At 47.5% G+C, this 140,332-nt stretch overlaps 4 protein-coding genes across 16 annotated transcripts; 2 read left to right on the plus strand and 2 right to left on the minus strand.

Annotated features, from left to right (window-relative positions):
- Positions 1 to 1,089: 1,089 nt before the first annotated feature.
- Positions 1,090 to 4,247, minus strand: LOC149748012 (gametocyte-specific factor 1-like). Its single transcript, XM_089920829.1, has 6 exons — positions 4,151 to 4,247; positions 3,633 to 3,639; positions 3,118 to 3,227; positions 2,856 to 2,957; positions 1,843 to 1,909; positions 1,090 to 1,273 (listed from the first exon to the last, which is right to left on the minus strand). Exons 1-6 carry the CDS (start codon positions 4,245 to 4,247, stop codon positions 1,171 to 1,173), a joined length of 486 nt encoding a protein of 161 aa, XP_089776955.1. The 3' UTR covers positions 1,090 to 1,170.
- Positions 4,248 to 9,393: 5,146 nt separating this feature from the next.
- On the plus strand, positions 9,394 to 53,152 carry NCKAP1L (NCK associated protein 1 like). Of its 4 annotated transcripts, XM_022571972.2 has the most exons (32): positions 9,394 to 9,527; positions 10,610 to 10,720; positions 11,449 to 11,541; positions 15,901 to 15,957; positions 16,691 to 16,833; positions 17,660 to 17,750; positions 17,841 to 17,978; positions 18,602 to 18,667; positions 18,791 to 18,839; positions 18,935 to 19,091; positions 24,393 to 24,449; positions 24,742 to 24,838; positions 25,255 to 25,364; positions 25,536 to 25,668; positions 26,099 to 26,180; positions 26,361 to 26,419; positions 26,636 to 26,781; positions 29,053 to 29,185; positions 29,475 to 29,594; positions 31,793 to 31,938; positions 32,247 to 32,378; positions 35,631 to 35,849; positions 37,363 to 37,493; positions 39,845 to 39,942; positions 40,075 to 40,168; positions 40,320 to 40,402; positions 40,690 to 40,770; positions 44,148 to 44,241; positions 45,125 to 45,241; positions 45,575 to 45,684; positions 47,727 to 47,816; positions 51,706 to 53,152. In XM_022571972.2, exons 1-32 carry the CDS (start codon positions 9,426 to 9,428, stop codon positions 51,835 to 51,837), a joined length of 3,471 nt encoding a protein of 1,156 aa, XP_022427680.1. In that variant the 5' UTR covers positions 9,394 to 9,425; the 3' UTR covers positions 51,838 to 53,152. The 4 variants fall into 4 exon arrangements, with proteins under 4 accessions (XP_022427680.1, XP_022427681.1, XP_022427682.1 ...); XM_022571973.2 differs by lacking the exon at positions 18,602 to 18,667; XM_022571974.2 differs by lacking the exons at positions 47,727 to 47,816; positions 51,706 to 53,152 and adding an exon at positions 47,075 to 47,687.
- Positions 53,153 to 58,615: 5,463 nt separating this feature from the next.
- On the plus strand, positions 58,616 to 85,978 carry PDE1B (phosphodiesterase 1B). 9 transcript variants are annotated; one of them, XM_022571965.3, is made up of 16 exons: positions 58,617 to 58,748; positions 58,837 to 58,959; positions 75,536 to 75,649; positions 76,542 to 76,724; positions 76,912 to 76,978; positions 77,327 to 77,443; positions 79,679 to 79,819; positions 80,232 to 80,332; positions 80,414 to 80,539; positions 80,657 to 80,758; positions 82,003 to 82,126; positions 82,436 to 82,517; positions 82,837 to 82,945; positions 83,375 to 83,505; positions 84,004 to 84,123; positions 84,590 to 85,978. In XM_022571965.3, exons 2-15 carry the CDS (start codon positions 58,850 to 58,852, stop codon positions 84,105 to 84,107), a joined length of 1,611 nt encoding a protein of 536 aa, XP_022427673.1. In that variant the 5' UTR covers positions 58,617 to 58,748; positions 58,837 to 58,849; the 3' UTR covers positions 84,108 to 84,123; positions 84,590 to 85,978. The 9 variants fall into 9 exon arrangements, 7 of the variants coding, with proteins under 7 accessions (XP_022427673.1, XP_022427676.1, XP_022427674.1 ...); XM_022571968.3 differs by having other exon boundaries at positions 82,006 to 82,126; XM_022571966.2 differs by lacking the exons at positions 58,617 to 58,748; positions 58,837 to 58,959 and adding an exon at positions 69,699 to 70,654.
- Positions 85,979 to 86,596: 618 nt separating this feature from the next.
- Positions 86,597 to 94,648, minus strand: PPP1R1A (protein phosphatase 1 regulatory inhibitor subunit 1A). 2 transcript variants are annotated; one of them, XM_022571959.2, is made up of 7 exons: positions 94,416 to 94,648; positions 90,823 to 90,883; positions 89,777 to 89,814; positions 89,377 to 89,440; positions 88,629 to 88,784; positions 87,627 to 87,733; positions 86,597 to 87,079 (listed from the first exon to the last, which is right to left on the minus strand). In XM_022571959.2, the coding sequence occupies exons 1-7, from the start codon at positions 94,497 to 94,499 to the stop codon at positions 87,074 to 87,076; spliced, it is 516 nt and encodes a 171-aa protein (XP_022427667.1). In that variant the 5' UTR covers positions 94,500 to 94,648; the 3' UTR covers positions 86,597 to 87,073. The 2 variants fall into 2 exon arrangements, with proteins under 2 accessions (XP_022427667.1, XP_022427665.1); XM_022571957.2 differs by lacking the exon at positions 94,416 to 94,648 and having other exon boundaries at positions 90,823 to 93,101.
- Positions 94,649 to 140,332: the final 45,684 nt, after the last annotated feature.

Here is a 140,332-nt window from a genome sequence, read left to right on the forward strand (position 1 = left end):
CAAACTCATTATTTTAAAAGGATTAGCTAGCTGCAATAAAAATTACAGGTTAAGAGGAACTAATTTTGGCCTGTTTTAAATTGGGTCTTGGTTCAGTTTAAGCACCAAGTATTTGAATATCTCCTAGATGCACAGCACTAGGCTAATGAGGTAGCAAATATAAAGCAGTATGTGATTGTGCCTTCCTTCACGAAGGTTTGTGGTTTGGTTGAGGTCGGAGACAGGGAAGGTTTAAATGAGGTGACGATTAAGAATTGGACTTAAAAAAAGCTAGAACAGGGATTTGAATAGTTGAAGGGCAAGGGGTGACATTTTAAAACGAACCAAGTGAAAAAGAATAAAACATATTTAACATGGGTGTAAACTGACTTCTGCAGAGTTAGGAAGGTAGATTTGGAGCCATGTTTCAAACTCAGCTTGTCATAGAAACTATATCCTTTAAGCATGGAAGATTCGTATGGAGAATTGATTGAAGAAGGTTGATATGATGGTCATACAGTAAATGACTTGGAGGTAGGAGAAAAAGGTTGGGGGATAAAGAACCTAACTAAGGAATAGCATTATAGACCACATGGTGACTGTATTTCCCCTACAAAGAGAAATAGGCAAATCAGCCCTCCAGCCCTTTGGTTGAAATATGAGGATATGACAACAAGGAAGAATAAAAAACCAAAGGAAGCTTGTCATAGGAAAAATACTCTTCATTTAAATAAATAAAAACATGTTAAGATGTCAACAGTGACAAGAGTTGTTACCTAAAACTTGACAGTAAAGATTTCCCCAAAGTTTTAAAAAAAGAATAAATCTTCCATCTGCTGGCTCTTTAATCTACAACTTCCCCATCAGTTCTTCTGACCTAAGGATAGAAAGAGGACATTGAGGCAGTGCCATTTTGATAGCAAGCGTTTTTATGGAAGACCTAAGCTTGATGTGTGTTAATAGCATTTCAAATAGAGTTCTAGACAGCTCTTTCTCCAGTCTGATTTAAAGCCATCAGGACTTTCCCTGCGTTCTATTGTGAGAGGAGGAGGACTTTGAATAGAAAACGTTTATTTTTATTTATTTATTTTTTGAACGTGTTTATTTTTAAAGAAGAAAAGCTTGTCTAAGAATCTTTGAAGATTTAGAATACGATGTTAGTGATATTAGTTAAAACTATGTTAATATATATTAAAACTGTGATGTTAAGAAAGTTATTCTACCTTTTCTCCAGGACTTATGGTTGTTAGGATGTTTATCATCCATAGTCTCTTTTTTTATGTCTCTTGAATCGCTGTAGAAGATGACCAAAGGAGGAAAGTTAGCTGGAAATCAGAACTAGAGAATTAGTCTAGATAACCAGTTCTAGGAGATTAAAGTTACTTTAACAAAAGTAGTTGATGCTACTACATGTCAGGGTAGGAATTACTGGTTTTGTGCTAGCATCTGTTTTATATAGTTCCTTTGCACCTTCCCTCCCCACTGTGTATCCAGTGGGTAGCTCCACTGAGGGCTCCTCTAGCTCTTGGCTGTGCCCTTGAAGTTTGTGTGGTTGGGGATCCTGCCCATGTATAGTATACTAGCTCTTTCCCCTTTGTAGCTTTAGGAATTGGGGGTTTTTTCCCTTGAAAATCTTACGCAGAATTGAGAACCTTGTGTAATCAAGTCCTTGATGGATTAAAGTCCTAAGTGGAGCCTTAGGAAAGGAATGGAAATACTCAGAGCCCATGAATACAGCTCTTTTAAAATTTGTAATTGAAGCTTAGGCATCTGCCATGCCTATGATCTAGTGGCCATTCTCCTAAGGTATTAAAGGTATTCCACTCTCTATTCCAATAACTTCTATAGGATGATTTATCTTACCTTTCACAAACCAGCATTTTTGGAGCAAATGTCTTAAGGACAAATGAAGGAGAATGATGTGTGTTATCTAGAAAGAAAGAAATCAGGATGAAGTAACACAAGTACTAAGCATTTTTACATTATTGCAGAGAAGGCTAGCTGGCAGGAGATTTGAGTCTCCTTTCCATAGCTGTTGCTGGGAAGTGACTGCTCTGCCTGGGCCTACATTTCTGCCTCCCTGACATAGGTATGGTCTTGTTACTAGTTTTTGCCAATGGGATGTGAGTAGAAATATTGTCTTCTGGGCTGAGGTGGTTATGAGGTAGCTGTACTTTCTCCATTCTCTTTTTGTGGCAGCTTGGGAAGCCAGGTGTGGGAGGTGACAGTCAAAAGTCAAAGAGCCTCTGTTCTTGAATCACCACTCCTACCAAATACTTGCACTGGATTGTATACAAGGGAACTTCTGTTGTGTTAAATCATGACATTTAACACAGTTTGGACTTTATCTGTTAAAGGGGCTTGCATTGCTCTAACACATACATACATCTTTATTTAATATTAATCTACCTTATGAGGTAGGTATTATTCCTTTTATGGATGAGGAAGATGTGTTGGAGAAGTAGCTGGAGGCCAGAGCAGATAGCTGAACCTAGATCTGACTGAAAAGCTAGTGAATTCTCCAGTATAACATGCTGCATCTTAGAGAAAGGATATCACTTGAGATAGGATAGATCCTAATCTTTCAGATTACAAGTAAAAAATTACTTCTATGGAAAGTGACTGGGTATTGGTAAGATAAGAATCTTTTAACTGTTATAAGTGAATTTAGATTTAATTAGATTCCTTTTTACTGGGTTGCCTCTCCAGAGAGAGATGAAATTCTGAGATTTACTCTTTTGATTGCTTTGGTGAAGGATTTTTGTGGGAGTAGTATTAAGACTAATTACTGCAGGGCTTCTGTACTTATTAGCTATAGAGGACTTAGGGTCCAAGCCTTCACTTAAGACTGTGTTCACTGTCTCACCCTTGCTTACCTACATTCCAGACACCAGGGTCAGGAATCTGATTGGCTGCGTCAGAAAATTTTTCACTTGGTTCCAAACTTGGAGAAGTAACCTTTGGAAGATTAAATGGCTCTGAAATAAAGCAGACCAGAAGTTATAGAAGCAGAGTGGAAACTTCTTTTTGTTTTTCATTCCTCATTTGGCTAAGATGTCCATAGCTATGAGATATGGAGGGTGGGGGGGGGCAATAGAACTCGACTCCACTTATCTGTCCCCCAAATGAAAAACTTGCCGTCATCTATAGCAGTTCTATTGACAGAGTTAGCCTCATGTTCTTTGAGCCTTTTGATTAGGACCACATGACAAGCATTATATTTGCAGTTAGCCATCTTTTTTAGTTTTCTTTGGATTTTTCTAAAAGGAAGAAGTTCTTGTTAAATGGCTATTAGGTTTTGCCTGTATTCTACCCTCCATTCCTTTCTGGAAATGCTGAAGACATACAATGTCTTCAGGTGCTATGTATACTCAGAAGTTTTTTTTTTTTAATTTATTTCTTTCTTTATTGATTTTTGGCTGCCTTGGGTCTTCGTTGCTGTGCCCGGACTTTCTCTAGTTGCGGCGAGCGGGGGCTACTCTTCATTGTGGTGCACAGGCTTCTCATTGAGGTGGCTTCTCTTGCTGTGGAGCACGGGCTCTAGGCACGCGGGCTTCAGTAGTTGTGACACGCAGGCTCAGTAGTTGTGGCTTGCAGGCTCTAGAGTGCAGGTTCAGTAGTTATAGCACATGGGCCTAGTTTCTCCGCGGCACGTGGGATCTTCCCGGACCAGGGCTCAAACCTGTGTCCCCTGCGTTGGCAGGTGGATTCTTAACTACTGCGCCACCAGGGAAGTCCTGTTCTTTTATTTATTTATTTTTGGCTGCGCTGGGTCTTCATTGCTGCGTGCAGGCTTTCTCTGGTTGCTGCGAGCGGGGGCTACTCTTCATTGCGGTGTGAGGGCTTCTCATTGTGGTGGCTTCTCTTGTTGTGGAGCATGGGCTCTAGGCGTATGGGCTTCATTAGTTGTGGCATGTGGGCTCAGTAGTTGTGGCTCGCGGGCTCTAGAGCACAGGCTCAGTAGTTGTGGCACACAGGCTTGGTTGCTCTGTGGCATGTGGGATCTTCCTGGACCAGGGCTCAAACCTGTGTCCACTGCATTGGCAGGCAGATTCTTAACCACTGTGCCACCAGGAAAGCCCCCTGTTCTTTTTTTTTTAAAGGGTCTTTAACCTTTTATATTCTGAGCTTAGTTTTCTCCCTCCAGTGACTTAAGAGTTATCAGGAAAACTCACCTTTCTACATGATGCCAGGTGGTACTGTAACCTGCTGACTGACATCCTGTGGTTTGGGTCATAAGGACATATTTCCAAGACTTCTAGCTCCATGAGCCCTAAATAGCAGGAGCCATGGGTTGGCAAAGAAAATACTGACATTTAGGATCAAGTAATGTTGACATAGGTCTATTTTCTGTTCTCAGAGAAAGAGTAGTGTGAAAGATATGGGTGTCTCAAGTTTTACCTATGAAAGTTTTGGATAACTAAACAATAGTCTAGCCAGTCAGATAGTAGGATAATAGGATAAATTCACTGTTTATCTGCCTCGGAAGGCCAAAAATTAGTATTTGTACATATTATATAGCTTGTTTTAGATAGTTTTTTTTGCCCTTCATTAGTGTGTTAAATAAACAGGTAGGATTCCTTGGAAAATTCACAGTACTGGGGTAAGGTGAAGTTTAACACCATAAGCTTGAGTGCTGGAGAAAGCAAGGGCTGGGGCAGCCGGTTCTTTCACTGTTCAGCACTGCTCCCTTCCATCTCTTTGCCAAACCTGTCTAAATTAAGCTCTTTTCCAGACAAGGATGCTACTTGTCAGATAGGTCAGCATAGATGCTTTTGGGGAGGGGGATTTGGAAGAATGAACATTACCGTATTCAAGTTCAGGCTACTTTATAATTATCTGAGAATGCCCATCCGAAATCTCTAAAGTTGTAGGTATTAACACATGAAGACTCCTAGAAGTGAACTAAGAATACACAGTCTCAAATCTGCCTCATTTTACTACCAATAGGAGGCCTACACTCCCTTATGGCTAGCTGTCTTTAGCATCGCAGACATTCACTTCAAGGACTCCCAAGTTTCCAGGCAACAGCTACAGTTGAGATTTCTGCAAAGCAGAGACAGCACAGTCTGATAAGGGGGAAAAAGATCAAGGCAGACTGCCATAAGCAGTAGGGATAGAGAAGTGCCTAGAATAGCCCATTTCAATTCTACTTTACATCATGCCTAGGGCATAGACAAAGGGCACAGAGCTAGACTGTTAAATGTCAGATTTTCCTGAGGGCATTTAGGTGATTAAGTCTAGGGATTTAAGCTCAGGTACCTTTCAGGAACACAAGCCAAGGTGTTTTTTTAAAGCTTACAATGCATATTAATGGTTATGTTAGAGCCGTGAATACTTACTCTGAAGTGAATTGTCTCCCTGAATATAAAGGCGCAGTATAATCCAACATTGCATAGCTATCTTTAGATTCTTCTTCTTTTTTCTTTTTAATTATTATTGGGGTATAGTTGTTTTACAATGAAGACTCTTAAAGATAATGGAAAAAGAGCTTTAATACCTAAGTGTAGTCTTTAGATGACCTCAAACCCTCATTTTTAGCCAGCAGCCTAGAAAAATTTGAAGTTTGATTGGACTGAAAGGCTGGTCTTAATAAACAAAGAGTGCTTCAGGCATAGGCCTCAAGAATTGGTGCCCTGGGACTGTTCACCTAATTATTGCTAGCTGAATATCCCATGTAGAGAGGCCAACACTCTAATGGAGGCCGTTTGGTTTAATGCCATTTGTTAGACTTGGCAAGAGTATTCCAACCTTGATGCTAGCTTGACACTTAAACCTAGTCGGAAGGCTTTTTAGACCGAACTTATTCTTGAAGCAGTGACTCTCAAGAATCCGAAAGGCAGGGTCACTTGAACAGGAGAACAATCCTTCTGTAAGGCAAAACAAGGCAAACAGCTGAAGTGTGACGGGAGGGAAAGCACAGTACCTTTCAGTCAAGTGGTGTGAAGCAACTTTCTACTCAATGCCTCTTCTCCCATCATATGTTCTGTGGTTTCTCAGAGGTTTGGAAGTTTTTGATGTCATAGTTAGGTCCTGAGAAGTGGTTCTCAAGCCTGGTTGTGCATGAGAATCACTGAGTAGTTTCAAAGTGACAGAGCCTTTGGCCCCACTCCAGAACTGTTGTATTAGAATCTTCACGAATGGGGTCTGGCTAACTGTGGCTTTAAAAGAGTTCCACAGGGTATTCTGATTTGTAGACAGGGTTACTAGACCCTGCTCTGGGGTAATTGAACTCCCCTTAGAAGGGTTCCTCCAGTTTCCAGCAGGACCTGCCACATAATGTTTCCAGGGAAGTTTCTCTAGAGATTACCTGTTGGCATGATTAGTCTCATCTTTAAACTTGGCCTTTTTCTTTATGGGGTGCCAAATAGAATTCCACAGAAAGCAACATAAGCTCACTACATGCTAAAAAAAATCAAAAATTTATATTTGGCGCTCCTAATCCAGTGTACCAGGTCTTGAGCCAAATATTTACATACACCATGTCATATAATTATTTGCACAGTTGTATGAGGGATTACTGCCATTGTATAGATTAGGAAACCAGCTCAGTGGTGGTAGATAGCTTAAAGTTACAAAGCTAGTAAGTGTTGATTTCATCAGGAACGACTTTTTTTTTTTTTAATAAATTTATTTATTTATTTATTTTTGGCTGTGTTGGGTCTTCGCTTCCGTGTGTGGGCTTTCTCCAGTTGCGGCGAGCGGGGGCCACTCTTCATCGCGGTGCGCGGGCTCTCACTGTCACGGCCTCTTTCGTTGTGGAACACAGGCTCCAGACACACAGGCTCAGTAGTTGTGGCTCACGGGCCTAGCCGCTCCACAGCACGTGGGATCCTCCCAGACCGGGGCACAAACCCGTGTCCCCTGCACTGGCAGGCGGATTCTTAACCACTGCCACCAGGGAAGCCCCAGGAACGACTTTAAGCATCGCGAATCTGTCAGGCTCATAGTAGTGGATACAAGTTTTCCAGAATTGTCATTTCTGCTTGACAGTTTGTATTTTATCAGTGGCAATAAATACTGTCAGTTGTTTTCTCTGAAAAAAAAAAAAAAGCTAGCAAGTGTTTGAGTATCATTATTACTATTCTTTGATGTAATACATGTCAAGCGCTTAAAGTACCTGGTACATAGTAAATAACCAGGTCATCACTTTACATGCAGTAACTTACTTAACACACACAGTGCTCCCAAGAGGCAGGAACTATTAATATCATCTCAATTTGACAGACAGAGACACTGGATCAAAGCTGCTAAGTGATAGAGTTGGGATGTGAACTCAAGCTGTCTGGCTCTAGAACCTGGGATCCTAGCCTCTAAGTCATAAGGCTCAGTCCACTGTACTCAACTATTGAACCCAGAATTCTGTCTGATTCCAGAATGTAGGCTTTTCCCATATGCCAAGTACAGGCAAATAAGTGTTTCTGGGCTCTAGCAATCTTACAGTTCAGCTGAGGTGGCAGTATAATACAAAATGGGCAATTAAAGGTGAAAACTAATTTAGGTGTAAAATATGTGCTATAGACCAAGTGCTATAGGAGTTCAGCAAGGGCTGGACTTGGGATTGTTTGTGCTGGATCCAGAAGATTGACTGGGATTTGGGTCAGCAAGAGAGAAAGCATCCATAAATGAGAAAGGCAGAAATGAAAAATGAACATAGGACACTGAGAACATGGTCCCCACTAAGCTGGTGAGTACATAATAGGGGACAGCAGAGCATAAGATTGGCTTGGCATGGAGTGTCTGTAACAAAATTTTTTGGATGAGGATAAGAAATGCAGGTGAGAAAGATCCAATAGGAACTATACTAACCCATAAGGAGGCTGCTGCTATACTGCTGGTCAGCTCCGTAGATATTGGTGTCTTACTGCCTGCCCTTTATTCTCCTCCATCAAGGTAAAAGACCAATAGAAACCTCATGGATCTCTTTAGTAGAACCTGAGTTTCGTTGGTAACAGCAGGTAATTCAAATATTTGGGGCCACTATCACCTTATGCTAGGCCCATAGCCTTCTAGGGACTCAATTGCAGTAAATAAGCTGGAAGGCAAATTCTGTTTTCCGAAAATGCAAAGTCTACCTTAGAGATATTTGAAATTTTATTCCATCTTCTTGTTTATTTGAAAAGGTGTTAGAAAGGAGGTAGATATGAAGACAATTCTGTTTGATTTAGAATTTTCTGAGTACTTTCTGCTTTTTGCCTTGAAAGAAACTTGAAAGGGAGCTGATTTTCTTGAGTTAGGGCGTTAAGGCCTAACTTGGAATGACAAAATATAATAGTGCTAAAATTTATCTAATCTTCTAAGATTTAAAGTCTGTCATTAATTTCCCCTTGTTAATCTCAGTTAATTTGGTTCTTCTTTATGGGGCCTATTTCCCAGTTTAGTCTTAATAATTCAACAAATAAATCAGCATATTTATTGAGTGGCTATTGTGTCTAAGAGGTGGTGTTCTAGATCATTGTTTCTCAATATGTGTCCAACGGAACATTTGCACCAAAACCTCCTAGAGTACTTGTTAATGCACACTTCTAGACCCCACTGCAGACCTGCCAATCCTGAATCTCAGGAGACAGGGATTGATCTCAGTTTCTTAAGCACCTTTAAGAATCATTGTACTTAAGTGGTGGTTCTCAAACCTGGGAGAGCATTGAATTTAACCTGGAGGGCTTGTTAAAACAGAGTGCTGGATACTACCCCAGAGTTTTGGATTCAGTAGGTTTGGAGTGGGACCTGAGAATTTGCATGTCTGATAAGTTTCCAGGTGATGCTAATGTGACCACACTTTGAGAATCATTGTGCTAGAGGGATATAAAGAAGTGTTAGATACAATTCCTGTCATTAAGGAGCTTATGATGTAGTTGGGAAGATAAGACATATACTTAAAAATATAACAAGGAATACAGTGTTATATAATGTTTGACAATGAATGGGGTAGTTTGGAGGAGTTGGAATTTAATCTAGGCCCTAAAATGTGAATAGGCTTAAGGTTCAGGAGAGAGTAACATAGGCATTCTTGATGGGGATATAAAAGAGGGAAAGTATAAAGGTGGATGGGCCTGGGGTGGTTGATACTTTTTGTCTGGTGTGGAGCTTTATATAGGGCACTAGTGGAAGGGTAAGGCCAAAAAGGCTGGTGGCAGACTGTGAAGAGCCTTGAAAGCCTGCCCCTCTCCCCCACTTCCACACATTTTACAGTCTTACCAAAAATGCTGCACAGCTAGAAAGAGGAAGTCTCCCCTGCTGAGTGTGCAAGAGGAAGCACAGAAGATCTGGAGGCCTGTGAGGTGTAATGACTGCTTTCAGCCATGAGCCAATTGTAGAGGCAACGGGAAGACCAGCGCACCAACCAGGCTGGGTGCCTCCGCCCAGAGGGTGTCACCACCCAAGCTGAAAGTGTTTGGGGAGATCAGGCATTGCTGTCTGGATGCTCCTCTCTCTCCGTGGCCATCATGTCTTTGACTTCTGCCTACCAGCATAAGTTAGCAGAGAAGCTCACTATCCTGAATGACCGAGGTCAGGGGGTTCTCATCCGAATGTATAACATCAAGAAGGTAAGCATAGGCAAGTGGACTAGTACTAACTATTCCAGCAGTCGTAAGGCAGGGAACCCTGAGGCAGGTCCAGCCGTTAGGCTTGCTCCTCTTTCTCACTAGTTTAACTGGCCTTCAGTCACTCGGATTGTGTAGGACAGCCAGTGCTGGGAGGCAGAAGCGGAGGCTTTTTTTCAGGGCTTCCGCCTTTCTTGGTATGATTCTCACCCCCAACGAGGGTGTCTGCTTCCTGCTGGGGTTAGAGATGGGATGGGAAATAACTGTGTTCCGGGTCTCCTGGATAAAAGTCTGGGTCTAGAATTCTGGGTCTTATTGTTTAGTGCTGGTCCCCCACACTCTGAAGACAGCCAAAGTTGGGTCTCTGGCAAAAACTTTTTCGTGCAAGTACTTTCCCTAAAAGGAAAAAATAGGTATACTATTTGGATTAAAAAAAGAGTAGGTACCTTCTGAGGGACTTAGGCTCTGAGACAGTTGTTGCTGTGGTTATATATATATGTGTGTTTAGGATAGGAACTTCGGAATTGGGAGAAGCTGGTGGCAAGAGGTGGGCTAGGGGCTGGGCCTAGTGAAGTTAAGAGATAAAGACGGGTGGGAGTGGGGAATTTCTGGAAGAGAAAATAGGTGACTTGGGGGGAGGGGACTTTGGTGCATTTCATAATAAAACAAATCACTGGGGACATAGTTTCTCTGTCTCCATGCCCCCTATAAATGCCCTTTGGGATAAGATGCTTATATAATGGACATAATTGTGACACTGATTCTCCCACAGAGTCTAAGTCCTGAGCAGCTGCTTTTCTCACTCCTTCCGGCTTCGGCTGAGGGGTGAGGAGAGAGCTTCCTCTCTGTGCCGGGAGAGCAGATGTTAAGCTTTACCCAGCAAGACGAAATGCTGAGGTTATTTAGCTCTTCTGATAGCTAGCTTAATGTCCTGGAACTTGTTCCTGACCTACTCTTATGCTTTTATAATTAATTCCCAGATTCCCTTTCCCTAAGAGAGATTGTGACAATGCATGATGCAGGAAGACGTATGTTTCCAAGGAGCGGGAGAAAGGGTTGAAATATAGTGTTATTTATTTGTGCAGACTTGTTCAGACCCCAAATCCAAGCCCCCTTTCTTACTGGAAAAGTCCATGGAATCATCTCTCAAGTACATCAACAAGAAATTTCCCAACATAGATGTCCGAAACAGCACGGTGAGAATGCTGTCCCTCTTCTCTCCTTTCTCTGAAATAACTCTGTGCTTGGATGGTTCAAACTCTCTTTTGACTGCCTCTTCTTGAACTTGGCAGGGGATGGAGTAGCCTTCTTTTGGTTTTCCTAAGCTCAACCACAGGGCCTCAGGTTGTTGTAGTCTTAAGAATTCTGAGATAAGATGGGATTCTCCTAGGGTAAACTGGAGCAAAGCATTGCCCCTTTCTCCATTGTAAGATTCACAAGAACACTTTGTTGTTTCCCAGAAAGACAGCTCTATCGATGAAGCAGTTGCATATATTTTATTGTTGTTCCTATTTCCCCCTCAGTGTGTTCTCGGTTATTGTTTTAGAGTTATGCATCTAGTGTCATATCCCTTACTTCTCCCTTATTAAATGTTAGCCCTAGATTTCTTACCATCTTACCTATAGCATCTTCTCATTCAGCTTCTTTTGACTTTGATATGAATAATAAACCTCTTTAGCTGAAAGAGACCTTGAAATTTCCTCTCATTTCACAATCTATATCCAGTCAGGATTGCATGCAACCATCCTGCCTAGACAGAGAATATTCTCTGTTTAAAAACCTTCCGAGTTCGAAGACTTTCCAGCTTCCTCTGTCAGTGTATTTTAACCCTCTTTAAGAATGTTTTAGGTACAACCCCTGTTCTTCTTGGGTTACTTTGATCAATTGTCTTCTTAATTTGTGTTTTTTATTTTGTTTCTCTCAGCAACATTTAGGACCAGTACATCGGGAAAAATCTGAGATAATTAGATTCCTCACCAACTACTACCAGTCATTTGTGGACGTTATGGAATTTCGGGTGAGCTCTCTCTAGCCCAGGTCCCCAGTGTTTGGACGTTCTTTTATGTTCCTTATTCCCGTTTCTTGAAAAAATAAGATGTATTGATATACGGAGGGATATCTAAGTTGTATTGTTAAATGAAAGTGAGTTGCAGAATAGTGTATGATACAATTTTATTTTTGTTTTAAAAGATACATAAACTTATATACACATAGTGTTAGTGTGTATATATATATATATGAATGAAAGATTTGGAATATTTCACATTAAACTGTTAAAAATACCTGCCTTTGGGGGTGGATTATTATGATTAGCTTTAACTTATTACACTATACATTTCTGTATTATTTGAGTTAAAATTTTAAGTATTCTTAACCAATAGTTTATTACAAATCTACTGAAAAATTTCAAGAATGGTACAATGAATATTGTTCTACTCTCCCCCTGGATCTCCTGATTTTTAGTATTTTGCCATGTTTGTTTACCTTTTTTTTCTTCTTGAACCATTTGAGTTAGTTGCAGGCATTGTGACATTTCCCTCCCTGAACACTTTAGCATACATCTGCTAAGAGCAAGAATATTTTCTTACCTAACCTTAATACAATTATCATACTCAGGAAATGTAAAATTGCTACAATGTTATAGTTAATATGTAGCCCATATTCATATTCCTCTGGTTGTCTCAAGGATCATACATTGAATTTATGATGTCATGTCTCTTAGTTGTCATGTCTCTTTAGTCTTTAATCTAGAATTGTTCTCAGCCTTATTTTGTCTTTCATGACACTGACCTTTTTGAAGTGTCCAGACTAGTTATTTTTCACAATTTCCCTCAGTTTGGATTTGTCTAATTGTTAACAGTGTTTGGTAGCATAATACATGGATGATAAATTGAGTTTTAAACAATGAGCATGTACTATTTTTGTAAACATAAACTGTGAAAAATTATTTAGTACAATGTTTTTGAAGGGCAGATCGATATGGTGTTTCAAAAGTCTTAAAAATATATACTTTTAAATGTAACAATTCTAATTCTAGAAATTTGTCCTAAGGAAACAATCAGAAGTGCAAAGGTATATGTACAAGAATGTACTCTGTTGCATTATTTATGATAGTGACAACTTGATAATGATATATTCAAGAAATAGAGGCTTAGTTAAAAGTTCAGAGTATATGTCTATAAATGAATATTATACAGCTGTTAAGGATAACACATATTTATATTAATCGGCATGGAAACATGCTCTTCACATGTTCTTTAGTATAAAAGCAAATTACAATGTAGCTTACGACAGGAGATGTCCCTAAAATGTATATTTACATAGATAAATATGCATATAAATAAGGCTGGAACTTCTTTACATAGTGAGATTATGAGTGGCTTTAAAAATAAATTGAAATTATGTTTGTATTTTCTAATTTTTCTGCAATGAACACCTATTATTTATGTATTCAAGAAATAACACAAATTTTAGTCATCTGAGCCATTTAAGTTTGTGATGGTATTATAGTATTTCTTCAGGTGGCACAAGAGTATGGGACCCTGCTTTGGGTGTCCTGTATTTTCTCTAGGGAGCTAATCCAGGCTGTTCATTAGATCATGCAGTGAAGAGAGAAGTTGGGACATGGAAGACCGTAAGGTCTGAGGGAGGGTCAGGTCAGAGGTTAATTCATTTGGAATTGAGAGTAGTGATTAGGAAGAAGGTAGGCACTGGTGGAGGTAGTAGAAGAATGCTGGAAGCATATAAAAAGTCTATTACTAGAAAATTTGTCCAAAGGAGATTTTAGGATACCTCTGGTTGCTGCAGTGGTAAAGTTCTGAGCCCAACGAATCTAGTATGCCTCATTCAGGGCAGAAAGGGAAATAGAGACACGGAGGTATTGTGCATTGTAAAGTAGGTAGGCTTTGAATCAGACAGAGCTGGTTTTAAATCTCAGCCTTATCACTTACAAACTGTATGGCTTTAGACAAGAAACTCTTTGACTCCTAGTTTCTTTATCTATAAAAGGGGAAATGAGATTTACTGCATGGGGTATTTGTGAGAATTAAATGAGGTAACACATTGAAAACATCTAGTACAGTGTGTAGCATATAATAAAGTAATAGGCCAAACAGATGTTAAATCCATTCCCTTCTGATTCTGTCTTTACAGTATAGTGACACTGGTTGTATGAGAGGCTGAAAGCAAACTTCAGTTATATCTTATATCCCTTGGGAATTGGGTTGCAGGAAGGAGTTGTAGACAGGCCCTCCCAGCAAAGGAGGCAGCATAGACCTAGACAGAGGTCTTGAGATCATGTAGTATAGACAGAAGATCATGGCCTCCGGGTTCTAATTCTGATACTTTGCCTTACTAGTTTTGTGATCTTTGGGGAGTTTCTTAACTGCTCTTAGCCTCAGTTTCCCCGTATGTTACTTTAGATACAGCCTTTTGGGGAAGGTAACTTGGAAACATTTTTCCCCATACATTTAATAAGTTTGCAAATGTATACACCTGTGTAACAACTGCCACAAAGTACAGAAAATTACCATCAACCCAAAGCTTCCCTGCACCTTTTTTTCCTCAGTCCATCCCTACCTCCCTGACTCCTGGCCCCAGGCAACCACTGGTCTGCTTTCCAGATTAGGTTTTTCTTTTTCAGGGGTTCATATATATAATTAGAATCTATATAGCATGCTTTCTTTTGTGTCTGGCTTCCTTCACTCAGCATGTTTTTAAGATTTGTTTATGTTTCATGATTCATTTCCTATTTTTGCTGAGCACTATTTCATTGTATGGATACAATCTGTTTATCCACTTACCTGTTGATGGACTTTTGGGTTGTGTCCAGTTTCTGGCCATTATGCACAAGTTGCCATAAACATTTGAGTACAAATCATTTTTCATTTCACTTGGGTAAATAATCTAGAAGTTGAATTGCTAAATCATATGGTATGTATATGTTTAATTTTATAAGAAACAGCCAAACATTTTTTCCAAAGTCGTGGTTCCATTTTCCCTTCCCATCAGCAATATATTAGTGTTCCAGTTGCTCCACATTCTCATCAACACTTGCTTTTAGTCATTCTTTTTTTGTTTGTTTTTTGGCCGTGCCAAACAGTTTTCGGGATCTTAGTTCCCTGAACAGGGATTGAACCTGGGCCACTGAAGTGAAAGTGCCAAGTCCTAACCTCTGGACCACCAGGGAACTCCCGAATTTTAGTCATTCTGATGGGTGTGTGTAGTGATATCTTCTTGTGATTTTAATTTGCATTTCCCTGATGACTAATATTATTGGGCGTCTTTTCATGTGCTTGTTCGTCATTTTTATATTTTTAATTGTAAAGAGCCTGTTCAAATCTTTTGGCAACATATTTTAAAAATAAAAATATATATACCCTTTGATCTAGCAGTTCCACTTTTGTAGAAATGAAAGTACCAATGTGCAGTGGATAGGGCCAGGAATTGGAACAAAGCAAACACTCATCAGTGGGAAAAAGGCTGAATGAACTGGCCGTACCACGGGCTATTATGCAGCCATTAATAAGAAGTACATTAGTGCTCTACCAGATGACTTGAGGACTTTTAGCAGGTAAGGTTGAATAAGAAAAGTAAAATGATAAGAACAGTGTAATAGTATCTCAAATTTTTAACACAAATGATTTTCAAAAAGACCTCTTTCTCTCTTTTTCTCCCTATCTAATAGGATTATATAAATAGGATGAAAATTAAGAAAGGACATACCAGGTTTACCTGAGGGTTGGGCAGGATGGAGGGTGGGTGCTGATGTTGCGGGGAGGGAAGTGTCCACAGTAAAACTGCATATTTATTTAGGTAAAATTATGTATGAAAAGAAAAAGAATCCCTCTCACACTGAAATGAGGTTAAATGAAGTATATGCAACTTACCTAGTAAGTACTTAGTACATAGTAGGTGATCAGTAAACAGAAACATGTAGAAAGTTGGGTAGTTTTCCCATTTGTTAATGATTAACTTCTGAGAATAAGAGACAGAATCGAAGAACAGACTGATTTTGGGATTCATCAATAAAAATGGGTCTGATTTTTGGTAGTTTAGAAACAGCCTATCAGATGGTCTGCATCTTGTAACCTTTTTTTGTGGAGGAAGGGGGCACTGGGATGATAAGATCAGGGAAAGTGTGCATAATGTAGTAGTGACTTGTGCCTGTGGAGACATGGGCATCCAGTAGGGTAGCCTGATAGGGGCCCACGGACAGCTTACAGAGGAGGAACTCCCTCTACTCAGCAACCCTCTCTTATGTTATTCAGTGGCTCTCTAGGACCTCCAAGGGAGAGAACCTTCCCCTCAAATTCTGGTAGTACATGTCATCTTCTCTTTATTCTTTATTCATTCTCATCTCCGATTCTACCCCCAGGATCATGTATATGAACTTCTCAACACGATCGATGCCTGCCAGTGCCATTTTGATATTGTAAGATTCTTGGCAATTCTCTTCTATCCTAGAGCCACGGAAATTGTCTCTGTTGGGACAGTGTGGGGTGAGATGGGACTGGAGGAATGGCTATTCCCCCAGGACTATAATATAATATATATAATATAATATATACTGTATAATGAATGAATGGCTATTAATTCCAGGACTATAATTCTTTTGTAAAAATGTTGAAGTTAAAGTGTATTTACGGGCTTCCCTGGTGGCACAGTGGTTGAGAGTCCGCCTGCCGATGCAGGGGACACGGGTTTGTGCACCGGTCTGGGAAGATCCCACGTGCCGCGGAGCGGCTGGGCCCGTGAGCCATGGCCGCTGAGCCTGCGCGTCCGGAGCCTGTGCTCCGCAACGGGAGAGGCCACAACAGTGAGAGGCCCACGTACCGCAAAAAAAAAAAAAAAAAAAAAAAAAAGTGTATTTACATGTTAAGCAGATCAGCAATGTGATTTATTTAATCCAGAATTCACATAAAAATCTTCTTATTCTACCTCCTCCAACCTCTAAATGCTACCTTATTTCCTGGCCTCCTTATATCTTGAGCTCACTTTTAGCTCCTGAATTTTGTTAAAATTTTCTCCTTCTGAATTTGCAGTCTTGTCAGTTTCTCCTTCTAAATAGATCTTTCCAGAGTCTGTTAAGCACTGTCTGGAATGGTTGGGGAAATAGTGGTTAATAGGCCTTGCTGTTCTTGGGTTCCTATGTATTTTCCTTGTAGAATCTCAACTTTGACTTCACTCGGAGTTACCTGGACTTGATAGTTACCTATACCTCAGTTATTTTACTTCTGTCACGGATTGAGGATCGACGGGTACTCATTGGCGTGTACAACTGTGCCCATGAGATGCTGCATGGACATAGGTGAGTTGAGATATACAAGATGAAGAATCTCATACATGGTGCTATGAGGTAAAGGTGGATACAAGAGAAATAGATGGCATGCTTTCTCATGTGAGAATCTATAGTCTATATGATAACCCAGGCAAAGTAAAACAATTGCCCTGTCTCTAATGAGTTTTTAATCCTGGGCTGGCTGCCACTCTGCTTTTGAGGTTATTGCAAAAGGCAAAGAAAATTCTTTTTAATATTGGTAGGAATAATATTAGTAAAGTTAAAGCCATTAGAGGTAAGTAATGTTTGAAAATACATTTGGAGCCAAATATAAATGGATTTTGGATTATCTGCAATTCTTTGCCTTTCCATTAGTGCAAATAAAAGTATTTAAGGGCTGAAAAAAATAAAGACCAGAGGGATCAGAGGGGACCGTGGAACATTGTTCTATGTATGATGTGTATTCCCATGTGCCTACATGAATACCTAGGCACATGACTTATCATTCGCTTTGAATGTATATATATTCTTTTGGGTTGTATACAGATTTGGGTCCAGCCATATTACTTGATTTGTGACTAATCAATATGGATTTATAGAATACCTATCATGTGTCCAACCTTATTTCAGGTGCTTATAATGAAGAAACTTTCATGGACCAGCCCCAAATCATGTGATTCTATCTTAGTTATACCTGGGCCTGGAGTGGGTTATCTGTATATGTAATTCACAGTTTAGTATCTTTGGAGGTGGTGGAGAATACCAGACTATGTACACATCGTTATCCTATATGCAAACATGAGAGTTTATATCATGTTTAAGGGAGGGCTGTAACTCCTTTTTCCTATGCTTCCAGTGACCCCAGTTTTGCCCGTCTTGGTCAGATGGTCTTGGAGTATGACCACCCTCTGAAGAAGCTGACAGAGGAGTTTGGGCCTCACACAAAGGCAAGTTTCTTGAGAGAGTGGAGAATTCCTCAGGCAGAAGTATGTTGTCCCCATCATTGACATTGGAGATTCATTTGTTTTTCTCCACAGGCTGTGAGTGGAGCCCTGCTTTCTTTGCACTTTCTGTTTGTCCGAAGGAACCAGGGGGCTGAGCAGTGGCGTAGTGCCCAGCTTCTAAGTCTCATCAGCACCCCTGCAGCCATGATTAACCCTGCTAATTCAGACACAGTGAGTTCCCTTTTCCTCTTGTGAGTGGAAGCATTCTCTTTCCAAGGCCATCTCTTTAGAGGGCGCTTCTTTTCAGGAAATATCAGCCCTAAGAGTGCTTTAGCCCTCTTCTAGGATATGCCTCTGAGTTGATCACCTCTTGTGGCTAAAAAAATCATAGTTGGGTTGGGGATTTTCTTTGGACCAGGATTAGTGTGTGCCTGCCCACAGAAGGAATTTAATAAATGTTCATAGAATGAATGAATGGATGAAACTGAGTCATTAAGCACCTATTCAGCCCAGCAGGAACTTGAGCATAGATGTCAATTAATTAACAAATGTTTTTATTCAACCACTATCGGCCCAAGGTCCTTGCTTCAAAGAATTTATAATCTAGTAGGAAGATATGCCATGTATTCATAAAAATACAACTGACGGTACAAGAGTATGAGAAGCACCAAACAAGTGACGTATACTTTACATGGTAAAAGAATCCAAGGGAGACGGAAATCATGAGATTTTGAGTATTACTCCCCTGAATTGTTGAAGAGAAGTTATGTCAAACCATTTGTTTGTCCTCACTTCCAGTCCAAGTTCCTTTTTCTTTTCTCAACTATATTCTTTTCTCCTCACTCCACTTCTAGTGCCTCACCTCCATTATTGGCAGCTTTCCCAGATATTGGCTTATCAACGTGCCCTTATCCAGTCTGGTAAAATAAAAGTTGGTTTTGATACTCAAACTCTAGCTTGACTGCCCTTGTCTCGACTGCCTTAGTCTTTAGCGTGGACCAAGTTAAATAACTGCTAGACCATCTCTGCCTCTCTTCTCATAGATGGCCTGTGAGTACCTGTCTGTGGAAGTGATGGAGCGCTGGATTGTCAGTAAGTTTTGTGGGATGAGGTGGGAACAGACATAGCATGTTATATGGAGATCAAATTCTAAAAGTCTTCCTCTGCACTGTTTTACCCACCCACAGTTGGGTTTCTTCTTTGTCACGGGTGCCTCAACTCCAATAGCCAGTGCCAGAAGCTGTGGAAGCTGTGTCTGCAGGGTTCCCTGTACATCACCCTCATACGGGAGGATGTGCTACAAGTGCACAAGGTCACCGAGGATCTGTTTAGCGGTTTGAAAGGGTGAGATATGAGGTCCCAGCTAATCTTTTAGCCCCTCGTGACAGGGATTTTTAGCCCCTCCTGACATCCTTTTCTTTAGGGATTTTTAGCCCCTCCTGACATCCTTTTCTAGTCTCCATAAGTGTCCCAAGTACAGGTGTTAAGGAATAATTCTAATTATTGAAGAAATATTTATTGAATACATTCTATTTACTAGGTACTTCACTTGATACATTAGTTAATAAGATAGCATAGAGGTTAAGATAACGGATTCTGAAACCAGATTACCTGGGTTTGAATTCCAGCTCTACCACTTACTGGCTATGTGATCTTGGGCAAGTTACTTACCTTCTCTATGCCATGCCTCAATTTGTCTATAAATAATAATAATACTTCCCTATGACCTACCTCATAGGGTTGTTACGAGGAATGAAAGAGTAATTATTTATAAAGCATGTAGAAAAGTGCCTGGTACTTTGTAAGTGCAATATATGTGCTTATTAAATTAAAAAAGACAGAATCTCTGCTCTCAAAAGAGCTTGCAAATTAGTGAAAAATAAACTGTTGTGATATAATAAGGGATTATGATGTATAAACCTAAAGTGCTTTAGAAGGATACTTAAACTGGCCCTGGAGGATCCAGGAAAACCTGGAGACAGATAGACCTGAAGAATTAAAAAGGGGAAGCATGTGTGTGTGTGTGTGTGTGTGTGTGTGTGTGTGTGTGTGTGCTGGAGTGGTGGGGGTGGGGATGGAAAAGCAGGGAAATTGCTTAAGGCAGAGAAAGATACTTTAGGCAGAAAAACTATCAAGATTTCGAGGCAAAAGGGAGCATGGCAAGTTCTAAGAAATTGATATAGCCCAGGTTACAAAAATGAAGATGTTGTCAAGAGACAGATTTGGAGAGGTAAGTTGGGGCCTTGGATGTCCTGTCATGGGGTTTGAGCCTGTTCTAAAAAGGCTAGGGAGGGACTTCCCTGGTGGCACAGCGGTTAAGACTCTGCCTGTCAGTGCAGGGGGACACGGGTTTGATCCCTGGCCTGGGAAGATCCCACATGCTGCGGAGCAACTACTGAACCTGTGCTCTAGAGCCCGTGCGCCACAACTACTGAGCCCGCGCGCCTAGAGCCCGTGCTCCGCAGCAAGAGAAGCCACTGCAGTAAGAAGCCCACGCACCGCAACGAAGAGTAGCTCCCGCTCGCCGTAACTAGAGAAAGCTCGTGCGCGGCAACGAAGACCAAACGCAGCCAAAAATAAATAAATTTTTTTTTTAAAAAAAGGGATAGGGAGCCATTGAGTGATTTTTCTTTTTTTTTTTTTTTATAATTTTTGACTTAGCTGGATCCTCCAGGGCCAGTTTAAATTTTTTTATTTTGCTGTGCGCAGGCTTTTCTCTAGTTGCGGCGAGCGGGAGCTACTCTTCGTTGCGGTGCGTGGGCTTCTCACTGCGGTGGCTTCTCTTGTTGTGGAGCACGGGCTCTAGGCGCGCGGGCTACAGTAGTTGTGGCCTGCGGGCTCAGTAGTTGTGGTTCGTGGGCTCTAGAGCGCAGGTTCAGTAGTTGTGGCGCTCGGGCTTAGGTGCTCTGCGGCATGTGGGATCTTCCTGGACCAGGTCTCGAATCCGTGTCCCCTGCATTGGCAGGAGGATTCTTAACCACTGTGCCACCAGGGAGGCCCCCATTGAGTGATTTTTAAACGGGAGTGACACAATGATATTTGCATTTTAGAAAAAGTCACTCTGGCTGCAGGGAAGAAAAGAAGTTACGTGGAAAAAAACTAGAAGCAGGGATTAATTAAGTAAATTAGGAGGAATTGAGGATGAAGTCAAGGTTTCTGGATTGGATACTTGGTATTCCTTAAGATAAAGAACATATGATAAAAGCTGGTTTGTGGGGGAAAGGTTGTGAATTCACTTTTAAGCAGTTTGAATTTGAAGTATTTGTAGCACAGTGAAGTTAGATGTAGACCTCTTACCTTGTGATTGTGGAACTTAGGAGTGAGATCTGGATTCAGATAAAGGTTGGCGAAATGGTAATCAAAGCCATGGGAGTAGGTGAGATTACTCACGGAGAATGTGTGGAGTGGGAAGAGACTGGGATAGAACCTCTGAGAACGTTGAAATTTCAGGGCCAGCAGAGGCAGAGAAATCAGTGAGAGGTGCTGAGAAGAAGAATAACAGAGGTAAGGGAAGAAGACATGCTAAGAAGAAAGGACCAGTTATCTATAAATATGTTAGATGATGTTGGGAGGTCAAATAAAATGAGGACAGGAAAATGTTCGTTGGATTTGGCTGTAAAGATGGTCTTAGTCCCCTTCTTGCGGATAACTTCAGTTGAGTGCCGAGGTCAAAACCTGGACTGCAGTGGGTTTAGGACCAAATGGGAGATAAGGAATTTAGTAAATAACTCTTTCATGAAGTTTGACCTTGAAGGGAAGAATAGAGACAGAGCTATAATGAGAAGGAGGTGTGGGATTAAGGAAGGGGTCAAATACCTTTATTATCTTTGTAGTTGCAAAATTAACACCAGAAATGTGAAAAATACAAAGAGGAAGTTGACTACAGTCTCACTTCCCAGAATAGTTTGGTGCATGTCCTCCAGATGCTTGTGTATATATATGAACATGTAAAGGTGTGCATATATTTTCAACCTTATATAAGCAATTGATAAAAAGCAATGGATCCACATTCTACATTATATTCTTCTTTTTTTTTTTTTGGCTGCGCTGGGCCTTTGTTGCTGCGCACGGGCTTTCTCTAGTTGCAGCGAGTGGGGAATACTCCTTGTTGTGGTGCGCGTGCTTCTCATTGCGGTGGCTTCTCGTTGCAGAGCACAGGCTCTAGGCGCGTGGGCTCAGTAGTTGTGGCTCACGGGCTCTAGAATGCAGGCTCAGTAGTTGTGGCACATGGGCTTAGTTGCTCCACAGCATGTGGGATCTTCCCGGACCAGGGCCCAAACCCATGTCCCCTGCATTGGTAGGCGGATTCCTAACCACTGTGCTACCAGGGAAGCCCCTCTACATTATATCCTGAAGTTTTTTTTTTTTTTTACTCTATTTTGGATATCTTTGCATGTCAGTCTATAGAGACTTATTCTTTTTAACAGTCAAACAGTATTTCATTATGTGGTTGTAACATAATTTATTTACCCAATCCACTATTGATGGACATTTGAAGTGTTCCCTCACTCCCTCCTTTTTTTTTTTTTTAAAAAAATAACCTTTACAAACAATGTTGAAATGAACATCCTTAGACATATATCTTTGTGAACATTTCTATAGGGTAAATTCTTACAAGTGGAATTGCTGGGGTAGAGGATATGCATATTTCAAATTTTAATAGCTCTTCCCAAATTGTCCTCCAAACAGATGTATTATCTACCATCTATGAGAATACTTACTCATCATACTCTCAACAACTGAGTATTATTAAAAATTCATTGCCAGACTTAAGAGAGAGTAAATCTAAGATTAATAATTAGAAGTTACAGGAGGTAAATAGATACAGATATATAGAAACACTTTCTGATGATTACCGCTTCTGGGGAACGGAAGGGATGTTTGAAGCGTGTGTTGTTCCCCATCACTAAGAACAACACTAACATGTAAGATTTATAGTTTAGGGAGTTCTTTGCCATAAATGATCTAATTTGATCTTCATGTTACTTATACTCAGGTATATGTTTAATATATTCTTTTTTTCTTTTTTTTTTTGGGCTGTACCACGTGGCATGGGGGATCTTAGTTCCCTGACCAGGGATCAAACCCGTGCCCCCTGCAGTGGAAGTGCTGAGTCCTAACCACTGGACTGCCAGGGAAGTCCCAATATCTTCTTTTATAAATGAGAAAATAGAGGCTCAGTCTCAGTGTCACTCAGTTAATAAGAGATGAAATTAGGAAATCATTCCAAATTTTTTGACTCTTAATCCTCTCACTTTCCATCATACCATGTAGAGGATGAAATAACTACCCACCAGGAATGCTGTGGAGTTGAATCCTGATTTGATTAAGATACTTTCCAACTCTAAATTTCCTTGATTCTGTGCTAAGCTCAATAAGGGGTGGTTTGGAGAAGAGAAACGAAAGGTTATAAATTCGACTAATGTGGTGGCAACAGATGCAGTACAAGAGAAGACAGATATAAGGGACATAGGGAGCACAGAGCCTAAAGTAGCGTGGGACTTTTGAGCATGGGTCACTAGTTGAAAAAAAGAAGTATGGTCAGGAGAGTCAAATGTTACGGAGAAACAAAGAACAATGAAAAGGCCATCTAACTTGGTGATTCAAAAGTTGACGGTGACCTAAGAGAGAGCAGTTTGTTTAGTGTCTAAGATCATATGGGCTTCAAGGGTCAGTGAAAGGTGAGGTGAAAAAGAGTAAAGGTGCCTCTCTGGAGGAGTTTGGTGGTGTGGGAGAATGAGCAAAGTTCAGTAGATTGTCAGGGTCAAGCGAGGGTCCTTTTAGAATAAGGGAGGCTTATTGGGAGAAGAGAATAAAACCAGTGGAGAGAGAGAGAGATTGAAGTGACAAAAGGGTAACTGATAAGGTTAAATTCTAAGAGGAGGTGGGTGGGAATGGGACCCAGGGGAGAGCTGGAGTAACTACTTTTTTTTAAAAATAAATTTATTTATTTATTTATTTTTGGCTGTGTTGGGTCTTCGTTTCTGTGCGAAGGCTTTCTTTAGTTGTGGCAAGCGGGGGCCACTCTTCATCGCGGCGCGCGGGCCTCTCACTGTCGCGGCCTCTCTTGTTGAGGAAGACAGGCTCCAGATGCGCAGGCTCAGTAGTTGTGGCTCACGGGCCTAGTTGCTCCGCGGCATGTGGGATCTTCCCAGACCAGGGCTTGAACCCGTGTCCCCTGCATTAGCAGGCAGATTCTCAACCACTGCACCACCAGGGAAGCCCTGGAGTAACTACTTTTACTTGAGAGCAGGGCCTGTGTCATATTTATGCACTGCTTCTTTGTATTTCCCTCAAACCTGAAAGAGTACTTCGGCTTGAAGGTGTCAAGGCAGGAGCACAGGACAAGAAATCTAGTCCCAGCTTTGCCATTAAAACCCTATGTGACCTTGGGCAAGTCAGTTTTCTTCCGCAGGTATTATTTTCTTTATCTGTAAAATAATGATGAGAACTAGATAATCTCTAAGCTCTATGAGTCTCTTGTTAATAGGTCAGGGTAAAAAGTAAGGTTTGGAAAGATCCTGATGGTGAAGGCTGCCCATGCCCCTTCAGGCTGTAGTTTGGAATCTCTGAGGACTGGGAATGTGGGACAAGGCCTTTAGCTGGTGGTATGGCCAACCCTTCTGTGTGTATGTCAATCCTCAGGTATGGCAAGCGAGTGGCAGACGTAAAGGAAAGCAAGGAACATGCGATTGCAAACAGGTAAAGGCAGGGAATGAGCTCTTCCAGAGGGGATGGCATAGGAATCTCTCCTGAGATTGTTCTCTCCTCTCCTTGTTCTCACCCAAGTTTCTGTACAGCCTTATTGTCTCAACCCAAGAACTTGCTGCTGCCCCACAGATTCTTGTGTTTCCTTTACCAGGTCTAACTGTGGCATTGACCCCTCCTCCTAGCTGACATCCCTTCCTAAATGCAGCTGTCTTCTGCATTGCCTTTGGAAGATTTTTAAGGGTGGGTGAGGCAATATTCTCTAGTTTCCACTTTCTTTCCTCAGTGGCCAGTTTCACTCTCAAAGGCGTCAATTTCTGCGGCTGGCTGTGAAGGAGCTGGAGACTGTGTTAACCGATGAACCAGGACTGCTGGGTCCCAAGGCAAGAGAAAGAAACGTTGGGGGGGGGGGACGATGTTCAATGATAAAAGACTCCTATGTGGGGGATGACTTGGCATTCATGAGTTTTTGCATTTCTGAGTTTTTTGTTCTGTTTGTGTATGTATATGCTGATTCCCTTGAATCTTCTTAGAGTACCCTAAAACTTCTTGTATCTCTTTTTTGGGCACTATCATAGTATATCATATATTATAGCTATTTGTGTACTTGTCTTATCCTCTATTTGACTGTGAACTAATTGAAGACAGTTTTTTGTGAGTCTCTGTGTTTAATATTGGATACCACTGTTGGTATGGTTACACAGTTGTTTCCATATGCACATTTTCATGATAGTTTTCTCTGTGCTTTGAAATCCGTTTTTAAAGTTGAAAATTCTCATAGTCCCTGTCCCCTCCTTAGGCCCTTTTTGCTTTCATGGCCCTGTCCTTCATTCGTGATGAGGTCACTTGGCTGGTTCGCCACACAGAAAATGTCACCAAGACGAAGACACCTGAGGACTACGCTGACTCGTTAGTACTTGGCATGGTTAAGCATCTTGACCTTAGATGGACTGGGAAAAGGGACGGGGGGACATCAAATGACCTCGGGAGGTCTCAGTTTCTGCCCTGTTGTTGCTGTCTTTGTCTCGGGTCACGTTTTCAGTCTCATACAGCTCTCTGTTCTCACCCTCGACTTTGTAGGAGCATTGCAGAACTGCTTTTCTTGTTGGAGGAGATCAGGGCTCTGGTCCGAAGACACATCAAGGTGATAGAGCAATACCACCTTCAGTACCTGGCCAGATTTGATGCTCTTGTGCTCAGTGACATCATTCAAGTATGTTTAATTGATGATACTTTGGAAATTTTGGGGTGATCCCTGGTCATTTTCCCCTGGGGGCCACCCTGGCTGAATCTCATGCTCTGTAGATTGTATGTCAAAAAGCCTGATTTAAAAAAAAAAAAAAAAAAAAAGCCTGATTTTCCCCTCTACGTTTGTTAAAATTTAAAAAAAGGACTAATAATCTTAGCAATTTTTTCCCCCAAGTGAGGCTGCACAGAAATAGGAGAGAAGAGTAAAAGGCAGTTGGGTGTTAGCATGGCAGGGAACTCAGGGAGTTTCCTCCGTGTCTTGTTTGGCTCTTTCTCTTTGTTTGTGGCACTTGGCAGCTCTTCCTACCTTCATACACTGACTGAGCCTTGTGGTCCTTGTTTCTCTCTTGGTGGAACTTATACCTCCTTGATGGTAACTCCACCTTCTCTTTTAGAACCTGTCTGTGTGTCCTGAGGAGGAGTCGATCATAATGTCCTCATTCGTCAATACTCTCTCCTCTCTGAATCTCAAGCAAGGTAACTGGAGGGAATTGGAGGAGGAAAAGTGAGGGCAAACATCTTTTTTTCTAGAAATATTGATCTCTTGAGCCAGGGAATAGCCAAGATGACTTTGAAGAGGACCTATTATACCATTCCATGCAGTTGGATAGAGGTGCTGTTTTATTATTTCCTTTTAAACTTCTGTCTTTCTTGCAGTTGATAATGGAGAAAAATTTGAATTTTCTGGATTGAGGCTGGACTGGTTCCGTCTACAGGTAGGTCTGTTTCTGTTAATGGTCCCCCATTCTCAAGGTTTTCTCTCCCTCACAATCCCTTCTCTTTCTAACTCCTAAGCTCTGCTGTATGGAATGATTCAACACTGAAAACTGCTGATTGGACAGGACAAATACCAGCCAAACTGTAGTCCCAAGGCTGGGAGTCTTTTTCATTTATCTTGTTTTTCTCCACCCTTTTCCGAACTCCAACCATAGGCGTATACCAGTGTGGCTAAGGCTCCCCTGCACCTGCACGAGAACCCTGACTTAGCCAAGGTGATGAACCTCATTGTCTTTCACTCTCAAATGCTGGACTCAGTAGAGAATATGCTGGTGGAAACTTCTGATTTATCTACTTTCTGGTATGTCCTGACTCAGAGCTCTTTATCAATTGACCCGATCTCTTGCCTGGCCTCTGTGGGGGACTCTGATTCCCCCAGATACACAGGAAAGGCTTGTTTTCTTTGAGATCTCTTTAAAGACGGATGCTCAAACTCCACAGCTTCTTCTTTCCAGCTTTTATCAAGTGGTAGGAATTTGAAGTTGATTCCCTTTTGTGTTGGCTTTCTTTAGGAAAGCCATTTGGACTTTACACAGCATTCTCTTCTCTGGGATAATTCATTGATTATCTTTTCCTCACGGTTATATGTGGAACCTCCGTCTTCTTTTTATTCTTGGGACATTGTGATTTAAAAGAGACATGGAAAACTTGGAAGTTTAGTGGAGAGGACTGGAAGTAATTGAGAGGGTTGGGGAACAGGGTCTTTAGAGAATGCAAATGAGTTTGTCTTCCTTGGGTATCATTCGGCCTTTACTAAGTGACCACTGTTGTTCATAACTCTACCCTTTGAGGGATCAAACACACAACACAATATGTTGGCTCTGCTCTCTGAATTCAGCATGAGTGGGGAGGTATAATACCCACATGTGAAAAGGACATCAACATAATAATGGCAAATGTGCATGATGTTGAGAGAATACAGGGCTGAGGAAAGATCAGCCTCATGAAATTAATCAGAGAAAGTTTTCTGGAGCCTGAGTGTCAAGTTTTGAGAGAGATGTGAATTAGTAATACTGAGGGACTTCTAAATCAGGGCCCAAATCATGCAGAGGTTCTGAGGGAGGAATAGCAAATTTTGTATAAGAAAAGGGAAGGAGGTATTATTGGGTTGGCCAAAAGGTTCCTTCGGTTTTTAACGTAAAAATGAAACACACATTTTTCATCTTCACCAAGAACTTTATTGAACAACGTATTAACCCTTTTGTTCCACTACCTTCTGCCATTTTTCAGGCAGCTTCATGATTCCATCTTCCCAAAACTTTTTATCTTTTTGCGCAAAGAACTGTTCCAGGTGCCTTTTACAGTCTTCCAGGGAATTGAAATTCTCTCCATGAAGAGAATTTTGTAAAGACTGAAATAAATGGAAATCTGAAGGTGCAATACTGCGGGTGGTTCAGAACTTCCCAGCCAAGCTATAACAGTTTTTGCCTGGTCATCGAAGAAACACGTGGTCTTGCGTTATCCTGATGGAAGATTATGTGTTTTCTGTTGACTAATTCCGGATGCTTTTCGTTGAGTGCTGCTTTCAGTTGATCTAACTGGGAGCAGTACTTGTTGGAATTAATCATTTGGTTTTCCGGAAGGAGCTCATAATAGAGGACCCTCTTCCAGTCCCACCATATGCACCTTCTTTCGATGAAGCCCGGCCTTTGGTGTGGTTGGTGGTGGTTCGTTTCGCTTGCCCCACGATCTCTTCCGTTCCACATTATTGTACAGTATCCACTTTTCATCGCTCTTCACAACTTGTTTTAAAAATGGAACTTTTTTAATGTTTAAGTAGAGAATCACATGTGGAAATATGGTCAAGGAGGTTTTTTTCTTGCTTAAGTTATGTGGAACCCAAACATCAAAGCGATTAATATAACCAAGCTGGTGCAAATGACTTTCAGCACTTGATTTGGATATTTTGAGTATGTCAGCTATCTCCCGCGTGGTATAACATTGATTGTTCTCAATTAATGTCTCAATTTGATCACTGTCAACTTCAACTGGTCTACCCGACCATGGAGCGTTGTCCAGCGAGAAATCTCCGGCACGAAACTTTGCAAATCACTTTTGACAACTTTGAGCAGCCACAGCACCTTCTCAATATACTGCACAAATCTTTTTCTGCGTTTCAGTTGCGTTTTTACCTTTCTTGAAATAATAAAGCATAATATGCCCAAAATGTTGCTTTTTTTCTCTCATCTTCAATACTAAAATGGCTACACAAAAATTCACCAATTTTGATAAGTTTTTTTTTAAAGGCATGCTGATATGACAGCTGTCACAATACAATCTAACAAAAGTTGTTTCGAATGAAGTTAAAGACAACTAAGTGCTACTAGAGCCATCTTACGGAAAAAAACCAGATGAACTTTTTGGCCAACCCAATACTAACCTGTCCTGGGATCCAGTAAAAATGTCTGAAAGGGTTGAGTTTCTTGGGTTCCCGTCTACCTTAAGGGTAGGGAAATTAAGGAGGGAGGGGTGAATATCAATAAATATTTGTGGAAAGAATGAATATTCTCTCTATCTCAAAGGGACCAGCTCCTAAACCCTGGTTGTAATTGTCCTTCCCCCTTTTCCGCAGCTTTCATCTTCGTACATTTGAGAAGATGTTTGCTATGACCCTGGAGGAACCTGCCATGTTGCGTTATGCCATTGCTTTTCCCCTGATTTGTGCTCACTTTGTCCACTGCACTCATGAGATGTGCCCAGAGGAGGTGAGTACCCTGATCTCCAAACCCTGTCATCTCTTTAATCACATCTCATTCTTATTCCCCCAAAACACAATTCCAAGAGTTGATTTTGGTCCCAGGAAGGGTACAAACATAGGTATCTGATGCAAGTCCCTAAATGTCTCAGCTTTATGTAGAATGTGTACTCTCTCTGGGTCTCATTTTCTTCTTCTGTGGGAGTGGGTGGCTCAGGCTGGGGCTCAGAACAGTATTATGAGGAAGAAGTGGTTGTCCTGGTGATGACAGTTTCTTCCTTGGGTCCTCTTTCCCAAAGTACCCCCACCTGAAGAACCATGGCCTTCATCACTGCAACTCCTTCCTGGAAGAGTTGGCCAAGCAGACCAGCAACTGTGTCCTGGAGGTCTGTGCTGAACAGCGAAACCTGAGTGAGCAGGTAGGCTCAGCCCTCTCTCTGTTTCAGTCTGCCCTCTGCAGTCCCTTGGTGCCTTCCCCTCTATCTACCTTTATCTTCTTCTCAAACACCAAGTTCTCTAACCCTTTCAGGTAGGGCTAGGGCTTTTGTGTACATGAGTTTATGGCAGGCTTCTTTTTTTAGTGTAGTCCCATCGGCAGCCTTTACTCCCTTGGGACTCAGTAGAGGTGTCTAAAAATACTCTAATTTGAACAGCTGCACTGCCACAAAGTCTGTGCTTTCATTTGAAGTGTTCCAAGAGATGAGTTAACTTTCTAATTTACTTCCCCTCCTCTCTCTGCCCTGTGTACACATACTTAGAACAGTGGCCCCAGATCACCTGTCTTGTCTCGCCTTTCTGTCCATCTGCACCCTAATCTGTAGCTATCTGAACATTTTCAGGCGCCTCCTCTGCGTTTATCCTCAGGGCTGCTTTTGTGTCTTTTTTTTTGAGGAGTCACCCTTCCTGATTTTATTAGTATTTTGAATTATGTTAATGGATTTGAATATTGAATCACTAATTCAACATACTTCACCATCATAGTGTTATTCTTCCCTTTGCTTCTGGATTCTGTTTGCTGATTTTCAGCTGGAAATTTCTGCTTTGCTTTTGTGTCTTTGTCTGTTGTTTTTCCCTCCCCTCCATTGACTGACTCATAGCACCAGGTCATGATTAGCTCAACCTAAGTTTATAGGAAATTTGAAAATGAAGAACTTGTTCCGCTGTTGTCCTGGATTCTTTCAGGTTTCCTAGACTACCCACCCTTCCTGGGTTTGAGTCAGGCTTTGTAGCAACTTTGGTAGGCGGGGAGTCAGGTTGTGTGCGTGTGTGTGCGTACGTGTGTGTGTGTGTGTGTACATATGCACAGTTATATTATTACTTAACCTTCCCATTTTCTCATATGTAAAATGGGGATAAAAATAGTTTCTTTTTTTTTTTTAATTTGTGGCTGTGTTGGGTCTTCGTTGCTATGTGTGGGCTTTCTCTAGTTGTGGTGAGCGGGGGCTACTCTTCGTTGCGGTTTGTGGGCTTCTCATTGTGGTGGCTTCTCTTGTTGCAGAGCACGGGCCCTAGAGTGCACAAGCTTCAGTAGTTGTGGCACGTGGGCTCTAAGGCATGTGGGCTTCAGTAGTTGTGGCGCACAGGCTCAGTAGTTGTGGCACACAGTCTCAGTAGTTGTGGCACACAGGCTTAGCTGCTCTGTGGCATGTGGGATCCTCCTGGACCAGGGATTGAACCCGTGTCCTCTGCATTGGCAGGAGGATTCTTAACCACTGTGCCACCAGGGAAGTCCAAAAATAGTTTCTTAAAAGAAGTATCATAAAGGTGAAATGAAATAGCATATGTTAAATATTTGGTATGCGATTCTCAATCGATGTTAGCTGCTATATTATTGGGTATTTATTGGGCACTAAGCCCTGTGCTGGGTTTTTGGGATGTTAGCTGCTATATTATTTGGTATTTATTGGGCACTAAGCCCTGTGCTGGGTTTTTGGGATGGGGTCCCAGAAGGAAAGGTACACAATTCCTGCCCTTGGGGAACGTCCCAATTTAAGGGAGAAAGGTGTACAAATACATGTTTGAAATAAATTTAAATAATTAATGCAAGGAAGATATGTAAACAAGTACAATTATGGGTATATTCATCGCTCAACTTGAATACCTACTACATACAAAGGACACAGTTAAACATATTTGCTCAGTGCTGTATCAAGGTTGACTAAAACATTATGTATTATTTTCACACACACCAAAACTTTTGCAAATGAGTATTGACCCCTTCAAAGTTATCATTTTGAATAAATAGTGATGTTGCCTTACTAATGGAGTTACGTTTTTGGAACTACTTTCAGAATCTACCACAGACAGCTTTGCATAGTTTCAAGGTTGACGCACCTTTGCCCATCAAGGTAGACTTGATTTTTTGGAGACAGTAGAAGCTTGGATTTTAAAAAAAACAAGTGTGACTATTAAGTAAGAAAACCAGTTTTCTCATGGCTGGTATCGTGCTCTAAGAGTAATTCCAAATGAAGAGATGTATGGAAGGAAAGAGAGGGAAAGGCAGAACGAGAAAAGAACAGACAATAAGGGAGGGACCTATTTATAACTGTTAGATGGATTACTCGGCAGATTTAGGAACGAATCTCATTTCTCCATTCACTTGTGTTTGTTTCTAAAGCTTCTACCTAAGCACTGTGCCACTACCATCAGCAAGGCCAAAAACAAGAAAACCATGAAGCAGAGGCAGACTCCAAGAAAAGGAGAGCCTGAGAGGGACAAACCAGGAGCTGAGAGTCACCGGAAGAACCGCAGCATTGTCACCAAGTGAGGACCTAGGCCTTAGAGGACCAGCAGGGCACTACCTCAAAGAAGGGAGAACAGGAAAGAGGGAAGGTGATGCAGCAAAAGAGTGCGGAAGTGGTGGTGGGGAATGACAGATATGGAAAAGCGCTTAAATATGAATTTTCTACTTTGCCTTTGAAGTCACCATCAATGTGTACTCTTCTAGGCTGAGTTTTTCCAGAAGATGAAAGGGGCCTGAGGGTCATGGGCCTGACAGATCCTCCCCAAATACTAGCAGGCAGTGCCAGACCTGTAATGGAGGCTCATTTTACTTTCTCAATTTTACTCAGCATGGACAAGCTACACCTAAACTTGACAGAATTGGCACTGACAATGAATCATGTACACAGCTTCTGTGTATTTGAACACACCATCTTCCCTTCTGAGTATCTCAGCAGCCATCTGGAGGCCAGACTCAACAGGTATCACTCTTTTGTTGTCTTCTGTTTGCTTAGTATGGTCGTTCTCAAAGCTGGGTTCCATTAGATCCATCTTGGTGGTCATTCTGATGCAGTCAATCTGGCATAGGTCCCAAGCATCTCTATTAAAAATAAATAAAAGAACCCAGACTTCCCTGGTGGCACAGTGGTTAAGAATCTGCCTGCCAATGCAGGGGACACGGGTTTGATCCCTGGTCTAGGAAGATCCCACATGCTGTGGAGCAACTAAGCCCATGAGCCACAACTACTGAGCCCGTGCTCTAGAGCCTGCGAGCCACGACTACTGAGCCCGTGTGCACAACTACTGAAGCCCGTGCGCCTAGTGCCCATGCTCTGCAACAAGAGAAGCCACCACAATGAGAAACCCATGCACTGCAACGAAGAGTAGCCCATGCTTGGCGCAACTAGGGAAAGCCCGCGCGCAGTAACGAAGACCCAACGCAGCCAAAAACAAACAAACAAATAAAAGAACCCCAAACCTTTATAGGTTTCTTTTTTTTTTTTAAGATTTATTTTATTATTTATTTATTTACTTATTTTATTTTTGGCTGCGTTGGGTCTTAGTTGCAGCATGCTGGATCTTCGCTGAGACGTGTGGGATCTTTCGTTGCAGCACGTGAGCTTCTCTCTAGTTGTGGCGTGCGGGCTCCAGGACACGTGGACTCCGTAGATGTGGCGTACGGGTTCCAGAGCGCATGGACTCTGTAGTTTGTGGCACACAGGCTCTCTAGTTGAGGCGCTCGAGCTTAGTAGTTGTGGTGCGCGGGCTTAGTTGCCCCACGACATGTGGGATCTTAGTTCCCTGACCAGGGATCGAACCCATGTCCCCTGAATTGTAAGGTGGATTCTTTACCACTGGACCACCAGGGAAGTCCCTCTATAGGTGGTTTTGTTGAACAACCAGAACTGGTCATCACTGGTTTAGTAGGGTGACTGGGGCCTTTGCAGTCAGCAGATCTGTGTTGATGCTGTTAGCTAAGACATCAGAGCAGGTTATCTAACTTGTTTGAGCCTTAATTTCCTACCCTATAGAGTAAGGATAATGATATTTACCTTATAATGAGAATTACCTGTAACTGAGAATTGGTAGAGAATTAAAGATAATAATGAGTGACATATATAGGCCTCAACAAAATAACTTCCCTTCCTTCCACTTTGCCTCTCATTCTGTTGCTCCCTGAAGCTGCAGGAACATTCCTTATATTCAAATTGGGCACTATAGTAGGCAAATTAGGGGAGTGAGGGGAAAAATTTTTTATGAATAATCTCCTAGTCTTCTGTGTTTCATTTTGCAATACGTAGTATATTTATTCATTCACTTAACAAGTATTTATTGAACATCTATTGTGTGTCATCAGTGTTCTCAAAGCTGTTAATACAGCAGTATACAAAAGAAATAAAGACTCCTGGCCACATAAAGCTTACCTTCTAGCGGGAGAGACAAGCAAAATAAGAATGTAGGATATATGGTAGATTAGAAAATAAGTGCTAAGCAGAAAGTTTAAAGCAGGAAAAGGAGATGGGAAGTGTGTAGTGGTGGCGGTGGTGAAATTTTACATAGGGTGGCCAGGGAAGGCCTGCTTGAGAAAGTGACATTTGAGTGAACTCCTGAAGGAATTGAGGAAGCCAAGTGGGTGACTATCTGGGGAAAGGACATTCTGGGCGGAGGAAACAGCAAGTGCGAAGGCTCTGAGGTGGGAACGTGCCTGGTATGTTCAGGGAACAAGGAGACCAGTATGAGCCAGGGGGAGACTGGTAGGACGTGAGGTCAGAGAGGCTGGAGGAGTGGCAGACTGACGGTTCAGGTGGCTCTGTGCCATCGTAAGGATTTTGGCTTTGATTCTGAGTGAGATGGGGAGCCTAGGCATGGTTTGAGCAGAGCAGGAACATGATTTCACTCAACATTTCAGTAGGTTCACTCTGTCTGCACTAGGGGGACCAAGGACAGGAGTAGGGAGAACAGTTAGGAGTCTGTGCCTTGACTGTAGGAGATGCAGGCTAATTTTTCAATTAGTTTTTTGCTTGGGTGACAGTAAAATTAGTTTGTTTTCATTCCATACACTTTAGCTATATGAAAGGAAGTGTCTCAGGTGCATATAAAATGTCAAGAAGATGACAATTTGATAATCATCCATGTGTAAACCTTCAGAAGCTGGCAATGGTTTCTAGGCCCTGGAGCAGCATGTCACTGGCATCATTGTTCCTAAAGCCTGGAAGTTGGCCTAAAGGTTTGGCCTCAATGAAAACTCTAAAATAAATTAGGCTTGCCTCCCATCTGTCCCTTCCGTAGTATTTTTCCTCAAGTGGTACCTCTTCTCTTTTCCTTTTCATCTGGGGAGTAGGCCCTCCTGTTCCCTTCCCCTCCCCTGCCATAAAGTTTTCCAAAAACACAGAACAAACAAAAACCGCCCAAACATCTGTGGCTTTAGGGAGAACCTGATGGACTCTTTCATACTGATGTGCAGATGACTGACAAAGGCTTGTGTTGGCAAAGTCTAATGTTCCTCTTTCCTCTACTGTTTACATTTAACAAGGAAGAAAGCCTCAGGCAGAGGACTGACTCTAATTGTGAATTCTCAGGTTCCTGGGGAAGGTATTTTGGAAGGGGCTGGGAGTCCAGTGAGGAGGGGTGTTCCTGGTGGGCCCCTAAAATAATACAGTGTGGACAGTTATTCTACCTTCTCTAAGGTTGGCTATAGATGTGTGCCAACCAAGTGTACCCTCTCTCCACCTGGCATCCCGTGGCCACTTGGGATTGCACTGCACTTCTAAGGATTTCTGGGTGTGGTTTTCCATTTCTGACAGTCATTGGAACTAATTCTTTCCGAGGAGAAAAGACAAATGCTGGCCCTGAGAATGCAGGAGGTTGTAAGCAAGCACGTACTGTTAGATGGCATTTGGGAGCCCAGGTCTTTTACCACCTGATTTAATTTCTCCAGAGGAGGCAGAAGAGCATGGTGATTGAGAATCAAATGTTATTTGATCCAGGTCCCAGCTTTGCCACTTGCTAGCTGTGTGGTCTTCACAGATGGCAAGTGGCTTACTATCTGTGTCTCAGTTTCTTCATCCGTAAAATGGGGATAATAATTGTACCTACCTTATTGGGTTGCTGTGAGATTTACATGAGATAATGCGTGTAGTTAGATCATAGTACAGCATGCAGAACACAGTATAAATGTGATAACTGTTACTATGTTTGTCATTATGATTGTGATTATGGTTTTTGTCACCTAGAGCCATTGTGTGGCTGGCTGGCTACAATGCCACAACCCAGGAGATCGCCAGGCCTTCTGAGCTCTTGGTAGGAGTCAAAGCGTACATCGGTTTCATAAAGTCACTGGCCCAGTTTTTGGGTGCAGATGTGTCCAGAGTCATCCGCAACGCGCTCCTGCAGCAGACGCAGCCACTGGACTCGTGTGGGGAACAGACTATCACCACTCTCTACACAAATTGGTCAGTGTTGCTTATCCTCTCTCGCTGCCTTGCTTCTTTGTTAGCGCTTTTTCCTTTATGCAGTAGGACCTCGGGACCAGGCATTTTAGCTCCTAGGGTCATAGACGCCCAAACAGAAGCTTGTTTCTGCCCGAGGACTGGAGCTGTAAGCTGGGGCAAACTCAGATCCCCTCTGTCCACCATGAGGTCTCTTTCTAAGCTTCCATGTAACATCCATTGATCTACTCTATAACAATTTGACCCTTTTCCTCTTAATCTGCCGTTCTTAACCTTCCTTTTCTGGATTCTTACTGTTTTCATTTCAAATGATCTCTCTTCCTCTTTCTGAAGTTCTTTTTTATTTCTCTCTTTGTCCAGTTTCTCCCCCTGGAGACCATTCTGTCTCACACCATCTCTCCGGAGCACTGCCTCCTTACCTCCCGACATGACCGTGTCGCGTCTAGTAGATTGTTCGTCATAGCGAAAGGGGCCTCCTCCCCCAGACTGGAGGAGGCAGGGGTCAGCAGTATTTCCTTTGAGGGTTAAGGATGGAGAGGAGCTGGATTCCTACCTCCCTAAGCCACTGGGTGGCGTTCTTAATCCAGTATCAGCTCGGCAGGAGCCCGCCCGGCTGCAAAGAACCCCCTGAGGAGGGAGAAAGACTGAGACAAGGTTTACAATAAAATGCCAACAGGGGCCTGGCAGGTAAGGTAGATGGGTGTTGTGGGCTAGGTGGGGACTTTGAGTAGCTGGAGAGGGCATGCCCCTCTGAAAGGCGACGGCCACCACTTAGCCCCACCTGATCGCTGCCCCACTAAATCCTTATTTTAATGTAAAATCTCTCAGCTTCAAAAACTTGACAACTGATTCAACTTAAAAGGGAAAAACCTCACGTTTGAGTGCTGGTTTTGACCTACCCGTGGTTAGCTTGTGACTTTTGTGAGACCTAGGCCCAGAGCTAGTGCCTGGGTGAGTGGCAGGCATTGCCACGCCCTCTGCTGACACTGGCTGGAGGCCTTCTCAGCTTGCCCAGAGGTCAGGAGGGCATATTTGGAGACTGGATGACAAGTGTTCACGGGGCCTCTCTCTGTCCAGGAGGTTTGACTTGAGACCTGCTTCCAGGGTCCTAGGCCCTTAGTCCAACCTCTCATTGGAGACGTTGAGGCTAAGTATATTTCAGAGGAGCCCAATTAGTAGGAATTTTTGTCTTGTCAGCTTAGGCTTGTCTCACCTGACAGAGGAAGGCCAAGGGTGAGGGGCATGCAGTAGCTGGTAAAGGTGGTAGGGCGTGCACACCATTGCGTCTGACAGCACCGCCAAATGCCCTGCAGATTAGAGGCAAAGCGGAACCACGCTACTGCCAGTTGTTTTTGAGCCAACAGCTTGGGGTGTTAATTAGAGTGTTGTACTGTCTTCTTTGAGTCTCTTCTCCCCACCCCAGCCTTTGGTGGAGTTTCTCTTCCTGAGCCCAGTGGCGGTGGTAGGGAGAAAGGATTGAACACTGATCTTCTGTGCTTTCTTGCCAACCTTGTAGGTACCTAGAAAGTCTGCTTAGACAGGCGAGCAGTGGGACCATTATCCTCTCACCAGCCATGCAGGCCTTCATCAGCCTCCCCAGAGAAGGGGAGCAGAACTTCAGCGCAGAGGAGTTCTCTGACATCTCTGGTGAGCCCAGAGCCTGGTCTCCCGTCAGGGAGCCGAACCTTTCCCCTCAATACAATATCTTAACCTATGGATCCCATCTAAATTCTCCTACCTTCCCAGAGGCTCATTCTGTACTCTTCTAGATCTCTGCTAGATTCTGCCTTAGGGACAGTAAAAAGAGATTTCAAGTGAGACCCAGAATTGAGGAGTGGCTTGGGGGTTGAAGGTGGAGAGGGAAGATGCGGGGAGTTAGGAGCTAGGCAGGGGCACTCAAGTCACTGAAAGGATTTATTCTTCGAAGGGTGGTAAATGGTTATTTTCCATTTCCACAAAGAGTAAAGAGTAGGACATATAATGAGGGGTAAAGGATAAATGTATGTTTGGAATTATTAACCAGTGGTCTGACATCATGGCGTCTTCTTCCTGAGGGATAAGTTTTAGAGCCTTAGCTGCTCGGATTGCTGATGTTTACTACTGAGGGTGAGCTAATGGATGCCATTTAGTGTGGGCTTGGCTCTAAATGTTCACATGTATTTAACTCCTTTACTCCTCACAGCAGCCCTGAGGTAGGTACTCTTATTACCCCCATTTTACAGATGAGGACACTGAGACACAGAGAGGTTAAGGAGCTTGATTAAGGTCATACATCATTCATAGATGGTAGAACTGGGATTTCAACTCAAGGCAGTGAAATTCCAGAGGCCGGGTTCTTGGTCACTATGTCACGCTGCTTCCCAGTGTATAGAAGCGCTCTCGTGTCTCACGGCAGGTAGATGAGGAGTGTGTCGTGAAGGAGTTGGGAAGTTACTCTCTTTTTAAAGAGGGCTCGAAGCCATGCAGATCCTTTTTAATAGATTTGTTTTACTGACTGACTGATTCATGAAGTATCCCACTGCTTCCTCCTTCCTCTCACCTCCATGTAAATCATGGACCCCGCGTGGTATCTGAGACAGGTAGGAGATGTTTCAATGACCCTGCCCTCTCCATTCTTCCCCTTCCTTGGGGGGTGTTATGAAAATCAGAGTATACAGTTCTGTTTTCCAGCTCTGCCTTCTTCTTACCCTCATACTGACTCCATCAGTGAGCTGACCCTACCCTTTACCTGCTGGAGGCTTCAGATGTCCCCTTCTTATCAGCTCCTCCCACAGACTGTAGGCAGCATCTAAAATCAGCTTTAGGTCTCTCTGACAACTGACGAGCAGCAGGAGGTAATGCTGATTCCCCCTTCTACCACCCCCACCCCAATTTCCCTGGGTTACCATGGTGATGGGGCAATGCTGCTGCAAAAATAGATAGATGGATAGAGAAGGATGCCCTAGGGTTACTAGCCTAGAGAGGACCAGAGTAAGGACAGTTGGCAGATCCAAATCAATAGATCAGTGTGTCTTCTCTCCAGAGAAGGCAGTTCAGCCCCTCTGCCTCTCTGTCGGCCATTTTAGAATTGTCTAAGTTGACCAGTTTGGAAATCCTTTTCTAGTTCTCAGCTCAGTTGTTCCTATTGTAAATAGGTGACTAAAAATGTTTAGTATTTATTCCACATGAGGCCCTGTGTCAGCTCCTGTGACCAGTTCCTCTTCCTTTGTCGATGGTAGAGGTGGAGATCAACTGGTCCTGCCTTTAAACACTTGAGTGTGGAGCCTTGATTTCCTTTTCCCTCTGAACCCTTGTTAACTATATTAAAATCACCTTTCCTCTACTGGTCTCTTGTTACTTCTGGTCTTTATGGTTTTCTCTGCTGGGACCGCCCATAGCCAAAGATCATAGCTGGAGCTCTTCCCTGTCTGAATTTGTGTTTCTAACATGGGATTTCCTCAGCCAGGTTTTATTTAATTCACAAAGGGCCAGAAGCAGGTTGGGTAGGGAGGGATAAGGTAATGGGGCAGACTTGAGGGAAGAAGAATTTAGGGGAGAAGACAACTGGGAGTCTGGGGATGTGTACTGATTATGCTATCATATCAACTCTGTGAGGTATTCAGAGTGGATATTAGTTTCTTCATTTTACAGAGAAGTGAACTGAGGCTCAGAGAGGGGCTTAACATCTGATAAAGCTAGTGCAGCTAGTCCAGCAAGAGTAAAGCCCAGGGCCGTGTAAAGGGACTGGGAAAGTCTAGATTCTTATAGGAATGAAAAGTAAATAGTTATCATTTGTGGTACGTCTTGGTGTGGGTACCAGTGGGGAGAGGGTAAATTGTCCCACAGGCAGGCCAGACCTCTCACCTGAATATAGGATTTCAGGCTGCGTTTGCTCTCCAACTTCCCACTTCCTTTCCTTGCTGAAAAACGCTTAAGGTGTTCACGTTACCCTATAGCTATTGTGCAAACGCACCAGTGTTCTCTGAGTCCCACCTGGGACCTCTGTGACTCTATTCCAGAGTTGCGGGCTTTGGCTGAACTCCTGGGCCCCTATGGCATGAAGTTCCTGAGTGAAAACCTGATGTGGCATGTGACCTCTCAGATCGTGGAGCTGAAGGTACTGTGGAAGCAAGACCCCAGGAAGACGGTCCAGCCCCCGGGGGAAGAAGGGTAGGGGTAGGAGACTGGGGGGAAGATGTACCATGGGTCTCATCTTTTCGTGCTTAATGGCTCTGTGTCCTGGCTGCAGAAGCTGGTGGTGGAAAACATGGATGTGCTTGTTCAGATCAGATCCAACTTTAGCAAGGCAGACTTGATGGCTTCTCTGCTTCCCCAGCTGATGGGTGAGCACGTCTCCTAAAGGGAGAAGGAACTGTGGGAAAAGCATTGTGGATGACGGGTTTTGGGGGCTCTGGGGCCTAGGCTGGGTCTGAAGAAGCAAAACCATTGCCATTCTCCTGAGTTCTCTTCTTGAACGCTCTTCTTTCTCCTCAGGGGCTGATAATGTACTGAAGCGTATGACCATCATTGGAGTTATCCTCAGTTTTAGGGCCATGGCCCAAGAGGGACTTCGGGAGGTGAGCTGGGGGAGAGGGGGCTGCCACAGGATAAAGCCTTGGGTAGGGCTTGTGTGAGAAGTTGTGGAAAGGGTTGGTGAGCATTGAGGAGAATGGAGCTTAATTCGGTAGAGGTCCTGGAAGTTCTTTGAGGCTAGATGAGCTGAAGAAACCTAGACGCATGAGGAGAGAAGTGTCATGGGAAGCTGGCTAAGTTCTTATCTAAGCTTAGGCCTTTTTTTTGTTTCCACCTGTTTGAAGGCATCGGCCACTGTCCCTTGGACTCATTTGTACTCTCTTTCCTCCAGGTTTTCTCCTCCCACTGCCCGTTTCTTATGGGTCCCATTGAGTGCCTGAAGGAGTTTGTCACCCCAGACACAGATATCAAGGTATGGGAGAGTGCAAAGTGGAATCTAATTAGGAGATTTTTGTTGTTGAAAATGGATGGAGCTAGGATCTTGTAAGGGAGAGGGGGCTCTGAAGAATACTGCAGGGAGAAGAGCCAGAATTTGAATAGAAACACGTTGGGGGAGATTTTTGTGGAGGGAGGGGTGTTGGTCAGACGAGAGGGTGCACAGCTGGGGAGCCCTGGGGAGATCCTGCGGGGGCTAGGGAAACGTTACTGGAGGGAGAGGAGTAAGGTCTAGGATAGTTTCTACAGCTTTTCTCCTAAGATGTGCAAATTAGATACCTGACTATATGCAGACAAGTCCCCTCTTTAGTCAGGAGCCTGGGTACTTTTTGTAAATTTTTTTTCTTCCATTCCTGCCCACCCTGCCTGCCCTCAGATTTTCCGTTCTTTTTCTGGCCTTTTCTCCCTCCTAGTTCTGAAACTTTCTGGTTCCTCTGTGTGTGTGTCACCTGCCTTGGGCCTCATTTCCTCTAGAGATGGGGAAAGGCGGAGGGGACTCTGTAAGCACCCAAGTTAAACATCCATTCCCCCTCCCCCACCTCACGTCAGCTTGCCTTTTGAATCACCTAGAACAAACAAGTATGTTTTGCAGGAAATACAGCTGAAGGCTGGGAACAAGGGCCTTCAAATGCACAGGGCAGGGCACTTCTCTTATAATTGATTCCGTTAACTAACGGAGGGAGGTTTGTGAGAAGAGGAAACTGGTTAACAGGAAGTAGTCAGAAAAAAAAAAGAAAACTTAGAGAAAAGAACTTCCTTTACCTTGAGGTCAAAAGAGTTGTGAACATTTCCTGTCTCTCTGCCTGAAATCAGATGGTGAGGGTCAAGGGGTCACGGGCCCTGAGGGGGTGACGTTTCACTGGGCTGGCTGCTCCTTCAGGCCAGGTCTTTGGTGTCACGGTGAACCTGCGGTTCGGGCAGCTGTTGGTGGTGGGGCTGAACGCTCTGGCCTGTCAGGAGTGTGTCTAGCTGGCATCTCCCAGGCAGCTCCGAGCTTTAGGCTCTGCCTGCCTGGGAGAATGAGCAGGTCGGGTGGCGCGGGGGATGACCTGTCCGTCAGAGATTCTGTTACTGCCTCAGAGGGGTGAGAAGATTAGTAGAAGAGAACAGAAGCTCCTTCAATTGATCACTTTCTTCCTCCAGAAAACCACAGGTCATGGACCAGGTCCCTGATCTCCTAGGTCATGGGTGCCATGAGCAGGGTTATTTAGTTAGTAGGGAATTTAAATAAAGGGCAGAGCAGAATGTGGCTGAGGTTAACTTTCTGTGTCCAGCACCACAGGCAGTGTGTTTATTGTTATGTCTGTGGGGTTCTTTGCATAAGATACTCTACTTAGTTATCTACTGTTGAAACAGTTATCCTTGTTCTCTCAGAACATTTTCAAGTCTTTCTTTTTTTTTTTTTAACCTCAAAAGGGGTCTGAGTACTTTGTGGGTGGGTATTTGGGGCTACATCTTGGGAACCTGATTCTAAGTACAGTGAGGGATTCAGGAATCAATCAATCAATATTAACTGAATGCCTTCTATGTGCTTAGCATTGTGTTAAAGCCTAGAGAGGATAAAAGAAATGCAGAGTTCCTGGCTTTGAGAGAAAGGAAGTAGAGCGAAAGGGACAACGGTTATTAGTGTCTTAGTGACTCTGTGAGTCACTAGGGTAGATACTTTACACATGTGGTCTAATTTAATCTTCACAGCAACTTTGTGAGGTAGGTGTCATTATCCCACTTTTACACATGAGAAAATGGAGGCTCGAAGAAGTTAAGTAACTTTTAGCCAAGGTCACACATTCAGTAAGTGGTGGTGCTAGGATTTGAACCCAGATCTTCTCACTCCAAAGCCTTTTTCTCCCCTCTCTATGCCATGAGGTTAAAAAAAAAATTGTAATCTAGTTGATGAGATAAGCCATACATCTCACTCCCAATCTGAAAAGAAAACTGATGATACCAGGTGCTGTGTGTGATCACTGCGAAATAAGTAGTGCCAGGTTAAGGAGGGAGAGATGAGCTTGGGCTGAAGTCGACAGGGAGGGCTCCATAGAGAATATGAGATTTGAGTTAGGCCTCAAGGGTGGGTGTCAGATGTAAGTAGAGGAGAGGTAAAGAGGAAAAACTCTAGACTTTTTTCCTTCCTATGTAGGGAAAAACCCAGTTCTTTCCTGCGTGTTTCTCTCCTGCGAGTCTTCTTTCCTCTCACACAGAACACTTCACTTCTGACACTTCTGGTCACCAAATGTGTGGAGGTTTTTCCCCCACCAATTCTCTGTGACACCAGTTGGATGTCCTGAGACTTAATTCTGACACTGTCTACCTGGAGATAGTGTCAGATCACACAGGTTAAGGGTTCACTCCCACAAGTCTGCACCTACTCCCCGCTTCAGAAGCCAGTTGCAAACCTGAGTTGTCACCTGTGCTTCTGACCAACCGGCTGTAGGTTGGAGGTTCCAATATCCCCCTCCTTATTTTCCATTAATTTGCTAGAGTGGCTCACAGAACTCAGGGAAACACATCTACCAGTTTATTAAAGGATGTGATAAAGGATATAAGATAAACAGGCAGATGGAGAGATACATGGGGCGAGGTCTGGGAGGATCCTGAGGGCCGGAGCTTCTGTCTCCGTGGAGTTGGGCTGCACCACCCTCCTGGTCCGTGGATGTGTTCTCAACCTGGAGGCTCTCTGAACCCCGTACTGTTGGGATTTTATGGAGGCTTCTTCACGTAGGCATGATCAATTATTAACTCTATTTCCAGGCCCGCTCCCCTCTCTGGAGCAGTGGGGGTGTGGTGCGGCTGAAAATTCCCAACTTCTAACCAAGCGTGGTATTTCTGGTGAGCAGCCGCCATCCGGGAGCTGTTCAGGAGCACACCCAGAGTTGCCGCATAAGAGTTCCTAGTGTTTTTATCATTTAGGGAATTACAAGGGTTTTAGGAGCCCTGTGTCAGGAACCAGGGGCAGGGACCAATATATATATTTTCTATCATCTCTCAAGAAGAAAGGACACTCTAGAAGAGGGAAGCACATGAACCGAAGCATGTAAGTAAGAAACTAAGTTGTAGCTTGGAGACAGTGAATAAATCACCCTGGCTGCATTGACTGTAGGAAGCATTTGAGGAAATAAGGTTGAAAAAATAAATTTGTATTGTGGAGAATCTGAATGCCAAGCTAAAGAACTGGAGTTTTTTTTTTTTCCTCTTTCCCCTGTAGGTTAGGGAGATCTATGAAAGGAATACCCAGCAAAGATGATAGTACACCAAAAGTTTAGAATCTGTGATCCAGGAGTCTTGACTGCCTGTAGCTTCTGTCAAGCGCTTCTCTCCAGGGGATACCCTCCAGAATGTTGTTTTCTCCTCTACCAGGTGACCCTGAGTGTCTTTGAGCTAGCATCTGCTGCAGGGGTGGGCTGTGACATTGACCCAGCTCTGGTGGCTGCCATTGCCAATCTGAAAACTGGTAAGATTGGGGAAAGGGGGCAACGGAGGGCTTGGGCCCTATTTTGGGGTGGAAAAATGTGAGTCTCAAAGAAGCCTTTATTTAGGATTGTGAATTCAGAGGTTATAAACTGGGAGCTAAGGAAAGACTTAAAGCATAGTCTCTAATCCCCAGAAAATACTTCCACAGGCAATTTAGATTTCTAGTCAGGTTCTAACCAGTTGATCTGTCAATCAGCTAAAAAGTATTAAGTGAGAGTCTGGTACTCAGCAAGTGCTCAAAGGAACTTACAATCTGGTTGGGGAAATAAGAGTAATGCAGATGAAACGATGAGCGTACTAAGTTGTGTGGTATAGCATCCAAGTTCCCCAGAATGATCTTGTGCTCTCCCCTCCCCTATGATCACCTTGACACCATGCACTTCCTCCCCTGGACTCACACTTGTCTCTTATATTTCCATTACACATTTCCTCGGATTAGCACATTCATACTTGTACACACTCAGAACAGGATGGAATCAGGGGGCTGGTAGTAAGCCCTTTTAAAATTGCCAGACTGGCTCTCCCTCTTCTCTCTCGGTTTTGGTGAGACTCTTTCCTCTCCTTCCTGCCTCTGTACCCCACCAGGTAGCTGACAGAGTTCCCTCAAACTGCGTGTCAGCAGAGCCCTTTGCCAAGAGCTGTGCTCAGTCACCAGGGGAAGCCTCCAGGACTCAGGCCTCTCACTATCAGTGGAGGCTAGTACTGTCCCCTGCAGCAGTAATGACTTGCCTATAGTGCTCTACAAATTATTTTCACAGATATTTTCTCGTGTGATCCTCCTAGTAATTCTGCGAAGTAGGACCCCCTGGAAGAAAACTCCCGTTTGCTGACCTTACTCTCTTTTCCTTTTTCCTTCTTTCCAGATACGTCATCCCCTGAGGAAGAATATAAGGTGGCCTGCCTGCTCTTGATCTTTCTTGCCGTTTCCCTCCCCCTCCTTGCCATGGACCCAGCTTCCTTCTATAGCATTGAGAAGGATGGTAAGTAAGGAGTAGGTTTGAGGGACCAGTGCAGTTTAGGTTAGTGTCCTGGGGTCGGGAGATGAGACGGAGACATTTATCTGGAAAACACAGACTTCTGACTCAGATGTAAAGTTCTGTTTCAAAAAGCACTCGAGAATGAACTATTCCTAAAATTCAATTCCAGTGAAATTTCATAGGAATATCCTTCTCCTAATCCTCAAATGCCTTCCAGTCCTTTTGGTGTCAAATAGGGATGGCCCAGCCTGAAAAACTGAGAAGTTACTAGCTGGGGTCGCCTGGGGTGGCTCACTTTCCTTTCTTTTCTCTCCCTCTCTGTCAATAATAACCTAGGTTACAGCAACAATATTCACTGCTTGACCAAAGCCATCATCCAGGTGTCTGCTGCCCTCTTCACCCTCTACAACAAGAACATTGAAACTCACCTCAAGGAATTTCTGGTGGTGAGTGGGTATAGGTTATAAGGAATGGACGATTGCAAAGTCTGGTGGGAACTGTTTGACTTAAATCCATAGACAGTTATTGTTGAGCAGGCCTTGGAGACTAACCTCCCATCCTATTCATTAAGTAGTGAGAGGCCACTTTGTGAAAGGCAGGGGTTTCTTCTAGATTCTCTAACAGCTGGTATTTCAGCCTCTGCCCAAATACTTGGAAGGAGCATTGGCCTAAGAGTTAGCAAATCTGAGCTCTAGTTTTGGATCTGCCACTAAGCAGTTGTGTGATCTCTGAAGACCCAAACTTTTGGGTCCTCAGTTTTCCCATTTATTAACTAGAAAGATTAAACTGAATCTATGATTCACTACCTTGGTGTGCATTACATTATCCTGGGGAATTTGTTAAAATACAGATTTCTGATCCTTACACCAGACCTACTGAATTAGAATATTCTAGGGTGAGTCCAGGCCTCTGTTTTTAACAAGGCCTCCAGGAGACCAGATGTACAGTGAAGTTGGAGAGACACTGAATTTTATAATCTATAAGGCCCTTTTCAACTCTAATACTGATAAAAAGTCAAGCTTTTTTCAACTTCTCAAACTTCATTGTAAGTCAGAATCTCCTGGAGAATTTCTGATTCAGTGGATTAGAGGTGGGGCTGGAAACTCTGCATTTTCAACAAGTCCGGGAAATGTTGGTGCTGCCCGTCCTGCGGTCTCACTTTGAGAATCACTGTCTAGATTTCTAGGGGCTGGAACTTACAGTCAAGCAGCTGACTTTACTATAGGTTATGTCCAGTTTGTTTGAAAAAAATCGTTAAAATTTTTTTTAGCCGAAGTTTGACTCCCTGTAGCTATCAGTATTGATCTAAGTTTTGCCTCTGGAAAATCACAGAATAAGTAATCTCTTTCCTTTGTTCAAAGAGGCCCCAGAGCTCCCCATTCTAAATACTCCATGGAGGAATCCCATCCATACACCTCTGAAACATGGTCCAGTACCCACTGCCTGCTGGAGCATTCTCAGCAATAGGGAGCTTATTCTTTTGCAAAGCACGGTCCTGATTTAAAAACTAGGTCCTTATCTGTCTCTTTTTAGGAGGAAGCAGTAGATCATATGCTCTAGGGAATCACACTCTTGTCCTGAGAAGTACATGTCGGGGACTTGGAAGCTTAGTGAGAGGGCCTCTATTTAAACTGGGACAACAGGCCACACAAAATGGGCTCTGAGCATCTTGGATAGAAAGAGGATTCACACCAGATCTCTAAGATGGGGTGAGAAGGGAATCACCCCCCGCCCTTCCCCTTTTACCCTCTTTGTTTGCTGAGTACAGGTAACCTGGGCCTGGGATGCAATTAGTGACATATCTTTCTCCCTCTTTGATCTGTTGGGGGCCTGAAGGTGAACGAAGAGGACAGCCATTCGGGAGCTGACAGGAGGAGAATACCAAGAGCGCTGTGTCTGAATCAGAGGCCCAGCCCTGTCTCTGGTCGGGTGGGGAGTCAGCTGTAAACAGTCTGATGACAGTGGTGTCTGGAGGCCGCCTAGGAAAAGGGATTAATCTCCTGGCATACAGTATTACCTGCCTCTGCTCCAGGTTCTTTCTTCGCCCCTTGCAGCCTCTCCTCCAGCAACCTCCTGTTGTCTGCACTGGCTAGTTTAGAGGCAGTGTGCATCTCCGAAACCTGGGGGTTTGCCACTTGCCCACCCTGAGCCTCCAGGAGCATCCCGGCACTTCTTAACTCACCTCCTTGATCTTTTGTTGACTTCTGTAGTCTGAGGCTGTCGTACTCTGACCATAAAAATCTGCTTCCTGGGCTTCCCTGGTGGCGCAGTGGTTGAGAGTCTGCCTGCCGATGCAGGGGACACGGGTTTGTGCCCCGGTCCGGGAAGATCCCACATGCCACAGAGCGGCTGGGCCCGTGAGCCATGGCCGCTGAGCCTGTGCGTCCGGAGCCTGTGCTCCGCAACGGGAGAGGCCACAACAGTGAGAGGCCCGTGTACCGCAAAAAAAAAAATAAAATCTGCTTCCTTACAAATTCTTCCCTTACAGGTAGCTTCCGTCAGCCTCCTGCAGCTGGGCCAGGAGACTGACAAGCTTAAAACCAGAAATCGGGAATCCATTTCTCTGCTTATGCGCTTGGTATGTATCTGGTGTAAGTTGGTCTTAGAGGAAGGGCCAGAAGGAGGTTCCTCTTTAGGGTCCTTGGCTCCCAGCCATTGTTATCACCCAAAAGCATTAACTAAGAACTTAATTCTGCCTGAGGAGGTCTAGGCCTTACGTTCTGGCTAACATTCTAGACTTGTCTTGTAATCCCAAGGTAGTAGAGACTTCGAGGACTTCTCTGCAGGACAGGGTCTTCCCAGCCCCTAGCTAACTGGGCCCCTTTCCCTGCGGTGTTCTTGAGTCTGATGTGGTGGGGCAGCTGTGTCCCTCATCCTTAGCCATCTGTCCAGGACATGTTTGGTTTTACTTGGCCACTTCCTACTGCTGTATTTCTTGTCCTTAAGAGTACCATGAAGACGGCGCTGAGTAGCATACAGCCGAACTGGGGGAGGGGGAGGGGGCTCAGAGGACGGATGGGATTTTAGCTGAAAAGCTGTAAGGCAGGGAGCCAGGTGGGCCATGAATCAGACAGCTCCTGCTGTCTCTTCTGTCTTCCCAAGCTGTGGCCTTTCCCTGGCTTTGGCAGAAAGTTCTGGGAACTCTGACCCAGTTAACTTAAAAAAAATCTTTTCCTCTTTGACCCTGTTTCCCTCTTCAACATGTTTACTCTTTTGCTCTAAAGTTTGATTCCCTCGGTTAGTGCTGCACTTAGATGTGGACAGGAGGGGCTCCTGTCCGGGGCCCTGGGTTTAAGTGGCCCCCTCTGGCCTACAGGAAGAGGACATGCCCACCTGGAGCCTGTGCCCCACCTTGAAGCCCCCACTAAAGATTTCTAGGGCCTCAGAATTCTCTGCTAAGCAGCTCCAGCCCACTTGTAGGGCTTGTGCTGAGCTTCTCCAAGTCCATCCTACTGAGGCAGACTGTGCTCTAGAGGCCACGGAATGTATGGCTGGAGTTTAGATGTGCAGACAGGAAGTTTATGTGTGTATACAGATCCCCCAGACTGGGGATGGGAGGAGAAGGGGGCCAGGCTGGAGGCTGATTCCCTCTCTTCCCCCTATTCTGGTGCAGAACTCTGAGGGGTCTAAGAATTCTTGATTCAAACCTGTCTTCCATGAAATTGTAAAGGTACACTCAGCCCTCCATATCCACAGGTTCTCAGCCATGGATTCAACCAACCGTGGATTGAAAATATTAAAAAAAAAATTCCAGGATGTTCCATAAAGCAAAACTTCAGTTTGCCCACACCAGCAACTATTTAAGCATTTACATTGTATTTACAATTGTTTATGCAGCATTTACATTGTATTAGGTATTATAAGTAATCTAGAGGTGATTTAAGTATATGGGAAGATATTGTAGGTTATATGCAAATACTATGCCATCTTATATGAGTAACTTGGGCATCTGCAGATTCTGGTATCTGAATCCCCTGAATTAGTTCCAGCGCTGGTCCTAGAACAAATCCCCTGCCAGTACCCCATGAATACTGAGAGACGACTACATATTGCAAAGGTCACAAGGAAGAATAGTTTGTCTGATTTATTTAGTCATCTGGTATATGGGCTTCCATTTGTACTCTTGGCCAGGCCGACAAATATTAGGGGCAGGCAAGCCTGGGACTCCCTCTGGGTCTCCTTCTTTAAATACACAGGCATTGAATGGTGTCTGTGTCTCCGTTTCTCCAGCTTGAAAAAGGCCTAGGCTGGGCTGATTAAGGATTATGATGGAGAAGAGAAGAGAATGGACCTGAGGGGGCGGGGGTGAGGTGAGGGGTGAGAAGGCACAGGAGGCAAAGGAGGGCAGAGGGAAGGCAAGTGTAGTATGCTAGGTAGAGCACAGTCTTCAGAGCAGGGGGACCTTGGGCAAGTTAATTAACTTTTCTGAGACTGATTCTTCAGCCATGAAAGTGGGCAATTATCCTTATGATAGAGGGGCAAGGATTCATGAGACGGTATATATAAAAGTGCCTACTACATAAGAGAGGCTAAATAAATGTTAGTCCCCTCTCTCCACTGCTTAGTTTAGTTTCTGGATGATTTAGGCACGGCTGTTCATTCCCTTGGGCAGTTTTCACCTCTGTGAGGTTGGAGGTGATGCTGTATTGCCGCTCCGTGCCATCTCCTCCCTCTGCTTTGTGTCCCACCCTCTCCCCGCCCCAAAGTGTGGGAAGCTGTCTGCCCCTTAAGGCATCACAGGCCTGCAGAGTGGCTGGAACAGAGCTAGGACCAGGCACTTTTTGTAGGAGGGAAGAGACAGAGGGCCTAGCTGCTGCAAAGCAATTTAAATGCAAATGGTTCCACAGAGAAATTGGAAATGACTGAAGGGAAGGAGCTGTATTTTGAGTTTAGAGGCTACTCAGGTAGCCCCAAATCCTGGGAAGGCACTTCTGTCTGTGGGGTCTTTCTGTCTTGGCTGTCAAGCCTGGGCAGTGCCCATCCCCACTACTGTCAGATTGTTCCTGGCTTGGGTGTCACGGGGGAAGGAATGACTCTCTCATAGGGTCATGGAATCCTAGATGTCAGAACCAGATCAGATGCGGGCAGTTAACCCAGTCCTCACAATTCATAGGTGAGAGGGAGGGAAAGATGACATCCAAGGTCTCCCCCAGAATACATGGGCAGATTTGGGACTAGAACCCATTTCTCGGCCTTCACTCTAGGGCTGTTTCCACTACCATGAATTTCCTCCAGTTAGGAGCCCTGTGGTTTTCTGTGCTTAATGGAGCGGAGAATAGAAGTCTTGGACAAGTGGGTCTTCTTGAAGCCACCACTCATTTCCCTGTACCCAAGGGTCATGTCCTGGAAAAGAGATCCTATCTGTCTCCTGGCTTAAGTTTTGAAAGTCTCGTGTGTAGCAAGAAATTCTTTCTGTCATCCAACCCAAGATCAGAGCTACAGTTTTACGGGCAGATTTCCTTTCCTTCAGCCTGTGGTGTCTGCTCTTCTGAGGCTGTTGTGTGTATTGTGTGTGCATGGTTTGAGAATTGCAGTATCTTACAAATTTTAAAACTTGAAAGGGCTTCAGGGAGAGACACATGTTAGAGTAGAGACGGTAGATTCTCTTCCCTGAGTGAATTTTCAGGACTTGAAACACCAGACATATTGGGAAGGCCCATCTGTGTGAACTGCCAGAGGATATGGGACACTTCTCTCCAGAGTGTGTTTTTAGTCCCATAACCTCTTGGGTGAGGAGAGTACAGAAGGAAAGACACCCTGTTCCTTCCTTAGGGAAGGGGGCCCTCTGGCCCAACGCTAGGCTGTGCTGCTCTTCGCTAATATCTCCCTGCCCCGCTTCTCCCTCTGTCTTACCCAGGCATCTCCATCTATCATTCTGCTTGGCTCTGGGGCTGCAGGGATTACCGCAGCACACAGGCTTCTAATTAAACTAATTAATCATGCCTGCTCCTTCATGCAGCGTCCTTACTGTTCCCCAAGCACTGTACTAAGGGAGGGAGGAGACTGAGGCCCAGCCCAAGAGGACCGTGTGGATTCCAGACCCCCCTTTCTTGGCCTGTAGTGGTAATTGTTTCTTTCTTTGCAGAGCTTTGTCTTTAGCTCTTTTATCCATCCTTACCTGCATCTGTGCTGCCCACCCACATATGATTTAGCATCCAGAATGGGAGTTTTTCCGTTGCTAGAGAAGTGATTCTTCCCTTCCTTCTTCTTCTGAGCCCTTTATATAACCCTGAGGAGGGGCACAGAGGCCATTATAATGGAGCTGAAGAGGCCACATTGCTTTCCTAGAGTGGAATGAAGTGTGGGAGGAACGGGGTGGGGGGTGGGGGGAGAGTGCCTTGGGAGCCCCATTCACTTGTAACTCTAAGCACCCCAGAGGGCCCAGGGAACTGAATGAAGAGGAACAGGGTGTCACTGAGGTACACCCTACCTGGGGTCCTCATCTGTCTTGGCCCTTTTTCTTCCAGGTGGTGGAGGAATCCTCCTTCCTGACTCTGGACATGCTGGAGTCCTGTTTCCCATATGTCCTGCTTCGAAATGCCTATCGGGAGGTATCCCGGGCCTTCCACCTGAACCGAGTGTCGGCCAGTACCCACTGAAGGGCCCCTTGGACCTGCCTCAGCCCGTGCTGCAGTGGAAACTGTGGCTATTTTCTCAAAGGGTGGGAATGGGGTGGGGTCGCTAGAGAGAGGATCAGCCAGAGTTGGTGAAGAATATGGGGGAACAGCCCAGGGCTGAGATATCATAGACAAGTGGGGCCCACTGGGGCGGGGAGTGGAGGATTTTTATGGAAAAAAGTTAGGGGATTGGGGCCACGGGTATGAATTTTTACAATGAAAAAAACTTGACACACAAGTATGTTTTCTATCTTCTGGGGACTAGAGCTTGAGCTCTGACTGGCATGGGTCTCTTCGACCTTCATCACTATTCTAGGATAATGCTGGCGGGCAGAGATGATCAATCATCATATTAAACCATAATGAGCCTATAATCCTCCCACTGGAGCTGCTTTTGTCTTCTGCACATTCATTAGGACGATTATCTCCTCTCTTCCTTTTCCAAATGTGTTCAGCAAGCGTTCGGCCTGCCCCTACTGCAAAGTAGTAGCAAAGGAGCCCCTTTTTCCCTTGTGGGAGCTCTTGTAGGAGCCGTGAGTCTCTTCCTCTGCTTCCAGCTCTGCAGCCTGCAGGGGCAATGAGGAAGTGCTCTTGAGAGGTTTTCACTGCCCCAACCCCCCTCACCTGCCCTACCACACCTTGTAGGTAACCAGTTAAGTCCTCTCATCTGTCTAACTTTAACCCCTCCCGCTTTTCCTTGACATCGCCACAACCCAGAGCAGAGGGTCAGTCTAGATTAATTGTAGGTCACAGGACAACTAATTGGACCAGTGTCATGTGAGTTTCCGTCACATAGCATTTGGGGGTATTCTCCCTCCCGTTTGGAGAGACTAACTTAACCCAAATCCCCTTGTCATCCTGGGTACAGCTGTTGCTCCAGGCAGGAATTTCTCTTCTAGATCTTAACTTTCATAGACCTCATTAGGTTACAGGGCCCTGAGAGTAGGTATACTTGAGGGAGTACAAGCTGTTTCAGCTTAGCCCTTTTCTGCACTAATTAGAATTTCAAGTGTCACAAAGCCCAGGGCATTCAAGATAGCACTAAACTAGGTTTAGTTAACTCCGTGGCAGGAAACAGTGGCCCCCATCCAGCACTTCTGTGCACCCAGTGCCAGGGAGGACTGGAGCAACAGATCATATATGTCACAAGTCTAGAGTGGTTGGAATGGGCAAATATAATTAACTAATTGATTAATTAGGGTCATGTCTATACGTCCATGATAAAAGGGAAGCGATTTTTGGTTTTCAGCAAATCCATCGGAGTTCATTAAAGCTATTTGTTAGCTATTTTTAGATATTTGTGTGTTTGATCTTTATTTCTCGAGACCCAGGCTTAGTCAATACTCATTAAACTTGGCAGCCATAATCAATACACAAGTTTTTCTTAGCAACAATTGTCTACTCTTTAGGATAGAAGCATCAGAGGGTCCTGCTTCGTGCGTCAGCGAATTGTCCTTCTGTGCTATGGAAAGGACATTATGTTCTAAGGAGTGATTTGGGGTCAGGCCTACTGAGACTGAAGGCAAAGTTGATGAGGAAGAGAGAGCTCAGAAATATCTGAGCAACTACCCTTACCCTCTTATATCTCTGCTGGGATCTTCTCGTTGAGGAGCTGAGAGATCCTTTTTCCATATATATATACATGTGGAATCGCTAAGAGGAGCCTCCCAGAGGACAAGTTGCTGAAGGGGAATAGAGGGTAGACATAATCACTTTTTTTTAAATTAAAATATTTATTGAGATAGTTAATCCACATGCACTTGTAAGAAATAATACAGAGTGATCCTGTGTACCTTTACCAGTTTTCCTCAAAGGTAACATCTTGCAAAACTATACTATGCCATCATAACCAGGATTTTTTTTCATGTTTACATCTTTTTTTTAATCACAAGTTGCCAACAGCACTTTATCAATCCCAATACTCGTTTCATTGTGTGTATTTAGCTCTGTACAGCTTTATCACATGTAGGTTCACGCATCCGCCACCATGATCAAGACACGGGACAGTTTTATCACTGCAAGAACCCCCTCAGGGACTTCGCTTGTGGCCCAGTGGTTAAGAATCTGCCCTCCAATGCAGGGGACGTGGGTTCAATCCCTGCTCGGGGAACTAAGATCCCACATGCCACGGAGCAACTAAGCTCATGCACTCTAGAGCCCGCACACCACAACTAGAGAGCCTGTGTGCCACAACTACTGAGCCCCACGTGCCACAGCAAGAGAGAAGCCCACACACCGCAAAGAAGAGGCCACGCGCCACAACTAAGACCTGCAGCCAAATAAATAAATATTTTAAAAAAGAACCCCTCATATTGTTCTTTTACGTCCCTCCTGCAACCCCCTTCCCCTTCCCTAACCCCTGGCAACACAAATCTGTCCTCCTTTTCTAAAGGAGGACAGCAAGACAAGTTGCTGCAGGGGAATAGAGGGTAGACATAATATCTGTAATAATGACTTTATATATATATATATATATATATATTATTTTTTTTTTTTTTTTTTTTTTTTTTTTTGCGGTACGCAGGCCTCACTGTTTTGGCCTCTCCCGTTGCGGAGCACAGGCTCCAGACGCGCAGGCTCAGCGGCCATGGCTCACGGGCCCAGCCGCTCTGCGGCATGTGGGATCTTCCCGGACCGGGGCACGAACCCGCGTCCCCTGCATCGGCAGGCGGACTCTCAACCACTGCACCACCCGACATAATATCTTTTTATAAACATATAATCACACACATACTCCTCTACCACATAAAATTTTTCAAAGTGCTCTCACATCCTTAAGACAATTCTGCAAGGTAGCCAGGGAAGGCTTCCCTATTTCAGGCCAGTAAGCAGATTCAGAGATGTTAAATGACTTAATGAAGATCACATGTTTAGCAGTACATCTGGAACTGGGGCCCAAATATGACATTCAATCCTAGACCTTTTCTACCTTCCCCGACTGTCTCTTCATCAGGGAAGGCTTAGTTGTTAGAATCGAGAGACCTTAGAATGAGCAAAAACAGGAGAAGGTGAGGACATATGGCCTTTACCACCTGAAACAAAAGGTGACTGTCTAGAGGTGAAGGACAGATGAGGTAACAGGACCCATTGGCATTTTAGGCAGTTTACTTCCTTGGCCAGGAGGGTCTCTGACCTCTTACAGTCTAGGATGCAATCAACAATGAACTGCTTTCTCCTCTCAGATCCCCAGCTCGCTTTAGTTAGGTCTAAAAGGAACTGCAGAATGAATATCAAGGAGAAATTCTGACCCCGATTGTTTTGTCTCACAGACAGAGAGTAGGTTCTAGCCTCAGCATTTTCATCAGTGCAGTGTTTTCATTAAAATCTCCATTAACTTGTTTGCGGCAATGAGATAGAATTATCCCTCCCACCAGACCCGGGCGAGATGCTTGCAGAGGAGCTCCCGTTCCTTTGGGCAGTAGAAACAGTGCTTCCCCCACTATGCTGTTCAGTCCAGTGGGTGGGTGAGGGCAGCCTTCATGTGCAGGGGGGCCGGGGCCTGGCCAAGGGGATCTCACCCTCTGGCACTTTGCCTGGGAGGGAAAGAACACATGTGGTTTGCACACGGGGACCCAGAAGGGAAGGAGGTCCCCGCTAGGGACAAGACTTCCCTAACCTTAGATCCTCTTGCCTAGATCAGCTCTCCTCCAACAAAGTTTGACTTTGAGAAGCTGGCACCTGGTGGAAATGCACTCACGCGGTTGGGGGACGAGTGTTCTTCCAGTTCTCCCAGGGCCTCCTGCTCCTCCTGAGTACCTGTCATCAAAGGAGACGAGGATGAATCCCCCCTCAGCCCCCACACCTCGATGAGTTGTCAAGTCCTCTCCCTCCCACCTAAATAGGAAGCAGGAGCGGCAGGCCAGGGTGCAGGTTGAGGAAGTCAGAAGTTAACTTGAGCTGAGTTTGCAGCTCTGGAGAGATTGAGGAGCAGGCTTTTCTCTTGTCACTTTGGAGGGAGAGAATTGTGAGGCTGCCCCTTTAAATAGCATTCCTGTAGGAGGCAGATCACATCCAGCCATCACCGCCACCCGCTGCCAAAGCATCGTTTTTCTTTTTTTTTTTTTGGTCTTTATCAAACTCAAAGCTTGTCGGCTGGGGTTAGGGGAGTGAGGAGGCAGGGTCTGGGGCAGAGGCAGTTTGGAAGCTGAAAAAGAGAGGGATGAGGTTGGGCAGAAGGAGCCTGGGAAAGCTGGGGGTGGAGGACAAGGGGAAAAGACAGGCAGAGAAGAACGGTGGTGGTCTTTTGAGCCTATGAATGCAGCAGACATACCCTGTTCTTACCTCTCTAGAGGTACGGTAAGGCAGAAATGGGATTGGATTGAAACAAGGTTGAGGTTAAATGCCAGGACCGGGGATAAAGAAAGAGAAAGAGAGCCACAGAACAGAAAAGCACTAGAAACAGTTTAGGAGACTTGGCCCTGGCTTTGTCACTGACTCTGTGGGACCACATAATTTTTCTGGGCTTAGTTTCTCATTTGTTAAATGGATGGGGTGAGACTAGATGGACTCTGAAGTATCTTTCATGAATAATTTGCGTGTGTGTGTGTGTGTGTGTGTGTGTGTGTGTGAGTGAGTGAATTTTCCTTTTCTTAAACTGGGTTAGGACTTGGGGGCCTGAGAGGGCAGGGATGGGATATGCCACTGTGTTGACAAGAAACGTTGAGCGATCCCTCGGGAAGTACATCTCCTGCCTCTTTCCCACCTCTTCTACTTGAAATGCCTGCCTAATTTGGAGAGCTCCTTAGCTCTAATCCCAATTTCCTAATTAAAGCTCTTTAGCTGTAATCTTATTTTGCAGTTCTTTTGAATTATAGTCTTCAGGACTTCCCCGGTGGCGCAGTGGTTAAGAATCCGCCTGCCAATGCAGGGGACATGGGTTCGAGCCCAGGTCCGGGAATATCCCACATGCCGCGGAGCAACTAAGCCCGTGCGCCACAGCCACTGAGCCTGCGCTCTAGAGCCCACGAGCCACAACTACTGAGCCCACGAGCCACAACTACTGAAGCCTGCATGCCTAGAGCACATGCTCCGCAACAAGAGAAGCCACCGCAATGAGAAGCCCGCGCACCGCAACGAAGAGTAGCCCCCGCTTGCCACAACTAGAGAAAGCCCGCACGCAACAACAAAGACCCCTAGTGCAGCCAAAAACAAATTTAAAAAAAAAGAAAAAAAAAGAATTATGGTTTCCAGCCCATTCTTTTTCAGTTGATAAGGAAGGTGATTGCTCTCAGGTTTTGAGAGCTGGATTGTGTAGGAGTCAGACTCGGATCTCAGAGGCATCTATGTCTTGGCTGGGACAGTTCCCCTGGCCAGGAGGGGAAACAGTGTGTGCTGAAGTTAGATGGACAGAGAGGCTGAAGTCTCAGTATTCTTTCTGCTTTTTTCTGCATCTCTGACTTTGCTCTCTCCTTCTGCTTCTGTATTTCCTGGGAGCTGGTTCTGCTGATACTTCTCTGTCCTGTCAGGTCTGAAGGCCTGACCTAACCTAATTGCCTAGAAGGCAATCATTTTACATTGGGACTCTTCACGCTGCCACTTCTGTTCTTTTCTCCTCCATTGCTTGGGAAGAGGGGAGCTTCCACCCAATATTTAGAATGGAGTACATACCTTTTCCTAATCACCCCTCCTTCCAACCTCCAGAGTTCTTGAAATTAAAACTCACATTCTGGGATCATGGATTCGTTAGAGAATACATCTCCACTTTCTGTTTATATAGGATTTTCCCCAATGCCAAAGTAGGTGGTCATTAAGGAGGAGAAGTTTAAGGAATCCTAAGGTGGTTCCTGCCAGAGTTCCAGGTAGGACTCAATTTGATGGAAGAGGCTTTGCCCTGTTGTAAGTCTTGAGTTCAAATTCCAGATCATACATTCTACAGATGCTTTAAGCAGCTAAACTGTTTTGTGTTGGGCCCTTAGCCATTAGATTTCTTTCACAGAAGACAGAATAAGAGGAAATAAACTGGAAAGCTACAGCAGGGGTTGAGATGAAATAGGAATGATTTCCTGGTCCTTATGGAGTTATCTATAGCCAAATGAAGATGGGGTGCAGCCTGCTCTTGTGAATTCTCTCTGGAAAGCTTTAAGCTTAGGAGAGACTCCCACCCGCCAGGTGGGTAGTTAGAGGCACCGGGGGAAGGCCACATGATAGGTGCGTGTCAGGAAGACCGCGCTAAGGGAACGGGGGGCAGAGGTGTGGGATACCGTGGCCACTCAGAGCACAAGCTAGACTTCTCGCCTCAAAGTCAGGACCACACATGCGAGGGTCTGGTCTGGGGCTGGGTTCTGGTGGTGGGTGGCCTCACTCAGCGAGTGCCCAGGACCCCAGGCAGAGAGCTGTGGACTCGTCCCCGACCCCTCCTTCACGCCTGGGACGCACCGGCGGCTCTGAAACGGCACGCACTCACACAGAAACTCAAAACACACGCTCAGGGAACCCACAGCACCGCCCAGAGCGAAGTCCTGCCGCCCGCCGCCTGCGCTGCGCTCCGTGAACACGCACTCACATCCACCCGCGTGGGGCACACGCAGGCTCCCGCACCCGGTGCCAGCGTGCGTGCACTCGCCTTTGGGCGCTGCCGGCTGTGTGTGCCCCAGGCTGCCAAGCGTTCCTTTGGGAGGGGGAGGAGAGGCTGCAAGGAGTGAGAGACGAGCGCGCAGGCAGAGAAGGGAGGGGGGAAAGGGAGGGGAAGCCGGCCCGGGGAGGAGGGGAGAGGCGAGGAGGCGGCTCCGGCAGCGCGCGGCGGCGGCGGCGGCGGCGGCGGCGGCGCGGAGGGCTTGGACTGGGAGGCCAGAGCTCGGCTGGGCAGCGGGAGAGGAGGAGCCTCAGGAACTGCAGCTCTGCCAGCTTGGGCCGAGCCTAGACACACCGGCCTGGCTGGTCCCCGCCAGCCGCAGGTGGGAAGGGGCTGGGATGGAGGGCGCGGGTCTCCCGGCTAGCGGCTGAGGCTGAGCCGCGGGGCTGTCTCCTCCCTCTGTTCCGTAGACAGAGGCTGAGCATGGAGCTGTCCCCCCGCAGCCCTCCCGAGATGCTGCAGTCGGATTGCCCGTCGGCCCTGGAGCTGAAGTCAGCCCCCAGCAAGAAGATGTGGATTAAGCTTCGGTCTCTGTGAGTCCCCGGGCAGGGGAGTTGGGGGAAGGGATCTTAGGGAGCCTGGAAAGGCGGGGGATAGCCGGAGCCGGGCCGGTGGATTCTCTCGGGCACACATGTTGGCAGGTGAGAGCAAATAAGCTGCCCTGACACGCGTGGCCAGACGACATGTGCAAGGCATAGGCATGTGCGGAGCAAGCCGGCCGGTTGGAGCGGGTTTAGGAGTTGCAGAGCTAACGATGTGCCTGCGCACCCCCCGGGTGACACATGCAGCGCAGAGAGGCGGCACAATATTTGCGGTGTGGCAGGGCCGCGGACGGGCAGCATTCTGGAGGTGCCAGGCTGACTCACACGTATCCATGTGCAGGGGTGTGCAGATGTGACACACATCACATGTGTGTGCGTGACTGTCCCGGGGTCACAGCGGTGTGTGTAGAGTGATTGCACACAGATGCAGATCTACTGCGTGGGGATACTTGTGCTAACCTGTGGGTCATATGTATCTCGACTGGGATTGGTGGTCTCTGCCTCCTGCATCCAACGCGGGTGGGGGGTGGGGAGGAGGGAGGGGATGGGCCTGGGCGGGGCACCCCATACCTGAGCTGCTCACCTCTCTGCATATTAATAATGGGGGACCCATCTGGGATCTAGAGAAGAGGTGGAACCCCCACCTGGGATCTGGAGGAGGGGGGGTGGAGCCCCTACCTGGGAGCTGGGGTGGTGGTGAAGAGAGATTTGTTGACAGGGGCAAGGTAACTGTCAAAGCCTTTTTGTTGCTGTAGGGTCTCCCAAGGATCTCCAAGCACATTTAGGCATCTTTTCTTATTGTTGCAGGTAGAGGGCATGTGGGGAGGCATAAATGGGAAAGGGGAGGACTCCGGTGTCCCATACTCCAGTTCCAGGGAAGGAAAGGAACTTTTCTTCCTGCTCATCAGAGAAGGAGAGGATTGAGTCAAAGACAAGCCATGCATCATGTTTATCTCCCTGGCAGCTGCCATCGGGTAATCTCCGCAGTCTGTTGATTCTTAACCAGAGCTAGGGAAGTGCTCCTCTCCCTGCTAAGACTTTCCATGGCCCTAGGAAAGAGGCTGCAGGTGTTTGGTGAGGAAATACAGGAAACACAGCCTCCAAACCCAGTTCCTCACCAGCATTCTCAATGGTGAGCACTGAAGCTTTTCATTTCTGGGCTCTGGCAGAGGGAGAGATGGGGGTAGAATACGGGTAGATGTTTCTGACTGTGTTTTTTAAAAAGCCTCCACCTGTGGTGATAAGATGACGCCTTTATATTGGGCCCGTGGGTCTGATTTACACACTGGCTGCTTAGAGAGGCCTTAGGGAGGATGGAGGCATAGCGGGCAACAAACGTGCCGTGGTGGGGTCCAAATATGCTTCCCGGTCCCCTCCTTTGCTGTCCCTGACCAATGCAATTTGCGGGCTCCATGAAGTGCAGCCTTGGAATGAGGTTCTGGGATGAAGAAATGGAAAGCCGGATTGAACGGTTTTTTGTTGGGAGGAACACTGGGTGATTCTTGATAGAAAACACTGCTCTGTTAACAGGAACTAAGCTGGGAAGAAGGGTAGGTAGGGAAGTGGTCAAAAGGTAAAGAAGGGCCCACAGGGTCTATAAGTGGCAGAATTCAAGGTGTCCCAGGATGCTTCCCCACAGCACTAGTGGCTCATCATGTACTTCCCTCGCCTCCGTTCCAGGTAAGGGACGCTGCAAATGAGCAGGTTCTACCATTTCACTCTCTCCCACACCTTGCTAACCACAGGTCTTTTCTGGAAGCAAATTGCTATTTCTTCCTTTAGTGTGAGAAGTGGTCAATGGCAAGAGAAGAGGAGCCTCACAAGGAGGCACTGAAACCCAGGGAAAGAAGGGAGTAGAGGCAGCTGCCCCTACAGAGTGTGTTGGCTGAGATGTCCTTACAGGAGATCACTGTGGACAAGAATCACTAATCTTATTGATGAGACTGTTCCGGTTTTCACCCACTCCAGCAATCTAGTCCTTGAGAGTGCTGGCTACATGTAATAACTTACCCAGAAAAGTACCATCTCCTCAATGTTAATTACCAGGAATAGATTCCCAGTCTCACTTTTTCAAAGCAGAGGCAGATCTTGATATCAAGTTAGATCCCAAGTTGATAGCTTACTAGATTTGGCCCTGTTTGAATATTGGGCGGGGGGGGGGCATGCTTTGCCAATGAGATGAAGGGAAATAAAAGGATTTAGGACTTTTGCTTGGTAGGAGAGGGAAACAACTCTCAGGGTCGAGTGGTTTCTGAAGAGGTGAGCAAAGAGGGCATTTCTTCCTTTAAATGGAAATAGAACCCTCACCCTCACCCCCAGTCACCACTGTCCCCAAATAGGCCTGGGTGGGAAGGGGCTGGAAATAGGTAGATGGACGTGATTATCTCAGGACTAGATACTGAACAGAAATGAAGACAGATGGAATATATAGATTCCCATGCTCAACATATCCTATCTCCCCCACCCCTACGACCCTTTTAATTTCTAATCTGGGACATCAAGATTATCTTTAGGGAACCTGGGCCTGGTGTTTTTTTCCTCTGGTTAAAAAAAGCCCATAGGAATATAAGTGTCCAGGGCAATTTCTTCTTGGGAAGGGCATCCATCCAGGAATTCTGTTTCCCGTACTAGCACTCTGCCAAAGCTAAATTCAGAATCTGGAGCATATTAGCTGGAGAGTCTCTAAGTGTGGGATTTCACCTCTACCTAGCAGGAAGATTTTCCTACCTAAGCAGACTAATAGGCTGAGGCATGAGAGAGGCTGAGACAGGCAGTTCAGGGATGATGGGTTGGCCAGGTGAGTTTCAGCATCTCTAACCTTAAGATGGAGGACTGGACTTGCCTACCCACCCTTCTCTGAGACCAGAGGGCCTTGAGGAGTGTGGGGAAGGGCCAGTAGAAGTTGAAAGGGTTTTCGGTGTCTTTTGTGAAACAAGAAAAGCTATGAGCAGAGATTGGTTTGCCATCCTTAGCTCATTCATTCATTTAACAACTATTAATTGAGTGCCCCCTGTGGGGCAGGTGATGTGCTGGATGCTGGGGATATAGTGGTGGACAAAACGGACTCAGTCCCTGATTCTGCGGAGCTTGTAATATGGATGAACTCCAACAGATGGAGTGGAGAGTAGAGAAGGCCTCCTGCTCCTTGTTTTGCCACACCCATCCAAGTGGTAAAATTCAACCATTCTGGTATCTGCCTCATATTTTCCTTTGGGGGGGGGTTACCTACACAGGAAAAGCACATATATGATTTCTCTCTCTCCCTCTCCCAGGATAGTACAAGCATCGCTCTCTTCTCTCTGCTCCAGTTCCTCCTGGAATTTTACAGACAGAACTTCCCTCTTCCTTGGGATAGTATAGACACAATCCCTTTCTATTCTCCTTTCTCCACATGGTGTACACTCAGGCTCCCATGGTCTAGACCCAATGTCCTAAGCTGTGGTTCAAGGTCATTTCAGGGGACCTGGAGCAAAGACCCAGCTGGGGATTATTTTTGCCCATCTTTGTTGCATCAGAGTTTAGTGTGGGACCCAGAACATAATAGGCACTCAAAAATTGCTCTTAAATAAAGGAATGAACAAATGAGTTAATGAATATACCTGTATATGTCACAGAGCCCAGTTCTGTCTCTGATCGTGTGTTGCGTATGTTCCTGTGTGTAGGGGGTGAGGGGAGTAGGCATGGGGATGGAAGAAAGGGAGAGGTTGTTTTTGTTGTTGCTTTTAGAGGGTGATGTTCAAAAAGTGTGGTCCTCTCTTTTTTTTTTTTTTAATTTGTTTATTTTATTTATTTATTTTTGGCTGCGTTGGGTCTTCGTTGCTGCGCGGGGGCCTTCTCTAGTTGCGGTGCGTGGGCTTCTCATTAAGGCGGGCTCTCTTGTTGCAGAGCACAGGCTGTAGGCACGTGGGCTTCAGCAGTTGTGGCATGCAGGCTCAGTAGTCGTGGCACACGGGCTTAGTTGCTCCGCGGCATGTGGGATCCTCCCGGACCAGGGCTGGAACCCGTGTCCCCTGCATTGGCAGGCGGACTCTCAACCACTCTGCCACTGCGGGAGCCCTGGTCCTCTCTTTTGAGGACCTCAGACCAGAGCCTGGAACTGAAGGAGTTACAGAGAGGATACAGAAACAATCTGGATATATGAACGAGATGTATCAGGATGAAATTGTGAATGCCTGACGTGTATACATATGAATCTGGGTAAAGGTTGATGTGAGTGACAAGGACATTTGGTGGAGTGTGAGCTCCATGACGATGTCTGTTTTTATGTTTATAAATGGCATGTGTGATAATAAATATGTTGGGATAATAAACACACGCTTACCTGAATACCTGAAATTGTCCTATGTATGAATGAGATGATGTACGTGAGTGTGTGTATAGGTAATGGGATAATATGTATGTGTGATCTGGTGCATGTGTTTGTGACACACCCAAAGTTTGGACAATCCTGGGGAGATCAAATGCACAGGAGGAAGAAGCCCAGGGACTGGACTGGGTGCGTCACTGATTTATCCCACCTTTTGTCTTCATTTTGTATATGACCCATGGACTGATCTTCTGTGGCTCTGTTTTGAAAACTGTGCTGCTGTCCTTTCTCTGCATATGGCTGTGGAGCTGCCATGAAGACTGCAGGATAAACTGGCTCCCTGGACCTCTGGAGAAAAAGGAGCATCATTTCTCCCAGGCCTTGGCGGGAATGATTTTTAGTGCCTTCCTCCCTGGATTGGCCCTTCTTCCTTTATATTCGACCATGGCAAAGGGAATCTCTCCTCCCTGGGTTTTATATCCCCCTCTATTGTCTTGAATGAGGCAGCCATTGCCCCCACCAGCTTTGTCTTGAATGAGGCATCCCTCGATGGTAGAGGGTGGAAAACACCTGCAGTAAGGTGAAGGGGAGGTGCAGAGATACGGGAACTCAAATACAGACCAAGGGGAGAACTTCACAAACCTCTGGTCAGAACAGGTGGCTGGAGGGGACCGGGGACCCGAGTGGTGGCAGTGGAAGTGCAGAGGGAATATTGGGAGACTTGAGCTCGAGCTCTTGTTTCCACTCTGCCAAGTATTAGCTGCATGACCTTGAAGTCACATAATCTCTGCGTCTCTGTTCTTTATTTGGTAGCGTCCATATGAAAGTGGCTGTTAAATGATAAAGTCTGAAGTTCTTTCAGCATGGGAGTGCTTGCTGTGTGAAGAGGCAGCAGAATGGGAATAAATGGGTGGCCATTGACTTGGATGGGGAGAAAATAAAGACTCAAGAGGCAGGAATATGAATGACTTAATAGGTTCGAGTCCTGGTGTCTGGGACCTGATTTGGAAGAGTCTTGCTGTTGAGTGGTTGTCTGGAGGGGGTGAGGCAGGTGACTGAGGCAGGGGGTGAGGCAGGTGACTGAGCTTAGAGAATAGAAGGCTGGGTGGGATGGGAAGAGGGCTGTCCCACAAAGGGTGTGGGCCCCTGAGGTCAAAAGAAAAGAGAGAAACTTACTCCTTGTCGTCTCTTTCCGATTGGTCAAACTAGAAGTGGATGGAGCAATTTTAAGTTTTGGGGGGTGTGGGCAGCCTAGGGACTGCGTTGGTGAGTTCCGTGAGCATTGGAGGAATTCCCCTCTGGCATTTATCCTAAGTCTGTAGGCCTGGGGGTGATATGACCAGGTATGACACATCCTATTCTAGAGAATCTCTAAAGTCCCTTAGAACCCAAAAGCACTCTGCTTGCCTGGGAGCCCCAGGAGGCCGGTTAAAAAAGGCAGAGGAGATCCCACGTTTGAGGTTGCCACTTATCACTTTTGCCAGGAGGAGGGTGAAGTAGGTTGGGGATGATGCTATGGGACTGGAAGGCCAGGTGACAGACTCAGGAAGCTTGGATGTCTCTAGACCCTTTCCACCCGCCCCCAGTCCAGGGAGCTCCTGAAGTCAATGCAGTGAGGGGTTGTGTCTCATCTTCTCCTCTTTATTTTTCTGGCTATTCCCATCAGACTGGGATGGAGGAGCCGGGAACCTTGAAACAGATCTTTCCCTCTTTTTTGAGTCTTTACGGGGATCATCAAGGATTTGTTTGCAGCTTCTCTGCTCCCTCTGCTTTCCTCTTCTTTGATTCTTCCTGCAGCCTTTCCTCTGCCCCTTCCCTCCTTTGTTCCCATCTCTTTCTGGTTTCTCTTTCTCTGCTGGGCTCTATTTTGCTCCCCTCTCTTGTCCCTCTTCCTCCCTTTCTTGGTCAGGAGCCAGGACCCCCCCACCCCCCAATCCCCCACCGGCTCAGGTGTCGTTGCGGTGATTGCGGTGATGGTTCGGGGCAAGTTTGCTGCAGGCACCCTTTGGGGCCGCCTGACGAGTCCAGCCTCAACTCCTGTATTCTGCAAGGCCTTTCTTTTGCCATCTCAGCGACCTCATCCTCCCAGCTCCTCTGGGGAGGAAGCCAGGCAATTGCCTTTGGATCTCAGGGGGCTGATGTTCGCAGGTATGGAAGTTGAGTAGCTACTTTCCAACTCTCTTCAGGACAGCAGCAGAGAAAGGGGGACAGAACCAGGGCAGCAGGTGGGCCGTAGGTGAGACCACTGGGAGACTGGTCTCCCAGTTGTTATATAATGAGATTGTCCCCTAAGGGAGGAAGACTTAATGGTCTGCGAGAACTGGGGGAGAATCCTGGGAACAGTGAGTGGGGCAAAGATGGGACTTGAGGGGCAAGAAGGGCTACTGAGAAGGGAAAAGGAGAAAAGCGAGTTGTGATCCATTCATTGCAGGAAGGTCCCTAGTGCCAGTGTTCTTGCCCCTCTGTCTCCCATGCCCCCCGTCCTGCAGCTGCTCCCCTCCCCTCAGTTCCAGTGGCATCCTCTCCGTCTCTGGGAAGAAAACAGCAGGTTAGGATACGCTTCAGCATCCCAGACCTGGCAGAGGTCCACTGAGGGAGCTGGGCTGGGGTTTTGGTGGAGAAGCAGGCTTGGGGGGAGAAAGGGCATATCCAGGGAGAGGCCTGGGGGCTCAGAGCTGGGAGGAAAGCTAGAAAGGGGGTACTCAGGTGGTACTGTTGGATCCAGCCAGGCCGCCAGGTCAGTTGATTCCGCAGCTGCAATGAGTAGCCAGATAATTACAGTGGCCGCAGCGGGACCAGCCTGCCAGCTGGTGTCGGCACCGTTTAGGTTGGGAAGGGAGCTTGGCTTCCAGGGGGCTTAATGGTTCTCTGGCAGGCAGGACCTGGGGACAAGAGAAGCTTCTTTCCTTCCTATTCCTTGGCTTCTCTGCTCCCCTGTTTATGATCTCTTGATCATCTAACTTGGCACCATCCGCCTAGTCTCTCCTCTGCGCCCACCTTGTTTGGAAACTTCTCGGGGCCTGGGATGAGTGAGCACACATGCCAACAGTATTATCAGGCTCCCTAAACTCCAACCGTCTCTCTACAAGCAGTAGCTTTAGAAATCCCAATCTGAAAGAAATATAATTAATCAAATTGCACCAGACTCACCCCAAAGACTTCTTTGTCCTGCCCATTCTCTTCCTTTCTGTTCTGCTTTGAAATGCCAAGAAAATGCTGTTGTTTTCATTGCAGCGAGATGGACTAAAGATAGATATGCAGGAGAACTTCCTGGAAATTTCATGGAGGTTAGAATGTAACCTTCCTACGGTAAAGAAGAAAGCCACCCTCCTCCTTTAAAGCATCAGGTTAGGGCTAAGTTGGGGGAAGCAGTGAGCCAGTCAGAAAGATAAACTCCAACCAGGGACTCGAGACCCAGGCACCCTGCTTCCCTAGTGCCTCCAACGCAGGCAGTGACTCTGAGAACCATAATGTGTTACAGAGGGGGAAACTGATGCCCAGAAACAGTCGGTGAGGTGGGGGGCAGGGCTGAGACCAGACTCAAATCCTGATTCACAATCTAGAGCTGCTCCCGTCACACTGGCAGTCAGTACCTTGCCAAGCTTCCAACTCATTCTCCCAACCCAGGCGCCCTTCAATATCTGTCGGGTCCCCTGGAAGCAGGGCATCTGCTGGGAACATCTGTTGGGATGTGGTTTGGAGGGCCGGTGGGGAGATCCGTGCGCAGGAGGTTAATGAGCAGAATTAAATAGTGCAGGGCGGGTGAAGAGGAGTGAGCGAGTGAGCCAGAGACGGAGTTCTCCTGGGTGGGGTTCTGGGAGCCTCCTCTCTGGCTACCCTTCCCCTGACCTTCTTGCCCACCCCGCCTATTTCCTCCCTCTTTCAAGGGCTGAAGCCTGAGGGAGACGGGATTCATTTGTGTGCTGGGCAGGCAGCTGGGGTATCTGGGTTCTTATTAGTCTGGCCTGAGGCTCCAGCTGCTTAGATTACCCCTGCCTCAGCGGATCTGAGCTGTGCTGGGCTGGTGCTAGGAACACCTGTTAGAAAGGGCTTCTGGTCAGGAGGCGTAGGGGGGGAGTTGCCTTCAGACACACGTCGGGTGTGAGCCGACCACTCCCCCTCTTCTTCAGTGTTTCCCAGACCTTCTTCAGCAGCGCTTTTCAAGTGCCCTTTCTTTCCTTCCCTGCCCCCTTAATACCTCCTGCCCCTCTCCCTCATTTCCCTCCACTCGCCTGGCTCCTGTCCTTCCCCCACTACCCACCAGCTTTCCCCAAGCCCTGCTCAATTCTCCCTCGACCATCCCTCCATCCAGCTCCTCTGTCCAGTACCTGGAGATCTCTCACCACCGCTGCCATGTCAACCTGAGGCCTGCCGCCTCCCGGGATGGCACCCCAGCTCTGTCACCAGGGGGGCTATTTTTATCTCTGGAGCCACCCCCGCCACTGTGCCCAGCCAGCTGCCAGAACTGGGGCTGCCTGTATAGCAGTGGGAAGCCAGGGGAGTGAGGGGAGCGGCAGTACTTGGGTAAGGTGGGGATCTGGTTGTTCCTGGTCTCTGGAGCTCCATGCTGTGCATGTCCCTAGCTTCCGCTTCTGCTGCTTCCCTGGTCCCTGGAATAAGGAGCCAGGGAGGAGACCAGACATCTGGAATGGTGGTGGCGGGGAGACTGGGCTTTTCCACATCAGGGGCCCTGGGTACAAGGGTGGGCACGGGGGACTTTGTTCATGGAGGAGTTGTAATGAACCTTGCTGAACTAACTAAAATAAAAACTAAATAGTAATCTTTTGCATTTATGCATCACTTTATAGTTCCCAGGGTGCTCTCATATGATCTCATTTGATCCTTGTGAGAATTCTATGAAGCGTGTACTTACCCATTTTACAGACAAGGAAACTGGAGCCCAGGGTGTCTTGTCCAAGGTCACACATAGTGCTAAAGTCCAGGAAAAATCTCCTGATTTTAATTCATATCCTTTTTCTATTGGATTTAGATGATTTCCTTGATTTTTTTCAGTTTCTGAGGTTTTGGAGCCTTTAGATCAGCCGGGTAATTCCTTCCCCAACACCCCTCCACCCACTCCCCCTCACACCCCTCTTCTCTGACCACAGGCAGAGGCTCCTATGCTTTGCTCATCCCCTATTCCAGCTCCTGTTCTTCAGTGCAGGTGGGGAATGGTGGGGATGGACCAGGGAGGGAGGCATTATAGTTGGGCTCCTTGCTATTTTAAAACTACATTTAAGGGCTGAAGGAAACTTCATGCTGGGATCATCACATCTATGCCCTGCCTCCCATCCAGGGAACAGTCTCCTTAGCTCAGACAGAGGTAGAGTGTGGCATGTGTATATATGTGTGGGTGAGTGGATACGTGTGAAAAATTTTTTTTCCCAGGAAGGGATGGTGGTTGATCAATATCCTTTCTAATTAGGAACAGTTGATAATAGGCTGGGATGAGCATGTACGGGGTGCACGCTGGGATGATGCAGCATGTATGCACGTGGGGTGATGTGGTAAGCCGTTATTTGTCCAACAATCTTTGGTTCTACTGGGCAAGAGAGCAGAGGGATGGACAAGACATCCTCTCTAGAGCTTTTCTAGTCTAAGAAATCTCTACCTTTCAGTAGGATGGTTGAGGTTAGTGCCTACTTGGCTCAGGGGGCTGGGCCTGGAGTCAGGTGAGGGAGGGGAGCTGGCTTGGGTTGGTGTTTGCTGGTGTACCACCTGCCCCCACTCCCACCCCATCTGTATCTCTCCAAGCGAGCTTGTCTACAGAGCAGGCTGAATAACTTGTCCCTCATCCTCTGGGTGGCAGTTCTAGGTCTCTGACTCTGGGTCTAGTCCTTTCTCTCTAAAAACACTACCTAGCGCAGCGGCCTAGGTAGGCTGCGCTGCATGGCTACCAGGAGTTCACTAGAACACAACTTTGTAGACATTTAGCCTGCATTGCTGCTTCTTGCTGCTGCTGAAGCCCGCTTCCGCTGGTCCCAGTAATTTCCCAAACTTCATTTGTTTATAAGCCTTCAAGGCTATGGCACAGTGACAAGGTATTTTGATTTCTCCCTGCTTTTGGTGGGGAGGGGTGCGAGGCGGGGTGGGTGCGGGGGGTGGAGCAAGACTTCCCGTCACAAAATCCTGGCTCTTGGCCCGTTTCCTTTCTTTTCTCTTTCTCCTGTCATACTCATGCCCTCTAGTCGCTTTTCCTCATCCCCACGTTCCCCCCAGCCCTAGGCCGTAGATTAAAGAGACTGTAATCGAGCGGAACTCTCTTCACTCGCTGCGTTTGGCTTCACTCCGGTTCTCCTCCTTAGCCCCGCCTCGCCCCTCCGCTGACCAATCGCGGCCCCAATGCACTTGTATTGGTGACGTCACCCCACAGCCAATCCGGAGGCGGGCTGGAGCTGTATGCGCACTTCGCGCCGCAGAGGCCGGGTTCTTTTCTTCCTAACCTGAGCGAGAGCAAAGCCAGGAGGAGAAAGAGGGGTCTTGGTTCCCAGGCACTTTCTAGGCTATCCCATCACTTCCCTTCTCCCTCTGGGCTGGATTGACCTCTCTCCAGTTAATTCACGGTTATTCCCCAGTCCCCGTTTTACAGATGGGGAAACTGGGGCTGGGAGTATTAAAGAAACTTGCCCAGCCTCTCGGTTTCGATGAGCAAGTCCTTCTGACTTTCAGTCACCACTTGGGCGGGGGCTTCCCTCCCTGTTGAGCGGATCTCTGGGTAAGGATCCCCGGATCCCTAGCTTTAGCGAGCCCCTCTCCTGCAGTTCCTAGTTCTCTTCCGGTCTTGCTTCCATACTTTCAGGTGGGTTAAAGCTCATTTTGAAGAATGGCCCCGGAAAAAGACCCTGGGAGGGAGCCGAATCTGCCTTAGCCTCGCTGAGGGGGTCTTGCAGGGCCCTTTCCCTTCACTACAGACTTCCTCTCATGGACAAATTCAGGATGGTTCCCTGTCCCTGCACCCTTAAGCCTCCTGCTAACCCTTTCCTTCTCCCCAAAGAGGAGCCCCACCTCCTCAGAGCAAGGGGCTGGCCTGTACTATTTCTGTCCTTTCTGGGATTCTTCTGAGAACAGATTCTTGTTTTCAGTCTGATTCAGATGTGAAACTTCCTGCGGCCTCTCACCCACTTGCTGTGGGCTGGGTCTCTCCCTCATCACTCCTTCCTCCAGCCAGGCTCCTGCTGTTCTCCTGCCCCAAGTTCTCTCTGGTCAGTCACTTTTGCTGAGACCTGGAGGAGGAAGTCAGGGGCCCAAGAGGGAGCCATTCCCCTCAGGGGCCCAGGGGGCCCGGGGGCAGCAGTTTGATACTTTGAAGTAGGAAACTTTGATTCCCATGGCAAGCCCTGTTCCTGTGCCGAGGCGCCACCTCCAGGGCCCCATCCTCAGGTAGGCGCCAGGGATGACGAAGAGGGAGGGGAGGAGGCGGACAGGCTGCTGTGGGTCTACCAGTTGTAGTTTGGTGGAGGGGAGGGATCAAGACCTGACAGCCCCATATGCTGTGTGTGTGTGTGTTAGCAGGGGCAGGTGACTTAGCAGTGTTTCCCCTCTTTCTCTCCTTCCTGACCCCCAGCATCATTTAGGACCTCGTATTCCTCCAGTATCTCCTCATCTGGTTTTAAGACCTCCAGAGGGAAATAGGATTCTTCTCTCAACTCCCAGCCTCTTAGCTTGAGGCCGCCCTGTCCTAAGCCCTCTACTTACAGTGATCTTTCAGGGAGTAGTGGCAGGGGACTTTGGAAATTGTCAGATCGTCCGACGGGGGCTGGAGAAGCTGCACTCTTCTGGGGCGTTGGGATTATTACTGCTCAGAGCCCCCTTTTCCAGCTGGCTGCCTAGAGCTGGGAGCGACTGGGGCCTCCAGCAGTCAGGACCTGAGGCTTTCCCGTCGTGGTGTGGGGACTGAAGATAAAGGAGAAAGAAGTGGTGGTGGTGAACCAAGGCTAGGAGTGGAGTGGAAGGACTGTTGGGAAGCTTCCAGGTTTCGCCAGGCCAGGAAGTGTCGTGGGGAGACACGTGGGGAGAGTTATGTAACTTCAGGAGGGAGAAGTTCACCACCTGGATCCTTCCAGCTGCCGGAGTCCAGGTCCCTTCCTTGGCCTCCCCATTTGTCAAATTTATTCTTTAATCTTTCTTTTCCTCCCTCCTCCCCTCCTTCTGGTATCTGGATCGTGTTGGGTTCAGATTTCAACAGGAGCTATAAAAGAGCTCCTGGACAACATCGAGAGGTGGAGATGGGAGGAACTTGGAGGGAGGGGTGTGTTGAAAGCCAGCCTACAACCGCACTCTGCTTCCCAAGCCCTGAGATCTCAATTGGGAGTGCTGGCAGATAGCCCCCGACCTGATTAATCTGCTCCCTTTCCCTTTTATTGTTTAATGAACATTTACCGAGCATGTACTGTGTGCTCTGGGCGCAGCAGCCAGGATAGAAAAGTCACTGTCAGTGACATCAAGACACCCCCAGTTTCCTGGGGGTCTGGTTGTGTCTGCAGACACCATCACCCCGGGAAGGCTGGACGACTGACCCTGAAGGAGCTGTGATGCAGTGGGGTCCAGCCTCGCTTTTGGTGTTTGGGACACAGTTAAACTCCAGTAGAGTGAGTTGTAAGCTTGCCGACCTGAGTGAGATTGACAAGTTGTGTGACCTCGGACGAGTCTTATAACCTCCCCCATAAGGAGATTGTGAGGCTCAAGTCAGGTCTGTAATTATAAAGGAGAGATCATGGTCATTATCATCCTCTCATTTCCTCTGTTAGGGGGCTTCCTAATTACCAGCCTCCATCCAAACTAGGCTCACTCTTCTCCACCTGGACTTGGGATCAAGAAGGCAGGTAGGTGCTTGTTGGACTTGAAGGGAGTGAGGCGTGAGCTGGGCCAGCATGATGCTGGTCAGTTAATTCCAATTCAACTCATGTTTAAAGAGCCTCGTTTTATATGCCAGGCCTTTCACATACATTCTTTCATTTACTCCTCTTATTAACAGGTGGTTTACTATTATCCTCACTATTTAACAGATGAAGGAATTGAAGCTTGAAAATAAAGGTTCTCAAACTTTAGTGTGAATGAGAATTATCTGGGATGTTTGTTAAAAATGCAGATCCCTGGACCCAAACTTCAGAAATTCTGGTTCAGTAGGTGTGCAGTGAGGCCCAGAATCTAAAATTTTCACAAGTATCCCAGGTGATTCAGATGCAGTGGTCTACAGGCCACACTTTGATAGACACTGATGAAGAATTAGTGACTTGCCCAGGACTCAGAGCCAGGAAGTGAAAGGTCTGCATCCAGGAGTCCTGCCTCCCAGAGTTGTGCTGGGAGCCTGGGTTTCTGCATTGGAAATAAGGACAGCACTGCCTTCCCACCTCCCTCTCTCCCTCCCTCTAGGCCCATTGTGAAGACAAAAGGAGATAATGTAGGGGAAAGCCCTTTTTAAAATGTAGAGCGGGCAACATAGTCAGAGATTATGCAAATACATGCAAATGAGCACCCATGGGCTTGGCTGTTCACTTGGGAGCTTGTGCTGGGAAGTGAGTTTCCCTAGGTGGCTCAAGAAAGAAGAACTTTGGTGGTGGGCATTGACCCCTAGTGGGCAGAGTTTTCCGCTGTAAAAGGGGCTGATCGAAATGGAAGACTGGGGCTGGGATTGGGAAGAGATGGGACCAGAGGCCTTTTCTTCTTCCTGGGTTGTGTGTCCCCAGAGTTGAGGGTCCCTGGCCATGGGGACTGACCAGGAGAGGGAAGCCGTGTGCCCCAATGGCAGAGTGTATCTCTTTCCTCTGTGATCTCTGGTCAGCTCTCAGTTGCTCCTTTCCAGCCCATTGGCTGGAAAGCCTTTTTTAAAAAATTTAATTAATTAATTAATTTATTTATGGCTGCGTTGTGTCTTCATTGCTGCGCGTAGGCTTTCTCTAGTTGCGGTGAGTGGGGGGTGGGGTGCTACTCTTTGTTGTGGTGCGTGGGCTTCTCATTGCAGTGGCTTCTCTTGTTGCAGAGCACGGGCCCTAGGTGTGTAGGCTTCAGTAGTTGTGGCAGACGGGCTTAGTTGCTCTGCGGCATGTGGGATCTTCCCGGACCGGGGCTCGAACCCGTGTCCCCTGCATCGGCAGGCGGATTCTTAACCACTGCACCACCAGGGAAGCCCCCTGGAAAGCATTTTATGTTGTCAGCCTCTATTCCTCCTCCCTAATGAAGCCTGAGCTGGGGCTGAGCTTTACTGAACCCGGACTCTTCCTTGTGGAACCACCTGCTCTTTCCACATGGAGATGGTGCAGCAGGAAGGCTGGAAGTGATATTTGAAGGTAGCCCACCAAGGAGGCTGCAGTGTCACCCTCCAACTTCCTTCCCCACCCATTTTTCCCCTTTCCCTTCTGCCCCATTTGCATTCAGACCTGTCTTTGGCCAGGACTGCTGGTCCCTGAGGTGACAGTTGGCCAGTGACGCTTCCTGGGGCTGGCTATTCTAGATGCCCCTATTCCAAAGCTGCTGAGACCCCGGGATTCTAGAGCTGCTTCTGTTCAGGAATGCCATTGTTCTCCCTCCCCCCCACCCCCACCCCCACCCCCACCCCCACCCCGGCATCCCTGGGAATCGATGCTAATTTCAGCCTCCAGTCCCTGACTCATTCTCTTCTCCTCCCTGACTCATAGGGTGACCTTGGGATTCTGAAGCCCCTCTCAGTGGGGAACTGTGCTGGCCACCATTTCACACCATCTTGGTTTTAGGTGGGATGGGGTGAGGCAGGGCTGGGGGAAGGAGCCAGAGGGGAATGTTTCATCGCTTTCTTTAAAATCACCATCTAAAGTCAGAGAGCTCTGTTTGCTTTGTGACTGCCTGGTCTGGACTCAGGCAGTCACAAACCAGACTTTTAAGAAGCCTCCCTGTTAATCTCCCGGAATTCATGAGGGCAAAATATTGTTCCTTCAGGCAAAGCATCCCGAAGTGAGACCTCCACCCCCACCCTCCCCACTTTGGCTCTGTGGGAAGCTGCCACGGGGCAGAGGTAGGGGATGGGTACAGTCCCCCTTGGCCAGAGGTTCTCTCTGGAGTGGCACTGGGGAGGCAGGGGTTAACCCTGCTTTGTCCTGGTTGATGGATTCTGGAATCATAATCAATTAGCTCTGCCGGGATGGAGTGAGGCCAGGCGAAAGACCAATCCAGATTGGTCTTTGTTCTGTGTCTTTGCCATCCCTGCCAGAGACAGCGGGGCTGTGGACACGTACCCCCTCCCCGCCAAGACCAAAAGACATAATGAAAGAATGCTGGGGCCTCTTTTGATGGCTGCTGATCCCAAAGCCCTCTCTTAGGGGGAAATAAGCAGTTTCAGCTCTTGGTTATTCAGACTATGAAACAGCTCATCCCCAAAACATCACCCCGGGAGCTTGTACCTGCCTAATTCTGCTGGGCCCTGGGCACTCTAAACAAGAGTTTTCAGGAAACACTGACTAAAATGGGGGCGTTGAGAGGTCAGAGGGGGTGGGGACCATGGAAGAGCCCGAGATTTAACTTTGGGGGCTAGGTAAACTTAGTAAGGCAGTGGCAATGGCCTGTGATGAAAAACATTAGCTGCTGTTGTATTTTAAATTCCTTTTTTAAAAATTAATTAATTTGTTCGTTTATTTTTGGCTGCATTGGGTCTTTGTTGCTGCACGTGGGTTTTCTCTAGTTGCGGCGAGTGGGGGCTACTCTTCGTTGCGGTGCGTGGGCTTCTCAGTGTGGTGGCTTCTCTTGTTGCGGAGCATGGGCTCTAGGTGCACGGGCTTCAGTAGTTGTGGCACGCGGGCTCAGTAGTTGTGGCGCATGGGCTTAGTTGCTCCACAGCATGTGGGATCTTCCCGGACCAGGGCTTTTTAAAAAATAATTAATTAATTAATTAATTAATTTTTGGCTATGTTGGGTCTTTGTTGTGGTGCGCGGGCTTCTCATTGTCGTGGCTTCTCTTGTTGGGAAGCACGGGCTCTAGACGCACAGGCTTCAGTAGTTGTGGCTTGCAGGCTCTAGAGCGCAGGCTCAGTAGTTGTGGCGCATGGGCTTAGCTACTCCGTGGCATGTGGGATCTTCCCAGACCAGGGATCGAACCTGTGCCCCCTGCATTGGCAGGCAGATTCTTAACCACTCTGCCACCAGGGAAGCCCAGCTGCTTTTATTCTATTAGAAAGATTAATGGGTTATGGAAGACTGAGGCTGTTTCTGTAAAATGCATCCTATTAGAGGTATCCTGTTCTCTTGACAAGGTGGCAGCGCCTAAGCAGGTTATCTGTACCCGGGCCCCTACAGGCTGCGCTACATGGTGAAGCAGTTGGAGAATGGGGAGGTAAACATTGAGGAGCTGAAGCAAAACCTGGAGTACACAGCTTCCCTGCTGGAGGCCGTCTACATAAATGAGACGCGGTGAGAGTGGTGACAGGGGGCTGCGGGGGAGAAACTCACACACAGAGGAGAAAGATACCAGACAGACACAGTGATTCAGGGAGGGCCGGGGAGTCAGACAGAAACCTGACCCGGCCAGAGCAGGGAGGAGGGGCGGGAGGGCAGATAGATCTATAGGTAGAAATATCGGCAGAGGTACAGGCATAGAGTTGCAGAGACAGAGACAAACACAGACATCAAGAAGAGAACACCGTTCCAGAGCTGGGAGGGACCTTAAAGCTCATCTAGTCCTAACCTTCTTCCCAGTGCGGAGGCCTTCCAGACCTGCGTGCCCAGGATGGGAGCCACTGGTCACACATGGCTGTGGGGCTTGAAACGTGGCAAGTGTGAATTGAGATGTATGTGTATGTAAAATACATGCTGGATTTCAAAAGATTTTGAAAGAATGTCAACTATCTCATTAATATTTTTATATTGATTCCACATTGGAATGATAGTACTTTGCGTGTATTAGGTTAAAGAAACGTTATCATTAAAATGGATTTCACTTGTTTTTTTAGCCTTTGAATGTGGCTACTAGACAATTTAAAGTAACTTATACGTGGCTTGCATTTTATTTCTGGAGGACAGTGCTGCTGGTCTGTAGCATCCTCGATGGGTGGTATCCATTCCACTGTCTGCTTGAATACTTCCAAAGTTGGGGTGCTCACTACCTCGCATAGTGACCTGTTTCATTATTGGAGACATCAGATAGAGAAACAGAAGTAAAAAGACTTAGCGAAAGAAAGGAAAGGGAGGGTCAGAGAAGGGAGAGAGCTGGTGTGAGAGTTTCCAAGGTGTGGCTGGGCCCGGGCCTCTAGGCTGTGGAAGCACCTGCCGTCTTTCCTCTGTGACTCCCCTCCTGGGGCTTCAGGCAAATCTTGGACACGGAGGATGAGCTGCAGGAGCTGCGGTCTGACGCGGTGCCTTCGGAGGTGCGGGACTGGCTGGCCTCCACCTTCACCCAGCAGGCCCGGGCCAAAGGCCGCCGAGCAGAGGAGAAGCCCAAGTTCCGGAGCATCGTGCACGCGGTGCAGGCTGGGATCTTCGTGGAACGGTGAGGCTCACCCACGCCCTGCCAGCTTCTACCCCTAGCTGTGTCCCTCGTTCCCAGCCACCCTCGTCTTCCAGGACCCCACTGTACCACCAGCCCCACATGCCCACGGCCTATCCGCACAGCCCCGCCTGATCCGACCCCATTCCCAGACCTCACACCTGGGCTCCTTTTCGTTCTTCTCCCTCAGGATGTTCCGGAGAACGTACACCTCTGTGGGCCCCACCTATTCCACTGTGGTCCTCAACTGTCTCAAGGTGATCCCGGGGGTTTCAGGCAAGAGGAGAAACTTGGAGGGGGGTGGAACAGTCCTTGGGACTTTCAGACGCTTTACGGGATGAATTTTGCCTTCCCTTTTAACTGTTGTTTCCATATTCCTCAAAACAACTTTTCCCCACTCAAGAGGCACACTCCTGACTTCTTGTCACTCCCCTACTGAATGATATCTGGGAAGAAAGAGGCCTATTTACCACTTCTTTGTTTTCCTGCTTCCCAAGCCTCTGTAATCATTGGGAAGTCCTCCTTGAAGTCTACCTGCAGCCCTCGCTGCTGCAGGAGATGTCCCCCTTGGGAGTCTCCCTGCCTAGTTCCTTGTTTCTCCACAGAACCTGGATCTCTGGTGCTTTGATGTCTTTTCCTTGAACCGGGCATCTGATGACCACGCACTGAGGACCATTGTTTCTGAGTTGCTCACTCGGCACAACCTCATCAGCCGTTTTAAGGTTGGGCAGCAGGGGCCTCTGGGTAGGATTCTCTACTCCCACCACCCTGTTCTCAAAGAGTCCCAACAAGCAGCAGGCTCCACAGGCTCCCTGGCTCAGTCTCACTGTCAGGGAAGTCGCCCTGTGCACACCCCAGTCTAGCCTTTCCTTCACTTGCTGCAGTCCCAGCCTCTGGCTTCATGTACTGCTTTCTAGGGGAAGATTCTAGCCCTGAAACCGGCCAGCCTAGGATTCTGCACTCTTGCCCTTTGCTCTGTCCCCTAACTTGTCCTCTCCAGGCTGGCTGCAAGTTCAGCTCCCTGTTTCAGCCCTCCTGCCCCTGTCCATGGACGCTGGAGGCTTAGAGGTCAGAAGCTCTCAGCTGGTGCCCTGCAGGACTAGTGTCTCTCCACTTGTTTCGGGGGGGCCTCTCCCTCCCCTCCCCCTCCAGCTCTAGTCTCTGTCCAAGGAATTTTAGGGAGAGGGTCAGCTCTTGGCGAGGCTATGTAGGGCTGTAGGAGAGGAGGGAGGGTGTGAACTCGATTTGCTCTTCAGTTTGGCTGGCCAGGAAGTGTACAGGATTAACGTCTTCTTCAGATCCTGTGCCAGGAGGGAGGGTCTTTTGAGAACAGGGGCTGGTTAAAGATCACTTGCACGTGGAAAAACCACACTTGGAAGTGGAGGGTGAGGGGGGCTGAGGAGTCGCCATGGGGATATTTGGCGAGCACTTGGGTGAGGCGTTGGGGTGGAGGAGAACATGTGTGTTCTGAGGGGTTTGGCCGGGGGGTCAAAGGAGTCCAGCTGGAGGGCCCCTCCCAGAGGGCTCTGGGAGGTCACCCGGCCACCTGTGCCTCCACTTCACTGTAACAGACTATTGGTGTGTGAGAGCCTTTCCTCGACCTTTGACTCCTCCCTTTACAACTCCCAAGGGGTTTCCAGAACGTCCCTGAGATGCTCAGCTGAGATTTTCTTCAGTGCCTCCCGAGCCCTGTTCTGCAGTTGCGTTTTCTTCTTCTTTCCTATCCTGCCCTCTCCAGGACGGAGAACAGCAGGCTCTTATTTTTCCTAAGACTTTTCCCAGCTCGTTTTTCTCCAGACTGGTTCTCAGGCTTACTCCAGACACCAAGTTCTCCCACAGGTGCTTCCTCACCCGGAAGGACTGGTTCCGGGGAACTCCGAGAGTAACTGCATCACGTTGGGTTTGGCCTCGCCCCAGCCCACCTTGCTCCAAGGCAGTTAGAGAGAGAGGAGCCTTCTTGCTCTAGTAGTAGAGACCCCCTTGGAGCCGCCCTTTTCAAGCTCCACATTCCCTTCCTGGGTACCCAGCCCCTCCCATGCTCCTCCCCTTCCCTTCCCTTCCTCCAGGGACACCATGGCAACGCAAAAGCAAGGGCGGTTGTCGTGGAAACAGTCCTTTAAAATTCCCTGAATTTGGGGCACAGCCCTCCAGGGGTTGGGGCGGGGGACGTTAGGGTCCGACTGACTAGTGGCACATCCTCTGTTGCCTCGTCACTACTGCGCATCTCTACAGAAGCTTCCTCAAGTCCTGAACCCCTGCTCTCCTTGCAGCCTCAGAGATCTAGGGACAGGTACAGACACCAGCCCCGCCCTCTGGGAACCTTGGGCCTTTGAAGGAAGCAAACGTACCCCAGGGCACATGCAGAGACCGAGACAGGATTGAGACAGGATTGAATAGCCCACAGCCCGACAGACCTCTGGTTCCTGGTGCTTGGGTGTGTGTGTGTGGTGGTCGAAGGGTGGGGAAAGGCTTCTCAGAGGAGGGTGTGATCCACATCTGGCTAGAGGGGCCTCTCCGGGTCATCTTATTCTTTCATTTGCTTCTGAGCCCCTCTCCATGGTATTGGCTTGGGGATGGGGTAAAGTGGTTGGAAGGAAGGAGGGAAACTTTCTTTCCTCTTCTTAAAAATCTCCAGGGAAATAATAATAATTATAGCTACTCTCTAGAGAACACTTACTAAGTGCCTTGTGCTTATCTCATTAAATTCAGGGTAGGTGGTATTATCTTCATTCTGCAGTTAAGCATCTGAGGCACAGGAAGGCACGTGACTTGCACAAGGTCACACAGCCAGCAGGTGGTAGAGCCAGGATGTGAACCCAGGTTCACCCGACTGCAGAGCCAGCGCTCTCCTATGCCCTGTTGCCTTCCAAAGAATGGGCCTTGCTGACCTCCGTCTTCGGCCGCCTGCCATTCCCGCACATCCGCCACAAATCTCGATTTCCTCCGTCCTATTGCAGATTCCCACTGTGTTTTTGATGACTTTCCTGGATGCCTTGGAGACAGGTTATGGGAAGTACAAGAACCCTTACCATAACCAGATCCATGCAGCTGACGTTACACAGACGGTCCATTGCTTCTTGCTCCGCACAGGGATGGTGGTAGGTGCCCTGGAAATCAGTCTTCTGTGACTCAGGGTCTTATGGCTGCAGAACCGGGAAGTCTAGACTTTACTCCCATTTCCTTTTTTCTCTCTTTGGTTCCTCTCCTTTGGCATCCCAGAGTCTTTACAGATTCAGATTGGGCTTACTCACTCTAGAGTATTCCTGGGTGGACCGTAACTTCGCGGGCAGCGCTGGGGATGTGTGCCGGGATGTGATGGGAATGTTGCTGGTTGGGATGGAGGAAGGTCTTTGGCCATTCCGGGAGCTAAGAAACGTGGCTGCATTAGCCCAAGAGCTGGCCTCGAAGAATGGAAGGGCTGGGCTGAGCAGTCCTGCCTGTGTGTGGAGGTCTTTGGGCAGCGGCCGGCAGGGGGTCCGCCCCCTCTCATCGTCTGTCTCTTTCTCCCAGCACTGCCTGTCGGAGATCGAGGTCCTGGCCGTTATCTTTGCTGCAGCCATCCACGACTATGAGCACACTGGCACTACCAACAGCTTCCACATCCAGACCAAGTGAGGGGTGGGGACGTGGCAGGGGCAGGAGGGGCCGAGTGGAGGTGCAGAGGGCCGGACACGGTGACTTGGGCTTTGCAGGTCAGAATGCGCCATCCTGTACAATGATCGCTCAGTGCTGGAGAATCACCACATCAGCTCTGTTTTCCGAATAATGCAGGACGACGAGATGAACATTTTCATCAACCTCACCAAGGATGAGTTTGTGTGAGCAGAAGCCAGGAGTGGGCATCCCTAGGGACCCCCTCACCCCAACCCTCTTTCCCCACTTCCCGGAACTCCTGCCTAGCAGTGCTGATCAATACTTGGGTTCTGTCCTTTCAGAGAGCTGCGGGCCCTGGTCATCGAGATGGTGTTGGCCACAGACATGTCCTGCCATTTCCAGCAATTGAAGTCCATGAAGACGGCCTTGCAGCAGCTGGAAAGGTGAGATATGGTGGGGTGTGGCTGGGCATAGGCCAGAGTGAGGTGTGTGTGAATTGGGGGGGGGGGCATCCGCATGGGTAAAGGGTGTGACAAGTCTTTACCTGGATATAGAAACTCTCCTGGCTCCAGGAATCTGAGTGTGTCTCGTGTATGTGATGTGTACAACCCAGGCAGCCAGTCTACTGGAGAGCGCTTGGGCTGGGGGTCTGAGATGGGCGTTCTCAGGGTAGCTTCAGGTCAGGCTTACTCCAACTCTTTGGACTCATTTCTGTATCTGTGAAATGTGAAAATGTAATGCCTTCTTCCACAATAGCTTGCCACCAGTTCCTACTCTCATAGGGCTACTGGGAGAGTCGTGTGAGGTTAAAAAAAAAAAAAAGCACAGAAGAAATGCCATAATTACATCTAATGTTGCTTAAAAGTGGGTGGGAATATATAAATGTAAGGGAGAACAGACTGTGTTTGTGTGTTCTGAAGGTGTGTGTTAAAAATTGTATGGTGTCGGACTTCCCTGGTGGCGCAGTGGTTGAGAGTCCGCCTGCCGATGCAGGGGACATGGGTTCGTGCCCCGGTCCAGGAAGATCCCACACGTGCTGCGGAGTGGCTGGGCCCGTGAGCCATGGCTGCTGAGCCTGCACGTCCGGAGCCTGTGCTCCGCAACGGGAGAGGCCACAACAGTGAGAGGCCCGCGTACCACACAAAAAAATAAAAATTGTATGGTGTCTGGGTGTGAGAGAGTGTGCAGTGTCAGAGCGTGTCATTGTTGGGAAATAATAATAATTATTATTATTATAGATTACGTCTACCGAGCACTTATTTGGTGCCAGACACTCTTCTAAATACTTACATGCTGTATGTCATTTAATTCTCAGAACAACTCTATGGGGCAGATTCTGTTATTGTTTCCACTTAGGATTGAGGAGAATGAAATATGTAAATTTTAAGTAACTTGCTCTTTGTCACAGCTAGTGTGTGATAGGTATGTGGGGATTGAACCCAGGCCCTTTGATTCTGAGAGCCTGGGCTGCTTCCTATACATATGTAAATGTGTGTGTGTGTGTGTGTGTGTGTGTGTGTGTGTGTGTGTGTGTGTGTGTGTGTGTGTGTGTGTGTGTGTGTGTGTGTCTAGCCTCACAGGGTGTTTGAAGTTTGATCTGAGAGAGGGCTTGTGATGGGAAGTTAGGAATGGTCCAGGCTTCCTTCCCCTAAAAGATCAGTCTCCCTCCCCTTGCCATCTGCCCCAGCAGGATTGATAAGCCCAAGGCCCTGTCTCTACTGCTGCATGCCGCTGACATCAGCCACCCCACCAAACAGTGGTCGGTTCACAGCCGCTGGACCAAGGCCCTCATGGAGGAATTCTTCCGCCAGGTACGAGGCCTCTTTGCCTGCCCCCGCCCCCGCCCATGGGGCCTTCTCTCCCCTTTGTTCTCCAAGTTCCCTGTTCCTACTCCAGTCCTCATTCAGTGGCCTGCAGCTGCCAACCTGATCCCAAACCCACGGGATATAATGTCATCTCCGAAAAGCTTAACAGTAATTGCTAGCAGTGGCATTTGCATGCCACTCATTTCCAGGTCAAAGGCGCAGAGATCCCTCTTCTCCCCCGGCAGCCCCTTCTACCCCCAGCTGCACCTTGATCTGGTAGACTGAGGTGCTTCCCCGCCCTGTCTGCTCCCCCAGGGTGACAAAGAGGCAGAGCTGGGCCTGCCCTTTTCTCCGCTCTGTGACCGCACTTCCACTCTCGTGGCACAGTCCCAGATTGGTGAGTGTCCCTTCCCGCAGGGAGGAGAGAGTTGCGAAGGCTAAAGGGTGCTGGCTGGGCCGGGTCAGGACCTCTCCAAGTCCACCTCCTTCAAAGCCATTCTTCCCGTAGCGGCAAGCCCGCCGTGCTAGAGCATGGGGTCCTGGGGTGGAGTTCTCTGGGGTCGTAAAGACATCATCGCAAAGGCTGCCCCCACCAGGAACTTTTCAGCCCCAGGTGACCCTGTTTTACATGCAGCCGGGGGCACAGCTGTGCCGGCCATATCCTCTGCCCGGGCCCCCAGGTCAGATGGCTCCATTGTGTTACCCCTGCACTGCAGGTTTCATCGACTTCATCGTGGAACCCACGTTCTCAGTGCTGACTGATGTGGCCGAGAAGAGTGTCCAGCCCATGGGGGAGGAAGACTCCAAGTCTAAAACCCAGCCCAGGTGAGGGTGGCCGCAGCAGCCGGGGGCCCACAGAGAGCACTGACTCCCAGGGAGGAGGTACAGGTATGGCGGGCGTGGAGAAGCAGGCGACTCCAAAAGTGGGAGCCCCTCTACTGCGAGTCACACACAGGGGCGGAAGGATGGGGGGCAGGGAGTGTGGTCTGCACCTCTGTTCCCTCCACCGTATTTATATCTCTCCCATTAGCTCTGTCTTTATTGCCTTTCTGCTAATCTGCTTTTATTTTCCTTCTAGTAGGAGGGAAGGTGTGGAGAGGGATGGGGACTGCGGGTACCTAGCAGAGGGAAAAGAGGAGAAGGATGGGGGTGCCTGAGCCTACTGGTCTTCTACCCCCTCTACTCCGAGGGCTGTGAAGATGGCTCTGGGGTGGGCAGGGCCTGACCTCTGCAATGTTGGGGTCCGGCTTTTAGCTTCCAGTGGCGCCAGCCTTCTCTGGATGTGGAAGTGGGAGACCCCAACCCCGACGTGGTCAGCTTCCGCTCTACCTGGACCAAATACATTCAGGAGAACAAGCAGAAATGGAAGGAACGGGCGGCAAGTGGTGGGTCCATTGGGAGGATGAGGCCTTGCGGGGAGGGTGGCTGATACAGCAGTAGCGGGTCCCTTTTCCTTAAGCCCTTCCTCAAGCAGCCCTTTGTCTGACTCCTTCCCTGAGCTGGGAAAGGGAACTGACTAGGCTGCAGTAAGATCACAGGAACGACTGACTGGCCGACTGGCCTGGACCGTTCTAGAATGCGGACTTGAGAGAGGATAGGGACAGCCACATGCCACAACCTGAGGGACCCCATGCACACTGCGGTCTGTCAATGGTACCCTGTGGATATGGTAACCTGGTGGCCCTGGCTGGGACATCTCTTCCTTAACGTGGGAGTTGAGGGCTGTGCATTTTAGCAAGGTTGGAGAGGCTCTCCCCAGGTAGGCGTGGGTTGAACGTAGCTCAGCTGGAAGGAAGGGGGATGTGTGAGAATCCCTTACTTGTTGGGTTTGGGGGAAACATACTGCTTGGTCTGGTCCCAGCTTCCTTCCTGCCCCTTTGCAGGCGTCGCCAACCAGATGTCCATTGACGAGCTGTCCCCGTGTGAGGAAGAGGCGCCAGCCTCCCCTGCCGAAGATGAACACAACCAGAACGGGAATCTGGACTAGCCTGGGGCTGGCCCGGGTGAGCCTGTCGCGGCAGACAGGGAGGGGTTTAAGGTTCCGCAGGGAGCTGGGCCAGCGGGGTGTGCCACAGCCCTCTTTGAAGGGTCATCTCTGGGGTTCAGTGGATGCAAGGTGGTCCTTCCCTCTTTCCCAGCAGGGATATGGAGGAAGTGAGCACACAGACTCGAGCGGGGCCTGAGTGGAGAGCAGAGTCCTCCCACCTGCAGGAAGAGAGGAGTGGGCTGAGCGGCTCCTTTGTGAGGGCCTGGGGAGAGGCGGCAGTCAGGGCCCAAGGCTCCGGGAGGTCAGCTGGGCATGACTTTCAATCCAGCCCCGCTCACGCCCTGGCTGAGCTCCTTCTGCAGGGCCTTTTTTGCTCAACTGTAAGCGGGACTGAGTGGGGATCCAGTGGGACCCGAGGAAGGTAAGTCAGGCTGGAGATGAAGGAGGAGGTCAGAGCACCGAGGTGTCTCCTCTTCCCCCAGGTCCTCACCGAGTCCAAAGTGTTCGATGTCGTCAGCACCATCCATCGGGACTGGCTCCCCCATCTGCTCCAAGGGAGCATGGACATCAAAGAACAGACACCCCAACCGAAGGACAAATGCCAGAGATTGCGGGATTGGGGAAAGGGCCTGTCCCCACCCGACACCCATTGGGGCGCACTTTAATCTCCCGGCGGCAAGACTGGGGAACTTCAGGCTCCCAGTGGTCACTGTGTCCATCCCCCCCCCCCGCCCCCGCCTCTGGACTCTCCCTATGGCCAGATGGTCGGCTGGAGGGGAGCTTCCTGGAGGCTTCCCAGGGCCTGCGGGGGAGGGTTGGAGATGCCAGCCCCCGGGTCCTCCCGCATCCTTTTTGCCTCCAAGTTTCTAAGCAATACATTTTGGGGGTTTCCTCAGCCCCCACCCCAGACCTTAGCTGGCAGGTCTGGGTCCCCCTTTTCCTCCCCTGGGAAGGGCTGGAATAGGATAGGAAGCTGGGGGTTTTCAGAGCCCTATGTGAGGGTAGGGGAGTGGGCTCCTTCAGGGCATGGTACCTTTCTAGGGCCTGGGAATGGGGGGCATCCTCTTTACCCCAGACCTGCACTGCTTCAGTCCCATCCCCAGCCCAGACCCTGCAATCTTCCCTCTCTCCCATTCTGAAATGGTGACTGGGGGAAGAGGAGCCATTGCCACCAGGGGCTGAGAGGAGGCCTTTCCTGGGGTGGCCAAGGACTCGGGACTGGTCTAGGCCCCTGGGGCTTGTCATCTGCCCTGGCTGAGTCCTGAACCCTTTGCCTCCTTCCTCTCCCCTGGGGCTGGGAGGCTCCCATCCGACCAATGTCTGTAAAGTGCTTTGAAGTCTCCCCAGCAAAGCACCTTCAGGATACATCCTACGGGCACAGGAGGGGAGAGCTGGGTTGGGGTCAAGGGCGCATGGGGAGGGTGAGGTGTAACCCAGTAATCCTGTGTTGCTGACAGAGAGGGTCCCTCCCCCTCCCAGCCCCGGCCCAAGAGGCCCCTCCCCAGGACAAGTGGGGAGTGGCGGGTGGAAGGCAGACGGGCAGGGGCTCAGGACTGCTGCTCTCATGTCCTCTGGAGAGAGCCCAGTCAGGCCCCTGCCCCTTCCTCTCCTCAGGCTCCTCTCACCCGGCTTTGTCCCAGGAAGGGCCCAAGTCCAGGTGACTGCCCTCCTCCTTTCTTGTACCAACCATGCATTTGTACAGTGGGCCCTGTTCCTGTGAAGTCATATCCATGGTCTCTTAGACCTGCCACCTGCCACTTGTCCCTCCTACCCCACCCTGAGTGGGGCAGAGACGCATGAGACTCACCCCCACCCTTGGTCTCCCAGAATCCTGCTATAGCCAGAGATCAATAAAAGAAGGGAGACCTGGCCTGGCTGTGTGTGTTGTTTGTCGGGTGAAAGTGCACTGGGCATCTTCACGTGCACTGTCTCTTCAAGCCGATGAAACCCTGGTGCGGTGTTCATCCTGTTATATATGGAGGCCCAGAGAGGTGAGGTCTTGCCTGAGGTGCACAGCAAGGGTGGCAGAAGGGGACCTTACACTTCTGAAGTTCTTTCTTCTCTCCATCACACTACTTCTTCAGTAAAGAGGGGTGAATCTCCCCTCCCCTCCTCTCCTCTCCCCACTGCCTGGAAAAATCAAAAGCAGTAGACAGGAGAGGCCTGGCTGTGGGGTCTGAGGAAGGTTCTTCACTTCTGCTCAGCTTTCGTCGTTTACCCCGGCCCCTTGGTGTCGTGGACAAGGGGGAGAGGTGACCTTTCCAGTTCCCAGCAAGGGCCTCTTCGTGAATAGCCACTGTGTCCTCAATCTAGCTTAGCTAACAGGTCGGAGTCTGGCTGGTGGTCTCCGAACAGCTGGAGAGGGAGCACATCCTGAAGCTTGGGAATCACTGAGGCCTGGAGGGCAGGCAGGGAGGCATCCACGCAACGCCCCGCCTCTTTCCCATGGGCCAAGTGCCAGGGTGCAGTTCCCGGCTTTGTTCAGCAGATGGCGCCCACAGCAGCGTCGCAGCCATACGGGCCTTAGGGCTCCAAGGCCTCCTGGCAGCCCTGCCAGGTGGTTGTATCTTTTCCTCAATATGAAGAGAGCCTGGGGCCATCCTTCCTTCTTGGTACCCCGGAAGTCAGTCCTCCTACCTATCTGACCCTCAGCTCTCTTCCCCCAGCAAGTCAGGGCAAGGCTGGGGAAAAACTCCTCCCTTCTCAAGGCTCCTGCCCAGCTTCCTTATTTCCTCCTTCCTGGAGGCAGCTGGGCAAGAGGGAGGGGGGCTATAGAGAGGGCAGGACAAGACGGGAGGGAGAAAAGATTCTCCAAGTTGGGAAAGAAGGAGAATACCAAGGACTTAACACTAAATTTATCACTTTTAAAAACAAGATATTTTCCCCAAAAGTGAAGAAATAAGAAACAAATCCAGTGTCCGTGCATTCCCAACTGCAGTCTTGATTCCAAGATACCTCCTTCACTCTCAGACCTGTTGCGAGGGAAGCAGATAGAAAGAGAAGGTGAGTGAGAGGCCTGAGGTCCTATTGTCCCCTCCCCTGCTGGTGTGCCCAACCATCCCGTCAGGCATCCAACTTCTAGTGTCTGACTCCAGTCCCTGGCCCCGTGTCCAGTCTACACAGGGGAGGGGAGACTGTAAAATCAGAGCTCACAGGGTTATTTCATCAGTGTCTCCACTCCAGGCAGGACCACTGCTTACCAGCCTGGACAGGTGAGGATCTCCCTTTGGGTTCCAAATGCCCTTTATCAGAAAATCCACGGTCTACTTCCATCACCCATTCCAGGAGCCAGAAATCCTCAGACAGAGTCTAACCTCACTGCCTCCTGCTGCACTTTTATCCCATTTCTCTTTGTCTGTCCTTCTGGGGAGATGCAAATCCTCTGGCCACAGACGACGGCTTTTCAGTGACTGAAGCTGGTCCTTTGTCCCCCTTTTCCTTGACTCCAGATCTTAGCCGTCCCCCTCCCCACACAGCCTGCTCTCCTGCAGACTGGGCAGCCCAGCCCTGGGGTCTTACCGAACGGGCTCCCTTGGAATCCAATGGTGGTCTATGGGTTGAGGGTTCCTCTGTGCTGGGTTTCTCACTGCCCCTCTCCTGAGTGTTAGGGATGGATTCTGCAGGCTCTGAGGAGGGAGAACAGGTGGTGGGAGGGACAGGTAGTATTCACGAGGGCTTGGAGAGAGGCAGCTGCCTCTACTCACCCTAGCCCATACTTCAACAAGCCCTGAGAGGAGCCCAAGACCAAGCGGAAGGCAATGGGGCAAGACCAACAGGGTTTTCTCTGGTCACAATGACTACTTAGGTTCACTATTTTTTTAAAAATCTGCAATCGGAAATCGAAAAAAAAAAAAAAAACCCTCTAAAAGAAAAGCTTAAAATTTGGGGTATGATCTCAAAGTGTGGCTAAACCTGACCTGAACAGAGATGAGCTTTTGATAGCCTATTTATCCCGCTTCGTGTGACCACTCATTTCCCTGCAGAAATCTTCATGTGTTTGATTACAGGGGGCTCTGCTGGAGGTACTATGGAACATATGGCGTATATACCGTGTCACCTTCATAAAACTGGAAACATTCTGACTTCCGGCCCACATCTGGGATAAGGACTCGTGGACAGGCAGGGTCCATTGCTTGCATACTTTGTGTTCACTGCTGGGCTAAGGACCAGTCTCACTGAATTTTCACACACAACCCAAGGCAATAGGCACCATCATTATCACTTTACTGATTGAGGTTAAGCTGCTCAAGACCTCTGGGCTGATAAAGTGGCAGAGCCAGGATTCCAGCCCGTGAAGGCTGCTCCCATGCCGGCGGGCTCCCCCCATTCAATAGGGAGCTCTGAAGTCCAAGTTGGGAGGGGATGGTGTCATTCAGTAAAGAAAGATGAAGAGATGCAAACACACGCCGTCCATGCAAAGATCCATACTCTCAAGACAGTTTCTGGCTACTGCTAGGCCCCTCCCTACAACGGGGAAGGCTGGCCTCCCCTGGGGTTGGTCCCTCCCCAGCCTGAACGTACTGTGTGCTTTCCCAGAGGTGCCTAGCCACGACTCCGCTGCTGTGTCTCCGATCCCAGGTGGGCAGGACTCCTGTGTCCCTGTGCTCTCGGCGGCTCCTTCAGGCTCCTCTCCCTCCTGCTGTTGCCCCAGGTGATGTTCGACCATCATCTGGAGCTCTGAGGGCAAACAGAAAGGGAGAGAGCATTGGACGTGACTGCCCAGCCTCCTCCATGGACCCTCAGATGTGACAGCCCCACTAGAGGGGCAGCACACACTGCCTGTGTGGTTTGACTTTCCTGTCTGAGATTGAACAAGGAGGGACATCTGCTGTACGATAAGGAGGGACTAAAGTTAGACAATAAAATGTACTTTTTTCAAAGGTAAGGGAGGGGAAAGGAAGAGCCTTTAAGATCAAAAGAAGCTCCTGATTTGCTGGGATACCTGGTCTCCTTTGGGGTCAGGAGAAAAGACTCAATTTAGATTCAAGAAATATTTGAGTACCTCCTCTGTGCTGTGCACTATGCCGGGTGAGTTCACATACTTTATTTAACTGCCAAAGTGAGGTAGTATTCAGGGCCCCTGTAGGTTAATCAGGTTCTCCAAGGCCACCCAGCTAGTGGGTGGCAGAGCTGGAATGCAGCCCCGGGTGGTCCAGCAACAACTCTCCTTTAATAAAGGCAGATGTAATGACTTCCCAAGGATTCCTTCCAAACGGGTCATCCTGGCCACTGCTCAGCATCAGGCATAGCGGGGAAGGGTCTTCCGAACCTTTCATTGTGGGTGTGGTCCTCATCACCTTCTTCTGTTGCCGTGGAGACATGGACAAAGTGGACTGTGAAGGGCACAGAGCACAGGTGGGCGTCCGCCCTTCTCGCCCTCCTCCCTGCCGTGCCATGCTGTGGGACTGGAGACTGGGGGTAGGTGTGGGCTTCAGCAAGTGGGGGAAGAAAACTCCTGCTTCCTCGGCCCCCACCCCTATGATGGTGAGCAAGGAGACCGTGTATGGGAGAACGTAGAGGACCATGTGTGTACATCCACTCAAGAACATTTTGGGGGGGGTGTACAAGAAAGAGGGAGACAAAAGGTCCTAAGAGGGGGGGTTGAGGAATAATCTTCTAATGGGTCTGGGGGTTCTCTGTGCTGGGCTGAGCGGGAGGGGCCAGCTCACCTTGAGATGCGGGTTGGGGACCCGGTCTTCATCCACCTCTGAGGGAAGGAGGGAAAGGAGAAAGTGATGAGGATGGGAAACCCAGGGGGTCCCGCAGACTGACTTCCCAAGGGGAGGAGCCTCTGCAATCACCTCCTTCCTGATCCGTCCCTCACATCTGTCCCTAGGAAGCTGGCCCTGACTGTGGCTGTCCCCAGCCTCTTCCCTCCAGCTCCCTCCTGCTCTGCTGGCTGGCTTTACCTCCTCCTGCTTCTAGTCCTGTCCTTGCCTCTGTGGTCAGTCTGCATCTACATCCTTGCCTCAGACCTGGAGGTTCTCGTAGGCAGGCTTTGTGGTCCTTTTGTCCTTTTCCTCCCTGTCTCCTTCCAATCAGCCCCCCACCCCCGATCCAGAACTGAAACATGCCTAGGAGGGAACACCGGAGAGAGAACAGCAAACTTATCCTGTGCAGGGCCCAGGACAGTCTTTTTTAGTAGTTGGAGGAAAGTTGGAGACTCAGGTATCCTGAATTCCAGTCCGGCTTATTAGCATCACTACCTCTCTTCCACTCTCTCGCCAGCACCCCTGACATTCTCTGAGACCTTGTTCTCTCCCCAGACCTTGATGGAGACACTGGTGACCAGAATGCCAGCTGCTCCCTGAGCTGTTTCTAACCTTCCCCTTCCCCTCTGGGGGCCATGAGAATAGCTGATGGCGGCGGTCCCTCCCCCTCACAGCTGTCACCGCCTCTGGCGGTGGGGGCAGCAGCCTCTCAGTTGCTGGAGAAACCTGGAAGGCTGTTGCCACAGCAACCAACACTCCGTTGACCACCCCAACTCCTGGGGGGCTTAGGAACCAGGTTATCTCCCCCTCTTCCTAGCACTGCTCTGTCTTTCCAAAGCGGAGGAAATCCCCCTGCTAACCCAGCCACCACTTCCCTGCCTCCAGGACTGGGGAGACCGCGGGCTCCTCAGATGTGCCCTCCTGTCTAGCACCCACCTTCTCTCACTGGGACCCAGCTGTCTTCAGCAGCCCCCACTCCCTTCAGCGACCCATCCTGGGGTTACCTGGGGATGACTGGTCACTGGTCAGCACGAGGGTGGCAGGGGTGGGGCGGCGCCTCCGGATCTGAGGGAAGAGGTCAAGTACACGTGGAAGCATCACAGCCCCGCGCACACTCAGTAACATAATGCAGGCCGCCCACTTAGCACACCTCCAAAAGTGCCACGTTACACTGAACCCACGGTCTCCGGGTGGACGTTCTTGGGCCCATCCCTCTGCCCTGGGGACCCAGAAGACCACCTCCACTCCCTGCTTCCCCCAACCCCCTTTCTGTCTCCGCATCTCCCCGGGTCCTGGCCCCAGCTCTCCATCTCAGCAGCTATATCTGCGCTAATGCATCGATTTCTGGCCTGCTGTCCTTCCGTCCATCCTGGATCAATGGTCAGAAATAACCCGAGAGGGCACAAAACTTTCCCCTTAGTCTCCCAGACCACTCCCCAAATGGACATAAACCTGTGGTGGGCCAGCACCTACGGAGAGCGCCCCTCGATCCCCACCCAGCCTGGGAGGACAGCACAGAGAAGGTGGGTCTGAACGTGCCTTCACCTGGCCCATGCCCCTCCCTCCCTCATCTCCTCCCTATCCTTGTACACACTGCCTTTCTGATTTGTCAGGAAATACGGCCTAGAGAAATCCTTGTCATGGTAAATATAATATGAGGAGAAGCGTGAGGCAGGACCCTGGTCAGGGACTAAAGCTAAACTGAAAAATCTTATCCTGGGCTCTGGGGTCCGATTCTAAGAAAGTAACAGATAAGAGCGGATTCACTGCTGGGCCTCTGAGCCCCCTTTCCCCGCCTCTGTTCTTTTGTCTTGCTGCCAATAAAGTTGACTGTTGTTGAAGTCAGTCCAAGGACTCTTGGGACACGTAGTTTTTTCCATTTCTCTGGAGGCTTGAAAGTGAAGGGTACCGTGGGGTTGGAGTCCCTGTGGCTCCCTCCAGGGCAGAAAGTGGGTATCAGCCCTAGCTGGGGGCAGGGTTAATCTGAGAGAAGGACACCTCAAAGAAGAAATGGGTACATAGAATGGGGGTAGGTTGGGGTAGGGACTGTTTTCTTAGGAGAATCCAGCAGTATCTGTTTTTGGTGGCATTTCAAGGTCCCTGGCAATACCAGTTCTGTGTGTGTGTTTGTGTGTGCATACAAGCACGCACAGCATAGACATTATCTGTGAGTCCGTCGCTGGCTATTCCTGGTGCAAACGTGCTGAGGGCCAGCAGGTGGGCAAGTGTGTTTCGTGCATGTGGGGTGAGGCCATCCTTCTCCTTAAGAGAGGACTCCTCTCTATTTCTTTCCTGCCCTGGGGGAGGGGAGCTGAGAGAGGGAGAGGGTGCGGTGGGGGTGGGGATTAATGGGGGTTGGGAGCCTGAGAAGGAGTCTGCAAGTTTGACAGAAAGGACCTCTGAGAGGGCAGCAGGGCTCTGTGATCTTGGAGAGGTCCCTTAACCAATGTCCTTGCCTTGGACAAGATTTCTAAGCACTCAGAGTCCTTGAGAATTCTGATGTCCTACAGCAGGAGGGAGTAAAGTTAGACTTCCTGAAGTACCTCCCAGGCACCTGGACTACTAGCAAATGAGTAGGCGGTCTCTTATTTTCCATGCCCCGATCACAAATCCTAGTTCTCAAGGACACTTGGTGCCTTTGCCTCTGATTTCTTTCCAAACCAGTTATGCCAAGGACCTGGTAGCTGTGGGCACCCCTCCATCCCCTGCCACTCTGTGCTCCATAACTCAGAGTTTCCAACCCCTGCCGCCCTCTCATGTCACTCTGGGTTAGGTGTTCCTGCCAAGCCGGGAACTTTTTGCCTACACACTTGGGTAACACAGCAAGGGGGGGTTGAAGTTAGACTGCAGGTAGAATTTCAGGCTGAGCAGACACAGATTTCGGAAGACGAGAGAAAAGCAGGCTGAAGTCCCAGCTCTTTTTCCCTCTGGCTCTATAGCACTGCCTCATTCTCCTCCCCTGCTCACCAGAGCCCTGGGCCAGCTGGCCTGCCCTCCCCCAACACACACCTACACCTGCCACATCTAACGCCAAACAGAGGCAGGCGTCAGGCAGTGAGCACTGGCTGTGCCAGTGGAAGGCATCTCTGCTTGGAACCTCACCCCTGAGCCCGTAGCTCACACTCCTGGGCCCTTTTCCCTGGGTCTGAGGTTATCTTAGCCGGCCCCCTGCCTCTAGGCATAATAGCCTTTTTCCTGACCCCAAGGGGACGCTCCCCATGCCCCTGGCTCTCCGCCCTCCTCATCCTCAGGAGGTTTGCAGTCCCACCACCCTCCCTCCTACTGTCACACCTTAGAGGTCTGGAGATGCGGCTCCCCCCACAGGCCAGGGAGAGGATGGAGACACAGGTCCCTAACCCCTCCCCACACTTTGGGAAGCTAACGTTATAGGGAGAGCGTGTGTACCCAACCTTTCCCTTCACATCAGACCTTATTCCACCAAACAGCTGGAGCAGCAGAAAGAACACTCTCTCCAGCCCATCCCAAGAGGTCAGAGTTTTCTCAGGTGGGGAGGCCCAGCCAGAGCCCTGGCAGCCGGTTGGGGGAAACAGAGAAGTGACCTTGGGGGAAATGGATAGTCTTTAGGAACAGGGATGTCTAGGCAAATGGATAGAGAACCCGAAAAGAGATGGAGCAATGAGCAAACGAGCAAATATTTGGCAAATGGGCGGTAGTAGCGACCGCGGGTGGTCACCGTCTCCACGCACAGGCTCACTCTCCCTGATACACACACTTGCTCACACAGTCTCATACACTGCCGCCTCTGCCAGGCTGCTCGGAGCTAAAAATAGGCCAGGCCCGGAGGCTGGGCCAGGGCCCTGGACTCCCACCCCTTGAGCCCAGCCCAGCACAGTGCTTCTCCCTTGCCCACGCCCAGCTAGGACCCCAGCCCCGAGAAAGCCCTCGTTTCGCGCTCCCCAGGGCCATTCTCTCCATGCCCTCCCCTTCCCGCCGCCCCCCCACCCCGCCCCATTACCGATCCAAAGGGCAGGAGATGGGAATAAGGACCCAGTGTCCAGACCTGAAGAGCGCGGAGTCAGCCTGCAGACACGACCACTCCTCTCCCCCAAGCCCCAGCCCTCGCAGTTTTCCTCAGCCCTTCTTGTCCTCACCCTCTGGGGTCCGTCAGGGTCGCCCCCAATTAAGAGCTGGGGGGCTCTTTCTCCTCTTTCAACTCCCTCCATTACCTGCCCTCTCCCTTAGGCCCTCCGACACCTTTGGGCGCCCCTTCCGAGCTCAGAAACTCTGGCGGGGTGTTGACTGGGTGGGGGATGAAAGACTGGCGAAGGGGGGAGGGGTCGTGTCCTCAGGCAAGGCCCCTCCCCCAGGGCTGGGGAAGCAGGGAGCGACTCTCGCGGGGACCGGCTTCGAGGGCAGGCTCTCGTCCTTCAGTCCGTCTCGAAGAAGCACAGACGGGGAGATGGGGTTTCCACGGTGGGGGAGGGGAGAGAAGACCCCCACCCCCCGCAAACAGCGCGCCGGCGCTCGCAAGGGCGCACCGCCAAGGGAGGACTGAGCGGGGGTCTCGGATCGCACAGTCCAGGGGTCCCTCGTCCTCTGTGGGGCGAGTTCCCTGCCGCCCCGCCCCGCTCCGCACCTGCTCCGCCGCCTCGGGGTCAAGGTGCGGCTCTAGCAGCGGGACAGTGAACTGGATCTTCCGGGGGCTGTGGTCTTGCTCCATGGCTGGGGCGGCGGCCGCTGGGCCGGCGGCGGCGGCGGCGGCGGGCGGGCAGGCGGCGGACCCGGGGCTGGGGCGGGAGCGCTCCCTCTTCGCTCCGCTCCGGCCCGGCCCCAGCCGGGCGCGCTTGGCTCTCGGCTCCCGGCTCAGCGCTCCCGGCTCGCGGCCCCGGGGACTCCGCGGCCGCCGATTGGCTCGGCACCCGCCCCTCCCGGCCCCCTCCCCTTCCCCACGCCCGGAGCCTTAACCCCGTGGTGGCTGCGCCGCCGGCTGGCGGGGGTCACCGCCCCGCTGGCGGGCGAACCTGAGTCCCGGTCGCAGTGGACACAGACCGGATGGGTATGCGGGGATCCTTAGAGTTCTGGGCGGGGAGTGGAGGTGGGGAGTGGCCACGAAGAACTTCTCCAGGCTGGGGCAGAATTGAGGGGCTGGGAATGTGGAGGGGCGCTGCCAGAGAGGAGGCTGCAAACGCTAGAGGAAGATTTCCTTTCTGATCTTAAAGGGGTCGCCTCATAGAGAAAAGAAAGAAAGGGGATCTAGACTTGCAGCAGGAGGGATTAAAGTTAGACCAGGAGAGAGACTTTCCACTGAGAGGAGACTGCTAGAGCGGAGGTGGAAACTTGGAGGGGAGGCGTGGGGTCTGGGCACAGGTCTGGGTTCACTGTGCAGCGAGAGGGGGAACCGAAGACCTTAGAGGGTATCCAGAGCCTCTGTCTTGAAGTGCTGATGGCAGTGGGTGGAGGGCTCAGGGAGCAGGACCATCTGGGACTCAGCAGAAGGAGAAGCGGGTGTGGGGAGCCAGTAATGCTTGTGAAATAGGTTTCTCTTCTTGCTTGCTAAATTCTGGGGACGTGAAGCAGGTGAAAGGCCTGCCAGGGTAGAACCCTTCCCGGGGATGGAGAGGGAAACACCTTTGGTGGGGTGGCTTGTTTATAGATGGGGTCGGTTTCCAGTTCCACTATTGGCAGAATAATGAAAAGGATCTGCTGTAACTGAAGGGATGGAGGTGAGACTATGTGAAGAACTTACTAGTTTGGTGTAGGACCAAGATGTCAATACTACTGAGTGAGGGAGATAGGATATTCACCGGAGCTGGTGGGCACTCTGCCAGGGGCTGGGGGCCACTGGGTAGAGGGAGGAGAGGTGCTGGGCTCTGAGGAGGGCAGAGCTGGATGCATCTTTGGGGGAGGGAGTTCTGAGGGAGGGGTGGGGCAGAGGCCGGGGCCAGAGATCTGTTTCTTTAGTCTTAAACTGAGCAACTGGTACGTTCAGTACAGATTGATGCCTGGCTCTCTGGGAACCCTGGGATCATCCTCTCCTCTAAGTGGTCAGCCTAAATCCTCAGTTGCCTCCTTTTCCAGGCAGCCCTTCCCTGGCCTGGATTTCACATTGCCCCTTTCCATCTTACCTCCCCAAATAACCTCCCCTGCCCTTCCCCCTAACCATATCCCTTTACACAAAACAGGTCTGGCTCACTTTTCTCAGGGCAAGGCTGGGGCTATAGGCACCCAGTGGGCCAGCCAGACCTCTATCTGCTGTTAATTCTCTCCTGTTTTGCTGTCGCTTGGACTCCAGAAATGACCCCCTACACCCAGCCTACACATGCATGGTCCCTTTGTGCTCTCTTTGAGGTAGCGGGGCCAGTCTGGATAACAGCTGGTTGGATCCTCAGATCCCTCCCTTCCAGTTGCTTCCCTCCCCGCAGGTGACATTGGAAAGAGGGTGTGTGAAGGCACTGAAGCCAAGAGGTTAAGGCTAGGGTGGGGGACAAGGGGGCCCAATAGGACCCAGGTGCTCTCTCTGGCTTTCCCTCTGCTCACCCATCTCCTAACTACACATACACAGAGCAAGGTCCAAGGTGTCCTTTAAATAGGTGACTTGTCCCTTCCCTACACCATTCCACCAGGACCCTGGAACCTGGAACTTGAAGCCAGGACTCCCACACCCCCGTCTCTGGTGACTCAGATGCCCCTCGCTGAGGCTTGATTTCCACATTTGTAAAATGGGCAGAATTGTCCCTACCTGATAAGGTTCAGTATCATAGGAGGTAAGGCACCTGGCACATAGAAGGCCCTCAATTAATTGATAGCTGCTGTTATTATTGTCGCGTTATCTCCTGGCAGGACAGCAGAGTTAGGGGAGTCACCTTTCCAGGTTCTCAAAAGAAGACCCTCCACACCCACCCCAGTCACCCAGTTTGCTGTATTCCCTTCAAACTTGGGTTTGGTCATGGAAATTCCTCCCAAAGCCTCACATCCACACTTCCGTTTCCCTTCTCAAGCTCCAGATTCTCAGACTCCCTTCCGCTGAAATCTCCAGGTCAGGAGAGGGCCCAGAGCGCTCAGGCTTTGGAGAGATGGCTGATGGGGGCTGTGTAGGACAAGGGTTCCTGGGAGCAGCCAGCGCTGGGGTAGAGGCAGAGGAGGGGAGAGAGCGGGGAGGGAGGACAGGCAGCTCCTGCTTCTGGCAGGAGCGTGGGGGTGGGTGGGCAAAACATTTATGGGTAGCGGGGAGGGGAGTGTGGCTGGCTGCAGCCTCTGGTCCTGGGGTTGCTACACAAGTTGGAAGGGGTCTGTCTGTGAAGGCCTGTGATGTCGTTTTGACCTTTCTTATGCCCGGAGCTGGGTGGGTGACTGTGGTGTCTGTTGGGCTTGTGGGTGGAAGAAGACGTGGGTCGCTTGCACATGAGGCTGGGAGTTGCAATGCCTGCTCTTGGAGCCCTTCCTAGAATGAGTAAGAGCGGAGCCTGCCCCGTCCCTGGCTTGCACGTGTCTGTGCAAGGTGTGCTTGTGTGTGTGCAAGCGTTCACATCCCTGCCGCAGTCCCGGCCCCACCGGCGGAGCAGCAGCTGTTCCACGTGGTGTACTTCTGGGTCCATGAAATATTTAAGGTTATAGGGATGTGACTCGGTGATGCAATTGCTTCACAGCTCCCGCCCGCCCCTACTCTCCAAGCTGGACTCTGGCTTAACGTGGCGGCTCTTTGTGGCTCTCAGCATTTCTGCTTTTATTTGTCTGTCATCCTCACCCTCCACTAACCTTCTCCTGCGTTAATTTACTAATCCCCACACCCAACCAGGAATTATGATTAGAACCCAGGAGGCCAAGCCCTTACCTCTATCTTTGCGTCTCCCTGCTGGTCAGTGTGGCAGGGCTAAACTCCTGCCTGTTGAAAACATGATGTCAAATAAAATTCAAAAAAAAAAAAAAAAGAAAACATGATGCATGCGCACTTTCCACGCATTCAGCTCTGAGGACTTTATACTCCCAAAGGAGTAATGACCCTATCCAAGTGGTCCCCTGGGAAGCCATATGCTCCTACCAATTTGCCGCAGTTTCTCAAACATTTCTGGAAACTCCTTTGGAATCATCTCAGAACTGGTGGCATCTGCTCTGAAAAATCCTTACTGGGGAGCAAATCTTTGTCCTTTGGGGTGGCTTTGCTCTTCCGGAAACAAGTGAGAGTCTTTAGGGGTTGTGCCTTGTGAAGAAGGAGGGAAACCAGGTGAGGAGCAGAACTGGATCTAGAACTGAGGTGCGGGTATCCTGCAGTGAGGCTGTCTGCCCCCTGGGGCTCCAAAGCCCACCTAGAAGCCATGCCTGCAAGAGAAGTTTCCAGAACTTCTTGTGAGCCCCAGCAGCACCGTTGGAGTAGATGTGTGGCCTCTCAGGGGATGACTTGGAAGGCCCAGCCTTCTCCAGCTGCATGAGTCTTGGTTTGCCTGCAAAAAAACCCATTGTTGCGATTCTGCCAGGCTTGGGTGCACACCCCCTTGCAGATGGCACTGTTGGGAATGGGGCCAGAGCTGGTGATTCAAATCGAGGGGATGCTCATTTCCAAAATGCTTTGCCTCTTCTTGAACCACAAACTGGTAGAGGTGGAAGAGACGTAAATTTCAGTCAACCCAACCTCCTTGAGCTAGAGAGGGGAAACTGTGGCCGAGAGAGAGGAAGCAGCTCTCCCAAGGACTTGAACCCATGCCAATGTTTTCCCCAATAAGCCAGATTTGGAGGCAACGGCTGAACCTGAAGCAGGTGCATAGACCAGAGGACCTCTTGAAATGCATTTTAACCCTGTGATCATCACTAGTCTAGAAGACCCAATCCCTCGCCTTCCAGCCCAGCTCTCTAACGTGTTGAATTTATACTTCCAACCAATCTTTATCAGGTATTCATATGTGCCAGGCATTGTGCTAAGCACTGGGGATACAGTGGAGCACAGAACAAGTACGGTCTCTGTCCACTGGCATCTTACAGCCTAGCAGGGCTCTGGGTGGAGTAGGGTAACTAGGTAATTATAAATGACAAATACTGTAAAGTGAAAGTACAAGAATGAGGTGCATCAGGGAAGGAGGAAGGTCAATGACCTCTGATTGCTCGGATAACCGTCTCCTGGGTTCAAATCTTAGCTCTGCCACTTTGGGCAAGATGTTTAACTTCCCTGAACCTTGGTTTCTTTATCTGTAACTAACAGGTATCTCTATTATCCTAGTGAGGGTGGGATAAGGTGATGTCCACAGAGTGCCTAGCTCAGTGCCTGGCGCCCATCCAGCTCTTGTGAAAGGAACGTGAGTAACGAGGAGATCATCTTAGCTAATGTTTTCTCCTTTGACTCTGGAAAAGGCAGGGATGAAGAAATGGGAGCTTCAAAACTTTCAGAATTGGGAGGGGGTCTGCAGAACACCCCCTGCCCCTTTTTAGCCAGACCCTGCTCTTCCCACCCTTGCCTGGTCAGCTGTTCTTGATGGCCAGCTGTGTCCTCACCAGCACGGATCATCACCCTGCCCTGCTAATTAACACCCGCCCTGTTAATGATTAAATCTACTGACTTTGACTTGGGGGTGGGATGGAAAATTCCCCAGCCACAGGATGGGACTGAGGTAGGTTACTGGGAGTAGGAGGGAAGGGCCCCCTGGGCTCTGGGTACGCTGTTGATGGTAGGTGGCCGGGGAGCAGATGCCTGGTTTTCTCCCGGGGGCCGCTCACCAGGGGAGTGTGGTTGGAGAAGGGTCATTTGAAAGTCACAGCCCATCCTCCTCCCGCACTCCTACCAAGCTTGGCGGAGGGCACTGGGCCCCAGCCCAAGCCTTGGCATTCCTCTTGCCGGGGGTTGGCCATTGAATACTGCTATAGCCGGAAGGACAGGGGGAGATGGTGTATTAGTTCCTAGGGCTGCTGTAACAAAGTACCACTAACTGGGTGGCTTAAAACAATAGGGCTTTATTCTCTTACAGCTCTGGAGGCTAGGAGTCTGAAATCAAGGTGTCAGCAGGGCCACACTCCCTCGGACGGCTCTAGGGCACAATCCTTCCTTCTCTATCAGCTTCCGATGGCCCCAGGTGTTCCTGGGTTTGTGGCAGCATAACTCCAGTCTCTGCCTCTGTCTTCACATGGCTTTCTTCCCTCTTGTGTGCTCTGTGTCCTCTCTCCTCTTCCTGTAAAGACATCAGTCATTGGATTTAACACCCACCCTAAATCCAGGATAATTTCATCTCAAGATCCTTAATTAATTACATCTGCAAAGACTCTATTTCCAAATAAGGTCACATTCTGAGGTTCTGGGTGGACGTGAATTTTTTGGAGACCCTCTTCGGCCCGCTACAGGTAGTGAGACTGCCTGGCAGTTCGGCGAGGTGGTGAGTACTCTAGAAGGCTGCGCCAGGGCTGGTACAGGAGACCAAGGCTCTGGGTACGCCCCCCTCCCCCAGAAGTAGAGGAAGTGCTCAGGACCCGTAGGTGGGGTTGGACTGGGTCTCAAGTGGCCTAGAAAGAAAGGCTACTGGTGGTACAGAGGCAAAGGGATGGGAATAGGGCTGTTCTAGATTGGAGTCAAGAAGGCTGAGGGGACTTTGAAGGGATAACCCTGGGTCCCTGTAATTTAGTCCCATTGGAGGGGAGAGTGTAACTCCCATTACATTATACATTGTATATCGTACATATTCTGTATTGTATATTGTACATGTTATTGTGTTATTATATACTATATATTATATGACAACCACAACTTTTCATGTAATAAAAGAATGAAGTTGCATTTTGATTACCTGATAAGTTTGATTTCATGATGCGATCCTTTATACTTTATTGGGCCAGTGGGCAGAGAGAATTTATTCTCCTGCTCCTGGGAGAAAAGCCAGGAGGTCTTCTTAACTATTCCGCTCACTCTTAGATAAGAGACAGGCTCAATTCAGAGATTAGAATGACCCGGCCAAAGTATGAACCAAAACCTAAAACTGTTTATTTTTTGACTTGCTATTCTTAGTCTTTTTTTTTTTTTGAAGTCTAGTTGATTTACAATATTGCATTAGTTTCAGGTGTACAGCATAGTGATTCAGTTTTGTTTCTTTCTTTTTTTTTTTTTTTACAGATTACATTCTATTACAGGTTATTACAAGATACTGGACATAATTCCCTGTGCTATACAGTGCGTCCTTGTTGCTTATCTATTTTATGTAGAGCAGTGTGTATCTGTTAATCCCATACTGCTAATTTCCCCTCCCCACCCAGCCCTGCCCAGTGCGGGTGGTGCAGAGCAGACAGGAAGGGGTAGGTGCGTTTTTTACACCCTTTGGCACTCAGCCTCCTCCTCCATCAGCTGACAGTGGCCCCGCCCTTCCTCTCTGATGTTCTCTGGTGACCATTCTCTCCTGGGTGCTCTCCTGGCTCCTCAGAGCTTTGCCGTCAGCTCTGTTTACCTGTGTTTCCTTATCCTAGAAACTTGAGCCTCCTTCCTCAGCTGCTGGGGTCTCTTTGTCCCTTGAGGAAGCCCTATTGGACAGCACCCAAGATGCATGCGTGGGGATACACCTGTTTCTCCTCCAGGACCCATAGTTGGTTCTTCCTTTGCCAGGCACACTCTGGGAGCCCAGGCTGTCCCAGAACGTCAGCTCAGCCAGCCTGCCTACACGCAGTTCCCTGGTGCTCGTCTCTCCTTCTAAACTTCTGGGAGGCATCCAGCCCCCAGGACGTGCTGCTCCCCACTCTAGGGGCCACACATTCAGCTCTTGGGGTAACCCGTGCCAGCATCCACTAGGTTTGCTGCAAGGGGGTAGGTCCCCTTCCCTTCCTTGGGAGAGAGGGGATGGGGCTCACAGCACAGCTCCCTCCATGCATTTCCTCCTTGCAAAATCCTCCCTTTGTTACTGGATGCAATGGGTCCATCTCTTGGGGTGCTTAGCCAATGAACACGCCAAGTACTTTTGATTAAAGCAGAAACATTTATTACTTGTGACAAGTAAGGAGACAGGGAGATAGCTCTCAAAGCCTTGTCTCCCAAAACATCAGGATCAGGGAAGTTTTAAGCTAAAGGTGCACGCATATTCATGAACGGTCGAGTGTGATCTTCCACGTAGAGGTGGAGTTCCAGACGCACTTGTGCAGTATGACACTTTCAAACATATGTTGTGCGTTCCAAAATGGTGGCAGTCCCTGCCCTTGGAGTGGAGATTTTAGCATTGACGTGAGGCAAAGGGCACTCTAGGCTGACAAAATCCAGGCACCTCGTTGAGTGAAGTCACGAGGCTCAGCAAAGGTCAGTATTGTCATTCCCTGGGCTCCAGTGATTCTGGTGGTTGGGTGGTTGAGGGCTTTGGATCCTACAGAACAGCTCAAGAATGTGCTTCAGGCTGATCTTTACCTTTGAAGGAGAACTGGGTGTCTTTAAGGCTGATTTATTATCTTTGCTATGGTCACTTCACTTTCTGATAATTGTTAGTTTCTGCATTCTTTTTTCTTTTTAAAATCATTAATTATTGAGACTGATTCTTTCCACATGAAGACCTAGGAGGCCATAGTTCACCTTTCTCCGAATCATCAGTAAAGAGAACAGAGAGGGGTTCTGAAATGTTTGCTCTGGTTCTGAACGTAAGCTTGTCCAGGGCGTGTTAATGCTTTCTCTTATTGCCTGGTACTCTACTTCTGCAAGATATGACATACTCTGGCTTAACCTCATCCCTTCCTTGTCACTGTCTCGCTAACACCTTCTCTCTATATAATGATGCCTTTCTGTCTCCTTGATCTGTCTGAGGGGGTCAGAAACTAGTTCTTAAACACTTCTTTTGAAATTCTTCCTATGATGATTTGGTGCCTCTCTTTGAAACTCCATCTATTGTATCTTCAACTGGTGCCCAGTTGAAATTCTAATTTTAATATTCTGTTACAAAAGCATCTGGGACAGTTACGATTGTGCCGGGAGAGAGGGGCATCAGGTTTTAAATTCATACCAGCATCTTCTCTGTGTGGGGAACGAGAGGACGTCAAGTGAACGGCCCTGAGGTGGAATGGCCACCAGAGGGCAGCAGATCCTGCTTCAAACCCTGTTTCCTTCCTTGGACTCATTGGAGCTGGATTGTTTTACTCAATTCCCAGAGACCAGGTGACGCCCAGGTGCTGGGTCACGTGGAGGGGCTGAGCTCTCCCGGTATCTCAACCGGCTCTTCAATGTTGATCCAGCTTTCTGACTTTCTGCAGTCTAACCACCATTCTTCCAGTTGAAGGATCAAAGATGTCAGTCTGCATTTGACAGTAACAGCCAGTTACTAAACACCTACACTGTAATGGGTTTGGACATTAAAGTCACACTTTCTGCGCTTCCCTGGTGGCGCAGCGGTTAAGAATCCACCTGCCAACGCAGGGGACACGGGTTCGAGCCCTGGTCCGGGAAGATCCCCCATGCCGCGGAACAACTAAGCCCATGCTCCATAACTGCTAAATCTGCCCTCTGGACCCTGCGGGTCACAGCTACTGAGGCCCGTGCGCCTAGGGCCCGTGATCCACAACAAGAGAAGCCACCACCATGAGAAGCCCGCGCACCGCAACGAAGAGTGGCCCCCGCTCGCTGCAACTAGAGAAAGCCCGTGCGCAGCAACGAAGACCCAGCGCAGCCAAAAATAAATAAATAGAGACACATTTTCTGCCCTGGAGAAGCCTAACCAGTGCTGTGAACACATGTGATGGATTGCAAAATAGCAACTTCTGCTGCAGAGGCAGGAAAAAGGGCTTTGTATCAAACCCCTAGAACCAGAGAGCAGGCTGATGGTTGCCGGGGAGTGGGGGTGGGGAAAATGGGTGAAGGGGGTCAAAAGGTGCAAACTTCCAGTTATAAGACAAATAAGTTCTGGGGATGTAACATACAGCATGGTGACTATAGTTATGCTGTATTGTGTATTTACAAGTTGCTAAGAGAGTTGACCTTAGAAGTTATCACACACACAACACGATTGTAACTATGTGAGGTGATGGACATGCTAACTAAACTTATTGTGGTAATTACTTCGCAAAATATACATATATCAAATCATTACATTGTACACCTTAAATTCATAAAGTGTTGTATGTCAGTTATATCTCAATAAAGCCGAAAAAAGAAGCAATCAGGGCTTTGGGAGCACTGAGGAAGGGACAGGAGCTGGAGAAGGCTTCGTGGAGGAGGGAGAGGGGAGTTGGGTTTGTTTAAGGATGAGCAGGACTTTGGGAAGTTGGGAAGAAGAGGCGTGAGCTAAGGGGGAGCCGGATGGACAAATCCTGGGGGACAAGGAAGTTGACAGGTGATAAGGGAGGTGAGAGTTAGCAGAAACTCGAGGGTTGTCAGGGCTGCGTTTGAGGACTGAGGAGAGACTGGGGCCCAGTGGGGGAACTTTGGGAAGGCTCCATTTTCTGCTGTCCCAGAAGCAGAGCTTCCTTTTCCATTCTCCAGTCTCCAGGAAGAGGGTCTGAGCCTAGATGACGCGAGGATTTTACTGAACTTGGAAGTTATCGGAGAAAATGGGGAGATGGGCGCCTTGAGCTTCTCAGAGAAGAAACGCTTGAAGGATTTGGTGTTGTCTAGCCAGGATTAAAGACGACTCTGTTAGGGATGGGTGATCTCGCATAACAGGAGAAGTGAGGGCATGGGCTTTGGATGGAGTCAGACGGGTCTTGGAACAAATCCTGATTCTTCCAATACCTGGGTGACCCTGGGCTGAGGGCTTTACTTCTCAAGTTTATTTCCTAATCCCCAGAATGGGAATAATAATTCCTACATGCTAGGGATGCTGCAAGGGCTGAGTGAGATAATATACATAAAATGCTTAGCGCAGTGCCCGGTAACCATTCATCAAATGGAAGCATTTATTATTAGAATAATTGCCTTCGTATGTTTAAAGGTTGTCACATGGGCACAACCAGCTCATCTGTGCTGGTCCACCAGACTGAACTAGCAATGCTGGTGTGAAGGAGACAGATTTGGCCTGGCTGGGAGGAAGAACCTCTTATAATCAGGGCTGCCCAAGCCTGGAAAAGGCTGCATTATGTGTAAGGAGAGCTCGGTGTCTGAAGTACCCAGAGGCTGTCTGGAAGCTCCTTACATTAGGCCCAAAGCTGGACCTTTAATGACTCTTCCTAACTCAATTCTCTGGGATCCTGGGTTGTTCTGAATCAGTGTCTATGAATGGAAGATTCTGTGATTTCCCTTGGAGGAGAAGGGCCCCTGGAACAGGGGAGATGGAACCAGCAGTGGAGAGAACCAGCGTCTGTCCTGGTCCAAGGCCAGATGACCGGAGGCCTTAGCTTTCCTCTCTCCTCGGGTGAGGGAGTGCAAGCAGGAAGCTCTGTGGAGGTTGCCCTGTCCCTCCTCTTCCCTCCACGTGATGGAGTTCCATATTCTGTGTAGGAAGTCTGGGAGTGGTGGGGAATATTCTTTTTAAAGACACTTCTCTCAACCCCAATAAAAGAAATTCCCAATTCCGGGGTCCCCCTCCCTGTGCATGTGTTGAGAAGCCCTTTCCGAGACACAACCTCAGGCTTCCGCAGTGCAGTGCCTGAACCTCTGATGCTGTACCTTGTTCTCTGGGAACGTGGTCTCCTCATCTCTGCATAAACCCTGTAGAGGCTGGGGAAGAGAGCGCTGGGCCTTTGAGCAAAGGCTTCTCAGCCCTTCCCAGGATCTTTTCTTCCCAACCACTCCGACGAAGGGAGACCCTTTTCTGCTGCCCCCTCCCTGTGCCCCTTTGCTCCCTTCTTCCGCAGGGGGTGGGCATCTGAGTGAACCCTTCTCGTTTCTCTCTGTCCCTTACTTGCTCCTTCCTAGGAAAGGAGTAGCTAATTTCACCATTCATTCATTCCTTCATTCAATTCACCCATGAATTCAATTGGACTTCATTCATTGAACTCTGTTTGCCCAGTTATTATTGTTCAAGGCACCAGGGAGAAAATGGTGAATACTAATGATTGGCAAGTTCCCAGGTTTCATGGAGCTCACATTTTTCTGAGGTAGAAAGCATATACACAAGTAAACAAGTGTATAAATAAGATAATTTCAGACCATGGTAAGTGCAATGAGGGAATAAAGAGAGTGAGGTGACGGAAGTAACGGATGGGAAGGGAGGTGGAGCTAAGCGCTGAATGGGGTGGCCAGGGAAGCTCTCTCTGAAAAGAGACATTTGAGCTGAGACCTGAAGGATGGGCGGGAGTCAGCTAAGCAAAGAGCAAGAGGAACGGCGTTCTAGCAGAGGGAACAGCCCTGAGGAGGAAAGCCCTGAGCTGGGAAAGACGCTGTGTGTCCCAGGATCATGAAGGATGCCAGCGTGGCCATGAGGTACTGAGCAGGAGAGTGGAACGTGAGAGGTTGGGGGGATATAGGCGGGAACATGTCGGCCCTGGGAAAGGGGTTGGATTCTACATGATGTGCAACTGGAAAACACCTAAGGGTTTAGGCAGCAGACTGGCTGACGTGATATGATATACACCTTAAAAATATCACTTGGGGCTTCCCTGGTGGCGCAGTGGTTGAGAGTCCGCCTGCCAATGCAGGGGACACGGGTTCGTCGCCCGGTCTGGGAAGATCCCACATGCCGCGGAGTGGCTGGGCCCATGAGCCGTGGCCGCTGAGCCTGCGCGTCCGGAGCCTGTGTTCCGCAACAGGAGAGGCCACAACAGTGAGAGGCCCACGTACTGAAAAAAAAAAAAAAAATAAAAATATATATATATATATATATGTATCACTTGTCTAAATGCTGAATGGAGGGTGGTTTGGAAGGGGTAGGAGTAGAGGCAGAGGGCACTGCAGACATCTGAGTGATGAATCATGGTGGTGGAACTAGGGAGATGGGAGAGAGGGAGGAAGTCAAGGTATATTCTGGAGATAGAGTTCAAGGCCTTATTAATGTGGGCATTGAGGGAAAAGCACAAGTCAAGACTGACTCAGATTTTTGGCTTGAATAATTGATTATATGGAGGATATATTTAGTGAGCTAGCAAGATGAAGTGGACAAGTATATTAAGATATTAGTTCAGATGCAGTAATAAGGTCATAATACTGCAGATTTAACAGAAGTTAAACAGGGGTACTAGGGTGGCTCCACGATATTCAAGACTCAGGCTTTTTCTATTTTGCAACTTTTTAAAAATTAATTAATTATTTTGTTTATTTATTTTTGGCTGCGTTGGGTCTTCGTTGCCACTCACTGGCTTTCTCTAGTTGTGGCGAGCGAGGGCTACTCTTCGTTGCGGGGCACGGGCTTCTCATTGCGGTGGCTTCTCTTGTTGTGGAGCATGGGCTCTAGGCATGGGAGTTCAGTATTTGTGGCACGTGGGCTCAGTAGCTGTGGAGCACAGACTTAGTTGCTCTGCAGCACGTGGGATCTTTCAGACCAGGGATCAAACCTGTGTCCTGTGCATTGGCAGGTGGATTCTTAACCACTGTGCCACAAGGGAAGTCCCACAACTTTTTTTTAACATGTGGCTTCCATTTAGTGGCCTACAATGGCTGCTACAGCTCCCACCTCTTCATCTCATTCCCATCAGTGGGAAGGGGAGCAAAGAGAAGGGGAGGACACATTCCTCTTCTATCAAGGATCTCACACATAACTGCCCTTATCGTATTTTCTCATATCCTACTGGCCACAGTCTAGTCACATGGCCATATCTAGCTGCAAGGAATCCTGGGAAATGTAGTCATTAGTTACATGGAAACAATAGCAGAGTCAGTAGATTGGAGGTCCGGACAAGGTGAAAGAGTTGTTACGGCTGGACTTCTAGAGCAAAGGAGATGAAAAGTCAGGAGGTTGTAGACGGAGGATGGGATTCCTGAACTGGAGATTTAGGAGGTTACTGGAGCAAAGAGTAGGCTGAGGTACAAAATCAAGGGCTGAGAAGCCAGAGTGGATGAGAGGTCATCTGTGTGAATGTTGAACATCAGGAATGGTGAGAGGAGCAGGTGGGGAGAGGAAGGCCAAGTGCTGAGGTTGTCAGTCAATGAGGGGCAGTGGGGTAGAAGCAGAGATGGGGAGCAAGGAGGACGTCCCTTCCCACCTTCTGGCTCTGAGGTTAATGGCGGTAAGGGAGACAGCGGCTTCCACTTGGGAGTCTTGTAGACGCCGTGGGATTCTTAGGAAATCTTAAAATGTCACTTAAGATCAGGCACTTGAGAGAACATTCAAAACAAGACATTGGCTCAAGGAGTTTGCTGATCACAGATCAGCAATTCTAGAGGGCACAGGAAAAGGGTTTGGGAGAGAGAGGCAGAGGACTGGGTTGGATTAGGGACAGACAGAGTCAAATGGAGATGGGAGTCTGGATAATAGCGTCCCGGAGGCTATGGTTTTGTTCCGGTGATGACTGAGGAAAACAGAACAGGCTTGACAAGAGTGACTCAGTTGATCATCTTCCTCTAAGAGCACTTGGGATAGGATAAAGACCTGAGTATCTAGCTGGATGGTTGGGGCCTCTGGTTGGAGTAACCAATTCCTGTGGTGCCAAGAACTAGGGGGTGTGAGTAGTGGCCAATCCCATAGGAGCAGGAGATATGTGGTAGCAGAGTAATGGCCCCCAAAGATGTCCATGTCAAAAAAACCCCCAAAGAAAAAAAATAAAAAAGTAAAAAAAAAAAAAAAAAACCCCAAAGAAACCCAAAAAACAACCCAGGGGGCTTCCCTGGTCGTCTAGTGGTTAAGACTTCCACTGCAGGGGGTGCGGGTTCAACTCCTCAGTCGGGGAGTAGCACATGCCATGCAGTGAGGCCAAAAAAAACCCCCCAGAAAAACAAAAAACAAAAAAACCTCAAAGATGTCCATGTCCTAATCCTCAGAGCCTGTGAATATATTAGATTATGTGGCAAAGGGGAAATAAGGATTTGGATGGAATTAACGTTGCTGATCAACTGGTTTAAAATAGGGAGATTACCCTAGATTATCTGGTTTAGTCCAATGAAATCTCAAGGATCCTTAAGCATGGAAGAGTGATTCAGAAGAGAGAAACAGATTGATAGCAAAGTGAGAAACTGGATGGATGTTGCTGGGTTTGAAAGTGAGAGAATGGGAACATGAGCCAAGGACTGTGGGTGACCTCTAGAAGCTGAAAAGGTTATAAAAATGGATTCTCCCCTAGAGCCTTCAAAAAGGAGTGTGCTCCTGCGGACATCTTGATTTTAGCCTAAGTGAGACCCATCTTAGACTTCTGAACTCCAGAACTACAAGATAATAAATTTGTGTTGTTTTAAGCCAGTACATTTGTGGTAATTTGTAATTAGAAATTGTAATTAGAAAACTAATACAACTCCCTCACACCATACACAAAAATAAACTCAAAATGGCTTAAAGACTTAAATATAAGACATGACACCATAAGACTCCTAGAAGAGAACATAGGGAAAACACCCTCTGACATAAATCGTAGCAATGTTTTCTCAGGTCAGTCTCCCAAGGCCATAGAAATAAAAGCAAAATACAAACAAACAAACAAGAAAACCCAAACCAAATGGGACCTAATCAAACGTATAAACTTTTCCATAGCAAAGGGAACTGTAAACAAAACGAAAAGACAACCTATGGAATGGGAGAAAATATTTGCAAATGATGCGACTGACAAGGGCTTAATTTCCAAAATATACCAACAGTTTGTACAAGTCAATAACAAAAAAAACTAACAACCCAATCAAAAAGTGGGCAGAAGACCTAAATGGACATTTCTCCAAAGAAGACATACAGATGGCCAGGAGGCACAGGAAAAGATGCTCGACATCACTAATTATTAGAGAAATGTGAATCAAAACTACAATGAGGTATCACCTTACATCGCTCAGAATGGCCATCATCAAAAAGTCTATAAATAACAAATGCTGGAGAGGGTGTGAAGAAAAGGGAACCCTCCTACACTGTTGGTGGGAATGTACAATAAGTTGGTGCAGCCACTATGGAAAATGGTATGGCGATTTCTTAAAAAATTAAAAATAGAGCTACCATATGATCTAGCAATCCCACTCCTGGGCGTACATCCAGAGAAAACTCTAATTCAAAAAGATACATGCACCCCACTGTTTATAGCAGCACTATTTACAATAGCCAAGACATGGAAGCAACCTAAATGTCCACGGCCAGATGAAGGGATAAAGATGTGGTGTATATATATACACAATGGAATATTAGCCATAAAAAAGAATGAAATAATGCCATTTGCAGCAACATGGATGGACCTAGTGAAGTCAGAAAGAGAAAGACAAATACCATATGGTATCACTTATATGTGGAATCTAAAATACGATACAAATGGACTTATTTACAAAACAGAAGCAGATTCACAGACATAGAAAACAAATTTATGGTTACTGAAGCGGAAAGCGGATGGGGGAGGGATAAATTAGGATTTGGGGATTAGCAGATACAGACTACTATATATAAAATAGATAAACAAGGTCCTGCTGTAGAGCACAGGGAACTATATTCAGTATCCTGTGATAAACCATAGTGGTTTGCTGTACGCCAGAAACTGAAACTAGTACAACATTGTAAATCAACTACACTTCAATTACGAAACAAGAAAAGCATTACAAGGTGAAAGTGTCTCCTATTCTGGGTGACCGCTGGGCGAGATGCTGTGGCAGCTGGCGAGGCAGAACACTTCTTGGACCATGTTTCACCAGGAAGTGGAGCTAATGCATGAACGGGAATGTTCCCAAATAGCATTGCCTCCTTCTCTGCTACCCTCTCCTGACGCAAACATACACACTTGGACAGGCTTCCCCTCCCCTCCTCTCCGCTGGGGGATGTCTGGTGTTTCCCTCTCTGTTTAGTGGCAGGCAGGCAGAGAGGAGACCCCTTTTGGACTCGTGTCTCAATTGTATTCTCCAGCTCAGCTTGCCAGGGAGGTCAGAGTGCTGTGGGTTGTCTGGAGCTGGTCTCGTCCTTAATAAAACTGATACTTTGTCTCATTTTTGCCCTCTGTTCTCTGGGCGCTTTCTCCACTGGCCGGATTCAGAGGTGTGGAGGGATGACACCAGGGTGGGCCCTTCTGGAGCCTTGACGATAAAATCAAGGACTAGCCTTGGGGGACACAGTACAGCGGATTTTAAAAGGCAAAAGCCTCTGAAGTTACCTCTGACCTGCAGCCTTATAGGTACAGTTGAAGGCGGAATGAAATTACCCCAGTTCCACGTGGGTACAGAGAACAAGACTTAAATTTTGGCTTTAGATTATTTGTACTAATCTTTAGTAAGTGAGGCTATAGGTTGGCTGTCCCAGATCCTGACTGTCTACTTTGTTATGAACTTCACTTAGGGCCACAGAAGGAGCCATAGAGGGATTTTATTTACGGACTGTCCATAGGTTCCTAGAATTATTTCCTGCTGCACAGTCTCAAGTTGGCTTGGGGTTGTACCTTTATAAATCAAGCCCTGCCTATTTGAGAAGTTGTGTATTTCAGACACCCGCTGTGGGATTAACCACAGAGGTGTGGTGGACTTCATACCAATAAAAAGGACCAGGACCCCTTAAATGGAGGAAATGCCAATGTGCGTGAAAGTGGAGAAAACTCAATTTGGAATTATCGCAAACCTGAAAGGTAAGAGAGAAACGAACAAGTCTTGTACCTGGAACATTCTGCCTCTAGAAAGTAGACTTACTCAGGCCATCAAGGAGGCATGGGGTCCAAGAGAGATACAAGCCTTGGTCTTGTGGTGAGAAAAGTCAGCAAGAAAAGGAAAGAGAAAAAGAAGGAAGTTCTGTTGTTCAAGCTGGGGGAAAATATAAGATTTTCTTGGGAAATAGTTTGAGTTTTTAGAGGGCGTGCTTGAGTCGTTTGAAGAGAAAAAGGAAGTTTCCACACCTAAATGCTTTTAAGGACAGAACTAGAAAAGAGCAAAATATTTATTCATTTCAAGATCAGGGAGGATGAATGGGCAGATTTAACAACGATGCAAAGAGGAGAGAGGCCGCTAGAGGGAGTGTGGACCCAGGAAACTAGTGTAGACAGTTGCTTGCCCAGCATGAGGGAAGAAAGGACCAGTTGGAGCATTGTGAGTGTTGTTATATAAGTTTCAAAGGGTCACAGTTATTTGGGCGTGTGTGTGTGTGTGTGTGTGTGTGCGTGTGCGCGTGCGCGTGCGCGTGTGCGTGTGTGTATTGCTCACGTCCTGAGGGCCCAAGCCCAGGAATTTGTATTGTCAGGACTGACCCTCCACATAGTTACTGAGAAGATGAAACACACACTAAGGGGAATTCATACAGGAAAGAAATATCTCTAGTCCCACCTGAGTTAAATTAGTATTATTGGCAGCATTATTTTACATTTCTACGTATCGCAAGATGACAGAAGTGTCTTTTTTTTAATTAATTAATTTTTGGCTGCGTTGGGTCTTTGTTGCTGCACGCGGGCTTTCTCTAGTTGCAGCAAGTGGGGGCTACTCTTCCTTGCGGTGCACGGGCCTCTCATTGCGGTGGCTTCTCTTGTTGCGGAGCACGAGCTCTAGGCGCACGGGCTTCATTAGTTGTGGCACGTGGGCTCAGTAGTTGTGGCTCACAGGCTGTAGAGTGCAGGCTCAGTAGTTGTGGCGCACGGGCTCAGCTGCTCCGCAGCATGTGGGATATTCCCGGACCAGGGCTCAAACCCGTGTCCCCTGCATTGGCAGGCAGATTCTTAACCACTGCGCCACCAGGGAAGCCCCAGAAGTGTCTTAAAGGCCCCTCTTTGAGAGAAGAGATAGTAGGCATGCCCCGGCCCTCACCCCATGGTAAACAATGCCCAAATCAACCTCTCCATGGGTGGTTTCTCCCAGTTGAGGTTTAAATTCACATGTTGGGAAAAAGCTGGCACTGACTGAGAGCATCCTGGCGAGGTGCTCTTCTCTCGGGTACCACTGAGTTTCTGCTATGGCACAGTGCTGGCATTGGCAACTTGATTGACTGAGTTCAGTGCCCCCCGTGTCAGGAGGAGACTGTCATGGAGATGCCTGGCCATCACCTCTTGTGTTTCGACTGCATTCTGCCCTGGCTGAGTGAGCCACCTTCCAGCCCCTGTGCTGCCATGAGCTGCCCACTGAAGGTCTCATTCAAGGGGATCATGGATGAGAGGCTCTTCCTCAAGCAGCAGCCGAAGCAGCACTCGAGACCCTCCGTGAAGTATGCACTCAGGACACATCTCCACAACATCTTTCTCTTGCACCTTGAGCCCCCATTAAGCGTTTCTTGGCCCCCATCCTCCCCCAGCAAAAGAACCCCAGAAAAAGCCATGCACTAGGTCCTGGGCACATCATTGCCCTGGAGCCTGAGAATATGCTTGTGCTTCTAAGTTCTGTGATGTGGAGCTGGTGCCATAGTATTCTGTGTCCCAGTTACGCTGGCTTGGAAAAAGCAGAACCCAGGAGCTACTTGGGGGTGGACTAAGTCAGCATTGGAGGTGCTGGAGGAACTTCTCACATTTCATGGGCGGGAAAGACCAGGATGCAGCCGGCCCCCTGCCTCTAGGCATAATAGCCTTTTTCCTGACCCCAAGGGGACGCTCCCCATGCCCCTGGCTCTCCGCCCTCCTCATCCTCAGGAGGTTTGCAGTCCCACCACCCTCCCTCCTACTGTCACACCTTAGAGGTCTGGAGATGCGGCTCCCCCCACAGGCCAGGGAGAGGATGGAGACACAGTAACCCCTCCCCACACTTTGGGAAGCTAACGTTATAGGGAGAGCGTGTGTACCCAACCTTTCCCTTCACATCAGACCTTATTCCACCAAACAGCTGGAGCAGCAGAAAGAACACTCTCTCCAGCCCATCCCAAGAGGTCAGAGTTTTCTCAGGTGGGGAGGCCCAGCCAGAGCCCTGGCAGCCGGTTGGGGGAAACAGAGAAGTGACCTTGGGGGAAATGGATAGTCTTCTTTTTTTTTTTTTTTTTAATAAATTTATTATTTATTTTTGGCTGAGTTGGGTCTTCGTTGCTGTGTGCTGGCTTTTGTCTGGTTGTGGCGAGTGGGGGCTACTCTTCATTGCGGTGCAGGGACTTCTCAATGTGATGGCTTCTCTTGTTGCAGGGTACGGGCTCTAGGCATGCAGGCTTCAGTAGTTGTGGCTTGTGGGCTAAGTAGTTGTGGCTCGCGGGCTCAGTAGTTGTGCACGGGCTTAGTTGCTCTGCGGCATGTGGGATCTTCCTGGATTAGGGCTCGAGCCCGTGTCCCCTGCATTGGCAGGCGGCTTCTTAACCACTGTGCCACAAGGGAAGCCTGGAAATGGATAGTCCTTAGGAACAGGGATGTCTAGGTAAATGGACAAAACCAGATTCCTTTGGAGTGAGACCTCCTGGAGCAGAATAAGAAATTAGAAAGAGAAGAATTTTGGACTTTCATTTCCTTATATTTTACTTTAAAAGAAAGTGTATTTAAATTTTGTTCTTTGTTACTTTTGAAATTAGGAGGGGGTTTATGTTCAAACGTCCTAGGCCTGGTTCTGGGCCTAGGACTGAACTAGTTGACTTCCTGTGCCCTCCTCTGGCTGGAGGTTTCGAAGATCTCTCTGGAACCTGTTTTTTGGATCATCTCCTGGAAGGTGAGGGCTGCTACCCGCCCCGTGATGGAATCTCCTGTCCTCAGCAGGGAGCACAACTTGCTGGGCATGTGGGGTTCCCACAGAGGGTAAAGTCCCACCTGTAGACCACAGAGAGCTCTGGGCTGTGCCAGCCAAGCTGGGGCATTCTCCTCCCTCTGGAAGCAAGAGGGAAGAGCCCGGGGGTTGGCCCTAACCCTGTGATGGCTCAGTTGCTGCTCTCTCCTTAGGCGAGGCTGTGAAGTGAAGGAAGCTTGATTTGGGCTGCCTCCTGCCTCCCCTTCCTCCCTGGTTTCCCCCACTGACTGGCCACCTCCCCTGTCGCAGCCCGGGGCACTTAGGAACAGGGCATGGACAGGGGAGGGCATTCACAGCATCCTCGAGAACACGGCTGCAGCCCTATAGGCTTATTTCCGTTTCCAGTCTAGGCTATTTCTCACTGTTTCTCACTGCCCTTCTGGCTTGAAGTCTGTCTCCACTCTAGTCCATCTTCTGTGCTGATGCTGGGGGAATCCCTGAAGTTCAGGCCACTTCCCTGCTCAAAAGTCTCTAATGACCATCATTATCCATTGGATAAAGTCCACACTCCTTGGCCATGTGTTTGAGGCTCTCCACCTTTCGGACTTCAGCTCTTGGCCCTTTGAATTATTCCCTGCTCACTGAAGTGTTATTCCTGTTCAAGCTGTTCCTCTGTCAGGAGTGCTCTTTCTTCTCCATCTGCCAGCTGTGTTCCTACCTCATAATCCACTTCAAATAATACCTCCTCCCTGGAGTGAACCCCACCTTCTCACCATGACCAGTCTCTTGGTTAATCGCCGCACCTCTGTGGTCCCATGATACGTGGTTCATATCTTCGCCTTTTTGTGATTCCATCCCACTACTATTTATTGAGTGCCTGCCATGTTGCAAGTTTTGGAGATATGGTGGTGAGCAAAATTTCCTGGCCCTGGCCTGATGGCCTTTGTTGTTTAGCATTTATCACACTCGATTGTAGTTCTCTGTTTAGATCGATTGCTCCTACTGGTCAATTACCATTTTGAGGACAAGAGCCATGGTTTATCTCTGAATCTCAATTTAGTTAGCACAGATCCTGACACTTGCTAAGTGCTCCAGTCTGGTAAACTGAATGAGTCAATTTGTCTGTGCAAGGCGGGCCGCTGGGGGATAAGTTTACAGTTAATGGGGAAGGAGGGACCTCTGAGAGGCCTTCTTCAATAATTGAATATTTCAACAAGAATTGTATGTGTCTGCTATATACCAGGCATGTTATGGGTACCTGAGATTCAACACTGAGCAAAACAGACTGGATCCCTGCTCTCCCAGGTAGGATTGCCAGATAAAATGCAAGTCACTCAGTTAAGTGTGAATTTCAGATAAGCAGTGAATAATTTGTTTTTAGTATAAGTACGTCTCAAATATGCATGGGACATACTTAAACTAAAAAGTTGTTTATTGTTTTTCTGAAATTCACATTTAACTGGGTGTTCTGTATTTTGCTGGCCAAGTTTAGCAATCCTACCCCAAGGCTCCAGACCAGCCTCCACCCTCCACCATCTATCCCTTCAAGACGGAGACTTGTCCTTTGTACTTAAGGGTTCAAGGGTAGGCAGAAGATGGACAGGAGTGGAGCCCGGCTGCCAGGCCTGTAGCTCTCTTCTGAGAAAAGAGGTCACAGTGGTTCTTTACACACAAGTTCCCAACTTTGTGTCAGATGACCCTGTTCCTCTGGCCACTCCTATTTGGTGAGGAAGTCTGGGTCTTATCCAGAGGCAGCCATCACCAGGCTGGACATAGGGAAGACCAGTGGCTTCTGAGGAGGCCAGGGTGAGAGACGTGTCCATTTCTGGTGCTCCCTACTGGATGGTCCCTAACCAAGTCAACGAGATCCCTCTCAGTGAATTCGGAATGTGAGACGGAGAGAACGAAAACTCGACGGGATGTAAAAGCAGTAGATGCAGAGGAGGAGAGGAGAGGCAGAGAGATGCCAGCAAGACAGAGAGAGGTCATTATGTGTGCAGTACTTGTCCTGGGCTGATACTTAGGGCAAGATGACTGTCACCAGAGCTGCCGGAGGGGCGCACGGCCCAGCCCCAGTTGTACCCTGCACAGCACCCCACTAGGCCTCCTGAGACGCTTTCCTGGCCGTCCTTCCTCCCAATGTCACTTGACATAACCTGAGTGAGTCTTATAAACTTGAAAAAGCCTATTTTGTTTTTTTAAAAATTAGCTTTTAGTTGGGACACCTATGTCCAAGGGTCAATCTGCCATTACTTCACTGTGTGGCTCTTGGCCAGCCATTCCCCCTCTCTGGGCCTCATTTTCCTCCTCAGCAAGGAGAGGAAGGGTCCACAGGGATCTCCAAGGACCTCTAGGATTCCTGTTCCAGGATCTGACACCCTCTTGGGTCAGGGCTAGAGTCTTTTTTGGAGATTGTCATTTCAAGAAGGATAACGGCATTGGGCTGGTTAGCCTTGAAATTCAGTGCACACCAGAGTCAACTGGGGAACTTCCCTTCCTCTCCATTTAGTAAGTTAGGATGCAGCCCAGGAATCTGCATTTTAGAACCAGCATCCAGGGCAATTCTGATGGATGCTGATGGGAGATGTTGAGGAACACATGCCCTTTGGCTGACAGAATAGCTTCTAAGCAAATCTCAACCATTTTTTTCTGGTAAGGATTTTGGAAGGCAGAGAGTCTGTGTGTGTGTGTGTGTGTGTGTGTGTGTGTGTGTGTGTGTTATTACTATGGTGGCTGCTGGCCTGAGGCACTGGGGGTTGGAGAGGAGGAGAAGAGGAGATTAATATTCTGTGAGATCTGACCTTGAGCCAGATACAAGATGATTTAATTCTCACAGTAGTTGGCAGGGTAGTATTAATAGCCTCTGGCAGATTGGGAAAACTGAGGTTTTTGAGCCCAAAATTGAGGCTCAGAGAGGTTAAGTAAATTTACCAAGGTGACATAAATGTCAGCTGGCACGGCTGGGATTTGAACCCAGATCTATTTGATTCCCATGCTTCCCATAATGCCCTCCCCACCCCCACCTCAAGCATCACCAGAGTCAACTCCACAGTACAGCAACCATAAACCCTTGTTTTCCCAGCGGGGCTCCATTTTACATGTTCCGTGCTGTTTCCCACAAATCATTGACTATCCTGGAAAATCACTGTTTCTGCCTCCGAACCCTCGCAGACTGCATCTCATCCCCAGGGGCTGAGAGTAGGGGAGTCTGTTACTAGAACAGGGAGGAACAGAAGGCCACTGACAGGGGAGCTCAGAGGGTGACAGAGCCAGTGGGAGCAGGTCTACATTGGAGGTGGGGGAGTGCAGGGGGGTCAGGAGGGAGTGAGCATGGGGCAGCCAAGTGCGGAAAGATTTCACTTCCACAGGGTCTGGAGCAGGTGTGGGGGAGAGCAGCTCCTCTCTTGCTTCTCAGTCAGGATCCATAAGTTCTTCCTGAGTGAATCTCTAGTTCCCTCCTTCAAGGTCCATTGCTGACAAGTCCACTCCAACCATATCTAGGTTCTCTGCAGGAGGGTCTGAGCCAGACTTGGAAAGTGGTCCCCATGTGGGAGATGGGGCCTCAAGAATGTTGTCCATGTTGCTGGCTGCTCAGTGCTCCCCACGCTTCCTCAGTGGCCCCCATGCAGCCTGGTGCGCTGGGTTGGGAGTCTATGAGCGTTGTGGGTGTGAGAGCTGATGGGCCGGCTACACTGAGAGCTGCAGTTACCGGGATGCCTTAGGATCACTCACCCACCCTTGGGGCTCTGAGCAGGCTTTTTCCCTCTCCTCTTAAAGCCTTTATGAACCATTCCTCAAACTACATACACAATATCTAAACTGGATGTCTTCTGTCAATAACTCTGATCTGTAAGGTTTTATCCTAATGTGAGGATTGCAGGCTGTGGGAAGGGGCTACCACAAATAAGGATAGTTGGAGGTTAGACACCCCGGAGACCAGGGATCTGTCCTCCCCACTTTGCACATTAGGAGGTGAAATAGAAATAGCAGAGTGCACAGTGACGGGGAGGGAGGTTGTTCCTGGGGCAGACTGAGCATCACAAAGTTATGGAGTTTTGGATTTGGAAGGAATCATGTCATTTGTGAACCTATAGTGAGGACTCTACGTGAGGAACGACACTAACAGGTAGTGGTTGTGAGACATCATGGTCACATCTATGTGTTAGGGGCACTTCTGTATGGCTGTCAGCATAACTGACGCCATCTTGGACCCTTACGGTGATGTGGGCACTTGGCTGCCCCTTGCTGACTCCCTTCTGCTCCCTGCACCCCCACACCTGACCGAGGAGTGACTGTGAATCACTTCTCTGCCGTCAAGGGCTCTGTAGTTAATAGATATTGTTTAATGATCATTAGGACCAGGTGGACTCTCTGCTCTGTTTAGTGCCCTAACAACGATGAAAACTTTCCTTGACATATTCCTGGCACCCATGAGACTAGTTACCCATTCATAAAACTTGACTTAGGAATGCATGTCCTGTTTCCAAGCTCCTAACCTCATACCTTAGGTTAACTATGAAATTATCCCAGGGGTCCCTTGGTGGTGCAGAGCGCAGCTGTGAATGCTTCCAGATCATTGTCTGCCTGATGCTGATCCCACCCTGTGTGTAAGTTACCCTATAGTAAACTGATCCATTGATTATATGGAGCTGCCTGCCTCATTTTACAGTCTCAAGATGCCTTCTCAGTTCGGTGGGCACTTTTTGTTCCCTCTGTCCTCCAACAACTTCTAGTCTCATTAATTCCCTCATGGGAGTGGGGTGGAGGGTTTGACATTGGGGAGCTTGTTCAGGGATGTACTGGCTTTGAAATATAGGTTTTGAGTGCAACCCAGAGCACTCAATTTTCCTGGCTACCCGCAGATAGGATGCTTTCACATGTGAATAATGAACAATCCAATTCAACTGGCTAAAACAACGAGAAAGGTATTATTTAATCCCACTGGAAGTAGGATTGGTTAATTCATCAGTTCAAACAAATCATCAAAGGCTTAGACTCTTTCCATTTCTTTGTTTTATTTTTTATTTATTTATTTTTTTGTGGTACGCGGGCCTCTCACTGTTGTGGCCTCTCCCGTTGCGGAGCACAGGTTCCGGACGCCCAGGCCCAGTGGCCATGGCTCACGGGCCCAGCTGCTCTGCGGCATGTGGGATCTTCCCGGACCGGAGCATGAACCCGTGTCCCCTGCATCGGCAGGCGGACTCTCAACCACTGCGCCACCAGGGAAGCCCGACTCTTTCCATTTTTCCACACTGCTGTTCTCTACCCAAGAACGCTGTCTTCTGGCTACCTCTTTTCAGGTAGCAAGATGGTTGCTGCTGCTCCAAATATCACATCTCAACATTCAGAGGCAGAAAAAGGACCGTTATCTTTGTGTGTCATTTTTTTAAGATCAAGGAAAACCTTTTCAGAAGTCTCTATGGCAAAATCTTCCTTATGTCTCACTTTTTTTGGGGTTGTACCACATGGCTTGCGGGATCGTAGTTCCCCGACCAGGGATCAGACCCTGGCCCCGACAGTGAAAGTGCCAAGTCCTAACCACTAGACCACCAGGGAATTCCCTGTGATTGATCCTTCGATGGAGTCTGCCTCTCCTAAAACACATGGCTATGAGATTAGTTCAAGATGGTGGAACAGGAGGACGAGTGCCCACTCTTTCTTGTGAGAGCACCGGAATCGCAACTAACTGCTGAACGATCATCGACAGGAAGACACTGGAACTCACCAGAAAAGATACCCCACATCCAAAGACAAAGGAGAAGCCACAATGAGACAGTAGGAGGGGCGCAATCACAATGAAATCAAATCTCATATTGCTGGGTGGGTGACTCACAAACTGGAGAACACTTATAACACAGAGGTCCCTCCACTGGAGTGAAGGTTCTGAGTCCCATGTCAGGCTTCCCAACCTGGGGGTCCAGCAACAGGAGGAGGAATTCCCAGAGAAACAGACTTTGAAGGCTAGCAGGATTTGATTGCAGGACTTTGACAGGACTGGGGGAAACAGAGACTCCACGCTTGGAGGGCACACACAAAGTAGTATGCGCATCAGGACCCAGGGGAAGGAGCAGTGACCCCATAGGAGACTGAACTAGACCTACCTGCTAGTGTTGGAGGGTCTCCTGCAGAGGAAGGGGGTGGCTGTGGCTCACCACGGGGACAAGGACACTGGCAGCAGAAATTCTGGGGAGTACTCCTTGGCATGAACTCTCCCAGAGTCCTCCATTAGCCCCACCAAGGAGTCTGTGGGCTGCGTCGCCTCTGGCCAAACAACTAACAAGGAGGAAACTCAGCCCCACCCATCAGCAGACTAGCAGATTAAAGTTTTACTGGGCTCTGCCCACCAGAGCAACACCCAGCTCTACCCACCACCAGTCCCTCCCATCAGGAAGCTTGCATAGGCCTCTTAGATAGCCTCATCCACCAGAGGGCAGACAGCAGAAGAAGAAGAACTAAAATCCTGCAGCCTGTGGAATGAAAACCACATTCACAGAAAGATAGACAAAATTAAAAGGCAGAGGACTGTGTACCAGATGAAGGAACAAGATAAAACCCCAGAAAAACAACTAAATGAAGTGGAGATAGGCAACCTTCCAGATAAAGAATTCAGAATAATGATAGTGAAGATGATCCAGGACCTCGGAAAAAGAATGGAGGCAAAGATCGAGAAGATGCAAGAAATGTTTAACAAAGACCTAGAAGAATTAAAGAACAAACACCTAGAAGAATTAAAGAACAAACAGAGATGAATAACTGTTTTGTAAGTTCATTTGTGTCATTTTTTAGCTTACACATATAAGTGATACCATATGATATTTGTCTTTGACTTACTTCACTTAGTATGATAATTTCTAAGTCCATCCATGTTGCTGCAAATGGCATTATTTCATTCTTATTTTTATGGCTGAGTAATATTCCATTGTATATAGGCACCACATCTTCTTTATCCATTCATCTGTTGATGGACATTTAGGTTGCTTCCATGTCCTGGCGATTGTACATAGTGCTGCTATGAACACTGGGGGGCATGTAACTTTTCCAAGTATGGTTTTCTCTGGATATATGCCCAAGATTGGGATTGCTGGATCATATGGTAGCTCTATTCTTAGTCTTTTAAGGAAACTTCATACTGCTCTTCATTGTGGCTGAACCAATTTACATTCCCACCAACAGTGTAGGAGGGTTCCCTAGAAAATTTACATTTTATATACTATTAATACCTTATTACTGTCTAAACCACAGGTCCCATTTATTTTATTTCATTGATCTCTTTTTTAATTTTTAAAAGTTTTTATACAATTTTAAAGGTTACTTTCCATTTACAGTTATAAAATACCAGCTATATTCCCCGAGTTGTACAATACATCCTTGAGCCTATCATCTTACACCCAATAGTTTGCACCTCCCACTCCCCCACCCCAATATTGCCCCTCCGCCCCATAAATATTAGTTTGTTCTCTGTATCTGTGAGTCCCACAGGCCCCATTTAAATGTTGTCAGTAGTCCCAGTAATGTCCTCTATGACAAAAGGATCTAATCCAAGATTCTGCAGAACATTTAGTTGTCACAGTTCCTCAGTCCTTCCTTGATTTTCATGGCATTTTCACTTTTGAAGATTACAGGTCAGTTATGTAAAATGATCCCCAATTTGGGCTCATCTGATTTTTCCTCATAATTAGATTCAGGTTCTGCATTTTTTTGTCAGGAATATCAAGAAGTGACACTGTATTCTTCACATTCACGTTTTATCGGGTGGGACATAATTTCAATTTGTCCCATTTTTGTGATGTCAACTTTGATCACTGATTAATGTGAAGTCCGTCCTCTCCTCTGGGGAGTTCTTTTTTTTTTTTTTTGTGGTACGCGGGCCTCTCACTGTTGTGGCCTCTCCCGTTGCGGAGCACAGGCTCCGGACGCGCAGGCTCAGCGGCCATGGCTCACGGGCCCAGCCGCTCCGCGGCAGGTGGGATCTTCCCAGACCGGGGCACGAACCCGTGTCCCCTGCAACGGCAGGCGGACTCTCAACCACTGCGCCACCAGGGAAGCCCGGGAGTTACTCTTTTTACTCTTTGTAATTAATAAGTATTTTGTGGCAAGGTACTTTGAGGCTATGTGAATATCCTATTCTACCAGTTAGTTTTGCACTCATTGATATTTCTTGGCTGAATTCTTTATTATTGTAGTGGTTGCCAAATAGTGATTTTCTAGTTCAATCATTCCTTCTCCATTCATTAGCTGCCATTCTGCTGGAAGGAAAACATCAGAGTTTCTCACTTCCCCATTTATTTATTCATTTGTTTATATTAATATGGACTCATGACTTTCTATTTAGCCAATGAATTATTATCCTGCTGCTATCATTATTTATCATTGTTATGATGATGACGATTGTAATTATAACCTTTTATAACGTTTTTCTTTTCCACTGAACTTGGTTAGTCTGAAACAATTTGACAGTAAGGGAATTAAGCTAGCCTTTTGGAGCTTCTGTATTCTTTTGATATGTCTCCATCATTCTTTGAGCATTTTTTAACTTTCTGGCACAACAAGGCATTCCAGGCTCATCATGTACTCTCTCTACCCCAACACTGGTCTCAGCCATTTCTTCAAGGATTTTTGTTCTCTTAATGGTACTTAGAAGCAAAGATACAGGCTCTAGGTATGCTCACTGTTCTTGGGATGTCGCTGCTTCCAGGCCCTCCCAATGGTTAAAGCTAGGGAATGGGCATTTGTATGTATGTATGTATGCATCTATGTACATATGTATGGATGGATGTGTGTTGATACAAATAAATAACACATGCCCATTTTACAGCTAGATGTGTGTGTGTGTGTGTGTGAGAGTATATATATATATACATATATGTGTGTGTGTGTTAATGTATATAGTTTGGCACCACAGAATTCAGGCTCAGTCACCCTGAAGCATGTAGACCTGCTCCTTACCCTGCTTGAGCTCTGACACCCCATGCCAGGCCACTACTTCCTCCCTGCCCCCTGTACCCGTGGGCAGACACCTTCCTCATCTCACTCCAGTTCCAACACCCTGTTCTAGCTTTCTAGCAATCCCCCATCCCCTGACCATGCAGATGCCTACCTTGCTGGGCTCTACCTACGGGCTTTTGTGACGAATTACTGGGGAGGAAGGCAGGAGTGCAGGCAAGTTGGAAGGAAGACAAAATGAAGCACTTACTTTGTTATTGATATATTTTTTAATCCATTGTTTATAGTTTGGTTTTGCTTTGTGATCCAATCTAAGAATCTTTTGCTTTCAGTACATGAATTTGTGCTATTTATTTCTTCATATGAAAGGTGTTTTGGTACTAGTTTTATCTTCTTAATACTATCCCTTTTTAACAATTCTTTTTTATTATCTGTGTTTTGCTATATGATTTGTGTTTCTCTTTCCTCTTTTATGTGTAGCTCTTCTGGTAATAGAAAAGATTTATAATTTGTTTATAGTCCTATTGATTATTTTCATAACCATAACTTCAAATGATACACTCAATGCTTTATTATTTAGAGTTGACTCCCTCTACTAGCAATGATTAAAATAGTGCACTTTCTGGTATATATATATATATATATATATATATATATATATATATATATAATGGAATATTACTCAGCCAAAAAAAAGAATGAAATATTGCCATTTGCAGCAACATGGATGGACCTAGAGATTATCATACTAAGTGAAGTCAGAGAAAAAGTATTTATATGATATCACTTATATGTGGAATCTAAAAAAATAATGCAAATGAATCTATATACAAAACCAACAGACTCACAGACATAGAAAACAAACTTATAGTTACCAAAGGGGAAAGAATGGGAGGGAAGGGATAAACTAGGAGTATGGGGTTAACAGATACTACTGTACACAAAATAGATAAGCAAGAAGGATTTATTATATAGCACAGGGAATTATATTCAATATCTTGTGATAACCTGTAATGGAGAATAATCTGAAAAAAATATATATATAACTGAATCACTTTGCTGTACATCTGAAACTAACACCATATTGTAAATTAACTATACTTCAATTTAAAAAATAGTGTACTTTCTCCTTTCTCCCCTCCTCTTCGCCATCTGATTTTCATGGATCATACTATTATTATTATTAATTTTCCTACTAATTTCCTTTATCATTATTACTTGATTTAGCAGGTTAAAAATAGTTTTTGATACTCCACCTATAACAGTTGTATAAGTCTGCCTACTTATATTAACGCTACTCTCTCTTCTATCTCTACCATTCCTATTCTGATCTTTGGTTACATTCTCATAGTTTATAACATTTACCTTCTGCATTGTAACCATAATTCCCACAGCAATTTTAGCTTTTGTCTTGCATTAAAGTGGATTTAACACTCACAGCTAATCCTTTTACCTAGTTTTCTCTTGGTTGGCTAGAGTTTATTGCCTAATACTTTTTTTGAAAGGGTTCATAGGAATGAAATTCCCTGAATTCTTGCATGCTGGAAATATTTGTCTGTTGCCTTTAGCCCAGTAAAATAGTTAAGCACAAAATGCTTGGATCTCATTTTCCTTCTCCTGGAGGACTATGTAGGGATTTCTGTGCTATCTTTTCTTGTTGAAGTCTGGAGCCAGCCTGAATATGTATATGTATGTGTATATATATATATATTTATTTATTTATATATATATATATATATATGTATATATATATATATTTTTTCCCTTACCTCAGCGGGGTATTTGATAGTTTTGCCTGAACGCCTAATGATTCTTTGTCTTTGAAGATAAGGAACTTTACTAGGCCAGGCTCAGCATTGATCATTTTGAATCCGTTTTTCCTTTCAATCTGTAGATTCAAGTTTTTAGTTTTTAAGTTAAATTTTAAAGTATAGTAAAATACACATAACATAGAATTTACCATGTGGACAAAGAATGCCGCTTGCCATATCAGCGAACAAAGAGTGTTGTGGCCATCAAGCCATCAGCCACTACAGCAGCCTCTCCCCCCTCCCCTCCCCCATGGTGAGCCCTGAGGGAATTCTGGATGGAGACAAACAGGATGCCTGCCAGCAAGCTGTCAGCCACTGCAGCTGTCCCCAGCAGTGTACCCTGAGTGGATTCTGGGTGGGCAAGAACGCGATAGTGACCCTAGATAGTTAAAGTTCATATCAAAGGAATCTTTCCATACATAGAAAAGCGCTAAATTTATTAACTGGAGGTGGCTGTTTTAACTGTCTGAGATTACTGTTTTAACAGTAATCTTTTGATGTTCCGACTACCTTTTTTTTTGCAAAAATTCCTATATATCCTGGCTCCTCCCCTACCTCTTCAGAGGAGGCCCTCAGAGCTATCTGAGAGGTTGACTCCTGGGCTTAAGTCCTCAACAAGTCTGCCGAATAAAACATAATTCTCAACTTTTAGGTTGTACATTTTTTTTCAGGCGACACCATCTAAATCACTTTTAAGTGTACAGTCCGATAGTGCTAAGTATATTATGTTGTTGTGCAACCCATCTCCAGAACTTTCTCGTCTTGCAAAACTGAAGCTCTATACCCATTAAACAACTCCCCATTCCCGCCCCACCCCCCCCAGCCAGATTCAAGTTTTCTTTATCTTTAAGAAACACTGTCCTTGATCATGTTTTTCTTTTCTAGGTGTTCAGTTCTTTTTTGCAGGAGCAATCATTATACACATAGTGGATCTAGTTGTAAATAAGGTGTCCTCGATTTCACTTTTCTGAGTATATCATGTCTTCAGAGAACTTGTCCTTTGCCAGCTCTGCCCATGATCTGTCATTATGGGACACTGTGTTAGCATTCTCCCTCAATTTGGTTCCAGTTTCACTGGACTTGGCAGAAGTTCGTCATAGAAAGTGTTATTTGGGGTCGTAAGTGCTTTCTATTTTCATCCAAAATGGAATTTACACATCTGTATTTATTTTTCTTGTTGTAATCAATTCAATTGGTTTCAGAGGTAAGAAGTTGGTAGCTATGTCTTTACTCCTGTTCCTTACATTTGGAATTGTGTTGGGACCCTGACCCTCAAACTGGGCCTGTGCAAGTGTACAATGAATGAAGTTTTGACGTCAGAGGGCCAAAAACTCCACCCTCAGATCATGCTAACATAGCTATTTTCTGAACATGAGTCCCACGAAGAAGTATGTAACTCAATATGCCTGCTCAGAACACCAATTACCTCACCTTTTCCCTGCCTCCAAACACATTTCCCCATACCTCAGACCACTCTGCTTCTCTGTCCCATAAATATTCCAAGCTCCTTGCCTTCAGGGAGGCAGATTTGAGATCTGTTATCCTCACTTGACTGCCTTGTGAATAAACCCTTTCTCTGCCGCAAATCTCTTGGTGTCCCAGCGTTTGGCTTGCTGTGTGTTGGGCAAAGGAATCTAGTTCCTGGTTCAGTAACACAAGTGCCTGACTTAAGCTTTTATTGCCAGGGCATCCACTTCAAAGATGGCTGTCCTGAATAAACACAATTCCCAGCTGCAGGACTAAAGAAACAGGCCACCTCCCTGGTGCCTTTGTTTTAGAGAATTTGGCTGGTTTTGATAACTGGCCTTTTGGGTCACTTGTTTTTTCTCTTCCCATGCTTTAAATTCCAGCTCTTATGTTTTAAATTCACCAATAAGGGGCTTCCCTGGTGGCGCAGTGGTTGAGAGTCCGCCTGCCGATGCAGGGGACATGGGTTCGTGCCCCGGTCTGGGAAGATCCCACATGCCGCGGAGCGGCTAGGCCCGTGAGCCATGGCCACTGGGCCTGCGTGTCCGGAGCCTGTGCTCCGCAGTGGGAGAGGCCACAACAGTGAAAGGCCCGTGTACTGCAAAAAAAAAAAAAAAAGTACAGATTTGCCTCTGAGTCTTCCAGTTTTCTTTTGATATCACCGCAAAGTCCTTTCATTTGACATTACCCAAAGGTCACTGAAATATTCTCTTACCGACAAAAAAATGTATACCTGGATAAATGACGTCATTAATTTGGAGGGCAGGAGGTCTGTAGCCAGTTATTTTTGATATAAATTATTCTGTAATAAGAATGATGTAATTTGGTTTGTATGAGGAGGGCCTGGGGAGAAGAGGAGGTCCCACCTGAAGGCTGAGGTAATTCCTTGGGCAATGGTTGACCCTTAGGTCCCTGCTGGTTCTGACACATGGAGTGTCAGTGTCTGACACACTCTCTGTCTCTCCTCCATCCCTCCCCCTCCCACCACCCCAGATTTCTGGCTTTTTTGCCACACGTGAGTTTATTGGCGGCTGCAGTGGATCTATCATTCATATGTTTCTGGGTGTTGAAGTGGAAGAGAGTTTTCTAGAATGAACACAGGCCAGGGACCAGGGAGGGTCAGAACTCAGGCGGGGTGCCTGCAGATTCCCACCAGTTGATTCCAGAGCCCCAGCAGCGGTCCTGTGAGGCAGGGGGTAGAAGGGGCAGCCCGTGAACTCTGGCAGTGAGCGCTCCCTGGGAGGCTCAAAATGCTGTTAGCTGGACTGTTTGAATCCTGGTTTTTTGTTTTTAAATTCTCTGTTTATTTTCCTTAAATAAAATCATGCTGATCATTCCAGACTAATTCTGCTGTGCTAAACGAATTAAACAAAGTGTATTTTTCCATACACAAGCCCGGGAGGACATCAGGGGACAGAATGTGGTGGTATGGCAGGGACATTCTCCAGAGCGTTTCATGGGGACATTCTGGCTGCCTGGCTAGGCTCCTTCCCCTTTTTCTTCCAGCGCTTACTTACTTAGCATTTCTGAGTTTAGAGTTAAGAAAAGAGGACAGTTTTTATATCTAGGGCTCATTTAAGGACTGAGTTTTCATGGAGGGTCAGGGGTATGGGGAATGGCAAGCAAACTAGCCTCCTTCAAGGAGAGCATTGGGGTGAGAAACAGGAGTGATAGAAAGAGACTCACACGGTGGGCTGGCTTCTGTCAGAACTGGGGACGTGCTGTGGTTCTGGAGGGGGGCTTCTCTAGGGCCACAGCCTGGGTTTCCATATCTGTTAAGCAGTCACCTGGTCCTACCTCCCTTCCCTTTGTCTTAGAATGTTTTTCACGTTTGCCACAGCTGATGCTTGTAAGCTGTGCATTTCTGGTCCCTGGTTATATCACGTTCACAGGGAGCCTCTGGCCACGTGTCTGCTTTACCTTTGGTCTGTGAATGTCATTCCCTGGGAACGTTTCTGCCGAACGGCTGGGAGAATTTGGATTCTTCTCACAGCTTTGCCACTGGCTCACCGGGTCTCTCTGGAAAGCCACCACCCCTCCCTTGGCCTCTGACCCCTCCTGTGTAAAGCAAGTGTATTTCATTAGACCCCTCTCAGGCCCCTGCCAGTTCCAGCGTCCCAGTGGGTGGGCCGGCCCCTGCCAGCTCTCCCTGTGCTCTCTGGCTGATGCAAGACTGCCTGAGACTTGGGGGCTGGAACCGGGCCTGAGTGGAAAGTTCCCTTTCCGGGGAGGATGCAGAGTCCATGCTTTGGACTGACAGGGTTCACGTCCCCTCACCCTCCCCTCCTCCTTTCCCCAGGCCCAGGACACTTCTGCCTGCCAGAAACACTGGATTAAGAACAGTTTCCTACCAGCTTGGTGTGTTTTCTGCCCTCCCTGGTCCCGTGGAGGCTGCCCTCTCATGAACGAGGATGGAAGTGCTTTGGGGGAGGCACATCCCAGGGGGATCAGCTGTCTGACACTTGCAGCAAATTCGGGCCAGCAGAGGGTGCTGTGGGAGCAGCCTGATGGTCCCCGCAGCCTTCCTTTCCCTCCGGAGGTCATCTCAGGCCACCCCTGCCTTTTAACCAGATTCTCCCTCATCTAGCCCAGCCCAGCCCTAGCCTGTTTCATTTTTGTAATTTCACAGTGCCCTGTACACGGAAGGTACTTGGTGTGTGTTTGTCAAATGAATGAATAATGGAAAGAAACAGAAATCTCTTCTCAGTTCCTACTCCTGTGGACAAAGGAGAGGCACTCCTGCCCCAGCTTGTTTCCTGTCCCTCTCTAGCCTTGCTGGAATACGGCGGTCTCCCTGTAAGGCCTGTTGCTTCCAAGTGCCTAGAGACTTGCAAGCAGGCAGTGCTGAGTCCTGAGCAGCAGCCTTGAATCACTGTTCTGGTTGTGCACAGGCTCTGTTCTTTATTTGACTAAATCCCACGAAGCGCCATCCAATGTCAAGAATATCTTTGAGAGAGAGACCAATAGACAGAGGGTCAGCAAGCCTGAGACCAGGACCATGCACCAAAGGAAGGTGGGCTGTCCTCCTGCTGTCTCTGATGGGAGAATAACCAAGGCACTGATGTCCTGGAGGACCTGGGGTCGTGGGGCAGCGTGTCCTCCTCTCCAGGTGGTTCTGGGGTTCAGCGTTGGGTGAGGCCCGGGGTGAGGGAGGATGGGGTTATGGCCTGAGCGCTGCAGTCTGGTCCGCTGGGAGAAGAACCCAGGCTGTTTGGGTTGTGCGTTCTTTCCTTTGAACACCATGGGGGATACACCAGTGAACTGTTCTGGGCTTTTAGGGAGCTTGCAGGTGAGCAGTGTGGAGAGAAGATGAAGTGGAGGCTACTTCATAGGTGATCTGTGTTGTGTTGAATATAGACTCCAGGTGCAAGAAGGAAAGATCCACAGGAGGAGTGGGGAGGCTTCAGGGGACAAGCAGAGGGTGCGGCTGACTTAATGAGGAGGTGGCAGGTGATTCCTACGATGGCAGCTGAGAGGGGGCTTAGTGGGGATTGGTGGTGGTGGTCATGAGGAGGTATCACCTCAGTCTACAGAAAGGATGTGCTGGAGGCCAGTAGGAGATGAGTCTGGATGGGCAATTGTGTAATTGTGGCTAGATTATGTATAAAGGGGTAAATTTTTCTTCAATTTAAAAATATTTTTGTTATTGTTGTTGGTAGAGGGGTCTGAAAATAAAAGGATATATATTCCCTAGGAAGGAGCATGGTCAAGCAATATTGTTGTTAGGGGCACTGACACATCGGCTCTCTAAATTCCATCTATCATCATTGCCACTTTCTAAGTCCAGGCTGCTATAACTATGTACACTAACCTCCCAACTGGTATCCTTGCCTCCAGTCTTTCTGTCCCCTATGGTTCTGCCAGAATGAGCTTTTGAAAAAAGCATATCAAGGCATGCCAGCTTTCACTTTAAAAATCTTTGTCAGCCCATTACCTGCAGGATCAGTTCTAAACTCCTTAGCATGGCATCAAGGCTTTTAAAAAACTAGCCCCTTTTTAGGGGATTCTGAGAAAATGGGGCAGCTGTAGCATAGATTCAGAATTTTTCCGAATTCCCACTTAAAGACAGAGTAACTAAATGGCAAAATCCCCAAATCATGAACAATAATTATACCAAAATTAGGTTACAATGTCCTCACAAACCCCAAAATGCAAGGGGATGAGGGCAAGTCATCTTCTGACCTGAGAACGTGTGTTATTGGTGTCTAGAAGGGAGAGAGCAGAGACAAGTGATGGGAAACCTTGCAAACTCAGGAGCAGAAAAACCCCTAGATGTCCAACAGGTATTCCCTGGAAGGCATTTCAGACCAATCTGAGGACAGCAGCTTAATATGAGAAGGGTTTTCCTCACTGCATTTGTGGGTGGGTGCCAGGGCCCTGCGGGGAGTCTGAAGAGGCTGGCTGGCTGGGGAGTCAAACCCCTCGTTGGTGTGAAACTATCAGGGCTCCCTTCCAGGGAGGAGAAACCGCTGGGAGTGGAATAAAAATAGTGCAGGATAGGGACAAGAGGGGCAAAATATAGGGAAGAAAAGGTAAGGGTGAGGTAGGGGAACAGAATGGGAAATCTCAGAAGGAAGCCGCCATATATATTTTTTAACACTATGTGAAAACAACGGAAGAGGGAGCTTGTGAAGTTAGAAAAGCCACCCTGTATCACATTTCCTTCTGAAGTCCGAGAATACGAATTTTATGTAAAAATGAACAGCAGAAAGGTATTAAGGTCAAATACTATAAAAGCTCTTTTATAAAAAAGGAAAAACACCAGAATAACATGCCTACAGACAAGGAAAGCATGCCAAGAAAACATACCCACAGAACAGATCAAATCTTGTAATCTTTTATTTTAAAATGAGGTAAAAGACATCAAGAAAATTATTCAAGACATAAAAGAACAACGTAAATCAGAATTATGAGCTCCGAAATGAGGTGACCAAACTCAGAAAGAATGAGAAATAAAAGAGAAAAAATTATTTCAGAGTGAACTTAACTAGAAGGAATATAAGTGAATTAACACAACAGATAATGCTTCGGGTAAATAGAAGTGAAAAGTAGGAAAATTTTTAAAAATATAAGAGAAATTAAGAAAGATAGGATTCAAGAACAAGTGACTGATACTGTTGAGAGGCAAATATTATACACGTAATAGAAGTCCCTTGAGAAGAAACCAAAAACAGGGAGTAGAACAATTAAAAATCCTATTTTGAGAAATTTTTCCTGAAATCAGAAAGATTTGAAGCTACAAATGGGCAGAGCATATCCTCTACTTGAGACTATCAGCCCAGAATGACCAATACGAAGACAAAATGTAGTAAAATTGTTGGACTTCAGACACATAAAAAGCCTTTGGTCATGTAGGCAAAAACAGTAAGTGACTTAAAAGGAAAAGAAAATTAGATTATCATCAGACTTTGTGATAGCAGTGCTTTGTGTAAGAAGAAAATGAAGTAACATATTTAATCCTCCAAGGAAAGAAAATGTGAACTAAGGATTTTATATCCAGCAAAACTGACTTTAAAATATAAGGGCACACACCATTATCAATGTGCCCTTCCTGAGGAATCTACTAGAAAATGAGCTTCAGAAAATCAGAGAGACTAGAGAGGTATCACCATAAGGAACGGTGGCAAGCATTAAAAATATAGCTACAGGGCTTCCCTGGTGGCGCAGTGGTTGAGAGTCCGCCTGCTGATGCAGGGGACACGGGTTCGTGCCCCGGTCCGGGAAGATCCCACATGCCGCGGAGCGGCTGGGCCAGTGAGCCATGGCGGCTGAGCCTGCGCATCCGGAGCCTGTGCTCTGCAACAGGAGAGGCCACAACAGCGAGAGGCCCGCGTACAGAAAAAAAAAAAAAAAAATATATATATATATATAGTTACACGTAGAACTAAAACAAAATGAGAGTTAAAAAGAAGGGTATAGCATGAAATGGTTATATATTCAATCAGTTAAGATACAGGGTTACAAGAATGAGGAGCGTACATAGGCATTTTTTAAAAATGAATTTATTTGTTTTTGGCCGCGTTGGGTCTTTGTTGCTGTGCGCAGGCTTTCTCTAGTTGCGGTGTGCGGGCTTTTCATTGTCGTGGCTTCTCCTGCTGGGGAGCACGGGCTCTAGGCGTGTGGGCTTCAGTAGTTGTGGCATGCGGGCTGAATAGCTGTGGCACACGGGCTTAGTTGCTCCGCGGCATGTGGGATCTTCTGGGACCAGGGATCGAAATCGTGTCCCCTGCATTGGCAGGCGCCACCAGGGAAGCCCATGCATAAGACATTTAATAAAACTATTCTGAGTATCAGAGTTGGTAGTATTAACATTGTTATTTTCAGATTATTGATGTATAATGTAGGATAATGTAAATAAGAAGTAATTGCGGGGCTGTTCCATCATCTAGTGTTTTTAAGAACTAGGATTCTTTTTACTTTCCAGGAAAAAAAACTTGCTGGGATTTTTATTGGGATAACATTGACTCTATAGATAATTTGGAGAAAATAGACATCTTTACAGTATTGAGTCTCTCCATCATGAACATGATCTATTCCTTAATTTATTAATAATGATTAAATAGTAATATAATATTAACAGTAATGTTTTGTAGCTTCTGTACAGAAAATTTTCTGTATCTTGTTTTACAATAAAAGGTTTAAAAAAAGTCTAGTCCTTTGCTAGAAAGTTCTCCTTTCCATACTCCCATGCACCCCTTTAGTACCTCCATTCTGAGCAGTTCCTCTGACAGCTCAGCGATCTTTCCCCTGCCACAAATTTGTCTGACTGCTCCTTTTGCCTAGAATAACCCTCCCAGGTCATCCAGCTAATAAATTACAAAGTTGGCACTAAACCTTGGGTTGGCTGATTATTCGTGCTGGCTCTTTCCACTGTAGTACACTATTCCTCTTTCATAATCCAAATTGATTCAGAAATCTGCCTGGCCCAGCTATTACCACTTCTTCGGTGATAAGTCTCCTGGTCTCGCTCAGTGAGTGAGACTGGGGTCCTTCATCACCTGCTTGATCCTTGGGGACCCCCATCTTCTTTTAGGGTCTCTGACTTTGGAACTTAGGACTGTGTTCCCTCTACTGATTTTCTTAAGAGTTTGTGGTCTTTGGCACTGCTCTCCTCCTTCTTGGCTACCCGGGAAGTTCTAATCTTCTTAGTCTTAACTTCAGGCAAGGACACACCATATATAATTTGACAGTGAGTATAGTGAATGATGAAGAGCCAACACAGCAGGAGCGCCAGGACTGATCAGGTTCAAAATCATGGTTCTTTCCATTGACCTCATGTCCTGTCCTTGTACCCCAAACCCTGCATCAGGCCAGAGTTTCTGGGTTAAGTATCTTTTATGATCACAGCCACATGCTGGACTACAGTCAGTTCCCCCATCTCACCTCGGGTCTTGTGTAGTGACTTCCCTTTTGGGAGCCCCTGGTGTCCTTTCCTATCAACAGACTCCATTGGGATAACCCGAGCAATGAGAGCGGAGTGTGTTACAGTTTAATCCCAGGAGGGAAGGGCTCAGTGTCTTGATCCGTGTCCTCTTAGAAGCTTTGTTGGACTCTGTGCATATTTACTCACTTTCCCCCCAGGGATCTGCTCTAGCCGCTGAGGATATTAAATAAACTGGCCTTGTCTAGCCATGTAGAAAAGGTCTGATGATACCATTTCCCCAGGAGAGTGGATACCCACCCATCTTGCAACTGTACAGTTAAAATAACCATTTAGTGTTTCCTACCAGAACAATGAAAATCTGCTCAGAGGTGATCCCTTCTCTTTAGACCTAGAAAAGGTTAGTGAAATCTTAAGTTCTGTCTTACTAAGCATTCCATTACGTAAGTAATAATCAATTCCAGTATTCATGTAAGACACTTATAACCTGATTGACATAAGCTAATTAGGGTTGGAACATTGGTTTTATATAATTTAAAATAAATGGAGCGATGTTTTTTTTTTCCTCCTATATATCCTTATTAGTGACGTGTAATTATTATTAGAGTCATTGAAAGACAGCAAATAGTTAGAGGCCCTACATTACCACTCTCATGAACCGCTAGGGATCTGGATAACCCAGGGGGGAAGCTTTGTTTTATATGACATAGATCTAGAATACACACCACCTCACGGCTTTCTTAAAGGATGTTCCGCTGGGGCTCACACGACACATGCCCTGCTCTGCATGCTTGTTCATGTCCAATGTGGGATGAGTGAATCATTCCACTGAGGGTGAGGTCCTGCTTCCCAGTTCCCAGGAGGACAACGCTAGATGCTCTAGAATGTGGGTTTAAGGGACACACTTCCCTGTTTTGATGACAGGGAAATATAGACCTTGGTGATTGAAGGGGGTGAGGATAGCATCTTCCTTGGAAGGGTGTGATGCTTCAAAATGAGTCCTGTGGTTGCCCCCTTCTCTCTCGGGTTTTTGGGGGCAGCTGATCAGTGCTCAGTGTGTATACAACAGGCACCTGTTAGGTACCATGTGATCTTACCTGCCTGTGCAACTTGGTACCCGAATCTGTGATATCATCAGCAGACCCTCCTCGCACTCCTGGGAGAGACAGACTGATGGGGCGCAAAACAACTCTGGACTAAAGTACCGCTCAGAAGCCCAATTCCCAGCAACAGCTCAAGGAGCAAACTTGCTAACACCCATGTTCCCCTGTTTTCTCAGTCTTTTCTAGGTAAACTTTCTCTTCCCTATGCCTTATCCCTCCTCCCTTTCCTTAGAGCATTTACTTTAGAAAACTTGAAATTATAAATCCTTTCTCTGCTCCTTTGAGATGTAAATCTTTAACAAAAGCTTCCTGTAGCTAGTAGGAAGCAGCTGCACAGCACAGGGAGATCAGCTCCGTGCTTTGTGACCACCTAGAGGGGTGGGATAGGGAGAGTGGGAGGGAGGTGCAAGAGGGAGGGGATATGGGGATACATGTATACGTATAGCTGATTCACTTTGCTATACAGCAGAAACTAACACAACATTGTAAAGCAATTATACTCCAATAAAGATGTTAACAAGAAAAAAGCTTCCTGTAGGCTTTACAATCAAGGAACATCTTTCTCAGGGCCTGGGAGCCAACTCTTTGAAATACAATCAAGGACCAGAGTTCCCCTATCTCCTAGTCTGGTGGAGGCTAGGAGTCTAATTAAGGTGCCTGGCTCCAAGTAGCAAAACTACCTCCTGTCAGGACTTCCCTGGTGGCGCAGTGGTTGAGAATCCGCCTGCCAACGCAGGGGACACGGATTCGAGCCCTGGTCCTGGAAGATCCCACAAGCCGCGGAGCAGCTAAGCCTGTGCGCCACAACTACTGAGCCTGCGCTCTAGAGCCCGTGTGCCACAACTACTGAGCCCATGTGCCACAACTACTGAAGCCCGCGTGCCTAGAGTCCGTGCTCCACAACAAGAGAAGCTACTGCAATGAGAAGCCCGCGCACCGCAACGAAGACCCAACGCAGCCAAAAATAAATAAATAAATAAATATTGTAAAAAGAGAGAGCAGATTGCTAAAAACAAATAAACAAACAAAAAAACTACCTCCTGTCATAAAGATGAGATAAGTGTTTTCCTTTGGATAAAGGCAATTAGCTAATGCTCATGACCACCCTAATTACCACGTGAATTTCGGATGAACTATGTGTGATTATCATTTATCTGGAAACCGTGTATGCAAGTCGAATGTACATGTCTATACATAAGTGTGAGATTCCTGTCTTTGCAGTCTCTTTAGTGAATTGCCTGTGATGCGCACCACATTCTGGTTTAATGCTTATTCAATAATACAAGTGTTTCCTTGTCTTCTACTTTTGTGGAAGGATTTTCTGGGCTGGCAGGAGATTTTATCTTTTATTACATCCCCTAACTCCTCTTTCACCAGACTTTTCAGCTCCCTCCTTCGCCCCCTCCTGAAACTACATTTTGCCCCCAAGAATCTCTTCTACAACTGAACCTTTCTCTGGAACTTTCTGCCACTTCCCGGCTTTAACTGAAACCTGCTACCTTTGGGCAACAGGGCAGGCAGCAGGGCGGTGTTGTTTGACCACCTTGGGCTCTGCTGACAGACACGGTGTGTTAACTCCCCTCTTCTAGGACTTCAAACAGTGACTTAGTTTCTCTGAGTCTGTTTCTTCATCTATAAGAGAAGGATGACACAACTTTCTGTAAAGAGATAATTAGATTTTTTTTGAAACAGAGTCTGGTTTTTGGAAGCAGAAAGTCATCTGACAAGAAGTGAATGCATTTCCAGATCCAACTTAAACCAAGCCACCGGGGGTTCTGGTTAGGACTCGGAGTTCATTTTGTGTTTGAGTTGCTGTTTATCCACTGACTTCTTGGTTAGTCTCTCAGGTTCATCAACATCTTTGGCATTTGGTTCAGAGTATTCATCTGTATTTCTCTGAGGTCATTTCATTATCCATTTGATACCCAAATATTGGGAAATCATGTTTTCCAACTTCCCAAACATATATACACGCATATAAACATATTGATACATAGTGTCATCTGTTTCCATACTTTCTCCTTCTTCCCCTACCTTCACTCTCAACACCCTCACCCCTGTCCCCCAAATCTTAGCGGACAAAGCATTGTTCCTAAACCCTTGATTTTATTTCCACATTTTTCTGCAACTTGAACGTATTCCTCTTCTGGCAGTTTTCCCCCAGCCCACAGACATTATTTTATTCCTACTTTGTAGAGAAATCTCTCTTTTAATCCTGTGTTCCCCTCTACCTGCTCTATCACTTTTTTACCTTTTACCAAAATTTCTTTATGCTTTTATTCTATTCCTCATCTCTCTATTTACTCCTACATCCACTTAACTGGATTCTGCTCTAACATTCCTTCTGAAAAAAATCCTTTAATCCTTATTTGATATTTCTTTTATGAATTTGATTTTGCTGACTAATTTCCTTTTTTACAAATAATTCACCATTTTTCCTTAGACAAGTTCATTTAAAATCTTTGAAAATGTGGATTAACAAAATGAAGAGAACAAATCCGTCATTAAAAATGATTATTGAGGGGCTTCCCTGGTAGCGCAGTGGTTGAGAGTCTGCCTGCCGATGCAGGGGACACGGGTTCGTGCCCCGGTTCGGGAGGATCCCACATGCCGCGGAGCAGCTGGGCCCGTGAGCCATGGCCACTGGGTCTGCGCGTCCGGAGGCTGTGCTCCGCAACAGGAGAGGCCACAACAGTGAGAGGCCCGCGCACTGCAAAAAAAAAAAAAAAAGTTATTGAACATTGGAGGAAGCACAGGCTCGAGGGTGGATTGAAATAATGAATTCGATTCCCAGAATGTTGTATTGAACTGGCTGGGTGTTATCCAAGATGTTATTTAGGCAGTTCAATGTACGGGTATGGAATTCAGGAAAGATTTCGGGCTGGCGGTATAGTGATGACAAAAATAATACTACTATGTGTTAGATACTGTGCTGGGAGTTTTAAATTGATTTTCTTATCTAATCCTGTTAACATCTGTATGTTTTTACAAATTAGGAAATTAAAGCAAGAGATGTTATGTAATTTATCCAAGTTAATAAGTGGCATTGGTGGCATTTGAATCCAGGTCAGCCGTCTCCAGAGTCCACACTCTAACCTCTCCGCTGTACTTCCTCTCTCAATCTCTCTCAATCTCTTGTATTCCTAATTTCAATACGGGGATATTTTGGTTTATTTTCCTTAAAGATGTTTATATTTTAATGCATGTTCTTCTAGCTCCTGCCTAACTATTAAAGGATTAATTCATAGTCTTAATATTTGATTTGTTCCTCCTTTGGACCTTGTGGCTTGACTTATTCTCCTCATGGGTTTTCCAAAAGCAAAAAATAACAATCTCAATCACATGTTATCCAAGCAAGAAAATAGTTCTTAGTCTTCATTGAAAGGGTACTGAATTTCTTATGTACCTGGTGAAGGCAATGTCCTCTTTGGTGATTAGCAGATGGTCTGGCCTCCCCGGACACCTCCTCATCTGTGACTGCAGTAGTTACCGTGAGAAGGACATCTGACCTTTGACGTGTAGCCAAGAAGGGAAATTAGAGGCTAGTTCTTCTGGTGAGGTGATAAAGGGGTCAATGCGAAATGAAGAAGCAAGAACAGGGAGTAGAGACACTTTCAAGAAGTTTGGCCTGGGTGGTGACAGATCTGTGTTGGCAGGGATATGGTGCTGAGGGAGGGTTTTTTCCAAGTTAAGAGTGGCTTCACTATATTTAAATGCTGATGAAAAAGAGACTGCAGGTGAACACTGCTAATTTTTTCTTGCTTACACATTCAGATATGTTTCTTTTTTAAATGCCGAATCTCTATGCTTCCACTCCTATGTGGTATTATTATTATTATTTAAAAATGTTCTTGGAGTATAGTTGATTTACAATGTTGTGTTAGTTTCAAGTGTACAGCAAAGTGAACCAGTTGTACATATATCCACTCTTTTTTAAGATTCTTTTCCCATATAGGCCATTACATTTCCCATATAGGCCATTAAATTACAATATACATTTCTATACATATACATATAGTAATTTTAGAAAATAAAAAATATATAAAGCAGTCAAAAGGGAAAAATGAGAATGAAAAAATCACTTGGAACGTCACCGTTGAGAGTTAGCTGTTGTTAGCCTTTTCAGGTTTTGGGGGGGATATATGCATATAGATATGGCAGGACTTTTATCTCCTCTAGTTCTGTTCCAGTACCTCAAGGACCCTTTCTATTTCTTTCCTTCCCCCAGCCTATACTGGAGCAGATACAAAGATTTAAATCTCAGCTTAATTTCAAGACAAAAAGATACAGTTGTTTGCTTGCTGAGCTAGGGGTTCCTCTCCCAGAAACCAGACAAGGCAGGGATAGAGGAGAGAAGGAGGGGTTGAGTGGAGTTGGAGAGGACGAGGAATCACAGTCCTTGGATTCCATGCTGAGGACCTGGGAGCTGCCTGTCAGAACTCAGTGCTGAACCAGTTCTTAAAGTGGACTCACCCACTCCACTGATCCTGTAGAAAACTGTCTACAACAATCCTGGACTCTTCCAAAGCCCCCCTGGGCAGATGGTGGTGTAGTTACAGATCTATGATGAGGTTGAGCCCGAGGAGAAATCGTCACCTCTGGACCAAGGGTAACTAGGCAGAGCCATTGAGAGCCTTCCTATGAGCCCGTGCGACAGTGTGACAGATACTGCCACTGTTAATCTATGTAAATTGTTTATTGAACAAGCTGGACCTGGTAGGAGGAAAGTAGAGAAACAATATTCTTCTCACCACCATCTTTGGAAACCTTTTCTGTAAAACCATTTTTTCTACCCCCGGATGAAACTGCAAACTGTCTTTATAGCTTTTCCAAACACTATCAATAAGTAAGAAGTGAATTATGATATCAAAACTCAAGACTTTCATCCATTTAAAAACTTTCCCTCTCCTTATGGACTGTTCTGGCTTGGAAGCATGCAGTACGTTTGGCCTGGTTGCCAATGCCCCCCGCTGTGTCCCTGATCCCCTCTCTCCTGTGTCAATTCATGGAGTGTCCTTCTGGTAGAGTCTATCTCAAGGAGATCTAGGGAGCCTTCCTCCCAAGTGTACTCTATCTCTGGCCCATGGGAAACTCATGTACCACTTGCCCCGCCAGTTTCTGGACACGTGGGCTGTGACCAACACAGACCTTTTGATTCCATTGTGTAGAGTAGTGTAACGGGATAGCTTCTTCCTTTTGGAATTTTCAGGAGAAAGAGTGATAGATATGACTCGCCATTCCTTCGGATCCAGAAGACACATGTCATACTCCCTAAGTGCTTCTATTGAAGCCTCTCTCATCTAGTTTAACATGAAGGGAGGAAGCACACTTTTCCTCCCTGGC

This window comes from Delphinapterus leucas, chromosome 11, assembly GCF_059928025.1.
Source record: "Delphinapterus leucas isolate spDelLeu-1000000601 "Yukka" chromosome 11, BTC_Dleu_Yukka2, whole genome shotgun sequence".
Classification (NCBI taxonomy): domain Eukaryota; kingdom Metazoa; phylum Chordata; class Mammalia; order Artiodactyla; family Monodontidae; genus Delphinapterus; species Delphinapterus leucas.

Excerpts from the sequence above, each read along its gene's own strand:
- NCKAP1L (XM_022571972.2), top strand. The coding sequence starts at position 9,426 with ATGTCTTTGACTTCTGCCTACCAGCATAAGTTAGCAGAGAAGCTCACT. Across the intron at positions 17,751-17,840 it reads AGTTTGGGCCTCACACAAAG|GCTGTGAGTGGAGCCCTGCT; the intron begins GCAAGTTTCTTG and ends TTTTCTCCACAG. Across the intron at positions 32,379-35,630 it reads CTGGAGGCCAGACTCAACAG|AGCCATTGTGTGGCTGGCTG; the intron begins GTATCACTCTTT and ends TTTGTCACCTAG.
- LOC149748012 (XM_089920829.1), bottom strand. The coding sequence starts at position 4,247 with ATGGAGCTAGAAGTCTTGGAAATATGTCCTTATGACCCAAACCACAGG. Across the intron at positions 2,958-3,117 it reads TAGAACTGCTATAGATGACG|AGCCATTTAATCTTCCAAAG; the intron begins GCAAGTTTTTCA and ends GCTTTATTTCAG. Across the intron at positions 1,910-2,855 it reads CCCTGGTGTCTGGAATGTAG|ATAACACACATCATTCTCCT; the intron begins GTAAGCAAGGGT and ends CTTTCTTTCTAG.
- PDE1B (XM_022571965.3), top strand. The coding sequence starts at position 58,850 with ATGGAGCTGTCCCCCCGCAGCCCTCCCGAGATGCTGCAGTCGGATTGC. Across the intron at positions 77,444-79,678 it reads ACCTCATCAGCCGTTTTAAG|ATTCCCACTGTGTTTTTGAT; the intron begins GTTGGGCAGCAG and ends GTCCTATTGCAG. Across the intron at positions 83,506-84,003 it reads GAAGGAACGGGCGGCAAGTG|GCGTCGCCAACCAGATGTCC; the intron begins GTGGGTCCATTG and ends GCCCCTTTGCAG.
- PPP1R1A (XM_022571957.2), bottom strand. The coding sequence starts at position 91,099 with ATGCGGAGACAGAAAGGGGGTTGGGGGAAGCAGGGAGTGGAGGTGGTC. Across the intron at positions 89,441-89,776 it reads TCCCCAACCCGCATCTCAAG|TCCACTTTGTCCATGTCTCC; the intron begins GTGAGCTGGCCC and ends TGCCCTTCACAG. Across the intron at positions 88,785-89,376 it reads GACCACACCCACAATGAAAG|AGCTCCAGATGATGGTCGAA; the intron begins GTTCGGAAGACC and ends GTTTGCCCTCAG.